A 121,896-nucleotide genomic window follows, 5' to 3' on the forward strand; every position below is an offset into this window, starting at 1 on the left:
AATAAATAGGAGTTCAAATATTACAGTAAGGTCAGAATCTTATAAAAGCTCCATATCAGATCATGAAGTGTTTTGTGTAAAAAAATTTTGAATTTATTTGAACTTATTCTGGCTTTCTATTTTAAGAATAGGCTTTTTGACAGGACCTGCACATGTAATAGATAAAGTTATTCTATGTAAACAAGTCTCAATGCACTGTAGCACTATTACTCAAGTAAGGATTGGTAGCATATTGGACTGATTTTTTTTTTTCAGAATAAACAGCAATATTTTGACACTTAATCTAGAAGTAAATCTCACTGCATTGGTGGGGCTTATTCTAATATAAGTGGGTCTGTGTTGTTTTTCAATCTGCTTTCCTACAAACATACAAATGTTCCATTATGCTTGCGATAATTTGTCTCCAAGGTGTCACAAAACATTTTGTTGTCTTTATGCAACAAACTACTTTGATTTCTCCTTATTGAATTCCTAATTCTAAGTAAACATGAATTAAACAGAAGTAGATAATTGAATGCTTTCCCAATGTTTTGGTCATTTGGTATAGCTAATGGTCAGTATTCTAGGAACAGTAATTCAAAATATTCTAGAGGTGTATTCTAGAAGCATTCCCATCTAAAAGCAATTGCTACAGATTTACTTCAAACAAAAGGATAATTATACTCTAGCTGCAAACAAAGTACGTATTACAAAAGGCAAGAGAACTACTGACTCCTAAATGGTCCCAATTCTTTTTCATATTCTAAATCATGACATTCTTTTTTCTTCTTGTTATGCACAAAGAACCAAAAATGTGGAATGAAATTAAAGAAGCAATCTGAATTGGAAAAGCAAATAGTGTCATTATCATTACCTAACAAAGACAAATTTGTTATGGAGATGCTAATGTTTATCTGTTACCTGATTAAAACCCAAAGGTTTCAAAGTTCCCTAGCAATAAGTGTTTGTAACAGTGCAAGATCTTCTAAAAATGCAGATTGAAACCCGTAAGAGTTATTCTGTACTGAAGTTCTATTAAGATATTAGATGTTATATTTTATTAATATTCTCTGTTTGCATGTGTTTGGTACATATCCTCAACTGACATGCACTCTGGTCTATAATTGTAATAAATTAATGTATGTAGATAAATGGGTAGGTATTGAAGCATCCCTCAGTGTTCCATGCTATATATTCAGATCATCTGAGACAGTGGACTTCATGGCTGATAGGTGAATTGATCCCTTTCTTCCCATTCTACCTCTAATATTCTTCCGATTATTGAACCTGGGTTCTCAGTTGAAGCCTATGGAAGAGATGCTTCAGCAATAAATCTGAAATGCTCTGGTGAAAAAAATAATGCTCAGAAAGATTAACACAATAGCCTTTTACACAAGTTGAATGAACTCCGAAGCCCCAAACATTGCATTTTCAGTTTATCAGTTTGTTTTCTTTTAGATTCTCATATTATACCTTTAACAAATGAGGAAGAGGGTTTTTGTTTTGTTTTTCCAGAAAGGTCACAAATTTATGAAAACAGAAGCATGTTCACAATTAGCTATCATCTACATCAATTTTATGATCTTAAGCCTAGTGTTCTCATAGCATCAGACTTGATTAGGGAAATATTAATATATCCCTGAAAGCTCTCTCAATGGTTTTATAGTGTCATTTTATTTTAAATATTTGTAAAATTGGAGTTCTTAGCGTAGCTCACAGCAAAGAACAATAAAGTGATGCAAATAGAATACTTCAATAAATATTGCTAAAACTAAGAAACTCACAAGAGAATTTTTTTTAAAAATCAGTGAAATCAGAGTTGGAAACCACTTGGAATGTCCTATGAAAGAAGGTTAACTTATGAATGAAATATAGAAAAACCACTATTGCTTATGTAGGTGGAATTATTAAAATGTTGGCTTTTTAATGTGGCTCTAAATTAAGCTTTCTTTGATAACTTTTCGGCAGCAAATTTGACAGCTCATATTTATGCATGTGATCTTAAGGTTTCCTACTTACAGTGTGTGTAGTTGCAATCTATCATTATATGCTATTTCTTTTTCACATTCTCATATATATATATATATTTGGAGCATTTTGGCATCTCCATAGAATATTCAGAAAATTCCCATTTTACTATTTACAAATATTGTGAACAATTTTGGGATAACTTTTTCACCCATGCTGGCTGGGGAATTCTGGGAATTGAAGTCCACACATCTTAAAAGTTGCCAAGTTTGAAGAACACCAATTTATAATAAAGAAAAAATAGTGTTTTCTGTTCTAATGTTCAGTGAATATCAATATAATTAGCTCACTGAAGAAAAATGGTTACTTAGCTACAACTGCTACCACCAGAGTGCTTTATGTTTGTATTATTTATTTACATAGGTTCGATAATCCCATTCAAAACAAACCTGCCTTTCCCTGCCATTGTGGTCCTATAAATAAATGGGTTTTCTCTGATTATATTGGTTGAATTTAATAAAGGAAGAAACTGAGTAGGAAAAAGAATTGGAAATCAGCTGTAAAAGCCAAAACTAAAACAGAGCTTAGAAAAACCAGTTTAATGTTCCTGACATGCGTATCCTTAGCAAGAGAAATTTTTCACTTGCTTCTGAAAAAAACTATCTTGACAGATTCCTTTCTTACTGAAGAGTTACATTAGGGACAGTACAGTCATGCAGCTGTCATTCTTGAAAAAATGGTTAAAACTGCTGCAAACTGGAATTTACAAAAAACTTTCATTTGTACTATTCTAAAATGGTACTTCTAATTTTGTTTTAACAATTCAGTAAATAATTTATTGGATCCCAGCTTTCTGCAGTTTCAATATGCCATTGCTTTTTCTAAATTTAATCTTACTGTGATCAGCAATTATTTTTGGATATTTATTTGATGTAAATACAATTTTTCAAGCATTGTGCCAACACTATACTACAACCTTTCTCAACTTTTTGACACTGGAGGAACCCTTGAAATATTTTTCAGGCATCAGGCAACCCCTGCACGTTCAGGTTCAAATATAGGCCGAAAGTTACAAAATTATTATATTCGTTTCATGTGAAGGCCTGAATATATCCATTACAGTGTTTTTAAACTGAATATAAAGAATGAAACTTACCTCTTTAATGTGAAGTTGCCAGAATTTGAAATAATTTTTTAAATAAATCAAGGTCTCACAGGGAACCCCTAGTGACCTCTCGTGGAACTCTGGTTGAGAAAACCTGCTACACTATATAACTTTGAAAAACGTGTATGTACTATTTCTGTGAAAAGTTTCATTATGACTTTCCCAATTGTATAGCTTCACCAGCAGGTGGCAGAATAACTTCATAAAAAGGTTTCTATAGTAGAAGAAAGGCTGGACCAAATCAAACATGCCAGCATGTTGTTATTCTTAATAATTAGTACATTTCAGAAAACTGTTTTGAAGTTGTCCTGCCATCTGCTGGTGAAGCTAGATAATTGATGCATAATTTTTGTTGATTAAAAATGTATCTAATATGGATATTAAGAAACAATGTAACTGGTTTTATTTTGACTGAATAAAGCATTGTAACATTGTTTTGAAGTAAATTGTCTCATGCAATGTGAAAAGAGTACAGTATTAACAGCAATTCTGCTAGCACAAGCAGAACAAAAGTCCATACAAAAGTCCACACAGCCTAAAGGTGCCAAGGTTGAAAAACATTGCTATAGGAATTAAAAACAAACAGCTGAAACAGTGTTGTCCCACTACACATTTGCCCCTTAAGTTGGTTTATTGAAATTCACCTATGTTACTGATGACCTTTCATTGTTTAATTTAATTTTCAATGTCTGGTTTTTTTGTCTTGACTCAGGTATTCCATCCAGTTGGATTGGAATAGGCTATAAATATTAAATAAGCAAGGAAGCAACAAAAGCTGTGTTTGGCATCCCTCATGGTGTTTTGAACACAGCACTTAGGAGAATCAGAGCTGCTGCTTCTGAATATTAATAAAGCGTAACAGCACAAAACATCTCCTTTACTTCCCCAAATGCATCAATGAAGGTCTGGTCAGTTCAGAATGTTATTAAAGAAGAATAAGGTGAATACAGTCTCTGTCCCCAAGTACAATACTTCCTCTCCTCTCTTCTACCTTGCTGAAAGTATCAAAAATAGAAGACCATGAGCATGAAGGAATATTAGGAATCAAAGTGCTTATGGAGAGGCCAAAGGCTGAAAAAGAAATTTATGTGGCAGAGGCTGGCTGCCTCACCTCCCAACCCTCCCCAGATACACCTCTGATCACACCCACACAGGTCAGATGACTCACATCCATGATAATGGATGTGTAAAAAAGTGTTACTGATTTTACATACCTTGATGTTGTATGTAGGACTGGCTTAAGGAATATTTTAAAACTGGAATATGTAATGATGCCATAAGGATATTTCACTCACAGGCTGGGAACAAAATGAGGACAATGTTTTGGGTTCAATAGGGGAAATTCCTGTTGTCAAGACATGAATGAATGAATATTGCAAACTGCAATTGTGGGCAGGTGTTTAGTAACTCTTCCAGTTCTCCACCACCATTCTGTTTCTCTTCAAATGTCACACCCTGTCCATCTGTGGGTAACCACAGATGAATGTAAGAGATTAAGGTATATGGGACTTCATATCAACATCACAGCCAACTAATGGTGTTTTAGAGGGCATCACTTCAAGAGAAGAAATAACATGCAGGCTGAGTAGCACCAGAGTGCAGGCTGTACAAACTGGAAGGTCATATGTAGTGAAGCTGTGCATATAATTGCTGGAAAATACTACATGTTGACAACAGAGAACTGATAAAATCTAGAATAAGGACGTATAAACACATCTGGGGAAACAACAAGGCACTTCAGAATCCATACAGTGGTGAGGGAAGTAACAGAATAACAGTGCATGTAGAAAAGTGTCTGATTGCAAAGTAGATTAGTTAACAATGAAATAATGTTCACAACAACGGGATGAGTACCCAGTGTTCAAAGGAACCAAATACTTTTATTCTGTAATATAACAAATATCAGTATTGGAATGGTAATCCTTAAACAGGAAATTCACAGGTTAGATTACATTGATAAATGGAGTTAAATGATGTTAATCAGAACAATATATTTAAAGTATTGATACAAAATTCTTCATTTGGGAAAACCTTCCAGGATGGCTCTTGTAAAGATTTAAAAAAAACCCTACCTCATAGAAATAAAAAAAAAACATTGCACATGGAATTAAAAATAAAGCACTAAAAGCATTTTAAAACCCAGTGCAAAATACCAATGGGTTATTAAAATTAACACAGGCAAATTCATGCTGGAAAGCTTGGGGCACATTCAAATGTATTTCAAAAACACCGTAACATTAAACTGTAAGTGGGACTGCTTGCAGAGGGCACTGCACATGTGGGGTGCTAAAACTAAGCAGTTAAAAGTGCTTATGATGCACTGAACTGACTCAGCCTTTGGTGTTTACATGGGCACATATTATTTATTTATTTAAATCTGTTATGGCTGCCCATTCCACCAGATTCTGGGTGGCTTATGAAATAAAATAATAAAAACAGATAAAAACATAAAACAACATAGGCAGTCCAGACTAAAACAACCATGACAGCAAGAATCCACAGCAGAATCCACAAACACACTCAGGCCTGGAAGTGTTTTGGAAGTGGTGGGTCATTCATTTCTTCTGATGTGTTTCCAACTTCCCAGTCTAGCTTACAGCTCTGAAATTCGTTAGTGATGTGCCATCAAATGATTGTCGACTCTTAGTGCCCACATAGATATTCTCCATGACATCTATCCCTAACCTGGTCTTTCAGATCTTCTAATGGTACACCCACCACTACTGTAACTGAGTCTATCCACCTTGCTGCTGACCCTCCACTTCTTCTCTTTCCTTCCACCTCCCCAATTACAATGTGGATTTATTTTAAACTTTTTCTCTAATCCCCCCCCCCCCCACAGCTTTGGGTATTATGGGAAATGACAAACTCTTTGGACAGAAACTCAACATTGCATATGTCATTCATGTAAAATGTACAGGTGTGCACACTTAGTTGTGAAGAACTAGAAGAAATAGATTGGAGGCACCAGAATGCTCACAGAAGCAAATGGAAGTGAAACCCACTAATTTGCTTCTGCTGAATAACAAGGAAAAAACAGCAAAAAGACCCCATACATTTTAAAGTATCTATGTCATGTCTCTATGATCCACCTACTAATAGTGCGACGCCACAAATTAGATGATACCTTCTTTGCATCCTACTGGACGGGAAAGATTCCCCAGGGGCTAAGCCTCCCCCGCCTTCTTTACTCCCCCATACAAGCGCTGATGTGACCTTCGTTGGATACGGAAAGCAAAGAAGCTGAGGACAACTCAGTAGCATTTTCACAGCAGCCTGGCTCAACAGGGAGCATGCTCAGTGCTGCTCTGACCTACTTGTGCATGCCGAGTCCGGAGAGCTCAGCCTGCAGCTTTGCTTGTGAGCGCGCGGAAGAGAGCGCAAGCCAGCCGGGACTGCGGCGTTCGGCAGAAGCGCGAGTGGAGTGGTGCAGCATCCTGACGTTTCCCGGGAGAGCGAGCCTTCCTGCACCTGCTAAGGTTCCAAACGCCGAAATCACCCGGAAGTAGCTTCCAAAGTGCCGAAACGGGAGTCCTAGGGAGGCAGCGGGCAAGAAGACGCTACGGCGAGCGAAGCTGCCTCTTGGTAAACACTTCTGTCCGATTTATCTCCATCCCTGCTCGGAATCGCCGAACGCCCCGGCCTTAGGCAATGTAGGCAGGGCGAACCATGCCAGGAGGTGGGGTTCAAGTCAGTCAGAAGGGGAAAGGAGAGCGTTCGCCCCTTTTCCAACCGTCCTGATATATTCGACTAGCAAAGGTCGTGGTGCGTGGGAGCAAGAGAGGTGAAAAGGGTGATGTTGCAGGGGAAGGTAGCGACGGCTCTTTGGCGGCTCCTTGCGTGTTAACTTGTAGGGGCGCAACGCCCAAATCCACTGTTTAGCTTAACGAAAAACAGGCGGTCGAAACGACTCCTTTGCGCAATAAAATTTGGTCAGGGTTTAAACCTTTAGCCATGAGTTCTCTATTACTTCTTTTCTATTTGTTCTGCCCACTTTCCTGGGGCGAAGTTTGGCTGGCCTCATTTGACTCCTGAGTAGAGTTGTGAGGCACTGAGCTTTAAGACACTTAATAGGTATGGAAAACAGGATAGGAAATGGGATATAAAAATATCCGAGGCTTGCACAGGAACACATCAGCTGATACTTCTGTGAAAAGATTGTAAGAGGAGATCCGTGTTAATCTGTAAGAAAGAGCTGTTGAGAATGGGCAGACTACTTTCCCCTTAAACTTAATCACAGCCATATATCTAGTCTAGGGAAGACATGCTTCCTAATCAGAAGGCTTGATTTAAATCAGGGGAGAGGAGACACTTGTGTTCCATCTGTTGCAGAGCTACAATTCCCAGAAGCCCCAGCTAGTTTGACCAGTTGTGTGAATGCTGGGAGTTGTAGTTCAACAACATCTGGTGCACCTGAGATTCTTTCTGTCTGTTTTAGGATATTAAAAGTAGGATGCATTGGGACCCCCCTGAGGCACAGATAAGATAGGTAGATCAGCAGCTGAGACACTGCTGCAGATTGGACATCTTTTTTATTGATTGGCATGGGAGCATGGAGAGTGCCTCAACTTCTGCTCACCCACCCTGGCTCTGATGCTTTCCAAGAGAGCAAAGCATGAGATTGCCTTGTCCTTGGAAAACTGTCTTTGGGGAAAGGGTCTCTGGCTTTAGCAGTCCTAGAGCTTTAAGCAGAAACAGGGACACAAGTGACATCTATGTTGGAATTAAATACATGGAAAGAGCAACAACAAATGTTTTTGAGCTGGTGTCAGTGCTTTCGCTTGGGAAAAATCAGTATATATATAATAACCGGCACTGAAGAGTGTCAGGCACCCATGCTTATTGAGACCAAGACAGATTCAGTTGACTAATTAATTAAGAATGGCAGAAGAATAAATTCAAGTAAGGCCAGTCACACATCTCTCAGTATCAGGTATGAAGACATATCTAAAAGTGGATTGCACATTATGCTTCAAAGTTTTGCTCCTTGCAATCTCATTATTACCCCACATATGCCTACTGTGGTACAGTAATTGGTTGCCAGAATCTGTGGGTGGCTAACACTTGTTCCACAAGTAAAAGAGACAGCTGGGATTTTTTGTATGATTTGGTAAGAGTTGAATGTCAGTCCCCCTGACTAAGCTCCAAGAAACTAGCATCAGGGGGTTGTGTGTTTAAATAAGGGATTATCAATCAGTTTCCATTCTTATATTTGCCTTACCACCTAAACCATTATGCGTTGGATCCTTTTCAGGAAGATTTTTCATATATGCTTCTTCCTCTCCCTGCAAGCACCTGTTTCTCCTAGGCTTAGGAGATAGGAGAAGTGCTCCTGAGATTATGGATTAGGGTAGGGAAATTGTTTAAGGAAGGGAACAAAGCTTAGTATCTGTGAAATTTCCTAAATTAACTTCTTTTAGGATCCAAGCTGTCATACTCAATAAATATAATATAAACAAGAGTAAGGTGAGAGCAAAAAAGTGGGGAATCATTAGCTTAATGCAGAGTAAAGCTCTCCAAACACTTTTTGAAGTGGGATTTGATCATATCCCTCAAAGCTAGGAGCCTTGCAAAATTCTCTAAGGAGAGAGTTTCAGAAAAAGCAAACAAAACTGTACAGTTCTGTATATAGAAAGCTGATTTGTGCTATTTCTCATCTATTTCTTCCTCATGATTTATTTAAACTGGACATACATTTCAGGGTTTCAACCTGGGAACTTATCTTCGCTACAGGTAGACTGTGGTCTCTCTCTTTGATATGTTGCAGACTAAGTCAGATAGTGTTGGCATTTATATATTTTATTCAGTATCTTAAATGCAGTTGGTGATGTAATACATGACAAATGACTTTTCAGACTACATTAATAAGAAAATAGTATTTTAAATCATCATCTTAAGATAGTGTCATATCACAGACATGGTTTCTACTACACCCTCTACCATTTCTGCCCTTCATTCCTTCCAACAGAGTTTTGTGAAATTTGGACCTAATAAGGATAATGGATATAATATTATCCCTTCCTCTTTCCCCAGTGGCCCAGTAGGACTATATGATTAAGTTGATTAGAATGCACCATGATGAACAAAAATTATTAACTAATATTGATATTAGCTAACTGCATAATTTCCTGAAATGTTAGTTCTACTGCTAGGGTGCTATAGACTCTGGATAACCCAAATGTAGTATAAATTATTCATTAAAGTAAAAAAGATTCAGAGCCAAAATGTGTATATTATATATACATTTTTGTTGTTATGTAAGTAGCAAGAAAGAGAGCCACTTTGGTGTGGTGGTTAAGGCACTCGGCTAGAAACCAGGAGACTGTGAGTTCTAGTCCCACCTTAGGCACAAAGCCAGCTGGGTGACCTTGGGCCAATCACTTTCTCTCAGCCCTAGGAAGAAGGCAATGGCAAACAACTTCTGAAAACCCTGCCAAGAAAACTGCAGGGACTTGTCCAGGCAGTCTCCAAGAATCAGACATGATTGAACAGATTAAAAGAAAAAGTAGCAACTAAGTCTTAACAGATTTGTGATCCTGGGAAGGGAAAGTTAACTCTTTCCCTTCCTTCTTCAGACAAAAACAGCCTCTTCAAATGTGTATTTCAATGGAAGTACCATTTTCATGAAATGTACATAGAATATTCTGATAGGCATTTTTTGTTATGAAGAGGAAGAAAAAGTGTTAAATTCTCATTAAACCACTTGCTTCTCAGCATTCTATGTGCTATTATGAAAGCCTGCACATTTATTGGCTACACCCAGTATATCATAGATAAATGTTGGTGATGCAGTAGTAATTCCTGTCTTCCCTCCAGCTCCCCATGTGCCTTCTCGAAAATCTTCAGGGTGTGCAGACATATCCTTCTACCCATCTTCTAGAAGACACAAGAGAATTTTCATCTTACTAATTTGATAGTTTGATGGGAAACAGAAAGATTGCGTAGATGCTATCTGGGTTTTAGATAAAATTGCACAAAAGAATTCAGGGTACTATATGCTATCAGTTAATATGCTGTTCATCCTTATTTTTAAGATTTTGTTTTACATTCAGTCAAAAGGGAACCTTATTCTAACATTTCTACAAACTTACCTAAGCAAAACTCCAAGGATCTCTAACTTTTATTACCCCTCTTAATAATTTTAACTTGATAATTAGTCATGTATTACACTGATTACTCTGAAGAGGCAAATAATTGTTTAACTTGCAATCTTGCTAAAACATTAAAGATTTAGATTTTCATTTAAGATGTCGTTTATGTTCTAGGGTTTCTTATTAGAATACTCCCACAAGATACTTACAGTACTTGGATGCCACAAATAGTATAAGGGTATAGTCTTCTACATTCTATACCATCTTTTGTAATATGAGACAGTAAAAAGTACTCATGTGGAAATAGCAAACATGTTCAACCCCTTCCAATTTATTCCATAGTTGATAATGTGAGGGTATGAATGTGTAAGTGTCTAATAAGATGGGTGAATCCTTAAGCTGCAGCTTCTAAGAACTTCCATTTTTGGTAACAAATATTTTGCCCAGTAATTTTTTATTTCATATTATTCTTCACAAACCAGGTGATGACCTTCTTCAAGGTCCTATTCTTCCATATATCTCCCCATTTATGTTCTAATCCAGTCCTCCTTAACCTGACAGATTCTAGATATATTGGATGCAGACCCATCATATTCAACCAATAGCCATGCTGAAATTTGAAATTAATTATCTAAAGATTGGGGAAGGCTGTTGTAGTTACTACTCTATCTCACTGACAAGAAGCTGGGACTGCCTTGAAGAAACAAAGGTATCAAGTCCAATATTAGGATTTGAATGGTGACCTGTAAAAAGATGTTGGAAAATGCTCAAATAAGACTAAAACATATCATTTCTCTCCAATAATTTAGTGGCAGAGCACATGCAGAAGATTCCAGCATGCCACCTCAACTTCTGCAACCCTGGAGAACCCTCAGTTAGTGTGGATATTTTAGAATGAAATCAATTGTTCTGACTAATTGTAAGGCAGTTTTCTATCTTTTGTAACTGAACCCAGAAATTCTATGGTAGCTGTTATAACTGAGATGTGGAGCTTGCACAGTAACATACTATCAGATAAGAAACCTCATGTGCTACATTACCAAAGAGGGAATAGAACAGGACACAGAGGGGACGGTAAAATATAGTGTAGGGAGAATGATAAGAATAAGAGAAGTAAAACAATAGTTTATTTTGTATGTTTACATATTGATGATCAGCCTCTGTCTGCTTAGTAAAAATTAAAATCTCAGGTTGAATATAATTCAGTGTTATGGACACATCTGTGTTTTCTTTGTAATAATACAGAAGTGGCTTGCCATTGCCTTCTTTCAGGATTTTTAAACATTTCCATTCTAGCTTATAGCCCTGGATTTCTTGGTAGTATCCCATCTAAATGCTAAGCAGACTCAACTCTGCTTAGCTTTTGACTCCCAAACATAGTTGGTCAAGTGCTGCCATCTGCTGAAGTATTCATAATTCAGACCTTAATCAAACATATTATACAATGAAAGCATTATTATTTAGAAAAGAAATTCATGTGCTAAAATATATAGAATTATACTTCCTCCTGAACCACCTTCTACCAAATATGTTTTCTAACTCTTAAAGGTTTAAGCATGATTTCCTATTTACTGGCTATCTATACATCCCTTAATAAACCAGGAATATATATTGAATCAAAGTTATTCCATTATTCACTTAGCTGGTAGAATAACTTTGCCGATTTTAATACGTGAGCTGGACTAGGAGAGTTGCTGCTTCTTCCATGGCTTCTTCCACACTCAACACTATTTACATCTTCTGCGGGCACTTGTTGTTTCTAGATCATAGGTAACTATAGTTTCCTCATTGCCATGGAGTTGGTCTTGATCACTGCATGGACAAATGCTTGCGTGGTGACTCTTGCAGGGACATTCCTGTAGAGAGTAAGGAAGATGACCTTGATGGAAATATGTGGAACCGTTGCCAAGGCAAAAGGGGTTGTAGCATTTTTAAAGTTCAGAACAAGATAATGTTTGGAAGCGGTTATGGCAGGTGCCTCCCTAATTCACTGGACTATAAGAAGGTGGAGGAAGTACAGCACAATCAGACTTGCAAGATTCTGTTGTTATAGCTAATGTCAATAAAAGTAGTTTTTGCCTTCCTATGGTGTTGATTTCCTGGTGTGGTCTACCTAGTGGAGCTGACAATTCCTGTAATTTCTTTGATGCTACCTATCTCCCTCCTTCCCTCAGTCTTGCCAAGCATAGTAATTTTTGCTAATCCATCATCTGCTTGCATCATGCACCCAAAAGTTGCCGACATATAAGATTTTAAAGTTATAGAGGGGGTTATAGGGGGCGTTATAGAGCTATAGAATATCTATAGTTACTAGCTGGCCTGCAGGCCCATTAATTAATTCATTAAAATAATTTATAAGATTTCTCCACTCACCATTTGTGAGTATATCAATAACAATTAAAAACCAAGTAAAAAAATAACAATACAAAACCATAAAGCAAAACACAATCAACACATGAATCCACTACAAACTCCAATTTCATGTGATGTTCTTTTTTTTAAGTTTACAAGAAAACCTTACTGTTATGTTTCCATGTTAGTTTAAGATAATAATGGTCAATTTGTATTCATTAATTCATGTTATTCATCTTTACAGTGAAAAAATCCATAATGGATGACTAGAAACAACAAATTCAAAAGTTACAATCACAGGCACATTAAAAGTCATGCTGTAACACATAGGAGTTCTTAATTGTGTCTCTTGTTAATGACTTGTTATTGTGGACTCTAAGAAATTTATATGTTTCTCTTTGGCTTTTTACATAAAGGCACATGACAGAAAAATGGAGGAAAATGTCTGGAAATAGGTGATGATCTTTCTTTATTTGCCAATGACTACAAGAGCCCTAACAGAAATTAGAGAGAAGGGCTTCCATGCTGAATGTGGCTTGCTTTAAGAAACAGCTGAGATCTGGCTGATCTTTGTGTAGAAATTAAGCATGGAAAATAGATGAGGCAAGAAGCTGGAAGGAAAAAAAAGATAGGAAGTCTTCAGTTAGTAGGGCTGATTTTCCACTTCTTTCTTGCTTCATTCTGTACAATAAGGATTTAAGTGCCTGGGGTGTGTGTATGTGTTACTCAGACATGCACACACTGCAGCTCAGAAGAAGCAGCTGCACTCAAAATCATCATAGCCTTGGGTATTCCTATAATGAGTTAAGCAAATATCTAATAAAGAGATACAGCTGTTTCTGGAATACTAGCTTTGTGTACTGAACTTGGAAGCATGACTTGCTTGTCATTGTAAATAAACATGACTATAACAAATCAAGATGATTTATTTAACTGTAGTATTCACAAACCTCGCAGGAGCTTTTTGAAGATATAAGAAATAAACAAGGAACTAAATTGACTTAAAATAATCAAATAAAATTTAAACAAAAACATTTACCTTAGTTGCATACAGTTGTTCCTATTCAGCATAGATTTAATCAACAACCATCTTAAAAAGATCTTCCAATAAATTGTAATATAAATCCATTAAGTGTCTTGGCATCCCCCAGGCTTTCTGCCCATCTAATTTCTTCACATTTAAAAAAGTAATAATTAAAAAAATAGGAAGCTGACACAATGCACAGCAAAGCACCTGATTCTACCATTTTTATTTCTAAGAATGCCTCTGATGCCCAATAAACCCCATAAGCCCAGTGCTTTGTTTGGAAGTATCTCACCTGCGCAGAAAAGTACAAGGTAAACAGAAGCGGGAGGAGCAGGTGACAGACCTTTCTGGATCATCCATATGGAATTCAAAATGTCAATCAGCATTAAACCTCAGAGAAGCAATACGCAATTCTAGGAAAGAAATATTATTACAGTCATCTGAACAGCCCATTGGTTTTTCTAGCCAATAAACCCTGCCAGCTGAGATCTCTCTAACTGGCAATGACACACACTAAACCGGGGATGTTTTATATGCAAAGCAGGGCTGTAACTTTGAATTAATGTTCCCTTTCCTATTCTCTCACATGTCTGTACTGAAACTTAATGCTGACTAACAGGTCAGTTACTCTTCTTTTTAAGCAACAGATCTAGCACGGTACTGAATTATTTTTGTATGATTACCTACTTCAAACCAAACTTATTTTGAGATTAATACTATTATCCATAGTACATATATTTAATAGAACCGCAACCAAATCGAATTCCAGATCAAATGTCCTAACTCATTTCCAATGGAAAGCAATTTGCTTAGGTAACTGATTGCTAAAGTGTTATAAAAATAAAAATGCATGTAAGAATTCTATTTGAAATATATGCTACACCCTTAGATACATTGTGTCATGTATCCAAAATGTTTATCTTCATACTATATGTGTATTATTGCCTTTCCCCCCCTAACATCATCTGAATAACCTGAGAAACTTTTAGATAGCATTTTAGCATAGTTAGATTTGTTAAGAACACTAATTTCTGTTACATTAATTCTTATTCCTACATAATGATAGTGATATGAATCTTGTAGAACTAACTGAATCCTATCAATGGTTAAAAAATCATTTTTATTTTGCTCATTTAGGTTTTTTTTTAGAAGAAATATTTCTGTTATCTTTTAAAATTAAAATAAATATACTGACCTGAACAAAACATTATTTTTTCTGTCACTGAAATTGTATCAAACAGTACAGAAGAAAACATGAACAAAAATATCAGGAATTGTGATATAACTAGCCTTGAAGTTAAAATTTTGAAACAATGAGTTCTGAGATAGATTATTAGTTTAAATCAAAGTTGCTGTAACTTCTGCTACTCCTATTTTTATTTTTTTGCTATAACTTGTTTTGTTTTGCAGGATTAGATTTTCTTTCCTTTTGAAATTTGATGGATCAAGATTAATATTCCTTGGGCTTCTCCAGCCTGGTATATTACCCAGTTCCAGGTCTAACATTAACTGTGATTTGCAGATATATTTGCCAAGACAGGTGAACATGTTCAAGAGCCGCCACCTTTTGTACTATTGGACCATCTTTCATCTTTTCAACTTACTAGCAGTATGGACTATTGCTGAAGATGTCATTAACAGCACTTTAAATCATACAGACATGCTGACAGGATCTGTACCTATGGTAATCTCCAGAATTGATCACATTATAGTCAAAGAAGGTTACAGTGCCTTGATTGACTGCAACGTTCAAGGTTATCCAGCGCCACTGTACAAGTGGTACAACTCAAATGGCCATTTGGTGAAAGAAGATGGTGACAGAGGTACAGTTTTCAGATGTTTTTCTATGCGATCTTGGCAAATGTATTGTCTTTGTGTTCCATTTCCTTAAAAGCACCAACTGCTGCAAATTTATTTTTCTATATTTACTCAAGGAATCCTAAATGTACTTGATAGATTGAGACAACTGCCAACTCTGCCCAGCAGGAAGATTTTTTTCCTAAACTTCTCTGGATGTTTCAGAGAATGCTGATGGAGCTGAGAAAGTTGTCTCTCTACTACATATAAAAGATTTGTTTGTCCATTAGAGCCATAAAGCTGCATGCTAAATGTGCCTTACACCACACCACACTTCTCAACCCCAGTCAATTCAGAATCAGTCTTTAACTCCAACCATGTTGATTCTGGCTATTGCTGCTGTTTCTCTTGTTCTTTCCATTACATCTGTGAAATCATGATTACCAACAGGGTTTCCTTCCTAATGCACACTGCATATTGAGAAGCATCATTTTGTTATGACTTCAAGGGAAGAATTATAGCCATCCTACCCACTGCATTGTTGATCTTGATTATTCTAACACTATTCCCTTGCACTTGCAGTTTTAAAAAAAATTGCAGGTAACATTAATTTTTTAAAAACTTCATGGAAAGATTGCAGTATCTGGGAATTATTTATTTAGGCAAAAGGCAATGATGGTGAAAACATAAAAATTTAGAAAACAGATTTTTATCCTTCTATTAAAACTGATGTTGAGATTCAGGTGGGTTTAAGAAGAGCACTTATTTACAAATGGTATACAGTATTTAATGTATGGAATGTGCTCGTTAAAAGGTGGGATGATAGTCAAAAAGCTGTGTCTAAGGGTTTAGATATGCTAATAAAAGGTAAGTGTATTAATTGGCAGTTGCTAAGGTGGCTGTATGCAAACTCAAAATCCAGAGGACAAATACCAGTTGATGGGAGGGGAACATGTGGGAGAGAAACATTGTCTTAAGTTCCTGCTCATGGACTCCTTGGGAGTAGCTGGCAGGATGAGCAGCATGCTATTTTCTGAGACTGCTTGCTGTGTACATAGCTCACTATATACATTTGTCTGAAGGCAAAACAAGGAACAATCTGGAATCTAGAAAATTAGATATTCAGAAAAGCATACAGCCTTTTGAGTGATTTTACTTCAGTTTGAATGATAGTGCTGGATTCTTCAGAGCACTGATGATCAAAAGTCTGCATGATATGCTGGGACATTACTTTAGGCAAAGCATTACTCAATATGCCAAGTGATAGTAATGTAGAAAATCTTCCTTATCGCAAGGCAAGATGAATTAATGCATGGACATTAGCTGTGCAAGGGGGAGCCTGCTACTTGTCATGCGCTGCCTACTACTGAGTAAAACACAGACACTAATTCAGGGAAGATCAGGTTCTGGTTTATTTCAGCATAGTGCATAGCTAGAAAAAGCTGAGAGTGAAGGGAGCGCGCCAGTACGGGGTTTAAATAGCCCGCGCCGGTCAGCGCCCCCCCCCTTGGGTTGTGTCATCCCCCCAAGTCCTGTATGCTTCGTTGCCGGTAGGTGAGGGGTTGCGGGGCCCCTGCTGGTGCCCCGGGCTTCTCTCATAATCGTTTTCTTCCTCCGGCCGGTGATTGCTGTCAGCTGGGCGATATCCTTTGCGTTCCTGCTGACAGCTTAAGGCGTGCCTCGTGATCCGCCCTGTCTTTGTCGCTCTTTCTTCCCCCTTTGTGTTCTCTTGACTGGTTTTTCCGGCTGGGGTCGTTCCCTTCTCCTCGGGGTCTGTGTCTGTTGTTGTGCGTCGCTTTGCTTATCTTTTAATCCCTTGCTCTTGTTTCCGTGGTATTGTTATGAGTGCCGTTGTGCTGATGCATTCAGCTCAACGGTGCTCATGACACTACTGAAGCAAATGTGCTTTGTCCACTGCCCATTCTCAGAAAACTATTCCAGCATGCATTTAGCTGCTCTGACTGCCAATTCCTGTCTAGCCTATGTAGTGTTTCTTCTGAGCCACACTGAATGATCACATCCCAAATATGCATCTGCAGGGTATGTTAATAAAACGATTGGTCGATTCCCCTACCTTTGCTTCCCTTTCCCATCCTAATGTCATCTGCCATGGGAAAGCATCTTACAGTCCTAACCATAGAGAAAGAAGGAAGTTATATGTTGTTTATTGTAATGCCAGGGATCCACCTCAATGCCAATTGCAGAGTTTCTGCTCCTCAGAATTCTGGAAACAAAAGAACAGGGGTAGGAGTGAGACTGTTGCTTCTACCTCCTCCTAATTTTCAAGGGCTGCTCTTGAAATGTTAGAAGCTGGAAATGTATGTGTGGAAGAGGGTCACTGAAGGTGGCCAATCTGATGTTTGTGGGGCTTGCAGAGTGGAGCCTAAAAGGGAGACCAGCAGGGAAGTGAATACCGCAGCTTTGGACCGGAGTGAGCATATCCATCCTCCCCACTCCGTTATTCCCCCCATCCCCCGCATACATACACAGTGTTGCCTGTACTCTTTTTTCCTACAAACTGAATGCTGAAGGATCTAGACTGGAGGCAGGGAATATGTTTGAAAAGAATCCGCCCAAGAAAGACTGCTTTGTAAAACTAGATCTCAAGCAGTATATCCCCTTCATAGCCAATCCCTACTTATTCTACTTATTCCATCATTTCAGTTCACCTGTTCTGCCAAGTGTCCAAGCAGTGATCAGGTGCCCAGACAATTAGTTCTTTTAGATCCAGAGACAATAAGCACACCAGTGCATAAAGAGATTTAAAGCTTTATTATTTATTAACATAAGCAAACAGATTTAAACAGAAACATAGTTTACACAGATTAAACAGAAGCATACACACCATAATATAAAGAAAGAAATATCATAACATACCAAGCAATCTCCCATAGGCTGTTAGGAGCCCCTTAATAAGGACAGTGGAGATACCCCAGGATGGCTCAATTTCCACAGCACCCAGTGCTCAGGTCTGTGCAGAAACTCCCAAACTCAAAAGGCAATCCCAAGGTTTTTATCAAAGTCTGGCTCTAAAACCTCATGACCCTGTTTCCATGGTACAGAGGCTGCAGGATCTGACCTTAACTGGATAGTTCCCAGGGTCTGGAGCACCTGTTTAATCCAAGAGCCTGGGAAACTATACAGATAAGCTAGTGCTTAACAAAAATAGTCTTGGGGTTTTCTCTTCTCCCCCACATTTCAAACAGAAATAAAAAACAAGCCAGCTAAACATTAGTGTAACTCAAACTCTAAGCTTCTTCATGTGAAGGAGAAAAATCAAAATATGTCACTTAAACTCCTCGAAATACAATGGTCTTCCACATTGCCACTGCAAACTACTTTCTCTGCATAGGGAGATGCAGCGCAAGGTTCCCAACAGGAGGGCCCTTCTTTCCTTACCATTTTGCCATGCATACACAAGGGTCTTGTTCAAGCTATTTCTTCCCTCCCTTGAAATGATTATCAAGACAGGGAGGAGCCAAAGATGCAACTTCCACCCAAGACTTTGGATAATAACAATAACAATAATAATAACACCACTGATCAACTGATCAGCTGTTCAGCCTTGTTTTGGCAAGGGGATTAGCACTCTTCTTTCAAAATTCCAGTTCTGAAATAACACTAAACCAGGCTCAAAACAAGCCTGCCAAACAGCTGATTGCCAGCTGAACACTAAAGCTAGTGAGCTACATGTCTTCAAACTCAGGGTTGCAGGGTTTTGAGAAAACTGGTTCTTCTGCTATACAGCTGTCATGTTCCCCGTTGCAAGGCATATGTGCATCACAACGGGGAACATGCCCATCAGGAAGGAGGAAGGGATAACCATTACCCTTTAAGCACATAAACGCCTAAAACAATCACCAGCACAATAGAGGCACACTTCTGTCCAGACCTAAGACCCATTAACAGATTGGGGGAACTTCCACCCATTACCCCGGGGGACGCACCTGCACCGGACAAGAGTGAAGAGACAAAGGAGACCAGCGGAGATCGCCTAAATCGCCCATCGACGAACCCATATCGCTGCAGATCGCCCATCCGGATCCAGCTTATGGGACAATGGAGGGTGGAGGGGGACAAGGTCCACCGCGTGGGTATAAACGGGGTACCCCGCTACCACACCCTCATTCCCGTCTTTTTCTCCATATGCACTCTGCTTCCAATAAACAGGAAATCCTTAGACCCTCTAAGTGGGTCCGTGTCTTATTGGGAGTAAGGCTACCCTGACATAAAGACGGGAACCGAAAAAAAATTTTTTCCACTAGCACCAGTCCAGATCCAACCTGTGAGGGAACCAAGCTAGTGATGGAAGAATTTATCACCCGACGAGGCGGCTACCCAGTGAACAGCAACGGAACCCACAACCCCGCGGATGGCAGACGCCCGGTGCCCCAACGGCGCGTGGCCCAGGAGACCTCGGGATCGAGCTCAGAGGGAGAAGCGACGGCAAACGCCACCTGGGAGTCCCAATGCATGTGGGTCACCATTGACGAGATGGAGGAATCCTCACCCGGATCGCCCGGAGCCTCGGGGGACTGCGGGACGTCCCATCATCCACGGCGTCGGGAACTGAAGGAGAGTGGCAGGGCCACCGCACCAAGAAGGGCTCGAGAACGGCAGCAAGGCTGAGCGCAGTCGAGGACAAGCTGGAGGCGATGCAGCAGCTGCTCCTGAGGTTAGCAGAGGCATACAAATCCCACAGCTGGGGCGCGGAGGGGCCAGGCACCAGAAGCCCGACACCCCTTACCCCCCCCTCGAAGATGCACCATCCAGAGAGCCGGAGGAGAGGTCTGGAGGACGACACAGCGCCAGGCAGAGTCCACTTCCAGGAACCCGCCAGATGGGCTACTCCCCCCCCTCCCACCCCGATGGCGAGATGACCGGAACGAAGCGGGAGCCGGCAGGAGATGGTACCAATGCCACCCGAAGCCCGACGAAGGGAATCCCCACATCGAGACCAAAGAGCCCCGACCACCCGAAGCACACCTCGATGCCCAGATGCGGCTTGGAGCCCACCGAGAGTGGCGATAAAGGACTTCGGGGTTAAGTTCGATGGGGACCCCACAAAACTCCTTTTTCCTCACAAACGCGAGGAACTATATGGAGGAATGGGGTCCCTGCTTCCGAACAGAAAAGGGCAAAGTAAATGCCATCGCAATCAAATTAAAAGGATGGGCCGCTGACTGGTATGTCCAGTTATGCCAGGCAGGTGGCCCAGAACTCGAGAACTGCAACGAGTTCCTCTGGGCAGTAGACCTGCACTTCAGGGACCCCTGGAAAGGGAAAGGGCGAAAAAAGCCCTGAAAACCCTCAAACAAGGACAGCGCTCCGTGGCAGATTATGCCATGGAGTTCCAAGCCCTGGCCGGGAAGGTCAAAGTTTGGTTGCAGTCCACCCTCATTGAGTGGTTCAAGGAGGGTCTAAACCTGAACGTACTCAGGTGGGCACTGTGCAGGAGCAACCCCAACACTCTGGTGGAGTGGATCCTGCTGGCCGGAGAGGCAGAGGATGCCCAGGACACTTTCCTCCAGGCAAAGAGGGAAGCGCAGCATGCAGAGGCGGTGAGAGGACCCCAAACAGCAGCAGGACCGGCGAGGTCGAGACCCCAGCCCTGGAAGGAAGAAAGAGACCAACAGTTCGCCAAGGGTCAGTGCCTTCGGTGCGGGAAGGAGGACCACAAGGCGGCGGCTTGCCCGAAAGCGAAGGCGAGAGACAGCTCGTGGAAGGCGCCAACCAAGCCAACCCCAGCACCCAGGAAAATGCCAGCTGCGACGGGTGAAACCTCAGCAAAGGACTTCCCCTACTCCACCAAAGAAGAGGAAAGCAACAAAGATGAACCGGCGGGAAACGCCAGCCACCTGCCCTGAGGAGCGCCAGAGGACAGGTGGAAGAAAACAAGAGGCGCGACAATTTCGGGGTGAGTGCTAATTGTCCCACCCTATACGTGAAAGTCACCCTAACCCACGGTGGAGAAACGGCAGAAGTTTGGGCGCTAATTGACTCCGGCTGCTCCAAGTGCCCTATGCACCCGGACCTGGCGGCCACGCTAAACCTCCGCTGCTATCCACTTCAGCACTACATTGTTTTTACACAGTTGGGTGGATCAGCAGCAGGAGGGGGCCCGGTCACCCAATACACGGACAAAGTTGCGCTGCAGCTCGGCAGCCACAAGGAAAGACTGCCATTCGTCGTGGCACCGGTGGGCCAACCCCTAATCATCCTAGGAATCCCATGGCTAGTACAACACAACCCACAAATAAACTGGACAACCAGGGAAATCACGTTTTCGGATGGGCGCTATCAAGCACCCACAGGGGATCGGGTTCCCCGTGCTGCAATGGGGAGGGTGGCGACTACATCGATGCATCTGGAGGCAGCGACCCAGGAGGGCCTGCCAGCCAGATATGCAGAGTTTGCTGATGTGTTTGGCGAAAAGGAGGCTGACAAACTCCCACCCCATAGAAAAACGGACTGCACTATAGAACTGGTCCCTAACACACCCTTACCAAAGCCCAAAATCTATGTGATGACCCAGAAGGAGCTGGCAGCATTAAGGGAGTTCGTAGATAAAAATTTAGCACGGGGCTTTATTGAGCCTGCAAACTCACCAGTCAGAGACCCAGTCCTCTTTCGAGAAAAAAAGGACGTGTCACTGAGGCTCTGTACTGACTACCGCGGTTTGAATGCCGCGTCCATCTCAAATAAATACCCCTTACCCCTCATCAAGGACATTCTTGCCCACCTGGCAAAGGGCAAGATATTCTCAAAACTGGACCTGAGGGAAGCCTATTTCCGAATACGAATACGGGAGGGGGATGAATGGAAGACGGCTTTCAACTGCTCTCTGGGGTCTTTTCAATATAAAGTTTTACCATATGGGTTGGCGGGGGCACCAGGAGTGTTTATGCAGTTAATCGAGGTCTTGCACGACCATTTATTCAAAGGGGTACTTGTCTATCTTGATGATGTTTTAATATATTCAGAGACGGAAGAAGAGCACGAACGCTTAGTGAAGCAAGTGCTCAGGAAACTCCGCAAGGCAGAGCTATTCGCCAAGCTCTCCAAGTGCGAGTTTCATCAAACACAAATTGACTACTTGGGTTACAGAATCTCGGCGAGGGGCATTGAGATGGACCCAAACAAGGTCCAAGCCATCCTGGCATGGGAGCGCCCACGCACGAGGAGGCAACTTCAAAGTTTCCTCGGTTTCACGAATTTCTACAGGGGTTTTATCCAGGGGCTGGCGGAGATTGTGCTACCTCTAACTAACCTACTCTGTACAAAGGGCTTGGGGGACACATGAAAGTCACGGAACCCAGGAGCGCTCCTGAACTGGACTGCTGACTGTCAAAGAGCTTTTGATCACCTCAAAAGCCTCTTTACAGCAGAGCCAGTGCTGCAACACCCCGACCCAACCAAGCCTTTCGTGGTACAGGTCGACGCATCCGACTTCTCCATTGGGGCACTCCTGCTTCAGCGGGATTCTGACAATCAGCTGAAGCCCTGTGCGTACCTCTCCCGCAAGTTCTCAGAAACGGAAAGGAGATGGCACGTGTGGGAAAAGGAGGCGTTCGCATTCAAAGCAGCCCTGGAGACATGGAGGTACCTCCTGGAAGGGGCCACCTGCCCCTTTGAAGTGTGGACAGACCACAAAAACCTAGAGGCTCTCAGCACTCCAAAATGCCTCAGCCCCAAGCAAGTACGCTGGGTGCAATTCTTCAGCCGATTCGACTTTAAATTAAAATTCATACCGGGGAGGAAGAACTTCCTAGCAGATGCCCTTTCCAGGCGGCCTCAGGATGCTAGTCAGGCATCGGACATTGTGGGTACTGTGTGGACCAACACACAGCTGGGCTGCCCTGCTGTCACGCGCAGCCAAACAAGAACCCAACGGACCCCAGTGCAAACACCCGCAGACGGAGGGAGACGCAGGTCAATTTCACCGAACTTGCAACAACAGCTTGTTCAAGCCATCAAAACAGATATATGGTTACAAAATAACCTACACAATGTATCTCTTAAGGACAGCCTAGCTTGGAAACAGACTAATTTGTATGTGCCAGAACAGTTGCGAGCGGAAGTTCTGAGCAGGTCACACGATGACAAGACAGCGGGGCACTTTTGGTTTGTTAAAATGCTGCATTTAATCAGGCGACAATTCTGGTGGCCTACTCTTAGGAAGGATGTTAAGGAGTATGTCGCTGCCTGCCCCACATGTGCCATGTCAAAACAAAAGGTGGGGAAGCCCCAAGGACTGTTGCAGCCAGTAGCAAGCCCCTCCTGCCCCTGGGAGGAAATCTTGATGGACTTTATTGTTGATCTACCACCCAGCCAAAGAAAAACAGTCATCTGGGTGGTAAAAGACTATTTCTCCAAGCAGGCGCACTTTATACCCTGCGCGTCCATCCCCTCCGCGCAACAGCTGGCATGCCTCTTTTTAAATCACATCTATAAACTCCACGGCGCCCCCTCCCGTCTGGTGACTGATAGGGGCACACAATTTACATCCAGGTTCTGGAAGGCATTTTTAAAACTAATAGGTACCAAGCAGGCACTGTCCACGGCTTGGCACCCCCACACAGATAGCTCTACGGAGATTCTTAACTCCACCCTGGAGCAATTCCTACGATCATTTATAAACTACCAACAGGACGACTGGGTAGACCTGCTACCATTTGCTGAGGTGGCCTACAACAATGCAGTGCACCAGAGCACAGGTCACACCCCATTCAAAGTGGTTTACGGTAGAGACTTTGTCCTGATCCCGGAACTGCCCCAGCCAGACTCCCCGCCCTGTTCCCCAGATGACTGAGTGGTGCAACTGGCCACGGTTTGGCCCATCATACAGCTGGCTCTCTCAGACGCTCAAACCACATACAAAAGATTTGCGGACAACCACAGGGCGGCGCAGCCGAACTTCAAAGTGGGAGATAGGGTCTACCTCTCCACTAAGTTCATCAAATCCCCACAGCCCTCGAAGAAACTGGCACCCAAATTCATTGGACCGTTCCCAATCATAGAAATTATCAACCCAGTGACTTTCAAGTTGGAGCTACCCCACAACTTGAGGCGCATACACCCAGTGTTCCACTGTGCCCTACTGAAACCAGCCACCCCTTCAAAATGGCACAATGAAACCCCCCCACCCCCACCCATCATGATAGATGGTCAACAACATTTTGAAATTAAGGAGGTACTAGACTCCAGGAGGCTAAGGGGCACCTTGCAGTACCTCGTCAAATGGAGACATTTTCCCCACCTGGAGTGGGTCCAAGCGCAAAACGTTTCAGCAAAACAGATTGTCAAAAGCTTCCACGAAGCATACTCAGACAAACCGGCACCTTAGGATTTTCTTGGGGGGGCCGTATGTCATGTTCCCCGTTGCAAGGCATATGTGCATCACAACGGGGAACATGCCCATCAGGAAGGAGGAAGGGATAACCATTACCCTTTAAGCACACAAACGCCTAAAACAATCACCAGCACAATAGAGGCACACCTCTGTCCGGACCTAAGACCCATTAACAGATCGGGAGAACTTCCACCCATTACCCCGGGGGACGCACCTGCACCGGACAAGAGTGAAGAGACAAAGGAGACCAGCGGAAATCACCTAAATCGCCCATCAACGAACCCATATCGCTGCAGATCGCCCATCCGGATCCAGCTTATGGGACAATGGAGGGTGGAGGGGGACAAGGTCCACCGCGTGGGTATAAACGGGGTACCCCGCTACCACGCCCGCATTCCCGTCTTTTTCTCCGTATGCACTCTGCTTCCAATAAACAGGAAATCCTTAGACTCTCTAAGTGGGTCCGTGTCTTATTGGGAGTAAGGCTACCCTGACAACAGCGTTGCTCCCTTACCCCTATCAGTTGTTCTGCAGGCTTCAGGGAACTGCAGTACAGGAGCAATTGGCACCTGTACCTGCTATTTCCTTCAGCATAAGGGGAGAAAATGCAGCAGAGGAAAGAACCAGACCCCGGGGCAGGGGCATGCCTGTACCAGCCTGAAGGGGCTAACCCTAACCCTACAATTCACCTGACTGCCCCATGGACAAAAGAGGCTGCAAAGCCATCCAGTTTTACGTACTTTGGCAGTTTCAGCCATGGACCTCTGCTGGCTTAAAGCGGGGAAAAATATTTTAAAACTATTTTATTCATGGGCTAAAGATGAGATAAAGGCAACCTCAATGGAACACAGCAGAATAAAGAGGTTGCCAGGAAATGCTCATATTTTAGTTAGATGCAAACAGGGAAAGGCACAAAGACAGGCACTCTTTTTTGTGCACGCCACTCACAGTTGCTTTTCTGATCTAGATCCCCTAGCCCAGATCTTTATTTTGAGCACTATGGCCTTGGGGTTTTTTAGGAAGAACTATAGCTAAATAGTATATTGTATACATGGTTTGCTTTCAGAAAGTTAAGTCCCTGACATATGCAGCTAAGACTAGGAAAGATTCCGATCTAAAATCATAAAGAGTTGCTACTGGTGACCAATACGAAACTAAATGGACCAATGGTGAGATAATTCCCTGTGTTTTCCAAGTGTGAGAAATAAAATTCTGAGGAATACCTGTGCCAAAGAGCCATGGCAATCAAAGTAGACAATAGGGGTTTGGGTAGACAAGTAATCTGACCTGTGGGAAGGGAACCTCTTGCCATTAAACAGCTCAGTCTTCCTGGTTCTTCAGTCTTTTTATGCTTCCATTCTACCAAAATAAATTTAAGCATCTTTTGAAATATATGTGGAATGAAAGTATTGATTTAATTGGACTTACATCCAGAAACACATTAAAGTCCTTTTTCATCTGCCCATGATTTACAGGAATGGATTACTTTTCAGCCTATGTACAAATCATTTACATTCTCTTAACTACACAAAAGTAAACCACAAGATTCCCTTCTGGTTAGATTAAGGTTACTAGGAATGTGTGCAATTTAATCACAGGATGATTTGTGGAATATTTTTGCTTGGGAACATAAACAGTTTTACAACCTAGCAATGTCATGGGATAATCTATGGCAGCCCTAGAAGAAGCAGTCTGTGGTGTTTGCCACATTTAAGTTAAAGGCCAAGACTTTAACTGTTCTAATCAGCAGTTATTCCAGAATATTGTAGACACATTATAAGGTGACTTCAAATTAGTTACTTGAATGTATTGTGACATTTCCTAAGTGATGATGAGAAGAAGAAATAGATAAATTGTACTAATTAATTTTGGCTTCTTTCCAGCAGGAAAATGGATTCTCAATAGTGGGCAACTAAATATTACCAGTGTGTCATTTGAAGATCGAGGAAAATACACATGTGTTGCTTCTAACATCTATGGCAAAGTGAATAATACTATCACCCTGAGGGTTGTATTTACCGCTGGAGACATGGGGATCTACTACATGATTGTATGTCTTGTAGCATTTACCATTGTTTTGATTTTAAACATTACTAGGCTATGCATGATGAGCAGCCACTTGAAAAAGACTGAGAAAGCTATCAATGAATTCTTTCGGACAGAAGGAGCTGAAAAGCTGCAAAAAGCTTTTGAGATTGCTAAACGCATCCCAATCATCACCTCAGCAAAAACTCTTGAGCTTGCCAAAGTAACCCAGTTTAAGACAATGGAGTTTGCCCGCTATATTGAGGAACTAGCTAGAAGTGTTCCCCTGCCACCTCTTATAATGAACTGTAGGACTATAATGGAAGAAATCATGGAAGTAGTCAGATTGGAGGAACAAGGCCATAAATTTGTAAGACAATCAGCTGTGGGGCAAGAGATCACGGACGCAGAAGAAATGTACATGATTTCCAGTCCCCTAAAGCGCAGTGACTCTCTTGCCGCTGATTCAGATGCATCTTCTCTGCATGAGCCACCACTCAAGATTGCTATAAAAGTCTCAGTTCACCAATTAACTAAAAAGGATTGTATTGATGACCAGAAACAGGATAGTATAGCTTTAGAAGAGAGAGAAGAGAAGGAAGTTGCTCAAGTAAAGGCACAACCTAGTGACCTGGTCTTGGACCCTTCAACTGAAATCAGCCCAACTGAGACAACTCTGGGAAGTGGCAAGGATATGTGTACTATTTATGAAAGCCATTTATGATAGTTTCTCAGCAAATCTATGCATAATGAGAAAATGAGGTGGCAGAGTTGATGAAATCAAAAAGGTTCTTTTGCCAACAAGCCTTACCTGAACACTATAATTGCAAAAACAAGTATGTGGATTACTTGGCACTTTCTTCCCTCATTATATACAGTATATTTAGCTGAAACATTTGGTAGACTAATTGCTATTGCACTAATATTTAATTGCTCTTTTTGATCCAGAGAAATTTTAATTAATATTATTTTTGTTTTATATTTGTTTACCACTTAGAAATAAGTTCTCAAAATTCTCACTCTGAAGATTCCAATTCAGAGCAGAGCAGAGTTGCTGAAGTCAGGGGATCTATTCACAAGGTCTGTAATAGCAAGAGTGCTATAATACATTATGCTATAGTATATTACCTAAACTCAGAAAATCAGCTGCATTTTCCATTTTGTTCTATCATTTGCTCCCTTGTGTATTTTTGCAAATTCAAATATTGTGCATGAAGGAGCATTTCTGTAGCCAAACTAAGGTTTTGTAGGACACCATTGTCCTACATTTATTTCATCTGAAGCCAGATAGTTCATATTTAAAACAGTGTATCTTTGTTTTTTAATTCCTTGGAAGAAAATAATAGTTTTCTTCACAAGCTGGATAATTGGCTACTTCTTTCTTCTGCAAGACAATAACTGGTCTCTAGGCAGAAACTCTGGAGCATAGTTACCCTTTATCCCAATTACAAAGCCCCTTGATGTGGGGTGCTTAATTTTCCCATGGAAAGTTTTCAGTTAGTAAGTTCATTACTAATGAAGAATGGAAGCTAAGTGCAAGCACTTTGGCTGTTTCAACTGGGGTGGGGGTGGGGAGATTGTCAGAGAAAGCATGTGAAATAAATATATTTATCATTAATTAAAATACTTTCCAGTTCAAACTGGAAATTTTCTCATGTGAATTGAAAATTTGCTAGTTTACTTTAGGCAGGCAGGATTATTTTTCCAATTCAAAGTTTTTCAGAACATCCATGGCACTATGATGACTATATGCAAATGAGGAATCTGAACCTTGTGCAGGAGGGATTTTTTATAGCAGCAAACTAGACTAGGAAGTCACAAGGAGTCTACAGTGACTCAGACACACGTGCGCACACATACACACACAGAGCTTCTGTAGTGTATCACATTAGACTGTATCTCTACTCCTCTCTTTATGTGGCTTACCAAATAATGGGAACTCTGTCCACATTTCCACCAGATCACCCTAATCTATGCAGAAATCTCATTTCCGTATAATAAAATATGACTGTGTATTGCTATTATTATGAGGATAGAACCTGTATATAGCTGTAGGAACTATTTGCTTCAGTGTGTTTTCAAAAACAAGAAACTGCAAGACCTGGATATAAATCTGCCCTGAATGACTGCTAAGCAAGAAGGAAGACCTGCATCAGATGAAATGAAATAACTTCACTGCATCAATAGATGTGAAAAAATTATAGCTTCAGTTATTCAGGACATAACTATGGTATGATAGTGATCTGGTTTGTGCCTTATGCATTATAATATACAATTTAGATTCAGAGGTTTGCTAGGATACAGGCAGTCAGCTTATTGCTACACTAATAAGCAATAATTGCTAGTGTACAGGGAGACATCTCATTAAAACTCCACCAGGTATTATTTCCCAGGCACCCTCAAGAAGCAGGTTTTCTGACATCTGTATATAGCAATTCAATTATGCATAGCCTTTAATATGAGCTTAGGTAAACAATGTGATTCCTTCAATGCTCACATTTTGTGTGCAAGAGATTACTCTCCCTCCCTTTAAAAACACAGAGTGCCCTGGCTGAATAAGACCAAAGGCCACCACATTCCTGCAGTAGCCAATCCAATGGCACTGGAAAGCCCATTAGCAGGATAGGTGTTCAGATTCCTCCTCCCATTTTTGTACTAGCAGCTGGTATTTAGAGAGCCTTGGTGCTTCAGAACCTAGAATGTCATACAGTACAATGAATAGGAGCAAGTGATACAGTGACCCTGAATTTATCAAATCCCCTTTAGATTAGAATTTACCTAATTTAAATTGGTGGCCATCATCAAAACTGAATCCATATTTTATGCATTATGTGAATAAGTATTTTGGTCTGTTCCGAATTTCCTACATTGGCTGAGTTCCTATATTATGGCGGGGGATCTTCTCCAAACATGCAGTATTTTTAACCCTCTACCGTCTGCTCTCATTTATTTGCTCCCCCCCTTTAACTAAAAAACATAGTCTTATAAACTTCCCTTCCCTTCTACCCATTTTTGTTGTAAATCATTTGAGATTGGTCAACTAAATGTAAGGGGGTGGGATGGGGAGGGAAAGCTCACATGTCTTTTTTTTTGGCCTGGTCTTAAGAATTCCTAATTTAAACACCCACATTTCTTAAAATCATATACAAAAAAAGTTCAGTGATTACAAAGTATGAATGAACAAATCAAACAAATAACTAGCTTTTGAAAAATAAGTTACTGAAAAAAGATATTTCTGCAAATCATAAGTACTATATACATTTTTAGATGTCCACTTCATTGCTCCTATTCTTCAGGAATATATAGATTAAAAGAGAACCTTTTCACTTACCATCAACTGAGAGAACCTTACTCCAATAAATAAATAAGTAAATTCTCACAAATAAGAAATAAATCTAAAATACACTGCATGAGGAAGGGCTCTGTTGATTTAGAAAGAAGTACTATACTAAATGAAAGGAAGACGAGGCTATTTCCCAGGTACTTTAAAATTGGAGAATGTCTTAGCTTCACTGAAAAAAAAGAGGAAGAACTAAGCATACCTGAGATTCCCTTTCTCTACCCAGCCACTCGTGTGGCACAGAGTGGTAGGCAGCAGTATTGCAAGCGAAACTCTCCCCACAACCCGAGTTCGATCCCATCAGAAGCTGGAGTCTCAGGTAGCTGGCTCAGGTCAACTCAGCCTTCCATCCTTCCAAGGTCAGTAAAATGAGTACTCAGCTTGCTGGGGAAGGTGACAACTGGGGAAGGCAATGGTAAACCACCCCACTGTAGTCTGCCAAGAAAATGTCACGAAAGTGGCATCCCCCCAAAGGGTCAGACATGACTTGGTGCTTGCACAGGGGACCTTTCACCTTTCACAACCCAGCTACTGAAAAGGTAAGTCTGCTGTATACTGTAGCTATATAGCCAGACCACATTATTCTATTGTACCTTCAGCAGGGCTGAAAAAACGTTGCAGTTAGCCTGACAGAAACTTAAATTAGCTTCAAATTTGATTTAATTTTATATCAGATTTATTTTTTTCCCTGGCCCAACTACTTCTGGAATGCATCCACCTGCATAATACTCAGGGGCCAATTAGGGCCCTCACTGTCATGAGTACTGATGGTGAGCAGGAGGGGGCACCTATCCAAGGGGGAAAACACATGCATAGTTTAGAGACTTTGAGCTGTCATTCAAAGAAACCCAGAACAGACCCACCTTGAGTTTTGGGGTTTATCTGTCTGGGTTTTCCCATGCTTTTTGAGTTTGGTAGGATTGATGTCCTGACTAAGCAAAGACCACGCCGAGACGAGGAGAAAGTCTCTAGTGTTTTATTTCTGCTATTATAAACAGAAAATCCTACCAAACTCAAGAAGCATGGGAAAACCCAGACAGATAAACTCCAAAATTCAAGGCGGGTCTGTTCTGGGTTTCTTTGAATGACAGCTCAAAGTCTCTAAACTATGCATGCGTTTTCCCACCTGGATAGGGGCCCCCTCCTGCTCACCATCAGTACTCATGACACTCAGCTTGATGAAGGTTGCAAACCTTACTTATGGGTACCAAATGTGAAGATACTGTATTTGTTTAAAGTATTTGTACTCCAATTTCTTTTTTTGCTATAAAGCACCTAAGCATTTCATAAATTATTAAGCAGTCCTCATATTTAAGTAACAGCATACTTAAAAACAAAAATTAAAAAAAGGAACACCAAAGATTCACAGAACTACACCAGCAACAGCAGTGTCAACAAAGCCAGAGGCCAAGGCCAAATGAGCTTCAGCTAACAATTTTACAACATAAAACAACCATCCAAAGGCTGGCTCCTGTATGGCTAACAGAGGGAACTCTAATTTTTCTTACAATTTGAGCAGATTCATGTGAAAATAGGTAAACTTTGGAAAAAAAATTAAGGGGTTTAAATATCATAAGCTAGAATTTTTTATTATGATTAGTATGGGGAAATAGCGAAAGACAAATCATGCTGTTTTACAGGAATTTATCCAATACACCTCCTGAATTCCAAAAATACAAAATCCTAAATGCTAATATAAAACAGCATTTTTCTAAAAATATGTCATTTTTCTCAATTTATAAATAAATGATTCTGACATTCTCACTTCTAATTTCTTTTCTGTAAGAATATTATTTTGTCAAAACGCTTACAAAAAACAGGTTCTAAAGAACTACTTCACACTTCCAAAAGTATTTTCAACTTGTCTTTGTTGAATAGCAGTCTTCCCCACTCTCATGGTACATGTCCAATTACATTTTGCAAAAGTACTTTATGATACAGGAAAGAAAGAATTTTTTTTCAAAGACACCCAGGAATACACATTTCAGCTCACCTAGAATACCTAACCTAAATTTTTTTGAAAACTGATGTCAAAAAGTTGTGAACATATCCTTAATGCTTTCAACAGTTTGTCCAAAGATTAAGTCTTCAATTTTGTATCCAATTATACCTATTAAATCTCATGGGAATTGGTAGGGCTTAGAAAAAAAGCAGAATTGCACTCTTTCATTTTGATCTTGATATATTTCATTGCTTCTATATTTTTTCAAGAGAGCCAGTTTGATGTAGTGGTTAAGGTAGCAGGCTAGAAACTGGGGGACCGTGACTTTTAGTCCCACCTTAGGCACAAAGCCAGCTGGGTGACCTTGGGCCAGTCACTTTCTCTCAGCCCTAGGAAGGAGGCAGTGGCAAACCACTTCTGAAAAACCTTGCCAAGAAAACTGCAGGGGCTTTTCCAGGAAGTCTCTGAGAATCAGACATGATTGGATTAAAAAAACAAACAAACAAATCTTCAAGATGGGGTTATAAGAAAACAATTATTTGGGAGGGAAATCATGAATTTTAAATATTTTTTGAAATAAAAAATAGTTTTACAATATGTAACTTAAATACAGTGTAATTTAAATGTGTAAGAAGCATGGATTTCTTTTACTGCCTATTTGTATAAGCTATGTTCTCTCCCTCCCTTTTTCCTAAGGATTAACTGCATTTAATTTCTGACATACCCTTTCCATATGTCATCTATTAACAGTTCCTTTCCTGAAGAGATTGCCATTAAAAATGGGGGAAATTCACATACTGAGCTAGAATTTCACATTGTCGTATATTTGAAAGGAGCCAGTTAGTCTACTGAGTTCAGCTCAGTGCAGGACTCCCAATTAAAACATCCCAGATAAATGACTGTCCGCCTACTGCTTGAACACATCCAATGAAAAGAAGCTTAGACAGCTCTGCCATAGCACAATCTGGGCTGTACTGTATTTATTCAACCCCAGCTCCACCAGCCCTTTTTTGCATTGTCCTCACCAGCCCTGGCTTCCAAATTCCATCAAATTGTGGTGTGTTCTCTCCCTGATGGAATTGCATATAACCTAAAGGATGAGGTTGTTATACAGACCCTCTGGTGGAAGGGGAGGAGTCCATTTCATTGCCAACTGATTTGATTCCTCCAATCTGTGATGGGAAATGCAAACTTGATAAAGGGCAGGCAAAGAGAACATATTTTCACTCATGTCTAAAGCACACACGCAAATGTTAAAATCTCATTTTTCAAGGATATCAGGCACCACACGTTTTTCACATTGTTGTACATCAGCAGTTCTTTATAGCCATCATTATGTAATATATTTTCTGTGTGATGGACTTCACCATTTCCTCTGTCAAACTGCTCTCATGATTGGGATATTCTTCTACTAGAGCCTGCCTTGTAAACTAAGACATTGTTCCAGTTTTACTTTGAGTAAAAAAAAAAAACAGGTTTTGACATCCTTCAGGTGTCTGAAAAGTGCTCTCATGTTCCTGTACTCATATTTTTCCAAGGCTAAACATGCCTAGTTTTCTCAATCTGTCCTCATAAGACTTAGTTTCTAGTTTAGATCATTCTTATTTTTCTTCCCTTAGTGTATTATAAGTTCTTCAAATCTTTCTTAAAATGTCATGTCCAGAATTGGACACAGTACTGGATGTGGAGATCTAACCAAAGCAGAATATATTGAAACTCTTAATTCATGCAGTTTGGAGACAATACTTCTATTGGATGGAGTCTAAAATTACATATGTCGTGCTGTGCTGCTGACTCACACACAGCTCACAATCAGTTACAATGCCATCCAGCCCAATTTGCGAATTGGAATGTCTTGGGGCACTTCGTCAAATGCTTTGCTGAAATTCAAATATGTTCTCCTGATTAAGTAAGGAAAATACCTGTTCAAAAATTGAAATAAGATTAGCTTTCAAGGTTCTTACAGACTGATCACTTTAGGATCTGCTCTGATCTATACAGCATTGTGTGAGCTGTATAACTGAGTTTTGTGAAATTTAAAAATGATTAGTTTCATGGGGCATAAGCTTCTGTGGACTGGAGCCCATATCTGTACATAACTAGGGATACATGAAAGCTGAAGCCAGCAAGGCCAGAAGCAGCGGACAACAAACGACCATTGTCAACATCTTGTGCAGATATCCTCAACATCCAAGGCTGAAGTAAAAGGGGGTAAAGCCCGTTACCACTTATGGTTGGTAAGAGATACCAAAGACATACAGGACTTAAACTGAAGCTGAATAAATAATGCTAGATTCAGCTGTAGTAGCTAATGTTTGGCATTACAGGAGCTGCTTTCTCATATGTAATCAAAACAATTTTTTGAACTTTATCCGTCAATCTTTAACTACCAAGCAAGTTCATGTACCTAAAAAGCAATTTATTGCAATGCCCTGGCAAAGTCTACACACACACATTAGAACTAATACTTATAAAAACTGAAATATATGCAAAATTAATCAATTAGAAATTGTAAGATATGGAAAAATACAATTTGTAAAAAAATAATAATGAAGATCTATATATATATAGCCATATAAGGCAATAACATATAGATCATGGTTGGGGGAGATTTTAAGGTGTAAATACTAATATTAGCTAATAGCAAAGAAGCAATATGTGTAAATAAGTTCAAGCTAGTGAACAACACAATGTTAAATACTTAAACCAACACGAGATAGTGGGGAAAACTCATCAAATGATAAGAACTAACACAGGTAAAGATTTAAATGTGGAATGCTTGAAGTGTTTCAAGATGAGGTGGGAACTGGCATGCTTAACGCTTCCAAAAGAAACAAAGGGAAGCAATTGGTCTCTAAGTAATTAAAAGCTTAAGCCTTCAGATGTCTTGTAGCCTAACACTGACCAACAGACGAGACATATGCCAGATGTGTGATAAGAACAACTTCAAACGGAGGCTCCTCCAGGATGTGCTAAACAAGGAGATAGAGTAAATGTCACCATATGAGATATTGGCCTATAAAGATTTCAATGTGTGAAAACCTTGGAATGTTTAAAATGTTTCAAAATGAGGCTTTTACAAGCGTAAGCAAAATAAGATAGAGGGGTCCAGGGGATGAGGCGGTCGGAAGATTGTACGTCTGAGAGTACCCAGCCAATGGGGAAACAGGCCAGAAAAGGGGGGTGAGGGCTGGACAGGGAAAGGTATAAGAAAGTGTGTATTTGTAATTTTGGGTGTGGCATCTCTCCTTTCGATCAGACTCTGTGTAGCCTGGTCGAGGTGCCCACCGCGCTTTGCAAACCGCTCAAATAAAGTAGGTGCCTTTTCAGAGATCTCTGGTCCGGAGTTTCATTATTTTTATATCTAACAGAAATGAAGGTTATTTCTCCCCCCCCCCCCCCCCAGTATGTACTTTTGCTGGCTTCCAGTTAAAGACCACAGAGCTTTAAAGACCAGACTTTCTCAACTTTCTGATCCTGGAGGAACCCTTGAAATATTTTTCAGGCTTCAGGGAACCCCTGCACATTCAGGCTCACATATAGGCCAAAAGTTACAAAATTATTATATTCATTTCATGGGTAGGCCTGCATATATGCATTAACAGTGTTCTTAAACTAAAAATAAAGAATGAAACTTACATCTTTAATGTGAAGTTCCCAGAATTTCAAATAATTTTTAAAATAAATTGTGATCTCCCAGGGAACCCCTAGTGACCTCTCCACAGAACCCTGGCTGAGAAACCCTGTATTAGACTCAGAACCAGGGCCGCAACTGGGGGGGGGGGGCAAGCAGGGCATGTGCTTTACTGCAACCTTTTCCAACCTGGAGAATTTCTGATATGAGAGACACCAAAGCTAAGGCAGAGGCTGTGCTGTCATCTGGTGCAGAGCCAGTGCATCCAGTCCTGCCCTGCCCTACCCTGCCCTTCCTCTCTGCTTTTAGTACATGCACTCAGGAAGTAAAATCCTAATTCTGAAACAACCCATGGAGGTAGGAGTGCCTTTTCCAGTAATTTTTGCCACAGCAACATTTAGAAGTGTAGTTAGGATTAATCAAACGATAATAGGTTGAAAATCACTTCCAACACAGGTTGACAGTGTCTGATTATGCATCACTTCATTTAATAATCTCACAGAAACATCATTATTTCCTGGCATACTGGTTTTTCTGCTTATAAGAGCTTTCTTTTTTATAGCTAAGGTTGCAACAGATACTAGGTAGTGGCTATTTTTTGTTCTGTGCTTTTCTAGAAAACAGAAGCCTTCCTCTTCCAAAGCCTTACCATAATATCTCAAATGCTGCCAGCAGTTTTTGCCAGCCAACTAAATGCTAAGCTCTAGCATTAATATGCATAGAAGATTCATAGTGATCAAATTGCAGAGTCTGCCAGAAATTGCTTCCCTTCAGTTAATTCCCCGCTGGCTTCATCTCAAAAAGTTACTTAAAAAGTCTTAGAGCTTATATAAGGGTGACAAAGAGACAGAAGGGTTGTGTCTGCAGTGCAGTTCTTCCAGAATTACACCTGAAGAACTCAAGCAAGCTGGTTAGGACAACAATGCAATACACAAGCCTGGAACAAGCAAATAATAGGATGCAGTTTCACCTTTATAACTCTGCAAGGGAGAAGATAACAATATCCAGCATATTTTCTCCAGATGGGTGAATATATTTGGCAGAGGTGAGCATTTGGTCCACAAAAAATGGATAATTCCAACTCTGTAGCCAGGAAGGTCTGTAGAGAAGAATAATGGGACATGCAGTCCAATCACATCCACATGGTCACATACTGTTTACCTGGATATATGGGGTATTTGTGAAATTAGTTTATTATATGAGCCCCAATTCATTTAAGCAGGCTGACATAATTGGACAATGTCTTAAGTGAAGAAAAGCAAACATGAATCATATCTGCATCTGAATGATGTGGATTCAAATATAGATGCCATCTATATGCAATAATTACATTGTAGAGACATTTAAATACACTAATATGTTTGTACTCATCCAATTAGTGGGAAATCAGATTATTTTTATAAGAACTATATTAATTTTCAAAGTATAATTAAAATACAAAATATAGAATATAGAATATAGAAAAGCTAGAATATAGAACTAAAGAAAAAAGAAGAAACTATAAAAGTGCAAAACAGGCAGAAAACAGAGAGAGAAAGTGACTTCCAACTTTCTGCAATACAGATATGAATAAATATACAAATATAGTTTCTTACTGTTAGTTAAATCTTAGTAACATTATTTCTATCAAAACAAACCATTTAATCACTAAACCCAAAATCAAAGCTTCATTTTTTTTCTGACACAAGCAAGCAATCTAAATGTGGTTGCCAAGTAAGAATAAATCCAGAAATAGTATTTTCTCTTATTAACGCTGTTAATTAGCCATTTGGGCCAGCTCCATCAGTTTAATAATCCAATCTTCCACTGTAGGTATTTGTGGTTCTTTCCATTGTTGTGCATATAAGAGTCTTGCTGCTGTAATCATATATAGAAGCAAAGTCCCATGTTGTTTCTCAAGCTGCTTCTCCATCAAACCCAGAAGGAACAATTCTGGTATTTTCTGTAAGTCCACTTTAAGGATCTTTTGAATATTAGCACATATTTGATTCCAAAATTTTTTGGCCTTGTCACAAGCCCACCAAAGATGGTAAAAAGTTCCTTCACCACACAAACATTTCCAACAAACATTTGTTACTCTATTACACATTTTTGACAATTCATCAGGAGTTAAATACCAGCGATACATCATTTTATAAAAATTCTCTTTTAAGTTATAATTCAAAGTAAATTTCAGACCTTTGTTCTACATGTTTTCCCATTGCTCCAACATAATATTATATCCAAAGTCTTAGCCCATTTAATCATATATTCTTTAACATGTTCATCTTCTAAAGTCGTCTTAGATGCTTTCTCTGCATCTAAGAAGATAAGAGCCGCCTGACACTCACTATGATATTGTAGATATTCTATAATGTCCAAGACAATTCTTACATTATTTTTTAGCTGTCTTTTGGGTAAAAACTCAGACTGATCATGATGAATAAATTCCTGTAGAATTTTCTTCATTCTTTCAGTCAGTACTGAAGCAAATATTTTATAGTCGTTATTCAGCAATGAAATTGGTCTATAATTCTTAATTAAAGAAGGGTCTTGTCCTTCCTTTGGTAAAAGTGCAATGTTGGCTTATTTCCATGAATCTGGCCTTGTGGAACCTAACAAAATAGAGTTCATCAATCTTTTAAAGGGTTGAATCTGATCTTCAAAACATCTATAATATAATGCAGATAAACCATTGGGTCCTAGTGCTTTTCCCAATTTAGTTATTTTTATAGCTTCAACTATTTCAAAAGTAGTTATAGGATTATTCAATATTACTTTCTGTGTCTGTGAAAGTTTTGGTAAATCTTGTTTATTCAGATATTCAACTATCTTCTCCAAGGAGACTTCTTGTTTTTTATACAAGTTAGAGAAAAAACTGTAAAATGCTTTCTTAATCTTCTCATTCCACATTTCCTTCTTGGATCTTTAATATCATTTTCTTTTCTCTTTCTTTTCTCAATTTATATGCTAGCCATCATCCTGGCTTATTAGCAAATTCAAAATGCCTTTGTTTAGCATACTTTAACTTTGTTTCTATTTCTCTCACAGTCAACATTGACAATTGTTGATGTCATAACTTAAGTTGGTACACAGTATTGTTATCTGATGTTTTTTTCTGTAACTCAGTTTCTTTCAGCTTAATCTGATCCAAAACTGTTTGTAGCTGGGAAACCAGATTAGACGAATCATGTCACTGAAAATAATACAGCACAATAAATGTTCACAATCAGTTGTGCATCCAAACTGCATTCACTGTTACTCTTTCGGAAAATGATTCCCAGAGCCTCTTCTAGCTTGAAGTGGCACACTATAGCTTGAAGTAGTTTCTGTAAGTGCCAAAGGTCCTTTGGCATAGGAATTCCAAAGTCAAATTATTATATTTTATTTGTTGCTTACTGTAAACATAATAGAAATAGGGTTAAAGAAGTTGTATTGTTATCAAAAATATTTAAGTTAAAATTACCTGAGAACATCAACAAATTCTTGCCCATTTGGTTGCTTACCTTATCGCAGGATAAGCAATTTAGGCAAAGTTCCACTAAAAAAATAAGGCCAGAAGCAGTTTACATTTTCGAAGTACCCACTGTTTTCACGTATCCTGTTTTTTGATATAGTTTCCACATCTATTTTTTTTAAAAGTAAAGTCCAAATGAGAGCTCTTTCTCATGCTATCTTCAGTATAAACATTGTATCTATTCACCTCACACCATATCATTCTTTGTCCACAACTTCAAAAGCAGCTCACTTACTCTCTGTTGCTGCAATGTTTTGTTTCATTTAATTCTTTCCACTATATCTGACTCCCAAAAGTTTTATACTCTGTAATCAGCATGAATTTTCAACTCTGTAATTAATTTCAGAGAGTATGTTATCAGCACAGTGCAGGTTATTGATGTTTCTTCTTCCAATTTTAGAACCATCTAATTTTCTTCCAGTCCAGCTTCCCTCAATATATATTCAGCATATAGGGTGAATAAATAAGGAGACAGTATACAGCCTCGTCTTACTCCTTTTTGGCTTCCTGTCCTGTGTAGGTTTTACATGAGGACAATAAGATGTTCTGGGATTTCCATTTTCCTAAACATTTTCAACAGCCTGACATGGTCAACCGATCAAAGGCTTTTCTATAGTTCATAGTTAATGAAGTACATACTGACTTGGGGTAGGGGGCAATTTTGGTTTTCTTAATTTTCCATCGTGCATCAGCAATAATGTATCTTATTTCTTGGCCTTTATGAAAACCAGCTTGAACATTTGGCATTTCTCTTTCCATACAGGGCTCCAGTCTGTGTTAGATAATCCTAAATGTTTTGCTAGCATGTGAAATTAAGGATACTGTGTGACATTTTGCATTTAAATGTCAATACTGTATGGAGGACATTGCATAGTGACTCCTAGTTGTAGCTTTGCAAAATCTGCAACAATGCTGTTACAGATTTTGATTGTTGTTATTGTTGTTATTATTTTTTAGATTTAATATACAGTACCTGCCCACCCAGGGGACTCCGGTCACCTTGGAAAATATAATACTAAATTAAAACAATTAAAAACATAAAATGAAACAGGATAGCCCAGACTAAAACAATGATTAATGATATAAGCACATCAAACTATTTTTTATATATTACTGAATCCCAATCAGCAATTTTGAAGCTCCGTTCAGACCACTGGAAGTAATAGTAATAATAACAATAATAATAACAACAATAATAATATAATTAGACTTATAAGCCTGCCAAATCAAAAAGGTTCAAGGTGGCATACAAAATTATGTATGCCAATGAAATACCACTGAAATGAAACAATGAAATAGCAATACAGTGGGAAAATATACAAACAAAAAAATTCCAACCATCCATCATCAGTTAAGTGGGATCACAAATTGCCCTGGCCTCTGGTCTGCTTGAAAAGCCAAACTTTCAAAGCTTTTCTAAAAATAGCAAGGTCAGGGCCAATGTGCTAATGTGCCTTCGAAGTCCCATAGGATGACACATTTTAGCTGATGTGATCTGGAGCATGCCCACCCTATCTGTTCTTATATACTGGGCAGAAACAATTGGTCCTGTAAATAACTAGGTGCCAAGTCATGAGAGACTTTATAGATCATAACCTGTATATTGAATTGCACGTGGAAATCAACAGGGAGTCAGTTGCAGTTTGCAAAGTAGTAGAGTCACATAGGTGTACTGAGGTGTGCCTTAATTACTTGCAAACCTGCATTCTGGACCAGCTGTAGTTTCTAAGCAGTCTTCAAGACAATCCCATATACAGCCTATTATAGTAGTACAAATGAGAGATGACTAAGACATGAGTGACCTTGAACAGTCAATCCATGAAAAGGTACAATTGGTGCACAATTCCATTGTATAATGGAAATCTGGACATTCAGACACATCTCTTGATCATTTGTAACTAAATACATGCAATAACATCACATTCCATCTATGACAATGTCATCAAGTCTCTTCTTCTCTGAAAGAAGTTTAAAAAGCAAATTCTGTTACATCAAACAGAATGAGAAGCAGTAAAAAATAAAATACAGAACTTTTCTGCACAGCACTAGTCTAAGCTTTTTCAAAGGTAGCACACAAATCTTGTATTGTAGTAACCAAGCAATGGGGCAGGAAATCATCAGAGACAGACATGTGCTTGAGCTGTCATGTGGAAGGTACCAGAGTATCAATAGAGAATTTGCTTGGCTAAAAGAAATGAAAATGTTTTCACCACTAGATGGCCTATGCATATATTTAGACATCAGAGAGATTCAAACAAGATTTAAAAGATTATGATTAATTATTAATTATTTATGATGAACAGCACTGTATTTCCAGGAATATAATCTAAAGCAAAAAATGTTTAGTTTACATAAGAGTTTAGATCTAAATTCTGTATGTAATCTTTAATTGACCAAATAAGATCTTGCTAATAAATTATGGAAAAATCATAGAAGAATCAACATGAAGACAATTTATATGACTTCCCTCTTGCAAGAAGTTAGATGAAAAACATAGCATGGTGTTTTCTTCTATTCCTTGTACAACCTCCTGAACCTATGCTTGTTTCTTTTAAATAAAATACCATTGAGTTCAGTGGGTATCCAATGGACTGCATGGCTATAGATGTCCAGTATAATCATTTGATATTTTGGGGACACAAAGACAGGGAAGCAGCCTACTGTATACTAGCCCTTTTCTTTTCTCTTGATCACAAAGTGGTAGTATTAAAGAAAATGTATCTCTGTGGAATTGTGAAACTAGGCTTTTAAATGTATAAAGTCCATCTCCAGATTACCTCTCTAAATGACATGTGCAACTACACTGCCTGTTCTACCTTCTCTATCACTGCATGGCATCAGATTATGTCATGTACATAGTACAGGATGACCTCATAGCATTCTGCAAGTTTAAGGGAAAGAAACCTTCCTATTAAAATGGAACAAATATTTTAAAACGTTATCTTCATACCTGAATTTGTTTTTGCACTGCTACACTCTTCCATTATACTTTCTTTGTAACTATCTGAAGCACATAGGCAAATAGGCACTAAAAGAAAGCAACACAGCAAGTCCATACAAGCTTTGACCTGGCAGCATCTCAAAGAACCTTTTCTCTTTGCTATCTTTTTTGCAGTACAGAAATAAGATTTAAGAATTATTTATCTTTACTATTTTAAGAGGAAAAATAAAATATGCCCTTGTGTCATTTCCCCCATGCTGACAATATTGCTATAATTTAAATGGCAGAAAATTCTTCCTCACTTCCTCCCTCCTCCCTTTCTCATAAAGATTGTACAGTGGATGTTTGTAGCAGGACAGCCATGTTAGTCTATGGTTAGTCTGTGGTGACAAAAATCAGAGGGAGCCCAGTAGCACCTTTTTTGTGTGACACATTTTATTAAAAGGGTTAATAAATTTTAATTAAAATAAATTTTAATTAATTTTAGTTAACCTTTTATTAAAAGGTTTAATGAATTTTATTGAAAACTTTTGAGAACCTAGGAAGGTTTTTATAATCTGTCTCACAAGTATCTAGTTAGAAAGCTATTTTATAGGAAATTAGACACTTTGTCCATCTATGCCATTGTTGCTTATTCTGATCAGCCACCACTTGCTTGGGCTATGGGATGAGGTACCCACTTTCTGGCTAATTGCAAAGAATATGCTGTTCCATGAACTATGCTTCCTGCCAATCATAGTTCCAATCAAAGTGCACCCATGTTTCTCACTTTAAGAATGATCAGCCTGCTGGAATGGATCCTGTGGATAAACACATGCTTGACTCTAATATGACAGGCTTAAACTAGCTTAACTATCCATACTTTCACCTAATTGGATTGCGTATCAGTTTGTTTCTGTCATGTTCACTGTTTCAATGTGCACTGTACATCGTAACATTTCACATGCCATGGCGCTGACGCTCGTTTCTGTTTGGGAGGGAGCTGTGAAACCTTGTACCAAGCTCTGTATTTATGTTCATCACAATGGAATGTGTTTGGGTTATGTGTTCTGTTCAAGGACTTTTCCCGCAGACCATCAGAAGCCATTAGGAGCACCTGGGATTGTGAACTTGGGAAGATTCTACGGGGGGAGGGATCTCATTTGCACCGAGGGTTTTTAGTTTGCATTTGGCACGCTTTTATCATTCTCAGTTTTCTTTGTGATCCTGCATACTATTCTTTAATAAATCAGATATCTTTGAATTCCTGCTCATGAGTCTGAGAGTGTTTTAGAATAGGCATTCATTACAGTTTCCAAACAAATCAACCTCTTAAAATGCATATACTATCCATCTTGCTTTCTGGCTTTGTTATTTTGTAAGAATTTTTTTATTTAGCACATGTACACACTTATCCCCCAATACATATTCACTCACATACAGTGGTATATAAAAGACTATGAGTGAAATATGTTTGTGATGATCATTTCTTGTTCCTGTACATCCAGTTACCGCTTTATATTCATTTATAAGTGCATTTTAAATGAACAAAAAATCATGAGACAGAATTTTCATGTGCAGTTCCCAGAAAATTCCAGCTGAGTCACTTTGGCAAATAATAGTTGTATCCAGCTTTGCCTTCTTAGCATTCAGCATTACAGCTACTCAAGAAAAGTAAGAAACACTAGAAGAAATTTTAAAATAGAGAGGGAAATAAAACTTGTTTTATGTTCCTGAAATCCTCTCAAAATTACTTTTTCATTTCTATCATATTTGGAAAAAACCACCCATGATAATGACATCTATTCAGCAACATCAGCATTAGCATCCATGTTTCTCATTTGAACATTTGTTCTGTATTGTAAATAATAAAAGATGTTGCATAGTTTAGCTTCACAAATGTTCCTTTTCAAAAACAAATCCCATAGAATTAGGCTTGAAGGAGGGTGGGATCTTCACACACACACACACCCAACTTGTTGCCTCATTCCATTTGCTCTTTCAGCTTTTTATTGTAGCATATTATGGTCCAATATATCTAAGCCTTGCTGCACTGTAACAGTCTTCCACCATTAACTTCTCTAGATTTCTTGGACTTCAATATGGCTTTCAGTCATTCTGACTGGTGATTACACACACTGAATTTCAACACAACTAGAGTGACCATCAGTTTGATAATGGTTGCATTTCATTTCATTTTTTTTTATCCGTACAGTCATGTCTGATTCTCAGAGACTGCCTGGATAAGTCTCTGCAGTTTTCTTGGCAAGGTTTTTCAGAAGTGGCTTGCCATTGCCTCCTTCCTAGGGCTGAGAGAAAATGACTGGCCCAACGTCACCCAGCTGGCTTTGTGCCTAAGGTGGGACTAGAACTCATGGTCTCCCGGTTTCTAGCCTGCTGCCTTAACCACTACATCAAACTGGCTCTCTTGAAAAAATATAGTACTTAGTACCTAGACTGGGGAGTGAGAGCCTTAGTAATACCTAGCGATGCTTAGTTGGTCCTTTGGGCCTGCTATCTGAACAGTGAGGCTAAATGGTGATTGGTAAACTTAAATTGCAGTCTTGTTGTTACATTTATGAAGTGCAGTATCATGCCTGCACAAGAAAACAAGCAGGTCATAGAAATTAGATTAAAATATTAAGATGGCTTGTCCTTTCTCTTTTCTGTATCTTCTACTCTTCTGAAAACTCTACTAGAAGCTCAGCTTTTCATCCTTTTATTTCTTATATGGAAGATATTGATCTGTACAGACATACCACATGACTGAAGCCTAGTTGCATGTTACCTTATGTCTTTCACATGCTCATCTTGTGAATCAGGAACATTTGCTCATCTGATTCAAATCTGATTGTGGAATGTTAGGATAGAAGAAGTAAATTCAAGATATCTTATTTAGAGCTTGTGCATGTAAAACCAATTTGACTGTTACAGAGAATATGGAGTACCAGCATCTCCTTAACTCCATCCAACCTGATTCCTTAACTAGGTTAGTTTAATAGTTACTTTAAATCAAAATAAGACAAGAATCACAATCATTTAATCAGTTCCCATAAGAATATATTACAGTATCTAGAAGTGTTGCACTTGCAATTCAAAACTGAGTTGGGTAGCCTGGGGCGAGCCATTGTCTTCTAGTTTAAATGCAGTACTTCCAAAAGGCAAATCTTAATATGGTAAGAACTGGATATAGAGAGTATAATAATATTGTGGGAAGCATCAGCATACTTTCAACACTCTACATCCTATATACATTTCTTCATTTGCTACTCTGCAGTAAGCTAGAATGACTCTTCAGTCCCATGCCAATGTCAAAAAATGCAATTGTTGTCAATCTGGCAATACAGTTTATAAAACCTGCTAGAGATGATAATGACAAGAGATATGAAAGAGACAGGTCTGTGCATGCCACAATGTTCCTTAGTTTTCAGCCTACGAAAAATATAATTTGCATCTCTATCTAAAACTGATCTCTCTCCTGTTTGTCAAGAAGGCACAATGGAAGGCATAAATATTGCCCCATTCCCTCCACAGCAGACACAGATTCCTTCTGCCATTATTTGGAATAATTTATTCCAGCATTGTGCTAATATACAATCAGGAATTCTTGTTTTCAAAATTTCTAATATAAGATGGTGATTAACAGAAAATTGTGAGGCGCAAATACATTATACCAAGGCTGGGTATAATCCAAAGCAAGAGTGAATATTGCTATCTTATTGTCTGTAAAACAGAAGTATAACTAAATACCCATCTTTAGTAGACATAAACAATCTGGCCATCTATTTTCTCTGTCTATTAACTTACTTTTGGATTCTGGCAATAGATGATCTCAGATTACTTGATTTGGGGCAGGAGCTTCCCTCCTATTTCCTGCCATTTTATTTCTTTAATTACTTTTACCCTCTGGAGTAAATCACAATCGGGGACAGATCTGAGAAGGAAGAGTCACCTGTTTTCTGGAACTTTAACCCCCTTTGTGGCCACAGAGGTTGGGCTGTATGTGAAAATTGAATAATCCTAGAGACTGAATGCTTACAGACCCTGGTTTTCACCTATACTTCACCCTGACCTTTTTGGAGAAATTGTGGTTTAAAAATTAGGCAATAAATATTTGTGGTAATATACAAAATATGGGTCAGGTTACTCCTGATATTTACCAGTTTTCTCTTGACAGTATTTTTTTTAAAAAGATATCAGTGTTAAAATAATGTTTGCAGTACAGGTAGTCCTCAGGTTACAGTGGCAATTGGGACCGGAATTTCCATCACTAAGCAATGTGGTTGTAAAGCACAATGTCACATGACTGCATTGCTTAGCAACAGCAATCCCAGCATTGCTGGTTGCTATTGTAACCCCAGGACTGCATAAGTTGTTAAGCCAGGATCTCACATAACCACAATGTGGGAAGAGGCAGCAGTCCCAGGCCAGCAGGCTGGCGGGTGGGCAGGTACCACGGGCAGGCAGGTGCCACGGGCAGACACTACAGGGTGCAGGCAAGCAGGTGCCACAGGTGGGCACTATGGAGCTTGGGTGGGTAGGCAAGTGAAAAAGCAGCAGGACTGGGAGCAACTTGTGACCTCCTGCTGGCTTCCCCATTGACTTTGCTTGTGGAAAGCTGGCAGGGAAGATTGCAAATGTTGATTACGTGACCATGGGATGCTGCAACCGTTGTAATTGCAAGCTGGTTGCCAAGCACTTGAATCATGATCATGTGACTGCGGGGATGCTGCAACAACCGGAACTCCAAGGACTGGTCGTAAATCCCCTTCTCCAAATCAACAGCTTTGTTTGTATGCTTACCTTTGGTTATACAGTATTAACCATTAACTAAGAGTATTTGAGTAAATACTCTTAGTTCTGGGATCATACAACACACTGAACTGTAAACTGACAACATGAGCTAGGCATAACACTTTAGGCTAAAATGTGGTTGGATAGCTTGTGGATGTATAGCTAATGTGACTTGAAAGTTGTCTTTTCCAATTAAAGTTCTGCCTGTCTGTTCTTCAGATGCACACATAGAAAATGAGCAGTTCAATTACCTGCTTAGTCCTTCTCTCTAGTCATTACACTGATTTCTCAGGTCTCACTCCTAGTTGTTCTCACTACCACTAATGTGTCTTTAAGAAATCACATGTACTGTATTCTCAAAACTGGACTAGATATGCAGATAATCCATTAGAAGAAATCTATTAGGTAAGGAAATAAAAGTGGCAGCTACTCCTCATGTAAGGAAAAGCACTTTTTGTTCACTCTTCGATACAAGCTCAAATACAAATAAGAGAAGGAGTCAATGGATGGGTGAGATGTGGAGGATTAGCCACTTCTATCTAATTATTCATCTTTTCTCAATGGATTGTGTGCAGATTTTGTTAGCTGGGCCAAATTTACACTACTAGATCATTCCAGAGAAGAATGTATGGTTAAGCTTAGATACACTGTCAGCATGTTAAGGCTTATATATTCCATATAACACAAAGTATACATGATTTTCCCTTAATATGATCAGTAACACATTTATAACAGATATGTGATTTATTTTCCAACTAATATTTAGGCTGTGATCCAATCTGATATCACAGGGTTAAGGTATTATGCAGATTTCTTGAATTGAATTTCTGGAATGCTCTGCCCATGAGTTGGGTAGGTTGTTTGTTCAGCAGTTTCTTCTGGAAACTTGGAAGCCTTGCTCCCACAAAACTTGCCATGTAGACTTTGGTCCAAGTCTATTTAGTAGAAAATATTTAAATTATTCCAGACTGTAAAACCAAATGTGACTAGTACTGGATTGATATTATTGTGCAAAACCAGACCAAGTATAAACCAAATTGGCAGATAAAGGCACAAACAGTGTTCTGAAGTAATAACTTAAAAACAATAGCAGAACATTAACTCTCAAAATCCAATGAATAAAGACTGTTGTCACATTGTTTAGCGAATAGCATCTTTCTTTTCATCCTGGAAACATCTGCTTCTCTTCTGCATCATTGTAATATATATTAAGTATATTGTCATATTATAACATTTCACCTTATATTCAAATGAATGGTCAAGGCAGCTAATCATGATTAGAATATAAAATATAGAAAATAAACAAACTTAAATTACTAGTAAAATAAATCAAGAAATAAAAACCTAATGAAAGAGAGAACTGTTCATAGATTTTTGTAAACTCAGAGAGAGTGGGCTGAATGAAACCCCTGAGGGAGTGCATTCCAGAGCTTGGAACTAAAGCAGGAAAAGGTCTTCTCCCACATGCCAGCAAAATGGGTCTCTTACTTTGAGAGTATTTTCAGGAAGGCCTCTTCTGAAAATCTTACAAAATCAATTTGTACAAATTACAAAGACAGTTTGTAATGGGATAAGCAATCCTTCATATAATCAGACAGGGAGGCTTTAATATCTGCACGGTGAATACAAACACACTTCAAATTGTGTCTGATAAGCAGTTAGTATGCAATGCAGATCTTTCAACATATGAAGTGGTCTTTGTCATCGTTCCAAATGATAGTCCACAGGATTTTATGTAGTTATTGAATATCACATGGGAGAAGATGGAAACCCATGGATGGCCTAGATACCAAACAATAATCCCCCAGCATCACCTACTGGACAAGGCCCAAAAGAAAGGCATGAATCACTGAAAACACTAGACTACTGTAATGCACGGGACTGCCCTTGAAGACCATTTGGAAGCTACAACTGGTCCAGAATGCAGTGGCATGGACAGTGTTGGGCATGCCTTGTTATGCCCATATGATCCCATTGTTCCACAAGCTGTACTTGTTACTGGTTGGCTTCAGGTGCATTTCAATATGATGGTTATCACAATAGATTTTCATGGCATGGGGTCTGACTATTTGAGGGGCTGCCAGTCCTCAGTTGTTTCTGTCTGTCTGGTAAGAGTGGGTATGCTTTGGGACATACTGATTAAGCAGTATCATCTAGCAGGACCCAGGAAGTGTGCCTTCTCTGTCACAGCACCTGCCCTCTGGAATACTATCCTCCTAGAGATCTGGATGGCTTCCACCTTGATGATATTCAGGAAGCTATTAAAGACCTGGCTATTCTCAGGCCTTGGGGCAGAGTGATGGTTGAGCCCCTGTTGGATGGGATTTCTTTATATGTTTGGGCCACTTACGATTTCATTTGTTTTTTTGTGCTATTCTTACATTTTAAATTGTAAGCTACCAAGAGTCATGAGGAGTTGGGTGGCCTCTAAATTATATACATAAAATAAAAATATACTATTTTCCCAAGATTTTCTGCCAGGTGGCCCAGAAGAACTACTGTACTAATTTGTCTTAAAAAGCAAGTAAATTTGAAGTAATTAAACCTTTATCACCTATGTTATCTATAGTAAAGATACCAGAGATTTAAAAGTCTTTTAGTATTCCATTCTGTACAAGAACTATTTTATGTCTGAAATTCTTGATGCAATAATGGCAATAACGAGGGAGAGGGAGAATATATATACTGTTGGAGATTGCCTCTCAAGACAAAGCATTTGTGACCTTTCAGTTTTTGCCTCTGCTTAACAAGATTTCAGCAATTTGCAGTTTCTACAACTCATGCTGCCACTGTATACTGCCAATTACCATTAGCAAGGAACAGACTTTATCTCATCATCATTTTACCTCTGAAAAGATGTCCTTGGATCAAACAGTTTGAAACACAAAAGAATCCAACTAAACATCATTCTAAAAGTGCTCCCCACCTACTCACAGATCCACAGCACACGCTATGATTCATCAGATACATTATTACTCAGACTGGTTGCCAATTATCTGAGGTTTCCATGACAAGTTTTCTATGAAGAACTGAATTTCATCTTTCTATTTGAAATTCAGTCCCTTTAAGGTAACAAATACCCAGCTTTGAAACACAGCATTATCTGCTAATCTAACTTGGAAACTACATTATCTGTTGAAATACTCCTTTAGTTGGAACAGCCTGGATGCTTTGTTCTACACATATGGCCGGTTCAGTCATAAAGAAAAGTAACATTTCCCTTCTATGTAAATGAGGTTGCCTGGATTTGTGCACTTTTCCTGCCCCCTGCCCTTCCCTTTTTTTTTCTTATGTGCCAGAGGAAACTAAATTAATCATAGTTTCCCATAATATAAACACTTGGGGAATTTTTAGTTTTAAAATTAAAGCAAGAACAAGCAGGAATCAAATCATTTTCATACCCTTGCTGCTGTGAATAATACAAGTATTGCACAGAAATACATAAAACATGACATTATACAATATACAAATACTATATCCACATAACATGTTAAGAATGGCAAGAGGCATTGCAGTCAGTTTTATTTCAGTTATTTTGAATTACACAGTTTTCACCAAAGTGAAAACTAAGCTTATCCAACACCAGTGGGCCTCTGTACAATAGGACTCAACATTGTTCTAGAGTCAGTGAGAAAGTCAAAACATTCTGTTGGTACAATTTACATGTAGTCCTTGTAGCATACCTTTTGATATGCCTGCTACATTCATCTGACAGGCAAATAACAATAGTTTGTTGTTAGTCTCAGGGCACTTCCCTACATCCCCAGCAATCTACTTAATGTTCCTTAAGATGACAGGAAGGTACATCACTCTTCACTGCCCTCATAATACTTCTCTTGCTGCCTCTCTGAAATATTGCCACATTCAGGCCAAGCTCCCTGAGTATGGGAGGGAGGTTGTTGTGGGTACTGCTGTCAGAAGTAGTAGTGATGCTCTCCAGCAAGTGCAGGTGTAAAGGAAAGGCAGTGAAGGGGAAAGGAACAGGCAAGGCAAAGGATTCACATTTGAGAGAAACAGGCAAGTAAGAGAAGAATGAGGTGGCGGTTACAAACAAGGTTACAACTGGAAGGATCATTGTGGTGGAAGGAGGCAGTGGGCTACATGGGGATTACAGTGGGAATAGCAACCTCATGGAAGATATCCCACAAGATCAATCTTCTCCTGATCCTAGGAAAAAACTGATTGTCCATGGTGTCTCTAATAGCCAAGGATATATTCCAATGGGAAGAGATGGGCGGGGGATAAATTTAATAAATAAATAAATAAAAATATGCCCTCAGGCTCCTCCTCCATGTGACATAGAATATTTGCACGACTTTCCTGCCAGATAACTTTGCTCTGGCTTCAGGTTGCCTTAGGTGTAAGCTGGCTCTCAGATGGAGTCTCAGATATGACAATATGTCCTCAGTAATCAGTAAACAGATCATTTGTTTGAGACAGAAGTCTGAATGGATGAACCCTAAAATTAACTTCCCCTAGCAAGCTAAAAAATTATACTGTATTCTGTACTACCTTTGAGCTACTGGATACAATTATAATAATTAGTAGGCCTGCACAGTGTTTGCAGTTTTCAGTGGAATCCCAAAAGGTGGTTCAGCCTGCACAATCCTGGGAAATGACAGAGCTATTTTAAAGAGCTGTAGACAGATATTGTATCCAAAGCACTTTTTGAATTGAATCCAAAGCACTAAGCAGCCTTAGTAATCAGGAATAATATAAAAAGTATGGAGCCATGGATGCTGCATTTTAAAAAACATAAGATGTAAGAGAGTTTATCTATTGTTTATGTAACAGATCTAAAGATGACAATAACAATGGATCTAAGAAATATTTTTATATATTATTTTTTTGGCATGTAAACTGTTAACTTAAGCCCTAACTCTTTTGATCCTGAAACAAGTATGTTGTCCGATTGTCTATTCTTCATAGAATTCTAATTCTGACCTTTGGGGAGTCCATTAATCCATCAAAGAAACAATGTTCTTTATATTAATATGTGTGACAAAGAAATGCATAAGTGAACTGCTTCAGAGAAGAATTTCAAAGTCCAGAAACTTTTTAAAAATTTTTTTCCAGACAATGTCAATCCAAACAAATAGTATCAATCTTTATTGCCTGACTAGACCATATGACACACAAGGGGTTACTGTTTTGGAAGTATTAACCTACAGTACAAGCTTAAGCTACTTAAGTCCTATTATCATTAATAGGAGTCATGTGGCTGATAACTCAGGCCCATGCTAATTTAAAAGCTTATTCCCAAAGCCCCAGAGATTTAATTTAACAGGAAGGATTCTTTATGGGGTACTCAAACCCTCTGTTGTGAGAACATTTCAAGAGCTTGTAGTTGGGGGGGGGGGGGGGGGGGCAGCTTGTTCATGCAAATCTTGATTGCTGTAAGAATTTAGTTCCACTATACAGCAGAGTGGAAGTTTTTAGAGCAATCTGGCTTTTTGCAAGTAAGTAAAAAAATGTGAATGCCCCCAAGCAAAAACTGGATCACTGCCAGAACACAGTCCCTCTCTGCCCAGACTGACCAGATGGATAGATAGATATATCCAAATTATATTTTTAGTGTGTTTTATTGTAAACTGTGCAGAGAACTATGGTTGCTGGGCATTTAAAAAAAATAAGTTAATAAAAATAAAATGAAATTACTCTATCTTTCTTCTGGAGTGTGCCATCCAGAGTTGGTGGACTGAGATACATTACAAAACCTGTAAAATATGTATACAGATAAACCATAAAGTTTCCATTTAAACATAGTAAGTATGGAACTTTTAAAAAAGTAGAATCATATCTAATCTGAATCATGTCTAATAATATCAAGAAATGGTTGACGAAGTGTGCTGAGCATCACTTCTGGCTTTCTTTCCAAATCTGGGTCAAGTGACTGGCAAAGGGGACTGTAGACTGGAGATGGTGGTACCATTTGAGGCTGCTGCCCAACTGCCTTTCTTTAGTCTTAGAGATGAATTGAGGGATTCTTTTTCCCTCAGCAACCTTTGGCTAGATCTAGCACATTTTCAAGCTCAGTCTTTGTTTTGCCAATCTCTCCCATCATAACAAATTTGGCTGCATTCTAGTTTGTTTTTGGAAAGTTATCCAGATGAATAGAGATACAAATGGAGTCCTGAGCCATTTGACAGTTTTCCAACTTTCTGTTGAATTGGAAAGAATAAAAAGTTTGGCAAAACAAGATTTGCAAAATAACATTTCAAGCTCAATATGAATGAAGCATATTTGTTAACAATAGAAAGGAATATCTGAAGTCACTGATAAACTGCAAATTGTGATTTTAAAAGGAGTTTTTACTTTTTACAAATAGGTTTACTGAAATATTGAATAAGTAGAGAAATCTGACAATATATTGAATAAGACGTGGTATGATATTTTTCTTATAATGCAAAAGAAATTGGAATAGAGAGTGAGGTAGCTTTTAAAAATGAGTATTTTCATTACAATAATGAAGAGACTTAAGGTTTTTTAAAGACTGTATAACTAAAACTCTATTTTTCCTACATTTCCCATAAAACACCCTATAGTAATATGTCTGGTAAACAGAGAATTAAATCTCCAGTTCTCCTTTAGTCAGGGGTGTTATCTAAATAAGGCAACAATTGATTAGGAGGGATCTCCCCATCTCAATTTCCCAGTAACTTCCTAATGTTGTGGCAAATAACACTACTGGTTTGTGCCCCATCTTCTCAGCATCTCACTACCGCTGCCAATACCCACCGTACCGACCACCGATCTTCGCAGAATCTTCTTGCTCAATTTGTTTCTCCCTTTGTTCAAGCATTTTACACTAGATAAAACGTCAGGGAAAATACTAAGCAGAATTCCAATATAAAGTCTCAGCACACAAAGTAAGGATGTTACTCAACAAACATCCAGACCTTTGTGGTTCCATTGAACCATGGCACATTTTTCCCCAACCGAAAGCATTTCCCCCCCATAACAATTAGCATCTTTTATTGCCTTCATCCCATTTTGTTTCGATAACAAGTATTAAAGCCATGCAGGGGAAACACAAAACAGGGAAAAAATGAACTCTTGTATAACAACCATGCTTGGAATTTATCACTCTCGTATTATTTAAAGTAAATTTCCATAAGTCTGGTTACGAAGTGGTGCTTTGCATTTACATGGAGGTGCATATATCAACTCCTCTCCACATCAGAATTCTACTGTGGTAGCAAACACTGACCGACTCATTCATCCGACCCGCATCTTAAATAATATCCAGCGCAAGTGAAACCACTTATATCTACGGTAGCTTCCGTAATCTCAAAACATAGCGACTACTGCTGAGCTCGGCGGAACTCCCTCCTTTGGAATAAGCCCGGATAGCAATCCACCCACCCTGCAGGCAGAGGAGCTCTTCTTCGAGAGGCCGGGCAGTAGGATAGCGGGTTCCGCTCACCGTTTTATGCTCTGCGGTGACACGTTTAGTTCCGCTTCCGCGAGAAAGAGCGAGAAGCGCGAATGGGAATAGAACGTCGCTTCGTTCTGATGTCGTAAGGAGGCTTGTTTGGGAGTAGATTAGCTTCCCGGCGGTTTGTTTTTGCTTCGTCTGCTTTTCACACTCGTTTCTTTCTATTAGTTGCGGCCTGTTTTGTTTCCTGCCTGTCCGTCCGTTCTTTTCCTTTTTGAAAAACGGCTTTTCTTCCTCTTCTTTCCTTCCTTCCATCCCCGTTTCTCCCCTCTGTGAAATAGTGTATAGCCTGGAGAGGGCGGGTGCCTGTGTGTTGTAATAAAGATATAGGGAAACGTTTGTGTGACTATTCAGGAGTAGCTCTCTTGGGTTCGGTAGCGCTCGCTTCCAGATAAGTTTTGCCTTGCTTCAGGCAACCCTGTCTATCCAGCCGATTCTCTCTGTCCTTCCCATCTTTTTTATTACCCCAAACAGTTTCCTGGGTTCTATCAAAAAACAATAAAAAGTCTGGTGGTACCTTAAAGGGGAACGCATGCATGATTGTTTATGCACACCCTCTTGTGACTACACTCTAGTCTTCAGATGAATATTTAAGGTACCAGAGCTTTTCAGTGGGCTTGCTACAACAGGCTTAACATAGCTGCTCTTTAGAAACTACTTCCAGTCTGTTGTCTTTGGGCTTGTTCTTTCCTTTTACCTCTGTATTAAGTTACCACTGATGGTCAGAAGACAACAGCAGCTCTCAACAGAGCCTCCTCTCATTTTCATTTTTTCTTATACAAAACAAGGCTCTGACTTTCTCTTACTGCACAAGTTTTTGAATGATATAGTATACATAAGGTATTTGCTTTCATATAAATTCTGAGTTCAGGGGGGTTTACTTTCAAAAGTAAGTACAAAATTGTAGACTGAATATAAATGTCAAGATGTTTGCTGAGTGCATAGTTGAGTTACTTTTCCCTATTTAAAACAGTTTTGCTAACCTGATTCATTGTGTTCAGATGTGTTAATTAAGATGATGCTGTCAAGGTAATGCATGCTATATGCCAGCAAATTTGGAAAACACAAGAATGGCCATCAGATTGGAAAAAATCAACTTATATCCCCATACCAAAAAAGAGAAACACTAAAGAATGTTCAAACTATCGAACAGTGGCACTCATTTCACATGCCAGTAAGGTAATGCTCAAGATCCTTCAAGGTAGACTTCAGCAGTTCATGGAGCGAGAATTGCCAGATGTACAAGCTGGCTTTAGAAAAGGCAGAGGAACTAGAGACCAAATTGCCAATATCCGCTGGATAATGGAAAAAGCCAGGGAGTTTCAGAAAAACATCTATTTCTGTTTTATTGACTATTCTAAAGCCTTTGACTGTGTGGACCATAACAAATTGTGGCAAGTTCTTAGTGGTATGGGGATACCAAGTCATCTTGTATGCCTCCTGAAGAATCTGTATAACGACCAAGTAGCAACAGTAAGAACAGACCACGGAACAACGGACTGGTTTAAGATTGGGAAAGGAGTACGGCAGGGCTGTATACTCTCACCCTACCTATTCAACTTGTATGCAGAACACATCATGCAACAAGCTGGGCTTGAGGAATCCAAGGCTGGAGTTAAAATCTCTGGAAGAAACATTAACAATCTCAGATATGCAGATAATACCACTTTGATGGCTGAAAGTGAAGAGGAACTGAGGAGCCTTATGATGAAGGTGAAAGAAGAAAGTGCAAAAGCTGGCTTGCAGCTAAACCTCAAAAAAACCAAGATTATGGCAACCAGCTTGATTGATAACTGGCAAATAGAGGGAGAAAATGTAGAAGCAGTGAAAGACTTTGTATTCCTAGGTGCAAAGATTACTGCAGATGCTGACTGCAGTCAGGAAATCAGAAGACGCTTAATCCTTGGGAGAAGAGCAATGACCAATCTCGATAAAATAGTTAAGAGCAGAGACATCACACTGACAACAAAGGCCCGCATAGTTAAAGCAATGGTGTTCCCTGTAGTAACATATGGCTGCGAGAGCTGGACCATAAGGAAGGCTGAGAGAAGGAAGATTGATGCTTTTGAACTGTGGTGTTGGAGGAAAATTCTGAGAGTGCCTTGGACTGCAAGAAGATCAAACCAGTCCATCCTCCAGGAAATAAAGCCAGACTGCTCACTTGAGGGAATGATATTAAAGGCAAAACTGAAATACTTTGGCCACATCGTGAGAAGACAGGACACCCTGGAGAAGATGCTGATGCTAGGGAGAGTGGAAGGCAAAAGGAAGAGGGGCCGACCAAAGGCAAGATGGATGGATGATATTCTAGAGGTGACGGACTCGTCCCTGGGGGAGCTGGGGGTGTCAACGACCGACAGGAAGCTCTGGCGTGGGCTGGTCCATGAAGTCACGAAGAGTCGGAAGCGACTAAACGAATAAACAACAACAAACAAGATGTGTTAATGAAACCTAATGTCTCCAATCATGATTATGCTGTCTGGGGATTGTGAGAGTTGTAATCAACATATCAGGATGGAATCAGGTTGGGTAATAATTTTGAGCATAGCAATACAAATAGCTAGCATATTATTACAAAACCATGCAGTAGTTAGAAGCATCTGTTTAATACTTCCTGTACTAGATATGAGGCTTATTCCTCAGCAAGAGTATGTTTAAAATCACAGCACATTCCTGTGTTTTTCCCCTTCAGTTCAGTGGTAGTTGCTTAAAAATAAGTATCAAATTATAATTCATAACTTATTTCCATATTAACAGTTTATGAGCAGTACTGTAATAATGTTATGCTTGCTGCTTTATCAGTTTTTGTTCCAGTAATCTTTAAAATTTACTAGCTACCTAAACTGCAATGTGCACATCCTATCTTACATTCTTCTATTTCTTCTGGATTAACCTAGACGCCTTTGTGCAATGACATCGCAAGGAGAACTTGGGAGCTGTTACAGCCACAAAAGGCAGGCTGTAGCAATGGCAACAACAGGTACCAGAATGACTGGAAGGAGGAAACAGAGACGCCATGCAGAAGCACAAAAGCGGGTATCAGTAGTATCTCCCCATCTCTACTCCCACACTATTCAAGACCTAGGAGTTTTGTGTCCTCCCTCTGTTTGGACAGGCAAGAATCCAAAATGCCATTCTAATATTAGCTCCCATTCTCAGGATCTTTGATACAATAACAAGTGTGCCTCTAAATTCATACAAAGGGTCTTTGCCTCACCACTTGTTACTTAGAGGCAAGGGTTTCCAAATGTAGAATATGTAACTTCTTTTCACTTGGTGTATTTACTTTTTTCTTAGTTTGAATCTGTAAACAATTGCACATAATTAATATGGAGAAATACGTATTTAACTTTGTATCATGTAGCAATTGTATATCATGCCCTAGAGTTGTGTTTGGTAGAATTGTATATTCTGCTTGCTGCTTATTTATTCCTTAGTGTAGCAGCTTGTCTGCTGCAAATCAGAAGTTAGCCCACAGATTGCATCCCGCCCTTGGGTTTCTCTTTCTTGTCTTAAAGTGATAAATATGAGTTTATTTCTTCCCTGATTTTCTATTCACTGGTAGAGTAAAAAAATTAAAGAAGTGAAAAATGTACAGGCCAGCAAAGCAGATGTCCCTGATTATGTTCGCCAAGAAGTAGAAAGCTGTTACCAGCTCAAGATGCCTGAAGACTTCTATCATTTCTGGAAATTCTGTGAGGAATTGGAACCTGACAAACCATGTGGTAGGTTCCATATATCTATCTTATCTGTATATGTATGTGTGCGTGTATGTATATATATTTGTGTGTACAATTTTAATTTAGGCATAACAGTATCTTCAAAATTTTGGCATTTATTTTAGAAATTTATAAGGCTGCCCAACTGTATAATGACTGAGTGGCATACAGTAAAAGTGATCATACAGTTAAAACAAACAACTCCATTCCCACCCACCCCCTGCCAGAAGAAAAGCAACCATGAAAATACAAACTTGCCACCCACTTTAATCCAAAGCCTGGGGAAAGAACCAGGTTTTCAGAGCTCTTTTGAACAAAACCAGGGTGAGGACCAGATGCTGAGGGAGGAGAGGGAATAGCCCTCCAGAAGGCAGGTGTTGTGACCAAGAAGGTGTACTTCCTTGGTCACATCAGGTGACACTGCTTAATGGATGGGATCTAGAACATTGCAACTCTGCCTGATTGTACAGGCAGAGTTGTACAGGCCAGGTAGAAGCAACAGAAGATAGACAGTCTGTCATATTTGCTCTAGCTGCAAATGGAGCCTTTCAGAGGACACTAAGTTCATGTACTTCCCATGCTAACTATTTTTGGAAATTGCCCATTAATGGATTTATAGAAGTTAGGCACCTTTGGAGTGACAAGGCTCGAATCACCGGGTAAGTGAGCCTTCTATCCTCAGTATAAGAATATGAAGATCTACTTTTATAATCTTTAACAAAGTAAAATAAACAGCAAAAAGTAAGACAAAGCTTTGGCTGCAGAAAGTTTTAAGGGCTCAGAAAATGTTGGAGTTTTGCACTGAATATTAAGGCTTTGACACTATTTTTTTAAAAAAATGTATGTTTGTGGAAAGGGAAAATTGTTTTTGGAGATTAGAGTTGTAAGACAAACAATTTTTTATGGCGTTTAGAGACATTTTTGAAGAACTGCATAGAGACCTGCATCATGAAATTTCAACTTTGTGTGTCTTCCTGAGAATTAGGAAGAGTTTGTTACCAAATGAAGATGTTACAGAACGAAATATGCAGCAAAATTTACTTCAGGAAAATATGAATGAGACTTTGAATAAAAATCTGTCACTAGATACAGAGAGACAGTTGGGTAAGGTTCTAAAAATCAAGGAAATAAAAATGATAAATCCGGAGAACAATTGCAATAATTTCCCTCTGTTGGATTTATAAAATTGACTGTTTGAAGTGCTAAAGAAATTTGTAATAAGGATCAAGTTGTTTTCAAGAGCAACTCATGTAGAGTGCATTACAGTAATCCATATGTGAGATGACTAAAGCATGAGTGACTAAGGGCCTCCTGATCCAAGTAAGGATGCTATTGGTGCACAAGATGGATTTATGCAAAGGCCTTCTTAGTCACAGCTACCACCTGCTCTTCAAGCAGGGGCTGTAAGTCCAAGAAGACCCCCAAATTGCACACCTATCCTGTAGGGGAAAGTGCAACTCTATTCAGGACTAAAGATGAAACGTCCCAGACCTTGGGGGGTGGGTATACAAATACACAGCCACTCAGTAGTGTAATGGTTTAAATGTGTTCTTCCCCATCCAGTCCCCCCATGGCTTCTAGATACTCAGACAAGACTTTAACAGGTTCTCTTGGTTGGTCTAAGGTCAAATTGCATAATTGGTTTCATATACATATTGATGATACCTGACCCCAAACCTCACCCAGCGGCCTCATGTAGATGTTAAACAGAAGGGGCATGAATGTAGAACCCTAAGGTACTCTACAGCCATGGGCCTCAGGCTCACTTGCCTCCCTCCTGTCAACACAGATTGGACTTGACCACAAAGAACAGAGGAAAATCACCATAACATAATGCATCCCTTCAGGTGGGCTAGAAGAATACTATGGTTGATACTATAGTTTGATAATATTTAAAATCACAAGCATTGCTTTCCACATGTAATATAAAATGTATTTGTCCCCTCACTTTTTTTGTTTCTAATAATCAGCATCCCATATCAGCATGTTCAGTTCTCTACTTGTGGAAGTGCCATTTTGGGATTTTTTTTTAACTTTACCAGTTTTGAATCCTCCAAGTTTGCTGAAATATGGATCTTCTGAATGGATAAAGCAATTCTGGCTACTTAAGGACCCACATTTGACTCTAATCTGAGAACAGAGAGAACTATAGATAGGTCTCCTTTTTTAAAAGCATAATGTAAAAGTTATAGCTCTTTGTTCTATTTTTGCATGCCTTTATTTTATGTATTTAGAATTGAGCTGTAAGAAGACATAACAATCAAACCCAGAACCCTTCATGTAACGTAAATCAGAGATCCAATATTTTTGTTTTTGTTAGAAAGTCTTTATTTTCTCCATCCTTTGTATAACAAAGGGGGCGTGGTGGTTCAGTGGTTAAGACACCAGGCTTGTTGACCAGAAGGTTGCAAGTTTGGTGGTTCAACACCCAAGCACTGCGCGACAGAGTGAGCTCCCACACTCACCCCAGCTCTTCCCAACCTAGCAAGTCGAAAGCATGCAAATGCGAGTAGATAAATAGGTACCGCTTCTGCAGGAAGGTAACAGCGTTTCCGTGATTGTCATGCTGGCCACATGATGCGGAAGTGTCCTTAGACAATGCTGGCTCTTCGGCCATGGAAACTGTGGTGAGCTCCGCCCCCTAGTGTGTCATTAGACATGACTAAATGGGAATCTTTACCTTTTTTTTTTTGTATAACATAACCAAGAGATAGTTACGTTAATTGAGATTTGGCTTGTTTTTGCCTTGGCTGCTGATTATGTATTTTATTTTCATTGCTGGTTGTGTTTTTTAACTGTTGTTAGCTGCCCTGGGTCAGTGTGGTGAGATAGGTAGCCATATAAATTGAATAAAATAAACAAGCTTAGTGAGAGAGTAAATTCAAAGTATATGTTAGAAGCACCCTTTCGATTAATCCTATAAAGCAGAAAGGATAGTAGATAAATAAATAAAAATAATAGCATCTTTTAAATCATTTTAAATCTATATTTGGTATGGCCAGTCCTTCATAATCATGAAACAATAGATATTTTTGTGTTGCAGATGCACTCAAATCAAGTATTGGACTTCAGCTAGTTGGACCATATGATATTCTTTCTGGAAAACACAAAAGCACTAATAAATCAAAAGATATAAATTTCAACCTTCACTGGAGATTTTTTTATGATCCTCCTGAATTCCAGACAATTATTACTGGAGACAGCAAAACACAATACCATATGGGATATTTCAGGTAAGAAATATCTTGGCCCCTGAGGGGGAGAAATAATTCTTTAGCCTTTTTTTTCCCTGCATTGCTTTAAAATAATCAGCAGGGCATTATTGAGTGTTTCTTTCTTTTCTTTTTATAAGAATTTTATTAAGTTTCAAACAGAGATAAAAGTGTCCTAACAGCCAGGAACCACGCTGAGACAAGGAACAGGTCTCTAGTGTTTTATTACTGCTACATAACAGAAATCCTAACAAAGTGAAGAAGCGTGGGAAAAACCCAGACATATAAACCCCAAAGGTTAAGGCGGGCCCAATCTGTGTCTCTTGGAATGGCTACCTAATTCCTCAGTGCTATGCATGCGCTTTACAGCCTGGATGGGAGCCCCCTGCTCGCCATCCTTACTCATGACAAAAGCTACAGAAAAACAAAAAACTAGAAAGAAAAAAAACCTCAAGTGTAGAAACACAAGATAATTTTTTTAAGTTACAAAAAGATGTGACTTCTGACTTTTAACAGCAAGGATATACAACAAATCCATAATCAATCCCTTACTCAATATTAGACCAAGATCACATTATTTCTATAAATCATATCATTGGCACATTATAAAAATCAGTATAGTTGCTCCCTCCCCTTATATTAAAAGAAAAAAGAATATATATAAACTTCCTAATCAACTTCCCCCACAAAGATAACATTTATTTAATTATTTCCTTCTTCTACTATTCTATGCATTCCTGTCTACTATAATAAAAATCAAACTAAAAAACATATAAATTGTCAACCATTATACATAATAGTACGGCAATTTTAATAATCTTAAACATGTCAGACCAAAAACCAGACATTATTTTTTTATACCTTAATCCAAATCGTTAAAGATAAATGAAATCAGCCAAACCCTAAAAGCAATCCAGATAAATATTCTTAAACCCTTATCCCACTTCAAAATAAACCAACACATTTACATATCCCCATAATACACACAAAGCTTTTTTCTTAAATCAAACAGCCCAACTGCCCCCCTCAAAAACTCTAACTTCTCTTCAAGAAACCTCCCATACATAGTAAACCCTTCTTTTCCAAGGCATTCCATCAGAAGATCAATTTCACTTATGGCTTGTAACTTGATCTCTCCCTTTAATTTCTTGAACTTGACTGTGCAATCTTCCTCCAGCATCTCAGCAGAAGTCAAAGAGACATTCCTGATGCTGTTGAATTCTTCAATTTCATCCCCAACCAGATGAGACATTTTAAACCTCATATTTTCCACAATATCCTGAACGGCTTGCATAAAAACTTGGTAAGAATCAGAAAAACTCTGCTTGAAGTCTGAGAAGTCTGTTTGAGGTCCTCCACATCTCATGCAATAGATTATGGCGCCCCCTAAGAGTTTAACCAGCAAAAATTGAAGATATGAAGGAATGTGTTTATTTAAGCGAGAGTGAGATTACAGACAATTCCCCAGGGAAAGTAGAGGCAGAAAAGTGAAAGTTCAAAATAGCCAATTCATTGTGTAGGAAAATGCTAATTTCTTCAAATTTAGTACAAAAATAATAACAGGGAGATAATTATTTACTCTCAATCTTCCCTAATATTTGGATGGAAAACAAGCCAAAACTTAAGAAGAATTTTTTTAAAAATTAATTCCAAAAATAACAATAAGCACCAAGACAGTCCACTTCACCTTGCTGTAGAAAGCCTCTCTTAGGGTACATATACTTTAAAAATATATAAATTGGGTGATTTAGAAATGGGGTGGCTGGTTTTAATGTCCCTTTAAGGCTACAGCACAGCTTGGAAAATGGTGACTCCCAGCCTCCTGGCAGCTCTTACCAGTCAAGTGTGAACACTGTTTATGATCTCCTGGCTGCAAGCCGTTGTCCTGGAGGACAATCGGGTGTTTCCGAGCGTTTTCCTTTCCTGGTAAAATGCTCCTGGGCTTCAGGAAAAACATGCCTGACCCCAAAATATTGCTGCATTTCAGTTCCGCCTGTGGAGCCCGCGAGCACAACTGTTCAGTCCGCCATGTCCCCACCGGAAGTCCCCTGAGTTTTTCTTTCTAAGATCTTTTCTTTCAGGAGGATATGAATTTGAAAACCATTTCTAGTGAAATATTTTTGAGATAAAGGCTATTTTGTCTGTCCTGTTGTGACATTAGGATGCATATGCATTCATATGCATGTTTCAGGAATATTTTGGTATAGAATGAACATTTGCTTCTGGGAAGTTTTCTGACATGTGATTTATTTTCCAGGCAAACTTAGAGTTAGTATCTTCAAAATCAATTGTATATATGCTAGATTTTATTTGTTACTGTCCAATTTTGGCTTAGACAACCTAGCTTTCAAAGTTCATTTTACTGTTTTTAAAAAGATTTTTTTCTCTCACCAGCAATTAAGAATTATTGAACACAATCGAATTTACTTTCATAGTATTATATTGATTGTATGCAAAATGTTTATTATGTATTGTCATTGTGGAAGTATTTCTGTAAAAGTCTGTTCTCCATAAAAAGCTAAGTTTTCCAGTGTGGTGAATTGCAAGGCTATTTCACCTATACTGGCTTTTTATTTTTAAATTAAGGCTATGCCATAGTTTTTGATAAAATTTGAGATGTTATTAGGTACTGTACATGCTAAACCTACAATCTAGTCATCCTCCTGACCATGCTGATCCAGCTGTTTTTGGGGTGGTCAAGTAGCTTTTCAAAAAGTAATCATCTGAGCTGGAAACAGTTTGTGATGTTCTGGTTGGAATCCCATGTCTGAACATAATGAGATATTTACAGTTTGAAGGATTAATTTTCAGATTTCCAGTTTGGAGGATGGGTTTTGCACATACCCAGAATCTATATGTGGTTTATCTTTTTAAATACTTTTTGATAAGGAAAACAGTGTTTGAGAAGTCTCTCTGCAATACTGTAGAGGCTGCAGCTCTAATTCTTAAAACATTTTCAGTTCTGAATATCTTGTATATTTTATAGGGATATACCAGATCATCTGCCAGTGTGGGTTGGTGAAACTGAAACCCAGAAAGGCTGTACAATTTATCAAGTTGGTGACAATATATTTGCTGCTGTAAAGTAAGATTTAACACTTTCATCCTTTAAAAAGAGGTTAATTTGGGAATAGCAGTCTCAGTATGTAATGGATTTTTTTCCCTTTTACTCACATATAGCTACTGCTGTGTAGCTCTGTGTAGTTTTAATTAGAAAAATATGTAGGTACTTAAATTTTTACCTACACTCCTTGCCACTTCAGTATATTTTATATGTTCTTGCTTCTGAGAAAATAATTTTGGGGTTTAGTACTGGGATGAAGCCTATTCTTCCTATCCAGTTTTAAAGCTGTTTGATATAAGTCATGGTAACAGAATCCTCTTAAGTTTGTAACAAATTGTGGTGCAATATAGTCCCCATGTTATAAAGGTCAAAATCTAGTCTAATTATCCAGAAAAGTAGCTGCTTTTCTGTTTTATGGCAGGAACTTGTTCTTGGCTCAGAATTTAATGGCAGGAAATTGCTTAGTTTGATTCTCAGAATTTCTTATTCAAATAGTTTAGTAGCATTGTTCAGCCACATGTTATTCGTTATATAATTTATTGTAAGGAATGCCTAAGACCAAATAAAAGACTCAGACTCTAAATCAAGTTTAAGCTCTGGCTTTTATTTAGAATAGAATGCACACCAGTAAAAAGCTGAGAGTGAGGAAGTGCGCCAAAGGTTGAATTAAATAGTCTCGCGCCAAACAGCACTCCACCCCCACACTCCCCGGGTGTGCCCCACAAGTTCCACGGAGTGACAGGCCATCAAGACTTGATAGGTGAGAGGTTGTCCAGCCCCATTCGCCCCGGGCATCGCCCTGTTTATCTTCCTGCGAGGTAATGGTCCATTACCAGGCGATTAGACCTTGATATTCCTCGAAAGCCCGGACGCGCCTTTCCGAACCTCGCCCTGATCCTTTCTTTATCAGGGGCGTCAATGGCCGATTACCGGGCGATGGGAACTTGTTTGTTCAGTAGATCTCCCAACCCCATTACCTTCTTTGTCCGGTTTATCGCCCGCACCTCTCCAGCCATTGACACGCATCCGCGCTTTGTCATGTGAGCTGTTACGATGTCGCAAACATCGCAACGGCAATCATGACATTTATCAATATTGAAAATATTATGGATGGCCATGTAATATTGTTAATCTCTGTAAATAGTAATATTTTCTAAAAAGTACAGCTGGAAACTGCTTTTCTATTAGCACTTCTACACAGTGCATTGTTCATTAAGACATTGTAAGAAACTTTCACATGTCTATAGTTTATATTCAGGTTTGTGTTTGAATATGGGAATATTGGAGGGCACACATATAACTAGTATAAATATAATTCTTTCTGAATATGGTGGTGATGTGAAAATGATTTTTTGTATCAATTTGCCAGCTGTTCACTCCAAAATGTATTCAGCCACATTTTCAGCAGTTTATTGAAAACTACGTATAACAGAGCTTAGTTGTTGTTATTATTAATTAGATTTAATATAGCCGCCTACTCCAGTGGACTCTGGGCGGCTTACAAAATATAATGCTAAATTAAAACAAAAACATAAAACCAATGTAATGTAATTTAGGGTAGTAATATGGTGGAGTTGTTCAAGTTATATTCACAAATAGTTTTTTCTGTTGACTAACTCAAAGCAGGTGTAACCAATCAATAGGAATATTGGATGAATATTTTCTGTGGCTTTTGTTTGCCTCAACTTCTCTTAAAATGTGATGTTCTAAGAGCATATGTTGCACAGAAGATTTTTGAATCAGTCTGGTATGGGGTTGTTTTACATATATATTGTATCTTTTAATTACTGTTTTGGTATTAAGACTTCACCTGGGAAAACTTGGTTTTCAAAGGCAGCAGCATACATTTTTTAAAAAATAATATTAAGAGAAAGTTGTTTGTCAAAACTTTGTGTTGTGTTACAGTATGGAAATAGATGAACATCTATTCCCAATTCTAGCCTAATTAAAAATTAACTGAGCTGATGTAGATCTAATAATCCATATATACTGATATGAAGTGATGAAACCCTTATCTGGTCTGTTTTTGTTTTTTGTTTAGAAACACAGCTGTTTAGTCATTGATAAAATTATTTTCATGAAATTGAAAAATGTTACCATCTATTTATAACTTTTTCATAGTACTTTTCAAGCACTTCTGATCATCAGAAGTCTGTTCTGGAGCACACAGCAGCAGCCTTTGGAATCTTTACTAGTTGTGCTGTTTTGAAGTATGCTTCTGTTGGCTAGTAAAGGCATGTTTTGGCTAGTAAAGGCATGTTTGGCTAGTAAAGGCATGTTGGCTAGTAAAGGCATGAGTCTTTTAAAGACTGATAAATTGTAGGATTTATTTTGTTTCAGGTTATTTTTGTCAAAAAAGCTTAAAGAACTGACTAATAAAAAAAGAAGTGGCTTACTAAGAGATGCAGATGAAAAACTAACCCAAACAGCAAAACAACTGGGTTACTCGCTAGAACAAAAAAGCTTGAACATGAAAGAAAGAGATAATAAGGTAAGGTTTGATTTTTCCAAGCTCAGTAAACTCTAATATAGCATTTATCTTTTTCCCTGTTTGTGCTAAAACATGTTTACTCCTAAGCATCTTCCCAAATCAGAGAATCACAATTGATTCTTGAGTTCAGTGCAATGTAAAGTTGAGTTGATAGCTAGTGTGCAAATGACAACAAGCATGCTGTGGGCATAACAGATAACATAAGGCATACTCTGTAACAGGGATGGGGGCTTAAAAACCTTAGTTCTGTGTCATCATCCAGTCTTAAAAAAAGTAAAATATACTTATGATTTAAGCATGAAGTTAATCAGAGAATACTTTCATGTTTTTTGGACTCCAGAAAATATTCAGAACAGGTTGGGTATCAGATTTTCTGGAGTTGACACTGTAAGAAATTTGAGGATTCTGTAACTAATGATTTGGTCTTGTACAGCTTGTCTGGTTTCAAGTTTATTTATTTATTCATCTATTTATATTTCAAATTTCATCACCGCCCATCTCACTCAAAAGAGTTGAAAGTTATAGCATAAGTTAATACAATTTTGAAAAAAAGTAACAAAAATGTAAATGTATGTTAAATTATGGGACGCGGTGGCGCTGCAAGTTAAACCACTGAGCTGTCGATCGGAAAGTCGGCGGTTCGAAACCGCGCGGCGGGGTGAGCTCCCGTTGTTAATCCCAGCTCCTGCTCACCTAGCAGTTCGAAAACATGCAAATGTGAGTAGATCAATAGGTACCGCTTCAGCGGGAAGGTAATGGCGTTCCGAGTCGTCATGCTGGCCACATGACCCGGAAGTGTCTATGACAACGCTGGCTCCAAGGCTTAGAAACGGAGATGAGCACCGCCCCCTAGAGTTGGATTCGACTGGACTTTACGTCAAGGGAAACCTTTACCTCCCCTATGTTAAATTATATTCCCGCGAATTTGTGATTTTATGAAGAACTTGGCATTAGTAATCCTCTTGGCAGAGGGGATAATCTTACATAAATAAAAAGAAAATTACCTTCTGAGGTGAAGGAATGAGCGCATATGTGCTGTGTATTTTCAGAATGTCTTTATTGTTAAAATGAGGAGATTGAGCAATATGTTTCTATATCGTCTAGATTTAATAATTTTAAGGAATGAATTAGTCTCTTATTAAGGCCAAATTGCTACGATATGGATTTTTTTAGTTTTTATGTTTAGTTTATCTTAATTACTATTGTGTATGAAGGTTTTTATGTTGTATAATTGCTAGTTGTTATGTTATTACTGGTAGTAGAGACTGTTCAGTTACAAAAGTGATGAAAAAGTAACTTTGCAACCAATCCTTGCATTTACAACCTTCACAGGTTTGTAAAGCAAAAGAAAGCTGAAGTGAGACTGTAAGTACAGGTGTGGTTTCACCTAGCAACTGCTTCACTTAATGACCAAATTGCCAGTCCCAGTTGTGGTTGTTAAATGAGGACTACCTGTATAGTAGTTGTTTGTTATATCTCATCAGCAATAAATAAATAGATGAAATCTGTCACCATTGTATCTGCACAATGCCAGCTAAATTCTTTCCAGTGGTGAATAGCCTTTTCCACAAGAATCTACAAACAGGTGGTAGAGCTCCTGAAAGCTCTCTGTGACAAATTGGTTTTACATTTTGTGAGTAAAATTACCAGCATTCTCATTGAATTTGTCACCATTGTTTTGGCTGCATGAATTGAGAAGTTGGCAAAATAATCGTACTCTTCTGGATGCTGTGATATGTACAAACTTTTGTTTATATCTGATAACTTGTTCTTGTGGTTATGAGATACAGCCAGAGTTAGCTTTTTTTAAATAGGGTGTTTGGTTGCTTGTCAGGAAATATGATGTGGGCCTTGCTAAATATATTCATCTTAGACCCATTTAATTTGGACAACTATCTAGTCTGTAATCTTGCCATTTGTTTGAATAATGTATAGGGGAGAGAGAGGCCTTTAAGCTCAGGTGATATTGGAGGGTAATTATTCGTTGAATCCTTATGCTGTAATCAATTTACCTAGGAGTCTTCAAATCAGCAGGATATCTCTACTTAAATGTGCATTTGTCAATTAAGCAACAACAAAAAATAAGCTTGGTGTTTGATGGCTAGTGTATTTGCATATAGTATTTAATGGTAGTGTTGGTAAACTACTTGCTTTTTTCAAAACAGGTGGTAACAAAGACATTTCATGGCGCTGGTCTAGTTGTCCCTGTAGATAAGAATAATGTTGGGTACAGAAAGCTTCCTGAAACAAATTGTAAGTATTGTAGAGCTTCTTTTCTCAAAATATAAAATTAATAAAAGTACCATTTTGCCATTGTTAATGGTGTGCATTTAGACATTTGACTATAGCCAATTTTTTTTAAAGGGAAACAGTGAAAATAGCTGCCTAGAGTCTATCAGCGTGGACAGGAATAAGTTTTAATTAAATAAATAATAATATAAGCACAAAGTTAGAAATCAGTATTTTCCTTATGTTTTTATCTAGTAAGGTAACTGATAAAAAAGCAGAATTCCATAGCATAGAGGCTTAATTTTATTAAGATACTATTTTCTTGCAGTAAGCACTGCAGTAGTCTTTGTTGTAGCAACAACTGCATGTCTGCCCTTGAATTCATTAGGCTGGATTCAGATTAGTTGCATTTAATTCCATTTGGAATTGGTGGGACACATTGTCATGGTTTAGGTCCCATTGGTTTCACTGGGAATTTAGGCTGTAATTCTGTACTTTTTTATGTAGGACAGGTTATGGAAAATCATTCCAATTAACCTGCATTTTATGTTAACTCTGACCAGAATCATGATACTGCCAAAATCTTGGAAGATTTGTTGTACTTGTACAAATTAGCATATATTGCACAGTTAAAGTGGTTATATTTTAAAATAATGCACATATTACATATAAAGAGAATATATAGAGATATGCAGTGCTTTGGATTTGATTTGAGAAAGGTGCTTCCAAATGTAAGGGAGTATGAAGCACAAGCAGGTGTGCAATCCTGGAAACAGATTGCAGCTGCTTTAATGAGTTGCAGGCAGGTGCAATTTGGCTCCTGTGCATTCCAAAGGCATCTCTCCGAATCAAAGCCTCCCCAGATTGTATGGTCCTAGAATATATTATAATACAGTTCTCATGGAATCTTTTTCTTTATAGCAAGTCTCAAAAGAATTTGTAAAGCCATTGTAGACGCTCCTAACGATGACCAGAGATTGAAAGCCTTTGCTCCTATTCAGGAAATGTTAACTTTCATTCAGTTTGCCAATGATGAATGTGATTATGGAATGGGATATGAACTGGGCATAGATCTCTTCTGCTATGGGTCACATGTAAGTTAATGTTTGTAGTAGTAATTGTTTATGGGATATGAGTCATTGTCTCTAAACACATAGGAATTTAATAATTGAAGTAATATAATACATGGCTCTGAAACAAGTGATTCCAAAAGTTCAGTAGACAAACAGTAGCTATCTATATAATGATTTCAGTGCTTAAGAAATTGAGAAAAAGGTGGAATGAAAAACAGACTACAGCATTTTATACTGCTCTGTAATACATTACCAACTTGAGCGAAACCATTACTACGGTCTTTTAATTTTTTTGCAGTATTTTCACAACATTATTGGACAGTTGTTGCCTCTTGCTTATAGCCTGCTGAAAAGAAGTCTGTTTGCAGAGATAATTGAAGCTCATCTAGCTAATAGAAGAAAAGAGAAGGTAGATCTACTTGTGGCATGATAAACACTAAAGTACTGTAAGATACTGGCTACCATTATTTATGAATTTTAAATATGTTTTGCTACTAAAGTGTACTTACTGTGTGATAAATAAACATTTTTTCCAAACAAGTTATTTTGGCTGTAGCATCCGAACTATGTAAATCATTAATAACTTTTTACTCTCTAGTCTAGTTTCACTGTAGCTTTGTAAAAATAATGGTTTTTAAGCTGCTTTCCACAGAACCTTGTTGATTCCTTAAGATATCTTATGATTATGGAGACAGACCGTTTCAAAATACAGACTTTGTGTTGTCGCTGACAATTCAGAGATGTATGCAGGTATTTTCTAAGTGCTGGGAAAGAGAAAATGTCATTCATGAAGAACAATCAACAATGAAGTGCAGCAGTTTTATCCAGAACTCATGTACTCACTATATAGTGTTATGATGAGTACATGACAAGAGAAAGGCATATATACATGTACTCACTGGGATACTTCCTTAAATAATGTGCAGTATATGGTAGTTTATAGTTCAGTATAGTAAAAACAGAAGAAACCAAAACAAACTAGACAGTGATACAGTACCCAGAGTATTGTGATTGGGTAATTTAGAAATTCCAATCAATTAATTAGGTACGCTCATGCTCTAAGCGCGAATTCTCCCTGTTATTTCAGGTAGCTTTTAATTAGTATGTTATATTGCATATGTCCTAATAGATGTCTACAGATGTAGAAAGAAAAAAGTGAAAACTATTTAGTGAATTTGTGTTTCTCATTAGAAGGATATCCTTTTCAAGCCTATCCTGAACCTTAAGGAAAATCATCTATACTGAAGCCCCAAATTTCCTCTTAGCAGATTTTCATTATCCAAGCTCTTTTTCAGCAACTTACAGACCTTCAGGCTTTGTGGCAGCCATTACAACTGCCTTGGATTACTGTCACAGCAGTTGTTACCCATTTTTGCCAGGCCTAGGCATCTTAGAATTACCTGTCTGCAGAAAGTGTCATTTTTTTCCCTCAGGGATCAAATGAGCTAAGTGAGCCACAAACTGATAAAGTATTTCCAGAAATGTATCTTTTGAAACAGGACGTGCTTTATATTACTTGGATTATGATCTGGACTGTTTTTTTTTTCTGAAGGATCTCTTATCATCACTGGACTTTGCCAGAACAATGACTGAAACAGCAGTAAGATGAGCAAGGGCTGGCCTTTAACTTCTACCAACAGTCTGTACTGGTGGAGAGAGCTTCTCCCTCTCCAGCTATCTCCATACACCTGAAATGGTGTAGGAAGAGAAGCTTTGTGTATAGCTTTGTAGATTCATTACTGCATGCAGCTTTTATTTATCCTGCTTTAAAACCTGGTAATTTGAACTATTTATGTATGCTACATGCCTTCTATTAAGAAATTGAGAGAGAAAACTATGGATTTATCTTCTAAAAATGGTATGGTATAAGCTCATAAAGCCCATGGACTAAAAGCCAAAAAGGAAACTTACAGGAACTTTAAGAAAGGTGTTGCATATTGATAAAGTAAAGCCAAAAGAGGTATTTCATTATTTACCTTTTAATATACAACAGAACTGGTTCAAATGTACTTTGTGTGTTCAGACTAAATTGCAGTTTAACTTAAAAGATTAGGTTTTTTTAAACTAGTAAAATTGATGTAGGCTTTAGGGCAGATTGAAGGAATGCTCCCAAATTAATACCCCCCAAAGTGTATTGTTAGATATGCATTATTTAGCAGCATGCAGAGAAAAAAAGGAATTGGCAGAAATTGCCATTCTATTACCTTCTTTTATGGCTCTTCAGGGTTTGTTGGCACAAGTCTAAATCTAATTCAGTGCATTCTTTACTTTTAGCAGTCATTTGTTGATAATTGTAGAGCTAGATACTTTAATAATTGTAAGCATGCATGCATGCATGCATTTACTTCCTTACTGGATTTGCCTAGTGCAATTATATGGGAAAAACTGTTGTTTCATTTTTCAATTCGAATCTTTTATAGGATCTCTCATATCTTTAGATAAAAAGACATGGGTCACTAGTACTGTAATTGAATAAAGCAAGAAAGTAAAATCTAAACAGTCATACAGAAGCGTTTAATAAGTTTTCTAATGAAATCATCACAGTAACAGAACTTTATTTTACTGTAATGAAGTGCAATTCTACCACACTAGTATAAATAAAAACACTAAGATAAATGTTTAATACAACTCTAGAAATATTAGATGCAATTTTCATAATCAACAACTGAACTGTTCAACCAAAAAAAATTGTAGACACCCCTAGACATCCCATTCTGTTCCACCTTGAATAAGGCTCTGTAATTAGTTACATTATTACTAGTAAATCCTTTTTCTTGAATGCTCAGGCACACTAATTTCAGAATCTCTAACACATAAGCAGAGGCACATTTTATGTGCTTGTAAGAAGTTGTCTGAGAAGAACATCAAACGCTGCATTAGATCATACAATATGGATTATTAAAAGACATCTGGGATATGAGTTGGTATCACTTCATGTTGCAAAGGGCATTGTGAATTAATACAATAGGCAACTTTGGTAAAGAGCCTAATGGCAAACCAAGTGTATAGAGGGGAGTTTGAAACTTAAGACAAAAGTTTTAAAAACATGCTATAGGAAAAATCATTTTAGATCTGCATGATTAGCGCAAAGAACAAGGATTCAGTCATGTTTAATTTTAGTGGAAGCATCTCAAGATTCCTAAAACGTGTTTAGGCATCAGCTAAATTCTGTTAACAGTGATTTATACAGTAAAAGGTGTACAGGTGCCAAAAGAAGAGTAATTCATTGTTTATCCCAAGAAGTATAATTTTCTCTCAGGTGGTGTTGAAGTACCTAATCACAATGAACAATTAATAACTGCAGATAAATATTCTCAATGATTCTGAAAAACCATCTCCTAAGATTATCTGGGCCAGTTAACAAAGCAGTTTGCAGTACTGACTCATGACTTTTATTGTTATTCCTTTGGAATATGTTTTTTTTTTCCTCAAAGACTTGGATCAGTATCTTTGGAACATATGTTTTACAGGAAAAAATACAGACTATTTTACTTTGGCAACAAAAATAACCTCTTGTTACAAGGGCTTGCATGCATAGAATAGAGCATCTGATTTTGTTTGCCTCCTTAAAGTGACTTCCTGTGCAGTTTTGAAATTCCAGCATTTCAAAACAACCTTATCAATAGAGGCAGGAGGGGCAAAGAGCCTCATGTGGCGCAGAGTGGTAGGTGGCAGTATTGCAACTGAAACTCTCCCCACGACCCGAGTTTGATCCCAGCAGAAGCTGGATTCTTGGGTAGCTGGCTCAGGTTGACTCAGCCTTCCAACCTTCCGAGGTCAGTAAAATGAGTTCCCAGCTTGCCGGGGAAGGTGATGACTGGGGAAGGCAATGGCAAACCACCCCACTACAGTCTGCCAAGGAAACGTCACAAAAGTGGCATCCCTCCAAAGGGTCAGACATGACTCAGTGCTTGCACAGGGGACCTTTCACCAGGAGGGGCAAACAAAAGACAGAAGTCATACTGGGCAAACAGGACTTATACAACCATAGGTTTACAGCTAATTCATGTTTTCAATAATGTTTAAATAGCCAACAAGATGGTGCAACCTTAGAGTGTTCAACTGCCAGTCACTCCTGAACTTATACAATATATCAGTTTTATTAGGTAAATCAAACCTCATATCAAGTATTTGCAATACTTTTCTCAAATGAATATTCAAAATGCAGACATTTTAATTAGGGATGGTAAAATCCAGTTATTGTGTCAGTTCTTGGTTTGTATTTATGTATTATAGAAGTTTTTCAAGTAACTGAACTGCATTTCAAATCAATTGTTACCACTTCAAAGTTCCTAAAAATTAAGTTTTAAATTCTGTAATATTTACAAATAAAGATCTATTAATACTCTAGCCCCTTAATTAAAAACAAATAATAAATTTAAAATTATGGCAATCAAGTATCAGAATGGGTTACAAAGAAATATAAAAATATTTTCATTAGAAACTTTTGCCAAATTGTTTATGGAGGACTTTGAATTACTTTACAAAAATCACATTATTAGAGTAAAATCAATAGTGTGATGTTAACTCATTTATATTTAATATTTTCTAATCTGTAAAAACAAAAACTATGGTATATATATTTAGTGCAAATTATAACATTTTTTCTGCCTTTATTTGGTATAGGAATGAGGAACAAAAAGACCTTAATTTAGGGGGGATATTATCCAGTGTTTGAACATGCAGTTGCTATCAGGTACACAAACAGAATTATTCCAGTTTTTAGTAGAATAGTAGTATTTTCTTTACATTGCACAACATTGGTATATAACTTAGGGTTTTTAATAGTACAAAAATTGCATAAGCCTAATTTTGCAACAAAAATTGCATTATTTTGCAACAAAAACATACTTGAAACAGATTTGACTGTTTAACTTGCAACTACTAAACTGCAGGGTTTAACATGCTTCACCCAAGTTTATTAACCTGCTCAGTCTGCTTTTGTTGCAGTAGATCTAAACTGTCACAAGATTTTCATGATATACAAACTCTTAAGTTTAAATGGCACAAGAAATGCTTACTTCTTGTGATCAAATTAAACAGGTCACAGTACATCTCAATATGAGAAACCACCATTTCAAAAAGATGCATCAATTGTAAGGAGGCTCAGTCGGGGCTCAGGAGAGAGAAAAGCTCTTCTGGAATGTAAAGAGGTAATGTGGAATAACTATACATTTCATGAATTAACACAACTGTCTGTGGTAAAAAGGGCCAAATCTTCCAGTTTTCAAAGGACGGCTCAACTCAGTATGATTCAGAAACAGGGACCAACTATCCATTTCTTCCATGCTAAAGCAGCAAGGTCCAAACTGGAGCTTATGAATTTCTGATACAACTTCTGACAGCACTATCATGGCAGATCTAACAGTTCAGAGTGCATCCAGTGCAGGTTTTCAGATTTTCATTCTCATCCTCTTTATTACATTGTAAAACCACCTTTTCCTAAAATCAACTCCTAAATTCCAACAGTACACTTTTCAAAAAATCCAGCCTTTCTTTTGTATTACAAAACTATGCCTTATATTAAAGTGTTGTACTGTTCAGCAAATGAACCTCTTCTTCACTTTCCTCTCTCTCCTCAGTTATTGAGTTCAGTTGAACATTATTGATGCGGGGTCTTGGTTTGCCATCTGGGCCATATGTCGGAGGATATCTTTTTTTGTTATGATGCCAAGGAGGCGCCTATAAAGAGACACATATAAAATATGACTAATTAACTACAAGATCTACAGGCAGCCAACCTCTCTTGCAGACAAAATCCATTGTGTTGATAGGAACGGAACAGCAAAGCCTGATTATTCCAAAGAATGCATTTTGACAGGAAGTAACCATCATTTTGTTAAAACTATAATAATACTGTGAAAGTAAAGAGGATGGTCACTAAGGTGTTACTACTTTCACCTAGGAAATAATAACCAAGCTACCACCCACTGATAATTTGTTGCTGATTATCACATGCCAACAAAAAAGTAATAAAGGAAAAAAATTGAGTAAATGAAACTGATCCCATTACAAAAAGAAAATATAATTGAATCTAGCCAAACTCAAAATTGCTTGATAATTCGATTTTGAGGCTCTGTCCAACTGAGCCCACTGTTTTGGGTGTCTCCATACGAGATGTGCAGATAAGCCTGAACAATAGATAATCACAGATAAATTCATTTGAAATTCAGATTTTTAAAAAAAATCCCCAAATTAAAAAAACAATGCTGTTATGATCAAAGTCTTGCTATTATCAGAGTGAAAAAAAATGCTGTTATGATCAAAGTCTTGCTATTATCAAAGAATGAAGTTGTCCTAAGAGATAGTATTACAGGAGAGGCAGAATAAGCTTCCAATCTTGTTACTCTGGTTAGTAGTGTATTGTAATTGTTTTTATAAGAGGATGCATGAAAAACTTGTGAAGTATTAGAAAAAATACAAGTTAAATAAGCATGTAAGCAGCTAAACTTGGAAGACAGGTTTTAACAGCAACTAGTGCAGAGCAGCAATTAGAATCTAAGTGTCATAGAATACAGCAAAAGGGACAACTGATAAATAGCATTACTGTTGATAACAAGGAAATACAGGAAACCCAAACCATAAGATCTAAAATATCCTGTTGTAGATGTCAAGACAAAAGTGTCATTTACAGGTTTAGTAGTAGCTAAAATTAAAAATGAAAACTAGTCTAATCACAAAGTTTTGGCATGTTTTATGTAATTTCACAAAAATGGGGGGGGAAAAAGTCATATCCTAGTATCTGTGGGAATACCAGAATTTCTATCACTCAGATTGCTAAAATACTTTGCATTTTCTTTTAATTAGCTCATATCTTCATTTAGCATGTTTTCAACAAATGGATGTTAAACATGTTTCAAATTTACATTCTAATTTAAAAGCTTTTAAAGTTGTATATGATCATTTGTCCAGATGTAATAGAACACTGAACAATTCACAAGTTTCATGCTTCCTGATGTCTAAAGTGTCAAATGAGATCTGATATATCTAATCACCAAGGGTTCGACGTGCTGCTTTAGTTGCTCGAGATGCTCTAATATGTTCTTCTTTGTGATGATCCCCAAGACAATCCTGAAACAGATCATGTTATGCTAATAACTGTGTGTGAAATAAAATGAAAACATGGATTGCAGCACTGGTACTAATGAAAACAGTGAACCAAAACCCTTTTTGTGGTCAACATCTTTCAAAAGATGTAAAATTTACTGTGAGGGCAAAAAACAAGAATGAGTTTGAACATGATGAACACTGTTATCTAGATATTTACCATTGTCACTAAAACCTCCAGTTTCCTGAGGCTATAAAAATGAAACCAAGAACAAGCTTAACCAGTATTTCTGCAGATAAAAATTCTGAGCTTGTTACAAATACCAGATGCTCTGCATTTTAGCCAGCCCTTTTCTGGATTCAAATTATATTTACAGTGAAAGGTTTTAAATGTATGTGAATGCAGAACCATTTCCTTTTGCTTGAATTCCACATTTAGAATAAATTAAATAAAACTGCATACTAACATATTTATTCTGAAATATTTTTAAAATGAAAATAGAAGAAAGTAAGAATATGTTGACTTTTTATCAGTGTCTTCTAGTATCAGAGTCAGAGAGTAGTGGGAGGGGAAGACAATTGGCAGGATTACACGTGGTCACAAAGCTCCCAATTCTGATTCCTGGAAATCCTGCTTAAGTTACTTCTAATTTTTTCTTACGAATCACAAGGACTAGAAAACAATCCTCTGTAAAGTTTTAAACTCTCCTCTGTAAAGTAATTTTGTACCATATATAATATAATTGAGCCAGTTTGGTGTAGTAGTTAAGGCATCAGTAATATTTGGGTTGTCTGGGATAGCCTTTTACTTAGTTCATTATTTTCCAAAATAATTATGAACTTTCAGTTTGTGTATTTTTTACTATAATTTTATGTGATCACAAATTCGTATTTTTAAGAAGTTATTTCTACTGACTACAGTATTCTATATTCTCACTGGATAATTGGAGCTCGATCGCATCTATATAGGACTGGACTTAATATGTGAAGAACATAATTACAGTCTGCTGTGTTGAGTCTGTATCAATAGAACTGCTTTGTAGCTATCTATCTGCATGGAATCACGTCAAAAAAGGGGACACGGGTAAACACATTCAAGCAACGATTTATATTCCTATACAGGGAAGTTGATCTACAAAGTTCTACAAATTTCTTCCTCCAATATCATGCTGAGTGTATGATCTGCACCAGCTTTAGGGTAGAAAAGACTAACAGATTATGGTCTAACAGATTATGATACAGATTATGGCTTGTATCTTTAGGTAACAGACTCCAACCTTATGATAGAAAACAGAGATATGGAAATGCACAGCAAGGGAATAAATCAGGAATAAATTGCACAACTGGGAATGGAAAACTCAACATGAGGTTTTGAAGCCAGCCCTATCTTGTGATATGTAATTTCTCAGTTTTTCTTTTTAGGAAAAAAAAAGTTTTTTGAAAAATAAAGTAACAGGACAACCAAACTTTTTTTTAAAATAACAGCATGTAAATTTCATTTTTATAATGGAAATGCAGAAACCGCAAGTTGTACCAAAGCTTAATTCAACATATTGTTGCCAATGGTTGGTTGGAACTTGTAGTCTAACATCTATAGGCACTAATCAGGAAACAATTGCCCTATAAAAAAAAGTCACACAGGAGAGTGGTAGATACTTTATCTTCTAGGGAAAGGAAGGCCAACCTGTAGCTGTTGGGGCACATGAAGTGCTTGGTTAAATTTCAAAAATATTCTACAAGTGTCCAGTTCAAAGGTCTGGGAGGAAAGTGGAGAATAATAAAAAAAAGAAGCCAGTTTTCAGGGAATGGGGAGACACTTGTCAAAACAAGAATAGTGAATGGTCCAATGACCACTTTTACTCCAGCCCCAATGACTAGTTATTTCACCTCACTGAAAAACTGTCATGCAGCCCCCAAGAAATTAGGTCAAATTTTGTCAAATTTTTTGACAAGAGAAAAGGTTGTAGAAGCTCAGCCTTGGTACACATAGTTGTCTCCACACTTCATCCTCGCAACCACAACCTGTGAGATTGATATAAATAGCTAACTCCAAAACACATAGTGACCTCTTTGAGCAGAGACTTGAATGTAGGCTTACCTGATCTTATTCCACCATTTTAACCACTTTGCTGTACTCACTTTTTAGTAACTTCAAAACAAAAATATGCAGAACTGGAAGTAGCTTCAAAAGTATTATAATTGCATGCAGTTATTGCATGATATTTTAAATACACGCCAGCAGTATGACTAAGTTTTCTTTCATGTGTTTCCTATAAACTTAATGTGATAATAGTCTAGTATATGCCTCACTATGGGTGAGGCAAAGACAAACCTTAAGACTCTTTAATACTTTTAACAAATTGAGTGACAGATCTCTGAAAGAACATTAAACAATAATGTGGAAAAAACAAAATCTTTGGTGGGGGGGCAGAAGAAAATATTTCATTAAAGAACTCACCCATTGTGTGTTACAAGACACTGCCTTAGGCCCAGTTTGCGGAATATGTCCACCACAATCTCCATTGGTGTGTGATCTGTAACTGTAAAAGGGCTCATATCAAGAATGCTTCTAAGCTTCAAAGGCCGAGGACTTTCTGCTGAAAGTGATAAGGTATGCTGGGCAAAACAGACTCTGGAACTGCCAACAATGCCTTCTTGTTTCTTTCTGGCACTTTCTTCAACAAGCGCATAAAAGAAAAAAGAAAAATCAATGTGAAGGATTGGATCTTAAAAAAAAAAAGGCAAGACATTGCTAAACTTCAGCCAATTGCTGCATGTGTGTTATTATCCCAAAGTTAATTTTCTCTTCTGAACACCTACGTATGGATATGCTTCATGTTCCTACTATATACTGTATATGCATAAAGAAATTGGACAGGTAGCTGATTGTTGTGGTTAAAAAGACCAAAAGTTTGACAGGTTACATTCAGACCATGCAATGATTCTCTCTCTAGGAATCTACCGCACTCAAGAGCGCTCATGGAAAAGTCAAGGACTCAGCTTTAGTAGGTATGTTAAAAAGTAGCTGCAATAACAATCTGCTTCTATAGTCTACATATGAATAAACGAACCTTCCTTCCTTCCTTCCTGTTTCAAACCATGAGTTTCTTTCTCCCACCCTTTCATCATAATTAACTGATTGCAGCTCATTTCTCTTGCTAATCTGTTGATGACGCCTGCACTGTGCCTACGTAACTATCTGGTCCCAGCCTCCTTCCAACAAATTTCTAAGGCAGCTTTATTAAAAGTAATCCTAAAGTTTACAACATTGTAAAATATCCTTTGAATACTAACTGGTGGAACATTTTAAAAACATTAACAAGGAGGAAGGTTCCAAAGCATTCTAAAAGAAATCTGTCTTGGACTAGTATCTAAAAGCAGCAGCAGTCTAACTGCAAAAATGGCTCTAGAAAATTCTTTACACTCGGTAGATTCATAGATAACTATCTGATCTAATAAGTAAGGGATATTTAGGGCTTTAAATGTTATGAATAGCACATTAAGTTAAGGGTAAGGGGAGCAAAACTTTAATAAATGAAATAGCGTCTCACCCAGATACCACCACAGCTAACTCCACAGAAATAACTAATAACATTTTTATTTTCCTTTCCAAATTCTGTATGGCAAAAGACCTATCAGGCATTTCATCTGGACTATCATACTTGCACTTTGTAATGACAGGATAGGCATATTTGATTTAGATGTGGAATTAATTCAGAAAATAAATAGTTCATTGAAGGTTCTTCTCCATTTTGTAAGGAAACAGAAAAAAATGCAGGGTGTGTCCAAAATGCATGAGACCAACCTTATTTGCTCTTGGAACACCATGTCCCCACTTCCTTCTCAGGGTCATGTATATAGTACTTTCTGTATTTCTGCTATGACTGCCTTCCTGTTATGCTTTGGAAAAATAACAGATATCCTCCAGCTAATGAAAAGCAATTTACCTATTGCAATAGTCAAATCTCTCCTTAGGGCAAATCCTACTAGTCTTTGGGATTCTTTTGACATTATTACAGGAAAACCATTATAGCTGGTTTCATTGATCAAATTTTCAATATCATCCACAGTCATATTATCCTGTGTTAATACTGCCAATGGGGCATCATTTCTTCGAGGTCTCATGACATCAGCAGCCAGGGTTGTATGAGTGAATTCTTCCTTAGCATCCAAGAAAGGATATCCATTCAGACGTATGTGTGCTTCATAGATGCCTTCTCTGCCAAAAGCATCTCCAACCCATTTGCTCGTCATTACTGCAGCCATAAGGGGTACAATATACTCTAGTCCCCCTGTTAACTCAAACACAATAACCACTAGAGATACAGTCATCCTTGTCACACCACCTGAAGGGGAAAATAAACATAAAAATGGCTTAATCAACATGTTGTGGAATGTATGAATATTTCTAGGTATCACACCAAAATATGCAGCAGAGGCAGCAATAATTACAAGTATTTCTACAGTGATTTAATGCTAAACAAATTAACAATGAACATCTGCTATTCTATATATTTATAAATTCTATATATACAGGATCAATAGAAGGAAGATGGCTAAATGGTACACAGCCAAAATTAAGTTGCAATCCTATAGATGCTTATTTGTGAGCAAATCCTATTGAGCTTCTACACATGCATACTATGACTCTGCAAACCTTTCAACAAAGAACTTTGCCAGTATCTTAGTATAAGTGCTTTCAAACATTCCTAAAGGAGGGCCTCAAAGCAACCATACCTGCCAAGCCTTTGCTGGTTCAAAGCATCAAGGATCAAGCAAAGTACTTGCTGAATTATTTATATTGTGCTTAGGATTGCACTGCAAAACCTAATAGAGGAAATTGCTAAATCTGGGTCCCAAACGTACCACCTGCATGAACCAATATTGTTTACAGGCACCTCTCTTGCTCCTACTGGGTTACTTGTTTGCTTTTTTTCAAGATTCTAATTTTTAGGAAGAATTAGGCATGAAGTTGGCACGCTGCCAAGCATTAGCTTTAAGCTTCAATTTTATTTCCAATATGCCTCTGGGTTATACTTGGTAAATGGCTACTGTGCAGTGTTTGTTCTAAAAGTGTACCACTTCTCAAAAAAAAAAAAAAAACACCAAATGGAATGGCAAGAAATATCCAAGGCTCTAAAAAGTATATAGCAAGGAACAACTTCTCCAGCTGGTGTAAAGGAAAATGAATAGTTGTGAATGGTCAGCTCACAATGGCAGTTATTTTGGGCACAGACATCCTTCCCCCATGGTACCATTATAGTTTTCTATAGATAAACATTTCAATATGACAATCAGGTTAAATATTTGTATCCATTTGTTTTTTCTTCCTTTAAAGGGACATTACTTAAGTAACCTAAACTTGGCTGGCCATTGGCTGTTATAGTTACCTAAGCATGCAGCAGCACCAACCATAGCATAGAGGCCTGGAGTTATACAATCTGCTCCAACCTCACACCACTGCTTGAAGATAAACCAGTCATGATGATAATAAGCCAATTGTTCCACAGCAATTCCAACAATTCTCCCAGCTATTGCTCCAATGGCCATACTAGGTATGAACAAACCTGATGGAACCTAAAAGAAAATGTCAAGGAAGATGAATATTTTCTTTTTAGAGTAAACTTTTAAAAAGGCTATGGAAGAATCTGCTTGTATGAAGGATTCCAGAAACACCACCATACAAACCATGTCTGAACTATCATTTCTGAAGAAGAGAATCAGATACATCCAATGCAAGCAGACATACAGCCTATAAAAGCCTTTAACAGCTTGTAGAAACTATTGCCACCAGTATTTTTTGTCATATAAACCCATCTTTGTTTCCCTATATGTACATACTTATTTTCCCTCACACCCCCCACAGTGGCAGTCCCTCAGTGTATGAACATCCAACCTATATGCTCATTATAGCAGTGTAACAGAATCAGCACATTAATATAGCATGTTTTCTACCTATTGGCTGCCACAGCTGGAAGCCAACTTTCTACAAAGTAACTTTTTTTTTTTTTAAATGCTTATTTGAAATTAAAAACTGGTTTGGCGATGAAACAACTGGGGAACCAATAAGTAAGAGGGGAAAACTCTGTTTCTTTAATATCACTGCTAGAGGATTTCAGCAGCATATGACCAAAATCAGAATTAGCTTTCTATCCAGTATTATCCTTTGACTTTAGAGTACTTGACTGTGCTCATCCATCATCCAAACATCTGGAATATGCTACTAAATAGAAAACTTTTTGAACACTTTAGTAGTACAAGTATGAATGGACAATGTAGAGGACCCTGAAATTTTACACCAACTTGCACAAGAATGCATTATTTCAAAGCGATGAAGTTTATCTTACAAATATAAGCTTTTCTATGTCATAAGAGTTAATGTATAAGAACACTGTTTGCTTTTAGTTTGTATTTTTGAAATGCCAGTGTTTTTATTTTTACTCAACTATAATTTCACATTTGCAATAAGCTAAACATGATGCTTGTTTTACCAAAAGCCACTGCATGACTACCAAGTACCTGTCCAACTGAAAGATTAAAATAATTCTTTCAATCCTAAAAAGAAGTAGGTATCCAAACAATTTTTGCTGAATCTTTATTTGCATATCTTTCCCATATACTTTCTCAAATATCATCTATTCATGCGATTGAGAGCACAATCCTAATGGAAAGAGTTCCATTCAAATGCCAGTAGAGAGATGGAGGACTTATTAGAGCAGTGCAAAAAGAAAAATGAAAGAGACCCAAGCAATGAAGAAGAAAAGTATGTTTCATCTTACCTTGATACCAAAAGTGAAAACTGTCATTATAATCTTAAATACAAGAGCTAAGCACAGCTGCCATATTGCTGAATATACTCCAGTGCCTGCTGGACGGTCAGGAATGTCATCTACTATTTTACTGACATTCATGTCATTTCGATAATCACAAAGGGAGGATGACTCCAAAGGCCCACAGTCTGTGAAAAGTTCTTTAATTAGCTCACTGGTGTTGACTCTGGTATAGGGGTTTGGAAAAGCAATGACAGCTGTTATGGCTGCTACAATAATAACTTCAAGAACTGGATACTTTCCAAATTTGGTTGATTTGCGTCGACGGCACCAAGCGATGTTGGCACGGATGAAAAATGCTCCCCACAGTCCACCAAACACACCCAGAAGAATGAAGGGCAATAGTTCAAATAGATACCATGGAGTGTGGTATTCGACATAGAAAAGAACAAGGCGACTGTTTCCAAAAGGATTGATGGATCTCAAAACAAATGCAGCCACCAAAGCAGCAAAAAATGATCTCCACAAGGTCTTCAATGGAAAATAATAACTGACCTATAAAGACACAAAAAAGAAAATATAAATAGATCTATGGGCAAAGTTGCTTTTTTCTAAGTAGTTTGTTTTCAAGACAAACTACGGAAGAATGCTGGTTTATATTTTGTAGGTTGGTAGGTAGGTTGTTTCATATGCTGTAACAAACAAGATACTGTCTCAAGCATTAAGTGGAAAGTTATTTACATTAGAAGATTCTTAAATGATAATATCACAATTATTTTTTTCCCTCTTAGCTATGTATGCTAAGAGGGAAAAACATATGCTAAGACATATGCTAAGTATTGTGCAAAATCTTCACAGATGCCTAGGTGGTTCAGAAGCTCCAGGTGGAAAACATAATGCTCACTATTTTTCCACACAACCACCATTGTTTAAGGTATACTGACTCACCTCACTGTGAGGAGCAAAAAGTCACCCAGGGAACTTCCATGGCTAAAGGTGACTAGAACCACTCTTAGTCCAATACCTTATCCTCTATGTTAGCCTTTAACATCTGGACACTCAGTTAATTCAGACAAACCACTGCTAACTATGATTGACCTTCATTGATAAAAAGAATGAAATCATGGTAAGGATATACATTTATAAGGAACTTCTTGCAGTCCAAGGATTACAGCAATACAGATCTACCTGTATAATTGTTTATTGTAAACTGCCCAGAGTCGCTTCGTGCGATGGGTGGTAATGAAATTTGAAATATAAATAAAATTTGTGACTGAAGAGCTCTATTCAGAGGGAATGAAACTGTGCTCAGATCTGCAAGCGGCAATATGAGAGATAGTAACAAGGAAATACAGGTATTTTCAGTACTGGGTATACATACTTCTTCTAGGCTGAAAAGAACTCCTCCAATTGGGGCCCCAAATGCTACTGATACTCCAGCTGCTGAAGCAGCAGATAATACCTAGAGAACGGATTAGATGGTTTTAGATTATTTGAACATCAATTAATGAAATATGCTAAGTTCCAAAGAGTCTGACCTAATTCCTACATAATATTAAGTATTATAATGTGACATCTGTTTTTGCTTAACTCAAACATTTATTTTTATGGACTATGAAGAAAGACAGGAAAAGGCAAGAGTTTCTTCAAGGAGGCATGGACAAGTGCAGAGAGCACACTCAACTCCCATCCACAGCACCTTTTCCACTTTGGATCCAAATAGGAACACAGCCCTATACAGCACTTAAATAACAAACCCTGTTCACATCAATGAAAGCTTCTTGTGCTTCTGAATTGTGCCACATCCACATACAAACTTTTCTTCAATTGAAAGCAACAGCATTTATGTTGAGGTATGGGAAAGTGGTCTCTTTGCAGTGGAATCCGTATGTCTGATATTATGATCTTGTCCCTGCATAGCAATGCCTGGCACTGGACCCTTGCTTTACATTGTTAACCTGTTTCTGAGGCCACAACAACATTCTAAATAAACTCCCAAACTACATTTTATTATGTCATAGTTCTGCATTTAGTCTTGATTGCTTATCAGAATGTATTAAGTCAATAACATTACTTTCTACGTTACAAAAACAGCCTTGATTGGATTAATATAAGCAAGTTTCTAGGATAAAAAGGTACTGCTATACAATACATGAAAAATTAGAGATTTGCAAAACATTTTGAATTCAAAATGTAACATGTCTTGCAAGTTCTACTGAAAGTAAAAAAAGTTAAAGGACATACCTCCCTTTTCTTTGCTTCATTTGTACTGTACTTCGGAAAGAGGTATGAAAAGATGTTTCCCCAGCAACACGCAACATGTACAAGAGGACCTTCTTTTCCTAAACTCAAACCTGAGGCTACAGCCAAGACCAAAGTGATTGTTTTTATCATTAATGTCCACTTGCCCAGATACCCTCTAATGATAAAGCCACTCAATATTGTTTTGATCTAGAAGAGAAGAAAAGTACATTCTGACCAATGTTTCTCAAAATATTTATCCGTTTCAGAATTTATGGCTCTATTTTGTGCTGCCAGGTGATCTGTAATTCCTAATGAAGGTTTCTGAGTCTTTGGAAGGGTTATTTATTTATTTCAACTACTGTATATGGCTGCCCAAGTCTATGCAGATAGAATTGATTACAAATTAATGTTACAATATTTATTCTAATACGTTACAAACTCATCTAAATTCTAACATAATATACAATATTATGTAACGTGATTATTTATATATGTTGATATGTATTACTTAGATACATTATGTCTTAATATATCTTTTAGGAGCTCATTTTCAGTATTTCAATGTGTGCTATGATAATCGCTTCCTTTATCAACCAGTATTTTCTATTTAGTATCCAAGAAGTAAAAATTAAGGGTAACAGAGAAAAACCAAAGATAATTGATCATAAGTAGTTTCTGCCGCTTTCCTCCAAATGTATTATGTGACACATCATATATGTTAACCTGTTTTTGCAGTCACAGTATGCTAAAAGATGGCATTCAAATTACTAACTTTACCAAAATAAGGTACCAGCTATAAAAAAAAAAACTATGTAGAAATTTCTCTCAAATTACAGAATAGTATTTTATTTGGAAAATAAAACTCCCCTTTAATTTGCCAAGAGCTATTTTAATACACTTCTTAATAATGTTTGAGAATATTTAAAATCTCTATCCTAAACTGCAGTCTTCATGACATCCTGGATTTTCTCATTAAATTCCACTTTCTTATTTCTTTTATAAAACAACAATGTACAGTATATGACTGACTATATATAAAAAGAACATCCCTTTCTATAAATTTATTTACAGCACAGTTAGGGATAACTATAATTCATTTCCTACCTCTGGAATCCCTGATCCACAAGCATAAGGGGCAAACACCTTCACCAGAGAAACTGCCAAGAAAGCAAAGCTCAAAGCCCAGAAAATGTACATTATGTAGTTCATTATATAGGAACCTGGTCCCTAAAACAAAACAAAACACAAAACTTTAGCAGAGCACTTTCTATTTTTAAAAGAGATTCACAGCTTTAAAAGAAACCTTACAAACACATCATACTTTATGATCACACATATTATTTACAATACAGGTAGCCCTTGACCTATGACAATTCATTCAGCGACTGTTCAAAGTTACAACAGTGCTGAATGAATGGTGGTTACAACCAATCCAGCCATCTCAGCATGCCCACAGTCACATGGTCACAATCTGGGCGCTTGGCAACCAGTTTGCACTTACAATCGGTTGCAGTGCCCCACGATCATGTGATTGCCATTTGCATCCTTCCCTGCCGGCTTTTCCAGAAAGTCAACAGGGAAGGTCCCAAGTTGCTGGGGTAAGTCTCCCCCACCCGTGCACCGTTCCCCAGCCCCTCTGCGCTTGTGCTACATCGGCCACTCCCACAGCCCACGCACCCTCCCCAACCCACGCACCTCTCACGCACACCCTTGCACCCTCCCTGACCCACACCTCTCACACCTCTCCCCATGTGCTCACACATCCTCCCCAACCCTCGCCACACCTCTCATGCATATACCCCCTTCCTGAACTGCACCTCTCCTGCACCCTCTTGCAACCCCATACCTCCTCCCAGACCCACATCCTCATGCATCCTCCCCAACCCTTGCCAGGCCTCCCACACACACCCTTGCTCCTTCCCCACCCGGCAGGAGCCACTTACCTGCCTACCAGCCTGGGACTTACAACTTCCAGCCAGCCTCCCCACTGACTTTGCTTGTGAGAAGTCAGCAGGAAGTTGCCTAGCCTAATGACCAACACACGGGATTTGGTTAACGATGGCAACTGGGACTTCAGGGATTGCTGTCGTGAAACAATGTGGTTGCACTTTATGACTACACTGCTTAGTGATGGAAATTCCAGTCCCAATTGCCATCATAAGTAGAGGATTACCTGTATTTATTGTCCAGCAAGAGTGGTTTACAGCTCACAGAAAAAAATTGAAGGAAATATGATAGGGGATGAGTTTTAGTAGTGCTGTAGGAGGAAAAAACTATATAGTGTCTATAAAATTTCAACAAAATCCATGGCAGCAATGAAAATCCCATCCCTCAAATATAATTAATTTCACACAAAATGCCCTTTAACTCATTACAGAGACAATATTTGCATAAAATATCATTTTAGCCTTTTAGTGGGCCATCAAGATCTGGCTTTTTACCACAGGCACTGGGATAGAATGAGGATATCTGGAATTGGTTGTGGGGCATCCCAAAGGGATGACTGAGGCACTAGGTTTTGTTTTGGTTTTATGGTTTATAATTTTATAGTTCTAGTTTTATTGTTGATATGAGCCAACCAGAGTTTTTTTTTAAGATGTGCAGTCATACAAATCTTTTAAATAAATTAATATATAAAATTTACAAAAAACATTCCTATTTCGTAGATAGGGTTTATTCATAAAGGCATTGATTTATCTTTAAAGACAGTACTTACCTCTGCTTGACCAATTATTAATTCTGCCCATGTTTTCCACAATGGACATTTGTCTCTCTCTTCAAATGTTGTTTCATTAGATGCCCAGCAACACTGTTCATGATTGAACCACAGGGCACTGAGACAAATGCCTTCCTTTAAATCAGTCATCCAATCTGCAGCGATATCTATCAATCCAGCCAAAGCACCTAGTACATAAATACAGATTGTTCCACACTTTCAGAGAATAGACAAAGCAATCAAAATCATAATGTACTAAAAATGCAAGCCTCGTTGAGGTTGCTTTTTTATAAGAAAAAATAATTAAAATATTATTGCTTTCTACAATTGCTTTTACAGAAATACTGACACATCATAACTGTGCCTTTAATTTACTGACTTGATTTTTCATGTTAAAAGGGGTTCTGCAATATTAACTGAATACTGCCTAGTACTATAAACAGTGGGACATACTTTGGAAACAAACATATTGTATAATGTTTTGTAATCATACTGTTTCATGCTAGTATTTAGAACTAACATAAAATTAGTTTAACAGAACATAGTAATATTATTAATAAATAACTTAACCATATAATTGTTTACATATTGAAAGAAAGGATTCTAGTGGATGCAGTACGAATAAATTTGATTCTGGTATCTCTATTCATAAATGGAGATCAATGTAAAAATGCTTGTTTCTTTATACCCCATTTTAACATTTCACTTTTAGTTCATACACTACTTTTTTTGCTGGACTAAACAATAAGCAATGTTGCTCTCAAAATCCATACATTCATAGCTCCAGAAGTCTGATGCTTTTGAGATAAATAAGCAAAGAAAACAACCAACAATACTGGGTCACCTGGCTACTACTAACTTGGACTACATGCTTGATTGCTCATTTCATAATTAAATCTGTATGATTAAGGCATACATATGCAGTGACAATATACATGGTTTCTAATGGACCCATGTATGCATGAAAATAAGTGTGTAAATTAATATAATTTTGGTACATTCTTTTTAATAAAGAAACAAAATTATTCCGTCCAAACTACTCTTCTGCAAACTACCTCTCTTTGTGTATCGTCGCCATTAAATACATTTCTAATTTCTTTTAATTCTCTCCCACGTATGGCAACTCCTTGTGATGCACTACATGCTGTTCCAGAATATGGTCAACCTCACAGGTTTTTGGAGGACAAAAGAAGCTGCAGGAGAAGAATGGGGCAGGAAACCCCTATGGCCCATGCAATGTAATTCTCAGAATTCAAACCATAGTTAACATACTTAATCTGTAATTTAGTATTTCCACAGGATGTTGGGTTATCTGTAGCTTTGGAGGTATATATCGGCCCATATTACTTACTTCTAGCCATATAATCATTTGCATTTTAAGAAATTGTAATTATGCTTCATGAAACTGGAAGAAATAATCGTAACACCACCTTTGGGAGAGTGAATTGCAAGTGAATCACTTAGAAACATAGTCAATTTAGGACAATGGACATTAGACACGTAGTTCCTGATAACATAAATTTATGCTGATATAGTCCATGCTGATATATGAGGGACTTAGAATTCCAATAAACTGGGCTCTGATAAAAACACAAACTTTACCCAAGGAACTTTACACTTTAGCCTTTTTTACAGCCTCAACTGTGATTCCAGCATTCCCTCCAGTCTATGACCACAATTCAGGAATAAATCCTGCTTTTTAGTTACATTTTCTGGTTAGGATGTCACAAATGCATAGAAGTTGGAAGAAACAAAGTACAAAGCACTTGAACTCACTGCTCATTCATGCTCCAATGAACTGTTTTTTGTGGGACTGAGTATGCTTGAACAAGACTACAGCTAAAAAGTGCAAGTCTTCAACAGTTAACAAGTAACATATTTGGTATCCATTGCTTCAGCTTCTAAAAAGTGAAATGGAACTTTACAACCTGCCTAACCTGTTCTGTGCTTAGAAGAAAAAAAGTTTAATGTACAGAAGTTAATATTTTACTTGGCAGGAAAACAAAAAGAGAACAATACAACCGTTTCTTAATCAGCAATATTTTAACATTTTATGTTCTACCCTAGAAATCCACATTTTAGTAGAAATAAAAACATGTGTACAGTGACAGGCACTCTTCTAGAATCTACTCCTTGTCAGAACCTGAAAGGACAGCCCTGTGAGAGTTCCTAGATACTAATCTGAAAAAGGGGTTCATATGGCCCTCCACTTTTCCCTTGGTGGCCCCAGTTTTCTTTGTCAAAAAGAAATCCAGTGAACTGCGTCTCTGTTGCGACTATCATCGATTGAACGAAATCATGGTCAAAAACCCTTGTGCCCTTGTGCATATTATTCGAGGAAATTATCACAGGCGGAAGGACTTATACTATATGGGAAAAAGAACTATTAGCCATTAAAGTCGTGTTCGAAGTGTGGCAGCATCACCTAGAGGGAGCTCGACACATTATAGAAGTGAGGACTGATCACTTGAATTTGGAACATCTGAAAACTGCGCGGAACCTGAACCAACACCAAATTTGTTGGTCATTGTTCTTTTCATGCTTTAACTTCAAGGTCACGTATATTCCTTGTGGGCAGAACTAAAGAGCTGATGCTTTATCCAGGAAACCTGAGTATGAGAGGGGAGCTCTCCCACTACCACCTCGTCCGGTAATTCTCGTAGAAAAATTTGCTGCAACTCAAGATGCTGGGGATTTGCTCCTACAACTCCAGAAACAGCAACGGAACAACTCCTTTGCAAAGAAAAAAAGGGAGGAATTACCCAAACTTCCAGCTGAGCAAGCAGCATTACGGACTTGGAACAATGACTTGTGTTTCCGAGGTTGATGTTATGTTCCCCCTGGGGAACTTTGTGAAAGAATACTTTGTTGGTGTCATGATAACCCAGCCGCGGGCCATTTTGGATTTTTCAGGTCTCTGAACCTCTTGTCTTGGGAATTTTGGTGGCCTCACATGTTACATGAGGTGAAACAGTATGTCCTTTCCTGTCCAGAATGTTGGAGGGCAAAGAATCAGACAGGCAAACCTTCCGGACTTCTCATGCCACTCCCAACACCAGAGAAACCTTGGAAGGCGCTTCTCCAAAACCTGAAAATTCAAGGAAATCTTTCATTCGCTCACCACCCCCAATTGGACGGAGAGACTGAATGGGTTAACACCACCTTAGAGCAATATTTAAGGTGTTACGTTAACTATCAGCAGGGCAATTGGGTGGAGCTTCTGGCTCTTGCTGAATTCACCTACAACTCAGTGCATTCACTGACTAAAACCGTTTATGGCCACTTATGGTTTTCATCCTTGTTTATTTCCACTAGAATCACCACACTCATTGGTTCCTGCTTCTGATCAATTCTTGGAAGAGCTCCAAGCCTGTCATCAGGTGTTGCGGAATCCGTTGGAGCAAGCTAAAGACAATTATAAAGCTTGTTGATCGCCACAGGAGAGGAGGAGGTCAATTGGCAGTTGGAGATTACATTTGGCTATCAACTCAGAATTTACCTTCAGCATGCCCTTCAAAGAAATTAGATCACCGATTTGTGGGACCATTTCCCACTGAAGCAATAGTTAATCCTGTGGTCTTCCACCTTACTTTGCCCAGCGACATGAAAATACACCCCGTTTTTCATTGGTCTTTGCTAGTTCCTGCCGCTGCTTCAAGTCCATTGCAAAGATCCAAGTTGGTTCCACTTCCAGTATACATTAATGGGGAACCAGAGTATGAAGTTTCACAAATTCTAGATTCTCATAGAAGAAGAGGTAGATTCCAACACCCTGTGGAATGGAAGGGGTATGGTCCCAAGCAGAATTCTTAGGAATTGGCTTCTGATGTACACGTGCCAAGAAGGGTAGCTCAGTTTCATTCACGCTACCCCCTGAAACCAGGTCCCAAACCTGTTAGGGAGGGGGATCCTGAGGGGGGGATAGTGTCAGGACTAAGTCTGCCTCTGACTTGGAAAGTGAAACTATTTCTGAGTCAGAGGAGAAATTGGAAACTTACTGAGCTGAAATCCGGAAAAAGAAACTCCAGGATGAGTCAACAGCGCAGGAAGAACCCAGGGCACTGATTGGTCAGGATTTGGAAGAGGATTCAAATCCCCCAACGACGAGCTGAGAGTGCGCCAAGGAGAAAGCAGCCCGATTGGCTACAGATGGGTCCAAGTGCGCCAAAGATCGGTATAAAAGGCAGCCATGCAAAGAGCGAGCTGCCGGAGACAACCAATTCTCCTAGCCTGCAGCTTTGGAAGAGGAGTCCTTACCTGCGGCATCTTGTTACCAAAGAGGAATCAGTGTCCTTGCTCCACTCCAAGGAAGGATTGAAGTCCACTTCTGCTGCCACCGAGGAATCTACATCAGCCGTGCCCAGCAGCCTTCGCCTTGCATCCAGCCTTGAAACTCCATGATTTTCCCTGCAGCGTCATCGCGCTTTGAAGCCTCATCGCAGCTGTTTGCCTTTGGTCTGGTACAACCGCGCCTCATACGCTCAGTCGTGTTTTGGAATTTCACAACTATCTTGTCCAGGATCTGAGTTCCAGCCTAGTCTGGGGCTTCCAACCGAGTCCAGCCTTGCTCTAAGTTCCCAGCCTTGCTCCAAGTCTCCAGACCAGAGAATCCAGCCAAGTCCAGCTTTGTTCCAAGTTTCCAGCCTTGCTCCGAGTACCAGTCCTGCCTCAAGCCACAATCTAGTCCAGAGACCCTAGTCAAGTCCAATCTTGTTCCGAGTTCCAGTTCTGCATCAAGTCTCACTCTAGTCCAGAGTTCCTAGCCAAGACCAGCCCTGTGTTCAGTTCGCAGTCCTGCTTCAAGACCCAGTATTGTTCCAGTTCGAGAACTGTTGCTTCCAGTTCATAGTACTTCAAGGACTTCTTTACTGTAAATAGTTATTTAATAAAGAATATTTTTGATATTAATTTACCTGGTTGCACGGTCTGAACAGGACACCCAGCATTGGAATAATTAGCAAGAAGAGAATTAATGTTTGTATTGATATTCACTGGACAGGAAGGGATTACAAGAGAGTAAGCAGGCACACAATGGGGAGTACACATCAAAAGGAATGCACTGAAGCCAGCTGTTTGCTTAGTGTGCTCCCAAGCTCCAAGGCGCTTAGGAGGCAAACGAAAGCTGAAGGTGTGAACCTGATTAAAGTCTTATCAGTTATAGGCAGCAGCTTTGAGCTGGCTAATTAAGGTCACAGAGTGAGCTTGTTAACTTGCAGTTAGCACTTTCTGGGGATGCGCTACACTGCAGAGAAAAGCAGCTCAGGAAGAGATAGCTTGTTTAGGCAATCTGTCCTAACTTAGAGCGAAGTACCACGCTGAGACAGTGAGTTGGTGTCTAGTGTTTATTGAACGCACTAGAAGATAGAATCCTGCCAAACTGAAAGAACGTGAGAAACCCACACAGATAAACCCAAAACTCAAGGCTGGCCTGCTCTGAGTTTCTCTGAAGGAAAGTTCAAAGCCTCTAAACTATGCATGCGTTTTCCCCCCGGATAGGGGCCCCCTCCTGCTCACCATCAGTACTCATGACACAATCACTCTGCTCTGTGAGGGGGGTAGGAAAAATACAGGTCAGGCATAGAATGTGTACTAACTGACTGTAATGGAGAACACATGACAGAGAGAAATGCTGTGAAGGTCGTAATTGTGGGCACTGGTCACACAGTTACTTTTTCATCACCACTGTAACTTTGAACTGTCACTACCCAAGGCAGTCACTAAGTGAGGTCTTCCTGTCAATGGAATTCTGACCCTTTACTTGGAAGTAGGTTTCTACTGAATTCAATGCAATTTATTTCTGATTCGAACTATTTAGGATTATACTATATATAAAAAAGGTAAGTTCCTACCTGATGCCAATCCAGTTAATGTCACAACCAGCCATCCTGACCATGCATCATACAAACTCTCTGTCATTTCCCATGCTGATTCTTTTTTCTTGCTATTGATCTACAGAAGCAATATATAGTCTAGATTAATATAAATCTTCATTCTATTAATAAAGTAAGATACAGTATTTGTTTTCCTGCTAAACTCAGAGAAGCAGTGAACAGTGAAACCTGCCGGCTTCTTGTGGGGTGACCAGGTATCTGGCTTCAGAAGGAGGGCAAATGCTCCTTTTTCAGAGGAATATATTGTATGAGGCAAAATCTAAGTGGAATACAGTGAAGTCCAGCCACTCTAAGCATTTGAGTAGTTTAAATTAATTGCTTAAGCATACCATATTAGGGCAAGAAACAACAATAAGAATTAAGGATAATATTTTTTCACAAATGAGTGTTTGTTCAACTCTTGGAATCAAAAATCACTGACCACCAGCATTATGTTACTCACATGGCTCTTCTTCCCCCTAGTTCTTTCTTGCTTTTAAATCAACAACAATCAACCTTAAACAATATATAAAAACATTACCAAAAAGTAAATTTAAGTGGTTTAAGTACCCTTCTGTGTCTCTCTCTGTCTTTGCACTTCTCTCGCACCCAATCAATCGTGTGGAAGTCATCATAAGTTCCAACTCCAGGAATGGGCTCATCGAGGAGATCCAGCAAATGTGTTGTACTGTTAATATTGCCTCCATTTGTCATTGTATAATGAGTTCCTGCAGCTGAAACAGGACAAACAGTGACTTAGTTCTTTTAAAAGGAAAATATACAATTCAGTAGCAAAAGGAACGGAAAACACACGCACACACAAATAATCATTATGTACGAAGTACAAAATTTTGGGAATCAGATTTAACTAGAGATAGTATCATCAAACAACTGTACATTAGGCAGACAGACCCCTTTAAATTCCGTAACCAAGGACTATATTACACCAAAATCTCCAGACAGTAAAATGTGCTTTCGGTATTGAAAACGCATGAATTTAGATTTTTACAACAGTGTCATAACAGTTTCAACATGGATACATGTCTATTTTAAAATATTTCACTACATTTGTATCCTTCCGTTTTTCTGACAGCACCAGGCAGCATAGGTGGGAATGTCCCTTAATTTTATTCCCACAAGAAACCTGTGACATGAGCTGTACAGAGAATGACTAACATGAGGAAACTAACAAGAGAATTAAAAAAAAAATGATGTGTGCTTTTAGAATGCAAAAAGGTTGATGTAAGAACGGAAAGGTACCAATCTCCCTCAGTTATGCAATGGCATTAAGATTCTTTTCTAAAGTTGGAAGACAAACAGAAGGATATGCATCAAACCAAGCATATGAAAAGAAAGAAAATGTGGTGTATATATACTTTATTCCATAATCTGGCTTGCAATGCATTTCAAGAGGAAAGTAGTGCTGAAAAAAGAGCATTCAATGCATAAATCCACTGAAGCTTTTCCTCATACCCCCATAGTATATTGCATTCTAAACCATTGCCCTGACAGCAATCTGCCTGCAGATAATATAATGTGCATTACTTTCTGTGCAGAAATCAGTTCTTGTGGGCTGAGAAATGTACCTTGTACTATTTTTTCTCATTCTAGCAGCAATCTTTTAGGATTCTCCCCTCAAACTCAGTGGTGAATTTTAAGTGGGCAAGGGCATTTAGTATTTTAAATTTAGTGCTTGAATTGGAATGTTGAGTTTAAAGGGACAAAGAAGACTGAGGGGAGTGGTTCCACATAGCTCTTGCTCTTCTGATTTGGACAGACCCTCTGTCAAGGTAGGGATTGGCAGGATTAGCGAAATAAAATTCATGAGATTGCTATTCTTACCAAAGGGAGAAAAAAAAGAAGAAAACTTTGCCTGTTGGATGGCAGTGAGTATCACTTTGCCTGTTGGATGGCACTGAGCACATTGGAGTGCTGCAGGTTACCAACCTCCCTCAGGCTTCCCGTCCATGCAAATCAAAATAGCTGCATTGGAGGATGCATTATGTTTTCCAGTACAAAATACCACTTTCCTGCGAGATCACTTTGATCCAGCTTCAGCCTGCCGCAGGTGCAAGGTTGCTATGACATGGAGGCACCATTGTGAGGATATATCCTCCACAAAATGATAAGTGGCCTTTTTTGGCAACAGGACAAGGAGGGTATAAGGGGTAAGCCTCCATTCTTTTGAAATTATGTAAACTAACTTAAGTGTCAGCAAATACATTGTATGATTTGGTACATATCAAGATTAATTGAACAGTTTATGACCCATGAAGATTCAAACACTGTAGACTCTTACTGTTCTTTTTGCAAGTAACAACATTTTTAAAAAATAAAGGACAGAGTGAGAAGGATGCTAAGATGGCAAATGCTACAGGGCAGGAAATACTAGTAAGATTCTGGAGGGCAAAGGGCAGTGCCCCACCATGACCTGCCCTTCAAAAAGCAAGGCTTTTACCCTGAAATAGAGTGGAAGCTACTCTCTCGTTACCAGTGCTGAACCAAGATAAAGCCACCACTCTAGTCACTTTCTTTTGTGGAAAGGAGGTCATTTTCCCCTGCTCTGCAGTGTTTGAGACTGCTTTAGTTAGGGCAGGGCAGCCTACCAATCTAAAATGCATTTAAAAAGTATTATGCTGACATAAGTCATTTAGATAATCTAATTTTTTAAAAAAATTGACACTAAATATTAATGTATATAGCAGGTGATAGATATATAAAAATTTAGCAAATTATCTTTTAAATGTACTTTTTCTCCTTAAACTGCATTTTAGTAAATTAACTATTGTTAACACTATTACTGAAAGCATCTAGACACTATGGGAAGGAATAAGATGAAGCCAAGAACAAAGCATTGTACTGAAATTAGAGAATGAGGGAAAACCCATAGAAAAAAATTGATACTGCAAACAAACAGCAAATGTATGGTATAATTTAATGCCTATGAGATCATCAAGCCCCAAAGCCCTGTCCAAAGACAGTGGTCAAAAATTGGCAGGACAATTTACTGCCATTCTGAGGGAGGAAACACAAAATTGTACGTAAGTTCTAAAACAAACATAAAATAAACTGGGGAGGAGGGGAGGGGGAATTAATAGTTTCATCAATACCCAGGGGGAAAAAGACTCACAACAACATGGTCCCAACCATTCTGCGATATTGCTTCACGCACTGAAGCCAATACCCCCCCAAAAAACTTAAGTGAGCCTAATGGCCACCAAAGCTCATCCATTTGTGATGAAGATTACTGTATCCAGAAGGAAAATAAACTGAATCAGGCAAACTGAAAAAAGTTGCTTATTTCACAATTAAACACTTTTTATAATAGTCATCTAATAACATTTCATCTATTTCCCAGAATTTCATCAAATAAAAAAATGTATTTCACATAATTACTTTTCTTGCACAATTACATTTTTAGCAATTCAGGAAAGCAACCAGCTGAAGAAATGCTCTGAAAGTGTCCTTGGTTATAACTGGCTCATCAAAATAGGTCACACTACAAGAGTATTAGCTAACAGGTTTCAAGTAACATGTTTCAAAACAAGAGCAGAGAAACTGTTCCAACACTTTCAGAGCACCAGCTGTGTGCATGCATTACTAATCTATAGCAGCTTCCCCCTCCCCCCACTACACCATCCCCAAATCACATATGTCTTCCACATACATAAGACAACAATTTTCTTAATTCCCAACCAGTGGAGTCAGTATCTATGCTGACAGGGAATTATTACTGTGATTCTACGTGCCTGCTGAGCACCTGCTTTCCAACATGTTTAGTGAAAAGGGCTAATTTAAATTCCTAATTTTAGCACCATGACTCAGTTCCAACACCATTCAAAACTAATTTCTGCTAAAGTAATTTCCTTTTTGACATAGAAAAAAAATCTTCTTGATAAAAATTCATAAATCAGATAAATTCATTTAAGCACATGTGATCTAACATTTTAATGTCCCAGAAATCAAATCTATTTATTATAAATAGATAATACATTATTACAAACAAATTCCAATATGGAACTGCTTTATTTCTCCTTCTGATGGCTACAAATTACTTATTTTCTTATATTTGGACTTTTTCCAATAAATACAAAGGAACAACCACCCCATTGTTTCTCAACTGTTCTTCAGGTGAAACAGCTTACTGATAACAGCATGAACCAGAGAGATGTAGTGGTTAACAGGGCTGGATTAGGATCACCGAGGCCAAGATTCAAATCCCCAATTTGTCTTGAAGCTCACTGAGTGACTTTAGGGGAGACAAATATTTTCTCAGCCTACATACATATAGTTGTGATCATAAAACTGGAAAGGAACCAGGTTCCTTCCAATATACCTTTCAATGAACAGAGGGCATCCTCAGTTGGTCTTTTGTGCTGATAGACAGGACCAGTGAATGTTCTGTCTCCTCTAAGCAGTCTGAGATCAGAAAAGCTGTTAACCAGAGCTCCATAAACGTAAAGATAACAGTGTATATGCAAGGAGTATTAGAAAATGATTCCCTGGTCAACAAAAAATCTTACCAGGATCAGGTATCTTCCATCTATGGTAGAAAAAAAAATGTAATGGTAATCCTAATGTTTAATTTTTCAATTGTGGCTGCAGGGTTTTCTTAGCTGGAACTTACCAGAGGAGTCTCAATAGGGTGAGATTCATTCCTTTTCTGTTCTAAAAGCAATGGGATCCAGTAAGTCTGAAACATTATTTTTGGTTGAATAAGCCATCATCTAAGATCTCCTAACATTTTTGATACAGTTGTTAAGACAGTTTCCCATAGACAGAATAGAGATCTCTAATTCTCCAAGAACTACTTGCTGAATGGGCTGACATCAATGATATTACTTGCTGTAGAACTCATCTGCCTGAAGCCATCAGCCTGAACCTGTTAATTAAGCTTGCAGTGTTCACAGAGGAAGAGGCTGAGAAACATATTGCCTCCCTGCACATGCCACTAAGTGGAACCTTGATGAAAAAGGATATTAAGGTGGCTTCAGGCAGATCCATCAGGGCAGCAGCAACTGGATTATGAAGCAGTGAGCTATGTAGGCTCAGCTCTACCTGGCAAATTACTGTAGAGACGTTATGAAAAGTAAAATTTACCTGAAGCATAAATATGGAATCTATATGTGGGGCCATGGGACCTGGTAAAACTCCTTGGCCAGTAAGACAAATTCTGTCTGAAGTTATAATAAAGAAGAAGCTTACATTCTGGGGGCGGGGGGAACAAAACCCTAGAAACCATCAAATAGAAGGTTTGAAACAGTGGCACACTGGAGCCTTTAGGACCAGGTGAAAGTCCTATGTACAGAAATTGTCAATGGGATGACGAAAAAAGCCCACAATTAGTCTTTACAAATTCTTGTTATTAAAAAATCTATTTTATATACAGATTTTAAAGAATAAATGGAACAAGGAATTAGAGAGCTCTATTCTGTCTATGGGAAACTGTCTTAACATCTGTATCAAAAATGTTAGGAGATCTTAGATGATGGCTTATTCAACCAAAAATAATGTTTCAGACTTACTGGACCACATTGCTTTTAGAACAGAAAAGGAATAAATAAATTATTGTATTCTTGAAGACACAATGAGAATAAAAACACTTCATTAAAGCATTTGTTTTTGTTATGTCCTAGTTATATTTAAGGAAAGTAATTAGACATATTATTAGACTTTAAGACAGGATTTACCATTTTTGGGTGTCCATCTTCTTTTGAACTACGTACCTATTTCATGGGAATTGATTACCTGACAGTGAAATTGCCGCACCCTTCTGTCACTAAAAGACTTGAACTTTAACATTGGAAAGATAAATTTATGGCCTCAATTACTCAGTGAAGGTCCTAGTTGCTCACAGATGTAAATTATGTTTGGATGATAAAAGATGGTCATTATTCACTTTAACTGTTGTGTAGAACTTTGTATACATACATACATACATATATATATATGTATGAGAAGCCTTTATATGCATATACATAATTTATTGTTGTCATTTTGTTTTCTTTTTCTTTCATTTTTTTTCTGTTTTGCTTAATTAAAAGGGGAAAATGCTTTAAAAACCTTGATCTCATAAAATAGTCTTCAGTCTTTCCACTGTATCATTAAAGAGCCAGCTCATAAACAGAACATACGGCTGTAATTCAAGATTGTAAATCTGTGACTCTATCTTTTGAATACTGTATACTGATATTTTTTGTGCCCCATGCTTAACAAATCCATATTTCTTTTTATATATTTAAGTGTGTATATATACTCACATACCTGCATTCACACACATAAACACTCTGCCACTCTGTTTTTTTTAATAAGTTGTTAAATTTCTCTGCAGATAATGGAATGATTCTTATCTAAAACTATTCCATAGTTTTGCTATCTTATTTGCCTGGCATCCAGAACTCCAGTTACTCTTACTTTTAGCTCTGAGGTTTTCTTAAAATTGGGGCTGCGGGGTTTTCTTAGCTGGAACTTACCAGAGGAGTCTCAATAGGGTGAGAACTACTTGCTGAATGGGTTGACATCAATGATATTATTCAAGCATGTTGTGGCTGTGTCCTATTGTCTTCAAATGTATTTTTCTATAGACAGTGTTGTAAGAATTCTGCTTGTTTTTCCCCCCCAGTTACTATAATTATAATATTAACGTGATCAACTAGATGAGTTCTTATTTTTCCAGAACTAATACTTTTCTTTCACATTTTCTTAATAGTATTTATGGTTTCATTTATTGTGGATTATACTTATAGTGATTTTATGGGTGTTTTTTCTTCATATATTGAAAGCTGCCTAGTGTTACAAGAAGAGGCAGCAGAGAAAAATATGTAAATAAATACATTTAAGAAAGTATAACATACCACTGTGATGCTGCCTAGCATCTGTACAAACACAAAGACACACAAACCACTTTTCCCTTCTATATATTTCTGTTTTCCAACTGAGTTCATTCTGCATTCATTAAGATACATTTTCTACTATAATATAGATCCTATAGATATAGGACCTCAAAACTCAGACCTATAAAACATCTTATGTTGTTCTATCAGCAGAAAAAGATATTGGAAAGATTTAATGCATCTTTTGCTTAAATGGGAGAACTTGGAATAAAATTGTGGGTATTTACAAGGTACAGGATTGTTGTTTTTTCGTTATGTTTTGATTGGCTGTTATTGTGAACCACCTAGGATTATTGTGTATATGATGGGTGGCCATATAAGTTCCTTAAATGAATGAATGAATGAATGAATGAATGAATGAATGAATCAATCAATCAATCAATCAATCAACTGAATTTCTACAGAAAACATAATAATGCAACCAAAAAAAGCAGCAATCTCCATAGTGATATTAATTGTCTCATGTATAAACATGCCTTATACCCTAGTGGCTTTGCATTTTTTTCTGGCTGTAACCAATGAACTCATTCTATGTAATTTTGATCAAACAAATATTTTAGATTATTAACTTACCCAACAACACAATCATGCTGCGTAATTTATAAATGAGGAAGTTACTGATAGAGTAAATGTACAATACATACAAACAAGTCAGTTTCAATAAGAGATAAGGAATGGCTCCCCCCCCCCCAACAATTTTCAATGAAGTCTCTTTGGAACATTTTTGTCTACTAGGCATTATAAAACTAGTACATAAATTTTAACCTGCAGATTATCCTGACTGCAGAAAGCATTTTTAATGTACAAATGACTCAGGAATAGGTAAGACTACAGGGTTGAATCTCCCGTAATCCTATGGATAATGAACATTTCTGTTTTAAAAACCAGCTGCATGGGGTTTTTATGAACAAATACACTTCCATTTTATTTTGCTCTACGCAAATTATTAGATTTTAAAGTAACTGTAGAATGTCAGAAGGAAAGAATAGATTCTTTCTTATATTATGATATAAGAAAGAAAGGAGAACAAAAGGAAGTTTGGGGAACCTAGTATCAAGCATTCAACAGAGTATTTATATTTAATAATTTATTACAGTATTTTTGCAATATTTAAGAGCTTAGAGGTTTTTGAAAAGTCATTTACTCCAAATCAAAAAGACCTAACACTGCATTTAAAACAGGAGAAATGGAATCAGTAGCTCCAATGTGAGTACAACAGAAAATAAAACTGTTTTAGGATTTCATGATCTTATATAACTATATTCGTTCAACTGATGATTTGGACTCACTTGTATGCTATTGATAAGATGAAGAAAGTATGTGGGGTCAGCAGTGACAAATAGTGATTAATTGACAGAAGTTATTTAAAAAAAAGCAACCTAGCTGTATAAAATCATGCATGGCAAGGAAAAGGTGAACAGGAAGTTTTTCTCCCTCTTTCAAAATACTAGGATCAAGGTTCAAGCATTTTAAGATGCTTAGAGATTTCAAACAGATAATAGGAGAAACTTCTTCACAAAACACATAATTAACTTGTAGAATTCAATACCACTAGGCCTGGTGATAGCCACTAACCTGAAAGGCTGGAAAAGAGGATTAGAGCTACCAGTCTGTAGTTTTCCAATGGGGTTAGACTCAATAGCATCTTGGAATATGGCAGCATGCCTTCAAATACCAATAGCAGGGGAATAACTGCAGGAGAAGGGTATATCTCCACCTCCTTATTGCACACACCCCTATCTTATTGGCCATGGTGAGAAACAAAATCCTGGTGTCAGATGGGCCTTGGCTGATTCAGAAGGGCTATCCTTAAGTTCTTACAGAAGAATCTCTATCCAGGCAAAACATGATTACATTCCCAATAATTTGCATACTCAGATCAAACACATACATCCACAAATGCTCACAGATTCAAAAGAATCAAACCACCTATCAAACACTGCAATAAAACACAGAATATATGGATAACAAAGCATCAGCAGCACTCCTCCCTCTCTTTTAGTTTAAATGCCATATGACAATCACATGAATTTCTTTAGCAGTAACTCAACAGAAGTTTACTTTGCCCAGTTATGTAAGAATTAAATGTAATATCTCACAAAAAAGATAACCTATGTTAGTTTTAAAGAAATATGAATGAAAGGAATAAACAGTCTTAGTACAACATTCAGACCAAAGCTTTATTACTGAGCATTCTATTTTAAAATTTATGACAAAATTAAAATATAAATCCTCAACAGTAATACTGGAAAACAACTGGAAGTTCCTACATGGGTTTTGTGATTTGCTTCACTCCATATAGATCACTTTCTGGGACAGCTGTGTAAAGGGCATCAATGGTTGCATCAGAGAACTCTCTCTTAGCAGAGAGAACACTAGACAGTAGGTGTTTATGTTCTGGTTATTTAAGTCAGAACACACAGGACTTTTTATCATTACATATACTTGACACCCTAGATCACAGAAGCTGCAAAACTTCTGCCCCTAAACATCCATGGATAAGCAAGCTCTATGAATCCATGGATAAGCAAGCTCTATGATTTACTCCTCCCCCACAAAGCCTAATTAAGTTCACTGTGACTTACTCCAAAGGATTGAAAGCTTACTTTAACTGAACACTGCTATAAAATAATTTAAAGATCACCAGGGATTCATAAAGCTTTAAGAGTAAAATAGACCAAGTCAGCAAATAATAAAGATCTGCCACAAGCCCAAACAAGCTTTTGGAAACTGTAAAAAAATATAGTATGATTATTTTAGCAGTAAGTTGATTACTTTTAAGACGTGTCATTCCTGGCTTCTGGTGTTTCAGAAAGGAATAGTTGACAGGACTGTGTAAAGTGGCAACTGCAATAAATACTAAGGAAGCAAACTCTTGGCCTAATTAAATTGCGCAACAGTTAATGTTTCATTAGATTTACAGAATACACCTTTTCTCCAGGAGTTCAAGGTGGATTATACTGGGGACTCCTTTCATGTATCTCAACAATAATCCCATGAGCTAGACTGGGCTGAGAGAATGTGATTGTCCCAAAGTCACCCAGCAAGTTTCCAAGACTGAGGGTAGACTTAATCCAGGAACTTCCTAGCCCTATTCTAACATTTTAATCATTGTATGTATGAATAAAGTTATCAGAAAAAAAGCCCACACACCTTTTGAAATAAATGCCAGTAAGATTTTATTTTAGTTAATTTAGTTTACACAGAGGTGCTGAAAAGAAAGCACTTAGAAGAGAAAGTTTCAAGGAAGCCCAATATTATAGAAATAAAATGGAAAGCTTCACTGGTGCTACTTTACTAATTCTTTTTCCTCTAGCTCACAGATTTCAGCTATGACAGCAGCTTCTTGTCTGCTTCTATGATAAATGCTGAAACTGGAAGGAGAAGAAACAGTATTATAAAAAAAAAAGCTGCCCACCATCATACTTGTATACTGTTTTACGTAATCACTCAATGTCACAATCATTCCTTTAGATGTAACAGCCACATTAATCATAAAAATACATGTCTCCTATTTGAACTACTGAAGACCCCTGGACAGACTCCATATGCATTGAATCAGCACATCCAATTACACACACCCTTTCCCCCATAACCTGAAAACTGCTTATCCTCTAACAATGCCTCAAAGCACCTGATATAGGAAAAGGCATAAAAATATTTTTAAAGCATACAATTTTACTAATGGTGTATCTTTTAAAAAATAAAATCTAAATCTAAACTTCCTGGGCTGCAAATAAAACCAATACAATCTTTTTATTTTCACAAAAAAGTGATTGTTTTAAATCATGCTGTAAATTCATATTGCACCAAACATTCAGAATGCCATGAAGGAGTTAATGCCATACAGCACACAGAGAGACTTCAATGCCTAGTACAAACAGCATTCTCTTTCTCTGAGGAGTGGAAATAGCTTCCTTGATTAATTCTGGTCAGTCTAGTTATGGGCAGCCATTACTATGGGGCTATTTTATTACATGACTTACAGCAAAGCTTGAGTCTTGTATTTTTTAAAAAAGAAAACCAGATACTGAAGATGGAGTCGCTTGCTGGTGGTCTGAAGTAAATCTGCTATTTTAAAGAAAAAATTGGCTTGCTGGCAAGGCAGTACAGTCCATGTAGCTAGATACAGTGTGAAACAAATCAGAGCCTTGCCAAAAATGCAGCATTAAAAAAAAAAAAATCTCAATCTGAAAGCAACTTGCCACATGATAAAAAGATAAAAGAAACTAAATCACAACACAAATTTGCTATACCTCTTTTATGCAACTCTCTCAGTGGAATGCCGTCTCCTCCCCCATCGTATGGTAAATAAGGATCAGAAGATACTTCCATGAGCTTGACAAAGACAGGGATTTAAGATCAGAACAGCCACAGCATTTCTTATAAAAGAGCAGCAGGCTGGGAGGTTGCCATATTCAATCAGGATTTGGACTGTGTGCGGCTTATTGCAGCAACTCCGTTCTTCCACAATCGATGATGTCATCAAAGGGAAATTATTGCAGCCCGGTTGCTACTGACTACAATCTAGGAGTGCTTAAAGGTGGAACAGCAGACTTAATCTAGGAAGTCTGCTGTGTCTGAAGGTGACTAAGCCTGAAGTAAAGCAGAATAAACTGGTTTAAGGAAGTACAAGCTAAATCAAGCAACACCAGCTACTATTAACATTTGAACGCTGAAAAGGCAGCCATATTTGCCTTTCAGCTTGTTCTTTATACAGTCCAAATATTAGAGATTCATTTCTCTAAGAAAAGACCAATAAATATGGCCTCTTCTAACTGATGCTTTTTTAATGTTCAGATCTAGATCTGTAAACTATTACAAAGTATAAGAACACAAATCATAAAACAGCTTAAACTAATGAATTTATACCCACATTCAAAAAATGGAAAGAAAAGTTTACAGAGACAGATATTTAAGACATTTCATATTAAGAATGCCATTGTGATCACCTAATCAATGCAAAAATCGAAGTAAAACTTTGTTTTAAAGCTTATGAAAACTGGTGAGAATTTGTATGCGTATCAGCTTTTCATTTTCTTTCAGCCTGGAAATAAGTTGCTGAATTCAGCTTTTGAATCTCATGTGTATCAGGATGGTAGCTTTCCACTTTCACAGCACAAAACTTTGAAAGACAGTGAATAACCAAGAGACTCAACTTTAGGATTCTTGGCAACTGAAGAATGAATGTTATTATTGCTAGAAGCCCAATCTTCAAAGTGGTTTTAAACATTAAAAACTCTTGGCAAGTTTCAGGGTCCAAGTATATTAAATAGGGATCTTCATTTCCAGCCTTGAAAATTGCTAGACATATTATTGTTCTTATTATTATTACTTCCAGAATCATACAAGAGATTGATGTTGCGGAATAATCCAAATTTGAATACAGTGGGGAAGATGTTCTACTGGAATGCCTGGGCCCAAACCAGGGGTAAACACTTTAAATCAGTTGATTTATAAGGGTTGTTTTAAAGATTTTGAAAGATCGCACTAAATGATTTACTTATATTTGCTTGGTAATATAAAAAACTGAAACGCATACTGACAAAACAGTATAGTCCAAATACTTTAGCATCCTCAGAGGTACCTATAAAGTTAGGGTCCTTAAGAGAGGCAATGTCTGAAGTGAAATCAACAATTATTGCTTCTAGCAATAATAACATTCACTACAACTCTATTTTATATGAAATTACAAAATAGAATGAAGGTTAGCATTAGTTACATAGCTAAACTGTGGAACCAGAATTGGAATATCCAATCTTAGAAAATCAATGGATCCATGTTTTAAGAAATGTAACACATATGTCTTCTGATATAAGAATAAAGTTAATTCACAGAAAATACAATTTCATATCTATTGGATCTTGTCCAGCCATAACTTTGGTTTGGTTTCAAATCACAGTATATCCTAATACAATTTTGGAAAGAAGTATAATAGTTGAAGATGTAAATAGTCCTAAAACATAGAATCTGTTATTCTAAATGGAATAACTTTTGGCTCTACTGAGCATGGTGCTTGGCAAAGCAGATAAACTAATCCTCCTGATATTAAAAAATGGATTCAGGATATGAATCTGTTATTTATTTTTAAGAAGTCTTTCTTTTCAAAAATATAAAAGTCTAAAAATGAAAAGGTAAAGCAGTATGTTAAGATAAGGACTGAATTGATTTCATATTGCCACTAAATGGCTATTATATGGATGTTTTTTATTTATTATTTATTATTCACATTTCTATTACACCCATCTCCCCCCAAAAGGGGGACTCTGGGCGGTTTACAATAAAATTCTCCTTAAAACCTCAACATCATAAAATCACTGAATCAACACCTACAATACTAAAATAATAAATATAAATATGGAATCCAAATGGGAAATTTCGATTCGGTAGGGAGAACTCTACGTCACTAGCCACCCCCGGGAAGAGCTGTTGCCCTTCCCTTCCCAGGCCACGCTGCAGAACCGGGTCTTCCAGAAGGTCGGGAGTGAAGGGGCCTGCCTCACCTCGGGGGGTAGAATGTTCCAAAGGGCGGGTGCCACTGAAGAGAAGGCCCGCCTCCTGGACCCTGCCAGATGAAATTCTCTTACAGACGAGATCCGTAACATGCCCATTCTGCATGATCAGGTGGGGCGGGTTGATGTTATGGGGATGAGACAGTCCCTCAGGTAACCTGGCCCCATGCCATGTAGGGCTTTAAAGGTGATAACCAACACCTTGAATTGGACCCGGAAGCAAACTGGAACCCAATGCAACTCATGCAGTAAAGGTGTTACATGTGCTGATCTTGGAGCACTCATCACTGTTCACATAGCCGCATTTTGGACCAACTGAAGCTTCTGGATACTCTTCAAGGGTAGCCCCATGTAGACCACATTACAGTAGTCTATATGGGAGATGACCAGGGCATGAGTGACTGTCCGGAGGGCATATTGATCCAGGAAAGGGCGTAACTGGCGCACAACATGACGTTGTGCAAAGGCCCTCCTGGCCACGACTGCCACCTGCTCTTTGAGCAGGAGTCGTGAGTCGAGGACCCCCAAGTTACACACCAGTTCTGAATGGGGCAGTACCACCCCATCCAGAACTAAAGATGACAACTTCATGGATATGGAGGAGCCGTCAATCCACAGCCACTCTGTCTTACCAGGGTTCAGCTGAAGCCGGTTGTTCCCCATCCAGACCCCACAGCCCCCAGGCACTAAGAGAGGGCAGCTACCGCATCACTTACTTCACCCGGGATGGAGATATATATCTGAGTATCATCAGCATACTGATGGTACCTCATCCTGTGGTGATGGATAATCTCACCCAGTGGTTTCATGTAGATGTTGAAGGGGAGAGGACTGAACCCTGCGGCACCCCACACAGCAGGGGTCGAGGGTCGGATCCCTCGCTCCCTATCAGCACCGATTGGGACCGGCCCTGGAGGAAGGAGGTGAACCAGCGCAAAACAACGCCGCCCATCCCCAACTCCCTGAGCGTTCCCAGAAGGATATCATGGTCGATGGTATCGAAAGCCACTGAGAGGTCCAAAAGAGCCAGGATGGATGCACTGCCACCATCCCACTCCTGCCAGAGATCATCCATAAGCGTGACCAATGCAGTCTCTGTCCTATATCCTGGCCTGAAACCTGACTGAAAGGGGTCTAGATAATCCATTTCATCCAGAATCCTCTGAAGTTGTAATGCCACCACTTTCTCAACCAACTTCCCCAAAAAGGGGAGGTGGGAGAGTGGACTAAAATTGTCCAGAACAGTAGGGTCCAGCGATGGCTTTTTGAGGAGGGGGTGTACCAGTGCCTCTTTAAAGGCAACCAGAACCACTCTCTCCCTCAAAGATGCATTAACCATCGCCTGGACCCAACCACATGTCACCTCCCGGGCTGCTTTCACAAGCCAGGAGGTGCATGGGTCTAGATGACACATGGTGGCATTTACAGTCTGGAGGATCCTGTCCACTTCAGGCTCAACAGGATCAAACTGTTCCCAGATAATTTGTTTTCTATTAGTTGCTTTGTGATTGAGATGGCAAGCAAATGGATAAATAAATGGTTTGGTGGCCACTTGCAATGTGTACTTACCAATCTTGCAGTGTGGAAAACTGAAATAACTGTCTTGTACATCTGGAAAGTTTTTCATGTAAGAATTTACTTGGCACAGTGTTACCCACTGCTGCTACCCTCCATGGCAGCATACTAAGATTTATAGTGCAAAAAGAGCTTTTTCATCTTCCACAAGATTGAAATGTCTTATAGTGTCTCATATTCTATATAAAGCAGTCTACAATAGGTATGTGGGTCCTGTTTATTTTTCTCCCAAGCCATTTTTCCCAATATTTTGTCATCAGCTCTTAAGAGATCTGGCTCCAACATTAACCTATTTCTTAAAATCTCAGGTTGCCTAAGATTGAGATATGGGATTTTTAAACAAGTTAGAAGTTTCTTTCCTGTTGGCTTTGTTGAAAATAGTGCTTAATACCACCCTATCATATTACAAGCATATCAAGAACACTAACTTGGTTAAATAACCTAATATTACCTTCAGGTCAATAAAAGCCAGCTACTTACAAGAACATTGAATTTGGGTAAAAATTCTTAAGAATTATTATATAAGTATTTAAAGCCAACTTTAACAATAAAATTTGGAAGAGTTGTTTCCTCCCAGTTCTTCTAAAATGCTGTCATCCTAAAATAGTTTTTTTTAATGTATTATTAGCTCAGGGTTCTACATTAGTTCCTTAAATGTACAAGAAGGTTTGTGCCTTGTTTGCTACTGCTAATGGATCTCCTCTGACAAGTTCTACTCTTTGTGTCACCATCTTCTGATTGCATTTCTAATTGTAAAAGCAATTGGCATAGACAATCCTGATTCACTCTGTTTAGATTTCCTTTAGAACTCTTCATTCTATAATTCATTGCCAACCTTCTAGAAGTTCTATCATAACTATTCACATGCTATTATTTCTTAGGAAAGATACCCTTTTTCTTCACTAGCTCAGTGAAGCAAGACCTGTCTATTTTTGTCTAAATAAAAAATGAGATAGAATTTGTCTATTAGTTTAATTTATATGGCTACCCACTCAACAAGCAACTCTATGTTTGTGTATTACAGTTTAGCTAAGATGAAATGTAGATGTGTGTGTGGATGCTCAATCCATTTCTATAGCTACCTATTTAAGAATATTCAGATCAAGTTGTGAGAAGACAGAAGTTTATTGTCATGTATTCCATAAGCTCGAAGTTCAGACTCTGCCAAGCCAGCCAAGTTTAATATAGTAAATACAAAGAGACAAATATTGCAATGGAAACCAAATAAAGCAATGACTGAATTAGATTTATCAATAAGAATATAAAATTACTATATCTGATTGATATAATTAAAAGTCTCAATATATGACTCAAAATACACAGCTTTAACAATTAGCATTTATGTCAGCACCTGATCGTTCGAGCATTCACACAATCACAATCAGGAAGCTGGGATTCCTTTAAGTGTTTTAATGAAGCGTAATGAACGGTACAGAAGGCAAGCTGCAAATAAAGAGTTCCCGCTCAAACCTAACTTTAAAAACTACATTCCCTTAGTTAGTCCCCTTTCCCATGAAACCATGTCACCCTCCCTCCCATCCAGATGGTATTCCTGGCATATCTCAACCCCGTGTCCTTGATGTCTGCCATAGCCATAAAAAAACACTTCACACTCCAACTTCACACCCCCTCCCATCTGGAGACACGGAGTCCATTCCTTGGAGAAGGAAATGATGGTAGATGCTCCAATAAGAGGTTTTGTAAAACCTTTGATCCGGAGGGGCAGGGATCTGACAATTTACATCATTTTAAGATAATTGCATCTAAGAAACAAAATGCCAACCCTGCTTTAAATATATTATTTTAGGGAATATGCATTATTGCCTAACCTACTCAAGATATCTAATCAATCTATTTCCTTTACGTATCATTTTTGGCCCCTTTGTAAATTTCAGTTAACAATAATACCGTGAAACATTGAATGCACCATGATAATTTTCCACAAGTGGCCAGAGAGGTATGGATTTAAACCTATCCATGTGTGGAAATTATTAGGCATTTATTCTGAAAGTAAAAGAATGCTATTTCCAGTAAGTTGCTTTAATTCAAAACGAATGTATAACAAAGCATAGTCACTTTAGTTGGAAATTTAGTTGGAAACACCCATGCATCCTATGCATGCACCTATGCAACATATCTCTTTATTATCAAGTCACAAGCACATTGTTTAAAATCTTATTTCTGGCTACTCACAAAACAAGCAAGTGGTTGCACATGGGAAATTGGTACGCATTCCCCAATTAACCAGTCATTATATCCTAGTTCAGACATTACAACACTAAGTGTTGCTGTCAAAGTGCAGCTTAAGTTCCTGCCTTGAATAACTTCTACTCTATTCCCAGATTCTTCTTGGTTTTTGTTTATCTACAGTTGTGATGTCTGAATTTAGCAACTACAGTTACCACAACTCATAATTTGCCTCTAAGTCAGAATTAAGGACCTAATTCAGCCCACATTTTCAATTCTAGTTGGTGACAAACAATAATTTGCCCTAATCACAGTATTCCCAATTTAGAAGTTGCATATAAAACTGTACATATCAGAACCAGGAAATGAAAGAGGTATTAGATGTCATGTGCTCAAACTATAGCTCCAAATACAAAAAAAGTCACAGCCATGAAATATCAATACAGTTATTCATTTTATATTATATTACATTTATAACAAATAATCCATTTCTGCTCTGACTGCACTACTGTCTCTACAAAATGTTATATCACAGTGCCAGATCATTAGTTTACCATAAAACCACCATCTTCCTGTGAGAGGACATAAATAAAATAAAGAATACACAAAGCAGTAATGTACAGACTCACCAATACATATGTCACCATCTAATAAATTGTCATCTTCAGTGGTCTGGAAGTCCATGATAACACCAGCTCCATCTAGCAATTCTTCATCACTACTTGCACTAGTTATGCTGTTGTAGCTATTTCTATAGTAACCTCTATGGAACAGTTGTTCAGACTCCATTTAGCTTCCCTTATAAGCTAAAAAAGAAGAGAGGAATAATTAACTATACACTTCTCTTTAAAGAGGGAGAACAAAAAAGGATTTTTGAAGTAAAATAAACATTACAAGTGGGATACCTCAGTGAAGCTGTAATTAACAAAGTATTATTCAACCAGCAGCATATGCTGAAAATTATTTAAAGGCAGATTCAAGATTTGTATTAAATTTTCAATATTTTAATATTTTGATTGCTTCTGAGGCTAATGTATTATTTCTACCACAAAAACTGAAGAACTTCAAAAATAATTTTCACTGCCAAAAACATGTTTTGAAATCTGCAAATTTATTAAATGTGTGCTTAAGAAAATGCTACATTTCCAAAAAAAATGACTGAAGGAAAGATGTCTTACTGGAAGGACTGAAAGAAGACAAATATAAACATATAAAATATAGGACATGTATAAAAAGTGTTTCTTTTGTGAAATGGGAAAAAAGTGGCACTGAATAAGTATAAGGAAGAAAACTAGAAATGATAGAAGTGTGATGAGAACAAATCTCTACCAACAACCTGAAGGCACATGTTGTACCTAATGGTGATTTGACTAATTCACCATTTCTAATCAGAAAAATCTTCATAATTATACCATGTGAATTATCAACTGTTAACTGCATCATTGCTCTACTTTAGTAAAGCATAATAAGGCATCCAACCTTGAGCAAGCAGAAACATTCTTGTTAGCAGCTTTATATCTCATTGGCTCCAGAGAGCTCTCTAACACTTGCAGGGAGGGGAATGGTGAAATCATTATGCATGAGAACATGGAACATGATCCCTGAATCACAGCCAATATTAACTTATATTATTTATATTCAAAAACTTTGTCTAATGTTTGTAAATTTAAGATGCTATATTGATTTATAAAGTATAAAAGTAGAATTCATGCAACCTTGGAATCAACATGTTGATTTTACTGGATTTGTCTGAAATTCATTCATTTATAGATTGCCACTGAATCTTTCTCCCTCTGTAGTATAACTTTTTAAAGGACTTGTCACATTAAAATATATTTTAAAAAATTGCTTTGAAACTGTGTTACTGACACTTTTATTTTCAGTTCTCCCTCTATCAATATTCAACATGGAACATTCTCTTTTCACAGCAGCCTCACACTGCAACAATATTTTCTTTGTATTATTTATAACAAAATCTCTGTCCAGCCATTCACTAACAGAACAGAGTCCATCTGTGTACGTGTGTGTGCACGTGCAGCAGCATGATCCTAGAAACTGTCATGGCTATTTGAATGTATCATAATCAAGTGCTGCATTTACATTTCCACATATTTAGAAGTACCTCTTCTAAAACAATTCTGTAGCACTACACTGCCAGTTAGGTACATAACTAAGTATATTCAGTCTAATTCTTTTCAATCTCAAATGGACTATAATCTTTAAGAGCATAAACTAAAGCACCATTTAGCAGCTGTGCATTTAGCAACTTTGGGTCTGAAAACTGTAAGTGCTATAGGAATAACTGCCCACCATCTATGAAAATCCGCCCCCCACCAATTGTGGATAGCAATTCCTGTAATGCGATCTCAACTGAGTATTTGCAACAGCTTTTCTATGTGTTCAAAAACTAGAAAATAACTCCAAAATATTTTTAGGTGTTCACCTGCTATTTATGTATTCTCTATATGTTTTCGATTTCTTTACAAAGACTACATTTTTCACTTTCTGATAATTAGTAACAAGTTTTACTTGCACTATATATTAATTGCACATAAAACCATTCTTGAAACCAGCTGAGTTAACTGAAAGTATTGTGAGATAATCTGCATAAGCAAGAAATCTTCTAAAATAAGAGAGTAGAAAAACGTATCAGTAAGGGTTTCAATTACAGAACTAATGTAAAAGTTGAATAACAAAGGATCCAATATATCTCCCTGTTTTACACCCCAACTTGGGATCTCTCTTGAAAGATGAACTTGCTGTGCACAGTCATGGTTTCCATTCAGTTAAAACATCGGCTTCTCATATTAAGTGCTGGGCGTCACTTAAAAGATTTAGTCCATGGTCCCTTCTTTTCTGATATTTCTACCACTAACTATTTTACAGCAATTATTGGGGCATGTATTTATTTGCAAGGTTTTAAGCCATTCCAATAAAAAACTGACTGAGTGGTCTATAATACCCTCTCTTTGTGAATTCAAGTTAAAAACAAAAATTAAACATAACAAAGTATAGGGCAAATCTATAAGAAAAAAATGTAAAAACTGGGAATACCACACTCAGTGGGCCAGCAATGAAAACACCATTCCTGCCAGACTAGTAGAGCATTCCAGTCCTCTGGCCTGATTGAATTGTCATGTTTTAATGGATTTCCTGGCTAGGAAGGAAGGAGCCATTCTGATGTCTGGATATCTAAGCATCTGAATTCTCTGTCAGACTCAAGAAAGTCTACTAAAGTGTATTTGAAGGTGTCTCATTTACAATCACAAAGACACTATTTCTTCACCAGATTAGTATTTTTCAGCAGTCAGAAGCATGTCTTAATTCAGACAGAAGTTTATGGATGTTAAGAGTTCTGGTAGGAATCCCAGATATTATTTATTTTCTATCCCACCTTTTTATTATTTTTATAAATAACTCAAGGTGGCGAATATACCTAATATTCCTTCCTCCTATTTTGCCACAACAACCCTGTGAGGTAAGTTGGGCTGAGAGAGAGCAACTGGCCCAAGGTCACCCAGCTGGCTTTCGTGCCTATAGCAGGACTAGAATTATGAAAGAAAAGTCCAGGACTGTGTATGTTTACATTTTGCCTTTTTTTGGTTAATACACAAAATGTATGGAGTACTAATATTATATGGACATACGTACATTGCTCATTTAACTCTCAATAAGATCTTCAAAGTAAAATAGGGAGGCTGCTGGGGCCTTGGACAGGATTGTGTCTGTGCGGCCTCTCTTGTCCCATCGAACCTGACATTCCCTGTGGTTTACAGAGGAGCTGAGGCTTCTGAAGAGGATTAAGAGACGCCTAGAGTGCCACTGGAGGAAGACAAAGACCGAATCCAACCGAACACAAGCTAGAGCCAATATTAAAGCCTACCTTGTGGTGGTAAGAGCGTTGAAACGTCAGTATTTCTCCGTTCTTATTGCATCCGCAGAATGCCACCCAGTGGCCCTGTTTAAGATTACCCAGTCCCTTTTGGGGAAAGGGGATTCAGAAATCCATCTACAGGGCCTTGCTGAGGAGTTTTCTAGGCATCTGCAGAATAAAATAGCTCGGAACTGCTCCACATTGGACTCCAAGTGTGGGACAGGGTCTGTGGAGATGCCCGGGGAATGTACTTAGCCAGTTATCTGGGAACAGTTCGATCCTGTTGGGACGAAGGAAGTGGACAGGATCCACCTGACTGTAAATGCCACCACTTGCCAAATAGATCCATGTCCCTCCTGGCTAGTGAAGGCAGCCCGGGAGGAGATGTGTGGTTGGGTCCAGATGATGGTAAACACATCCTTGAGAGAGGGAGCATTTCTGGCAGTTTATAGGAGGCGCTGGTGCGCCCCCTCCTCAAGAAGCCATCACTGGATCCTACTGTACTGGACAATTTTAGTCCACTCTCCCACCTCCCCTTTTTGGGGAAAGTGGTTGAAAAGGTGGTGGCGTTACAGCTCCAGAGGATTCTGGATGAAATGGATTATCTAGACCCCTTTCAGTCAGATTTCAGGCCCGGTTATGGGATGGAAACAGCATTGCTCGCACTTATGGATGATCTTTGGTGGGAGTGGGATGGTGGCAGTGCATCCATCCTAGCTCTTCTTGACTTCTCAGCGGCTTTCAATACCATTGACCATGATATCCTTTTGGGACGACTCAGGGAGTTGGGGGTGGGCAGCGTAGTTTTGCGCTGGTTCACCTCCTTCCTCCAGGGCCGGTCCCAATCAGTGCTGATAGGGAGCGAGAGATCCAGCCTACTGACCCTTTGTGGGGTGCTGCATGGCTCGGTACTCTCTTCGCTCCTTTTTAATGTCTACATGAAACCGCTTGGCGAGATCATCCATTACCACTGGGCGGTGCTGATGATACCCAATTATACAACTCCATTCTGGGTGAAGTAAGTGATGCTGTGACTGCCCTCTCCAGGTACCTGGGGGCTGTGGGGGCCTGGATGGGGAACAATAGGCTTCAGCTGAACCCTGGTAAGACGGAGTAGCTGTGGATTAATGGCTCCTCAGTATCTGGGAAATTGTCATCTTTAGGTCTGGATGGGGTGGCACTGCTCCAGACAGAGCTGGTGTGTAATTTGGGGGTCTTCCTGGACTCACAACTCCTGCTCAAAGAGCAGGTGGCAGTCATGGCCAGGAGGGCCTTTGCTCAACTTAGTGTTGTGCACCAGTTACACCCTTTCCTGGATCGAAAGGCCCTTCACTCATGCCCATGTCATCTCCCATATAGACTATTGTAATGCGCTCTACATGGGGTTACCCTTGAAGAATATCCAGAAGCTGCAACTGGTCCAGAATGCAGCTGTGCAGGCAATTTTAGGTGCCCAAAGGTGAGCACATGTAACACCTTTGCTGTGCGAGCTGCACTGGGTGCCAGTTTGCTTCCGGGTCCAATTCAAGGTGTTGGTTATCACCCTTAAAGCCCTACATGGCATGGGGCCAGGTTACCTGAGGGACCGTCTCTTCCCCATCACGTTGTCCATTCCACCTGGTCATTCGGAGAGGGCATGTTACGGACCCCATCTGTAAAAGAATTCCAACTAGCGGGATCCAGGAAACGAGCCTGTTCTGCAATAGCTCCCACCCTCTGGAACACTCTTCCCCCAGAGGTGAGACAGGCCCCCTTGCTCCTGGACTTCCAAAAAATTCAACCTGTGACTACAACGGGCCCTTCTAGGGCACTAGCCATCCCCAAAGAAGACTGTTCCCCTTCCTGTCAACATGCCTGGGGCCGGAAGGGGAACAGTCTTCTTTGGGGATGGCTGCGCCCTAGAAGGGCCCGTTGTAGTCACGGGTTGAATTGCAATCTTAGCCATCTGGATTTTATCATGTTTTATATTTTTACTGTTTATTATATATTTATTGTATTTAATTGGTACTGAATTTTAAACTTTGTTTTATTGTAAACTGCCCAAAGTCCCCCTTTTGGGGGGAGATGGGTGGTGATAAAATTTGATAAATAAATAGATAACTGGAACCTATATCCTAACAATTTTTATATATGTATTTATTGAATTTCCAATGTATATGTATTTATCAAGAACTAATGCAACTATTCCCTTCAGAATCCTCTTTTATATTAAAACAAAAACAACTAGTTTACCCCAACACCATTCACTATACCTCTCCATAACCTTCTGTGCTTACAAACTGTTCTTGCTTCTACCACTTCTATATGCTACCTTTTGTTATATAAATTTCTCACTCTCTTTCTATAAGGATATAATCAATTCCATGCAACCAAGACTTTCTTAGCCTTCTACTTCCTCATTATTACTCTTACTTCATATATTTCTTTTCTGGTTCAGTCCCCATTCATTCTTTTTATACAGTATGTCCAAACTACCTCAATATATGCTTTCCATACTGGTCACTCACTCTTATTTTCAAGCCACAGTCATTCAGCAGCCAGAAATCTTGATCCTACCACTTTTTCTTCTACCACGCACCCTTTTAAAATATTACATTCAACTTACTTTTTACGTTTCTCCTAACATGCCCAACTGTCAATTCCTTATAAAAAAAATGGGCAAAGGCATGATCTTATACACAACTATTTTCACGTTTGCGAAACATTCTCTTTCATCATAAACAATCAAATCAATCATGGTTTTAGATTTATATTCATTCATTGCTATGTTCACAAATTTATATTCTAACCACATAGCTAGAAAGACCTTTTTCCTACCCAGAAACTCACCAATGAGTCACCATTCTCATTCATTCTCATCATTTCTTTCAAACTTCAAAGGACCCAACCACTTCTTCTATACTCTTGTCTTGCTTTCATCCATCCATTCAAGTAATCTAGTACATTTCATCCTTTAATTACAAGACTCATATCTGATGTTTCCATTATCACCACTTGGTGAGTATAACAAGTTAACCTAGGTGACACACATTCATATATTCCCATATACATTTTAGCCATTTCATTCATAGTTAAATCTGTACCTTCACTTTTCTGCATATATCAACTTTACAAGGTCAGGCCATCAACTCTATTTTACAAAATCAGACCATTTTTAAAATATATTAAGCAATTTCATATGGCTGCCCATCTACCAAGCAAAATTTGGGGGGCAAGCAAATACATACATACATATATTTATATATAAAGCAAATTTATAATTGATTAAACAAAAATCAGGTTGATGCTCCTAAAAAATCTCAGTAAAACATATCAGAAACATGTTGACCCATGCCAGACTTCCATTAGCACCTTGCCCCCAGTCACAGCATTCTGGAAGGCCAGTAGCATCAAGGTTGTACAGATCTTGGAAGTTGATGGACTGTTCTACAAGCAAGAGTCATGACAGAGAAGGCACACTTTCTAGGACCCACCAAGCTTCACCACTGGGACTGGGAGCATGACCACTCTATCCAGTCTGATATCATAGGCTGAAATTATCAGGGAGAGGTGATCCCACCAGCAACCTGGTCCCATATTACTTCAAATAGCACCACTCGCCAAACAAACGAACAAACCAACCCAGGAATATGTTGATACAGAATTAAGTTTCACTGAGATCCAAATTTACTTTAAGTAATACTTAGAAAGTCAATGTTTTAACTTAAATGTTTCAGTTAAGTACAAATTGGATCAGGGGCTTTCAAACCTTTTCAGGACACAGAACCTGTTAAAAAAAATTCTTACAACCCCTGATCAATAGGGAAACCTCTAGTGATAGAAAATTGGATGCATTCAAGTGAACTTTTTTTTTTTTGCCCTTAGTCTCCCACAGAACCTCATCAAGTTCTTTTGGAAACTAGGAAACAAAGTTTGAAAAAAACTTGAATTAGATTATTTAAAGAAATCCAGAAAACTGAAAAGTAACAAAAGTGTTCCCAATCAGTGTAATATTCCATATTCAGTCCCCGTATTTTACAATGCATTTACTTAATTCATCTTGAATGACAATCAGCTACACCATGTATACATGATCACAAACTCATGGGTGTCATATGACTTCAAAAAACTGTATTAAAATCTTACTGAAAACTCGTATCTTTGGCATTCATAACAGCAGTACATATTATGCAAGAACATATCAACAATAAAGCAGAGTTGGGTTATCTGTATATTTAGCCCTTTGACTATCTCCAATAAGATGATAATTTTTAATAATTTTTACCCCAGCTGAAACTGGATGAAAACTATAAAACTTAAAAGCTATTCAATTCCACAAGCACAATAAAAAGAAATAAAATTACAGATTTTTAACAAAAAAGTTTCCTAATGAAATCGGGGAAATTTTCCAATTATTATTTATTTAATTAAAAGATTCATATGGCTGCTCATCTTAAGCAACTCTGGGTGGCTCACAATATCAAGAAGATTTACCATAAAACCTTCAGTATGTTAAAGGACATAATAAAAGGAGAGCTCTGTATTGTTTTGTTTATACTCCTCCAACAATAGCCATAGTGCCTTGCTGAGCTGCAAGTCTGTCCTACACCCTGCAATCTAAAGTAGACTATAGGAAAAAATATTGGCAGGAAGAGAATTATGTGGACAAAGATGATTATGCTACTTAAAATTAGGTTCAACATTAGGAACAACAAAAAAAGATCAAGCACAGTCAATTTGACTAAAATCTTTCCAGAGAAAGATGGCATTAGAGAAGCAGTTTTACATATACAATATAATATATTTTGTGGCTAGGCTTAGCATGTCTCCCAAACTCGCACCAAGGCAATGCTTTTGGTTAAAGCAGACAGCATTAAGCATACTCTAAAAATCAAGACAACCTCCTCCTACTGGCTTCTGGAGAGAAGGGTTGTCACTGCTCCAAGTACATTTTATAAGAAATATTGTAGGAAGCATCTACAAAAACACTTACCTATGCATGTCTTCCTTAATTCAGTTAAACTTAATCTTTCATAGATATTACTCAGTTTGTAAGATACAAACAGCAATTTAAGGAGGGCATCTCTCACAGGACAGATTCCAAAAGAACATTCATGGAAAAAGGAGGAAATTACTGAATCCCAGAAAGATTGCCCACTGTTTTTCCCATATGGATATTTTGGCCAAGAAGACATCATATACTGTAAAGTTCCTTCCTTTTTCCAGAAAGAGGGGAAAAGAAGGTAAGAACAACAAAAAGTAAAGTAGCATCCATGTCAACAGCTTTAAAATCCCTATTAGATATTACCTTCATTAAAAAAAAGTTGAGTCATAAGCCAACCTTCCAATGTGCTAGGATGGTAACTCCCAGAATTCTCAGGAACTTAGGACTTGCTGTCCTAGCACATCCAGAAAGCACCCGGTTGGGGACTGCTGACTTAAGCTTTTCGCAGAGAGAAACTTTCCTCGTTAACGTCCTGCTCCTATAAAGTCAAGGGTAGAGCATCCAGCAGCCTTTGAGACAATGCCTCAGCCTTGTCTTTTCATTCCCACGTTTTAGGTGCATCACATAGAAAGAAGGCGGACTTGCCTCCACCATCTCTCTTGCAGTTAAATGGCGGCGGGAGGGGGGAAGGGAGTGTGTCTGTGTTGTGAACGATCCCGGCAACATCTCTAGCCAGGTCACATCTCTCTCACTCACACACACCTGCTTTAATGTATCTTACACTCCAGTTCTGCGACTGTGTCGCTGAAAAATACGATTCTATCTCTATATCTATCCTTGCCCTAGCGCCCGGGCTAAAATCCACCCTACCTGGCCGCGTGGCGCCGCCTGGTGATCCCCGGAGAAGGACTCACACATCCTCCTGCTCCTGGGCTGAGAAGAAAAACCGGGACGCTGCGAGAAATGGGGCGGGACTTTGTGGAGGCAGGACGAACTCCTCGAGATCAAATTCAGCTAGCCAATCAATTTCCGACGGCGTTCGCTTAACAGAAGCTCTCCTTTTAGCAGAGAGGTAAGCTTTCTATACGGCGCAAGCGCAGCGAAGGGCTATATATCATGGACCTGGCGCTAGAAGGCTCGTTCCAATTGGTTTGTGATTTTGCGCAACCACCTTCA

At 38.3% G+C, this 121,896-nt stretch overlaps 3 protein-coding genes across 10 annotated transcripts; 2 read left to right on the top strand and 1 right to left on the bottom strand.

Annotated features, from left to right (window-relative positions):
* The first annotated feature begins 6,655 nt into the window (after nucleotides 1-6,655).
* On the top strand, nucleotides 6,656-27,480 carry MFAP3L (microfibril associated protein 3 like). The gene is made up of 3 exons (XM_063309715.1): nucleotides 6,656-6,697; nucleotides 14,993-15,405; nucleotides 26,615-27,480. Exons 2-3 carry the CDS (start codon nucleotides 15,129-15,131, stop codon nucleotides 27,478-27,480), a joined length of 1,143 nt encoding a protein of 380 aa, XP_063165785.1. The 5' UTR covers nucleotides 6,656-6,697; nucleotides 14,993-15,128.
* A 26,881-nt stretch (nucleotides 27,481-54,361) lies between these two features.
* Nucleotides 54,362-70,695, top strand: LOC134502071 (histone PARylation factor 1). Of its 5 annotated transcripts, none has more exons than XM_063310187.1 (9): nucleotides 54,362-54,402; nucleotides 57,218-57,356; nucleotides 57,886-58,045; nucleotides 61,083-61,272; nucleotides 64,238-64,336; nucleotides 66,656-66,806; nucleotides 68,972-69,059; nucleotides 69,957-70,129; nucleotides 70,407-70,695. In XM_063310187.1, exons 1-9 carry the CDS (start codon nucleotides 54,371-54,373, stop codon nucleotides 70,536-70,538), a joined length of 1,164 nt encoding a protein of 387 aa, XP_063166257.1. In that variant the 5' UTR covers nucleotides 54,362-54,370; the 3' UTR covers nucleotides 70,539-70,695. The 5 variants fall into 5 exon arrangements, with proteins under 5 accessions (XP_063166257.1, XP_063166262.1, XP_063166261.1 ...); XM_063310191.1 differs by having other exon boundaries at nucleotides 54,380-54,422; XM_063310188.1 differs by lacking the exon at nucleotides 54,362-54,402 and adding an exon at nucleotides 54,804-54,880.
* Nucleotides 70,696-72,071: 1,376 nt separating this feature from the next.
* Nucleotides 72,072-121,681, bottom strand: CLCN3 (chloride voltage-gated channel 3). Of its 4 annotated transcripts, XM_063310516.1 has the most exons (14): nucleotides 121,591-121,681; nucleotides 112,552-112,728; nucleotides 95,326-95,489; nucleotides 94,735-94,834; nucleotides 88,886-89,073; nucleotides 87,274-87,396; nucleotides 86,170-86,376; nucleotides 85,307-85,387; nucleotides 83,935-84,480; nucleotides 82,546-82,732; nucleotides 81,103-81,501; nucleotides 79,614-79,830; nucleotides 77,104-77,179; nucleotides 72,072-75,790 (listed from the first exon to the last, which is right to left on the bottom strand). In XM_063310516.1, exons 2-14 carry the CDS (start codon nucleotides 112,709-112,711, stop codon nucleotides 75,632-75,634), a joined length of 2,607 nt encoding a protein of 868 aa, XP_063166586.1. In that variant the 5' UTR covers nucleotides 112,712-112,728; nucleotides 121,591-121,681; the 3' UTR covers nucleotides 72,072-75,631. The 4 variants fall into 4 exon arrangements, with proteins under 4 accessions (XP_063166586.1, XP_063166588.1, XP_063166587.1 ...); XM_063310518.1 differs by lacking the exon at nucleotides 77,104-77,179 and having other exon boundaries at nucleotides 121,591-121,680; XM_063310517.1 differs by lacking the exons at nucleotides 112,552-112,728; nucleotides 121,591-121,681 and adding an exon at nucleotides 105,905-106,107.
* Nucleotides 121,682-121,896: the final 215 nt, after the last annotated feature.

Source organism: Candoia aspera, chromosome 8 (assembly GCF_035149785.1).
Source record: "Candoia aspera isolate rCanAsp1 chromosome 8, rCanAsp1.hap2, whole genome shotgun sequence".
NCBI lineage: Eukaryota > Metazoa > Chordata > Lepidosauria > Squamata > Boidae > Candoia > Candoia aspera.

Bases quoted from the DNA above. Each gene is read 5' to 3' on its own strand.
- MFAP3L (XM_063309715.1), top strand. From the start codon at position 15,129: ATGTTCAAGAGCCGCCACCTTTTGTACTATTGGACCATCTTTCATCTT. The intron at 15,406-26,614 runs GTACAGTTTTCA...GCTTCTTTCCAG, and splicing joins GAAAGAAGATGGTGACAGAG to CAGGAAAATGGATTCTCAAT.
- LOC134502071 (XM_063310187.1), top strand. From the start codon at position 54,371: ATGGGAATAGAACGTCGCTTCGTTCTGATGTC. The intron at 57,357-57,885 runs GTATCAGTAGTA...ATTCACTGGTAG, and splicing joins ATGCAGAAGCACAAAAGCGG to AGTAAAAAAATTAAAGAAGT. The intron at 61,273-64,237 runs GTAAGAAATATC...TATATTTTATAG, and splicing joins TACCATATGGGATATTTCAG to GGATATACCAGATCATCTGC.
- CLCN3 (XM_063310516.1), bottom strand. From the start codon at position 112,711: ATGGAGTCTGAACAACTGTTCCATAGAGGTTACTATAGAAATAGCTAC. The intron at 89,074-94,734 runs GTAGGAACTTAC...TTTATGTACTAG, and splicing joins ATTAACTGGATTGGCATCAG to GTGCTTTGGCTGGATTGATA. The intron at 85,388-86,169 runs GTATGTCCTTTA...TCCGTTCTCTAG, and splicing joins ATGAAGCAAAGAAAAGGGAG to GTATTATCTGCTGCTTCAGC.